The sequence below is a fragment of the Danio rerio genome, chromosome 21 (genome assembly GCF_049306965.1).
Source record: "Danio rerio strain Tuebingen ecotype United States chromosome 21, GRCz12tu, whole genome shotgun sequence".
Taxonomy (NCBI): domain Eukaryota; kingdom Metazoa; phylum Chordata; class Actinopteri; order Cypriniformes; family Danionidae; genus Danio; species Danio rerio.
Genome location: NC_133196.1, coordinates 15,261,912 through 15,406,090, shown reverse-complemented (window position 1 = coordinate 15,406,090; position 144,179 = coordinate 15,261,912). Strand labels below are relative to the sequence as shown.

General features: G+C 35.0%; 3 protein-coding genes and 1 long non-coding RNA gene across 16 annotated transcripts in view; 3 read left to right on the top strand and 1 right to left on the bottom strand.

Moving 5' to 3' along the window:
* The window catches only part of whrna (whirlin a), a 193,800-nt gene extending 171,667 nt beyond the window's left edge, over window positions 1–22,133 (top strand). For 2 of the 4 annotated variants that reach the window (XM_002665922.8, XM_073935091.1), the window contains exons 9-13: window positions 6,091–6,165; window positions 8,930–9,458; window positions 14,981–15,144; window positions 15,726–15,848; window positions 21,398–22,133. In XM_002665922.8, coding sequence (XP_002665968.3) covers window positions 6,091–6,165; window positions 8,930–9,458; window positions 14,981–15,144; window positions 15,726–15,848; window positions 21,398–21,580 — 1,074 coding nt within the window. In that variant the 3' untranslated portion in view covers window positions 21,581–22,133. The remainder of the gene's footprint in view (window positions 1–6,090; window positions 6,166–8,929; window positions 9,459–14,980; window positions 15,145–15,725; window positions 15,849–21,397) is intronic. The other 2 variants (XM_073935094.1, XM_073935093.1) reach the window with 1 other exon arrangement.
* A 10,445-nt stretch (window positions 22,134–32,578) lies between these two features.
* akna (AT-hook transcription factor) lies at window positions 32,579–81,736 on the top strand. Of its 9 annotated transcripts, none has more exons than XM_073935089.1 (25): window positions 32,579–32,846; window positions 32,974–33,049; window positions 40,023–40,350; window positions 42,325–42,493; window positions 44,261–45,134; window positions 47,799–48,102; window positions 49,913–49,987; window positions 57,198–57,357; window positions 59,378–59,505; window positions 59,597–59,656; window positions 59,736–59,854; window positions 61,298–61,463; window positions 61,553–61,722; window positions 62,873–63,040; window positions 66,859–67,105; window positions 67,195–67,298; window positions 69,281–69,576; window positions 71,394–71,511; window positions 74,140–74,310; window positions 75,746–75,876; window positions 76,041–76,169; window positions 77,901–77,996; window positions 78,083–78,184; window positions 78,284–78,428; window positions 81,067–81,736. In XM_073935089.1, the coding sequence occupies exons 3-25, from the start codon at window positions 40,165–40,167 to the stop codon at window positions 81,302–81,304; spliced, it is 4,356 nt and encodes a 1,451-aa protein (XP_073791190.1). In that variant the 5' UTR covers window positions 32,579–32,846; window positions 32,974–33,049; window positions 40,023–40,164; the 3' UTR covers window positions 81,305–81,736. The 9 variants fall into 9 exon arrangements, with proteins under 9 accessions (XP_073791190.1, XP_073791185.1, XP_073791186.1 ...); XM_073935084.1 differs by having other exon boundaries at window positions 71,391–71,511; XM_073935085.1 differs by having other exon boundaries at window positions 32,955–33,049; window positions 71,391–71,511.
* A 4,227-nt stretch (window positions 81,737–85,963) lies between these two features.
* stxbp1a (syntaxin binding protein 1a) lies at window positions 85,964–143,904 on the bottom strand. 2 transcript variants are annotated; one of them, XM_005161113.6, is made up of 20 exons: window positions 143,795–143,904; window positions 120,141–120,190; window positions 119,828–119,909; window positions 117,980–118,056; window positions 117,185–117,263; window positions 116,176–116,279; window positions 109,524–109,672; window positions 108,442–108,526; window positions 106,938–107,068; window positions 105,502–105,609; window positions 105,336–105,396; window positions 104,847–104,912; window positions 102,819–102,899; window positions 99,151–99,289; window positions 98,950–99,059; window positions 96,513–96,614; window positions 96,349–96,434; window positions 92,029–92,183; window positions 91,046–91,201; window positions 85,964–86,058 (listed from the first exon to the last, which is right to left on the bottom strand). In XM_005161113.6, exons 1-19 carry the CDS (start codon window positions 143,829–143,831, stop codon window positions 91,092–91,094), a joined length of 1,812 nt encoding a protein of 603 aa, XP_005161170.1. In that variant the 5' UTR covers window positions 143,832–143,904; the 3' UTR covers window positions 85,964–86,058; window positions 91,046–91,091.
* On the top strand, window positions 93,657–102,891 carry LOC141379824 (uncharacterized). The gene is made up of 3 exons (XR_012396665.1): window positions 93,657–94,364; window positions 96,320–96,454; window positions 102,791–102,891. It is a non-coding gene; the product is annotated as an uncharacterized lncRNA (long non-coding RNA).
* Window positions 143,905–144,179: the final 275 nt, after the last annotated feature.

The window sequence follows — 144,179 nt, the reverse complement described above, 5'->3', positions numbered from 1 at the left end:
TGCAAACACACACATTAATGAATAAGTCTGTTTGTACTATGATGTGAACTTCTCCAAATAAACATAGAGGTTCAAAAGAAGCTAATAACACTCTAAGTGTGCGTGTGTCTGTGTGTGTGTGCAGTGTGGGTTGCAGTGATCTGACATAACCACACACATGCATGTTGCAAATCAAAGCCGTGTCCGCTGTGACTTTGTACCTCTTCATCATGGGTCATTCGTCTGTATGTATGTGTGTGTTCACTTTGGAAATGAGCAGACACATTTGTATGCAAGCTTTGTTCGCGGCCCTCCTCTGTGGATTGGTGTTGTTGTAAGCCTGCCAGCTCCGGCTCCAGTAATTACAAGAAGCAGCGGCGGCGGCCCACACTGCAGCCCCGTGGAGCCCGCAGACCAAACACTCGCTCTGGGACTCTCATCCCACTAGCGCTCCTCATCAGACGTATGCAGAGCTGTCACTGCAGATAAGCCCCCCTAGACGGCAAAAAATAGAGAAAGTGTCCTGATTTATGCGTCAGTAGAGCACAGCGGGGGATTGTGGGAAGGTGGAGGACCTAAGCCAGCAGAGCAGTGCTCTCTGAGTCTGAAATTGAAATCTTTGTCTAGACAGATTTGCTTTTATGATGGATTGTTTGGTTTTATTTATTAATATTTAATTATTTTATTAATATATATTTGCTCTTACAATTTTTTAAACATTTTTTTATTAAAATAGCAAGCAATAGAGCTTTTTTCAAAATCATACATTTTTATAGTGCAGCAAATCAACATGCTACAATAATTTCTAAAGGATCACATGACACTGAAGACAGGAGTGATGGATAAAATAAGCATTGCTGGCAGCTAGCTCTCTGCAATTTTCACATGGTCGCCCACTGGAGCTAAACAGGGTTTCACTTAGTCAGTACCTGGGTGGGAGACCACATTGGAAAGCTAAGTTGCTGCCGAAAGTGGTGTTAGTGAGGCCAGCAGAGGGCGCTCAACCAGCAGTCTGGGTGGGTCCTAACGCCCCAGTATAGTGATGGGGATTCGACACTGCTCAGTGGGCACCGTCTTTCGGATGTGTCGTTAAACCGAGATCCTGACTCTCTGTGGTGGTTCAAATCCCAAGACGTTCTTCAAAAAAAGAGTAGAGGTATAACAACGGCATCCTAGCCAAAATTGCCAACTGCCTTCCTAATCATCCCCATGGCTCCTCTCCTTAAATCAGCTGGTGTGTGGTGTGCGGTCTGGCGCAATATGGCTGCCGTGGCATTATCTAGTTGGATGCTACACAATGGATGAGGATAAGCGATATATAAATGTAAGAAATTATTATTATTATTATGTGACACCATATTAGATACAGTATTAGGTATTAAAATATGCTGAGATAGAAACTCATTTTTAATTTGTAATAATATTTCACATTAATTTTCTATGTTTTTTCTTTACCATTTGATAATTAATTTGATTTGAATTACACTTGCCAAAAACAAATAATTTATGTGAGTTATTTCTGCATGAAGCAGACTGGAGAGGTTGTGGTGTTTGTTTTTAGTTTAAAAAATTCTACTGACTTTAAATAATATTTTTTATCATTTAAAAAGAACAGTCTGATGCATTTTTTTGTTCACTAATCACTCTAAGTGGGGTTTTGTTTGTTTGTTTGTTTGTTTGTTTGTTGTTTGTTTGTTTGTTTGTATTTTTAAACTTTATTTATCCCAAAGAGAAATTTATGTCACAGCAGAGCTCATCATACAATAAAACAAAAAATAAATTATATATAAAAGGTAATAATAATAATAATAAATCTATGAAAATAGCCATTTCATCAAAGTCAGTTGTTCATGTATCAGACTATGCTGTTTATGCTGTATCATGATGAAAATAGAATTATAGACTCTCTATAGAGCTTTTACAAAGTAGATTGTGCCAAAGCAGCCTAACATAGAAGTTGTAGTAAATTAAAACTGTCAGTCCAGTTTTCAGAGTTGAAGTTCAGTATAGTATAGTTCAGTTCAGTGTGGTTTAATTGTCACTGCTGAAAGTCTAAACACTAAAGAGCAAATCCATCGATGCGCAGCTCCACAAGTCTGAAACCAAGCAAGCCAGTGGCGAAAGTGGCGAGGAACAAACTTCACCAATTAACGAAAGTGAAGGAAAAAAATAATTGAGAGAAGCCAGGCTGAGTTGGGCTAGATCATTTCTCCTCTGGACATAAAACTTTTTTAATCACTTAGTATATTACTGTAAGTAAGGTATGATGCTTTTTCATGATACACTGCTTAAAACTTTTAAGTAATTCTGCTTCATTATTTTAATGTTCTTACAAACAAATCATTTCAAATATTTCATGAAATACAAAGGTGTCATATGTGAACTATGAAATCCAAATACACAGCAAAAAAGCTGCAAGGATGACAGCCAAAACGCATACAAAGGAAGATTAGCTGATCCAGCATCAAACAAATGAGTCCACAAGTGGCTTCTTTGTAAGCTGTGAGCAGGCAACTGAAGTGAATTGATGAGGCTTTTGTTTTGGTTGAGGCAAGCTTTAATGAGGTGGGCCACTAGTCTGAATGCAGTGAACCGTCAGCATCACAAAATCAGCCCTCTTATGTGTATATATTACAGAATACATTCCCATGGAGGAAAAACTACTTCTTATGCTTTCAATATATTGCACCATGGATGGATATAAGCATGAAATAGAGCAAAGACAAACATTGCTCTACATTATGTCTAGTGGCTATTACATGCAAACAGTACATGCATGTCATGTAGGTATATATTTTGGGCCTGTGAAAATACAATAAAAGTCCTGTGTAATTAAAATAAAGTGTTTAAAAATGTTAGGATCACCATGTTAATCTTAAGGATATGCGTAAGCTTGTATGTTTTAAAACAGTGACAAAATTTGTATTCAGAAGACAAAAACCTGATACAAACATTCGGTCCCACTTTATATTAAGTGGCCTTTACTGTGTACTTGCATCAAAAAATAAATACAATGTACTTACTCTGTTTATAATGTATTTGAGAACACTTGTGGTGCTTTTGAGTTGGGATAGAGGTAGGGTTATGGACAGGTTTGGTGGTATGGGTAGGTTTAAGGGTGGGTTAAGGTGTAAGGGATGGTCAACAGTGAATTTACAAATCTAATTACAAAAGTTAATTACAGATGTAGTTACATACATGTATTTAATCAAGCATAAGTACACAGTAAATACATGTATTTAAACAATAAGTACATTGTAACAAACTATTAATTCCTGTGTAAGTACATATTAGTTAAGGACACTTAATATAAAGTGGGACCAAACATTCTAATTGGATCTATTTTTTTTGACATCGCCTCATACTTCAGTTTCTCAGCAAATCTTCAGCGCTTTCAAATGCTCCCTGACATGTGCCGACCTTTCAAGGCTCTTCTCATTTGCTTTTAAATTTGATGCGCTTGATCTCCACCACTATCAGTGGCAGAGCTGTGGTAAAAACTAAACACTGTTGGCTGATTTTTATAAAGGGGAGGAGCTATTATATATTGTGCCTTGTCCTCATGTCCCACCTGAGATTAAGTCAAATTTTGAATAAAAAAAATACACATTTTAAAGCATTTCTGTGATTTTGTAAGAGGGTAATTACGAATGCATCAGTTGTTACTTTGGTAAGGTAATGTGATGTAAACAGTGTTATGGACAATGATCAGATATTTCTGTTTTTGACACTCCTTTTTTCTGATATGTTCTTCAAATAAATAAATAGATAAATAAGTTTGCTTTTACCTAGCCAGCTATGGAGAAACTGGCAGCCTGACAACAGAGTGGAGATTTCATGCTAATTTGCACCCTACCAATCCAGCATGGTTGTCTAACTGTGCCTAGAATTCTAGTCAGAGAACAGTTTGTAATCAAGCTGCGCCATTCCAGGCTCACGTGGAAACACCAGTGGTACCATAACCGACTGTTTTTAGAGCAGTTCAATACAATAGTGCAGGGGTTCTCAAACTTTTCAGCCCCCAAAATGACATTGCCAGTGACTCGCGAACCCCCAATATCCTCTGAGTTATACATACAAAAACCTTGCATGCAATGGTGCGCACACACCAATAGACCCAAGTCTATTCTTTGTTTAATTTTTTTAATGCATGTCAGTGCTGTAAATTCTGCAGAAAGTTTAACCTGTTGTTATAAAATCAAAATGCTGCATCTGATGCTATTGTATTGTTATCACTGCGTTAGTAGAAAAAAGTAGGTTGTTTGCTAAAAACAGGTTGCTATGTATTTGGCAACACAGGCTTATTGGGAAAATGTACCCTGGTGTACATATTTGAGATCCGACAAATATGTGGTCACGGGTACATATTGCTGCATTTTGTGTGTAAAACCAACGCTATGTGCCGGCACCGCTGATTGCTTACCTCTGAATGTTCGACTTTTCAAGTGTGACTGGATTCCTCAGTACCTGCTACATACGGCGCCAGACTTAGGAGATGGAGCAGAGCAGACCGGGGTTTGAGTCCAACAAATGATGGTTTCACAAACCCGGTTAAACGAAACCCAAAAAAAACACATGTGGTTGCGGTAGACGCAGCCACGAAAGCTTTTCTCGACAGTTAATTTTTAAAAACACGCTGACTGTTTCTAAATATGCATTCTTCAGCGAACTTGTGTCTTCGCAATCTCATGTAATGTCATCTTCAACTGCCAAAGTTCAGCTCCAAAACTTAAGACCACAAGAACGGAGGATGCATGAAAGTTCCTGGATGTGTTCTTAATATCGAGAACGCATTGATGAAGACTTGAGCGCCAAACTCACTCAAGAAGTCCCTGAAGTCATTGCGGCTGAATAAAGGAAGTGGGAAGCGCAGCATATTAGATTTAGTTGTTAATAGATTTATTATTAAAGTTCAAAGATATAACCCTGCAGGCACAGGACATCAACAAGGCATCATATTGATGTTGTATCCCAAGGTCACCGGGACTTTGGATTTTGTTTGGAAATAAATATCTGGTAGATGTCATAACCCAACGTCAGGGCAACGTCAATGTCCAACATCCAGCCTAAAATCAACTGAAAATCAACCAAATATCAACATCTAATTATGTTACATCTAGACGTTGTGTAAACGTTCCCACTATGGCATCTATCAGATGTTGGATTTTGGTCACTTTCCAACACAACCTAAAATCAACCTAAAATCAACCAAAAATCAACGTAACATTATTCCCAATGAATCTGGATTGATATTTGGTTATGACAAGTTGTCATAACAAAGGCATTTCAAACAATGACATAGTTAAAATGCATTTCAAATGACATTACTGGACTTAATGACATTTGTCATAAGCATGCATAATGTGTCGTGTCATGATTATAAAGGTTTCATGACAGGTATCTTTTGAACACCCCTTTAAGTAAAGTGTTACCTAATGCTTTGATCATATGGGGCATCGATGTTAACACTTCCCATTGACTTTGAATGGAACTGAATTGAGTTCGAATGAGTTCAATAGTCACGTTGGGTCTGTTGCTCACTGCAAAAGTTGAAAAACTTTAAACTTTTCAAGTGCCAATGCAGGTGTCAACCAATCAGATCGCTTTATGCAAATATACTCATGCAGATGCTAGCCAATCAAAGCTAAATGTGATCGACTAACGACACTATGATGGTCGCAGCAGCGCGAAGCTTAAGACATGCCCTCCATCAAGCATTGTTGCCAATGGATCATAAGTAAGCAACTAATTCAACGCACACAGTCCACATTAGCTTGGAATTGGCTAAATGTGAGTTTAAATAACATCATAACACACCTAAGGTCACTCAAAATGGGCTGGAAACGGTATATAAACGCATATTAACAGTTTAGCCATATTATACAGACACATCACATCAGCGCTTTTCCTGCTCTCTGTGTGGTTTTATGCTTGTTGGATGGAAAATGAGATTGAAATGTCGGACTGTAAATGCAACTGTGTTTCAATGCCCCTCTGTGAAATGGGTCCTCGACAAATTGCAATTTGAAGTGAGCATTTGTTTAGTGGATAAACACACAGCTGTGCGTCTCATTTGTTCATTGTATGTTGTTGTGGTTTTCTCTCTCCCAGAACGACGGTGTGGCGGAGAATAACGGGGAACAGGGGTCTCTGGAGCACAGCAATGCCCTGCCAGACATCTCTCTGGTAAGCCATCAGTTTCGAGGAGAGCAGGAATGAGAAAAGAGGGAGAACAGAGAGGAAAAGGGCAGTGTTGCCGAGCCGCCAAATGGAGGGCATTATGAGGCCTGGAATTGAACTCCTTGAAAATGACCAGCGGCAGACTATGACCAGTGCGATGATGGCTTTTGTGTGAAATTCAGATATTGAAACTCTCCACACAGGGCTGGGCACCATGACCAAATGTTAAGTGGAAGTAGACATTTTTGTGTGAAAATAATGGGATTTTTGTAGTTTAGCAAGCATATAAAAAGTGAATAAATTACAAAATAAGCAACAACAAATAATTTTAATTATACTGAGTATATATATATTTTATAAAATAGCTGTGATTACAGCATATGATATACACTCACCAGCCACTTTATTAGGTACAACTGCTCCTTAACGCAAATTTCTAATCAGCCAATCACATAACAGCAACTAAATGCATTTAGGCATGTAGACATGGTCAAGTCGACCTGCTGCCGTTCAAACCGAGCATCAGAATAAAGAAGAAAGGTAATTTAAGTGACTTTGAATGTGGCATGATTCTTGGTGCCAGACGGGCTGGTCTAAATATTTCAGAAACTGCTGATCTACTGGGGTTTTCATGCACAACCGTCTCTAGGGTTTACAGAAAATGGTCTAAAAAATATCTAGTGGTTCTGTGAGTGCAAATGCGTTATAGAAAGGCCACAGTTACTCAAATAACCACTCATTGCAACCGAGGTATGGAGAGGAGCATCTCTCAACTTGTCCAACCTTGAGGTGGATGTGCTACAGCAGCAGAAGACCACACCGGGTGCCATTCCTGTTAGCTAAAAACAGGAAACCGAGGCTACAATTCACATAGGCTCACTAAAATTTGACAATAGAAGATTGGAAAAATGTTGCCTGGTCTGATGAGTCTTCATTTCCTCTGCGACATTCGGATGTTGGGGTCAGAATTTTGCGTCAACAACGTAAAAACATAGATCCATCCTGCCTTGTATAAACGGTTCAGGTGGGTGGTGATGTAGTGGTGTGGGGGATATTTTCTTGTCAACCCCACAGCCTACCTGAGTATTGTTGCTGACCATGTCCAGCTCTTTACCCATCTTCTGATGGCCACTTCCAGCAGGATACCACGCCATGTCGTAAAGCGCAAATCATCTCAGACTGGTTTCTTGAACATGACAATGAGTTCACTGTACTTAAATGGCCTCCACAGTCACCAGAACTCAATCCAATAGAACACCTTTGGGATGTGGTGAAACGGAACATTCGCATCATGGATGTGTAGCCGACAAATCTGCAGTAACTGCGTGATGCCATCATGTCAATATGGACCAAAATCTCTGAGAAATATTTTCAATGCCTTGTTGAATCTATGCCACGAAGGATTAAGACAGTTAAGGCAAAAAGGGCTTTAACCCAGTACTAATAAAGTGGCCGCTGAGTATATATTGAATAATTGTTAGATCTTTATCTTGCAAATGGTATTTAAAAATTGATTATTTTTATTTTAATTTCAGTTAACAGTATAGCTGTAATATTTATTTAAAATTATGTCCAAAAGTCTAATGTTGTATCCGGGATATAAAAAGATCTCATTTATTTTAAATTTATTACTTCTTATACTAAAAACACATACAAAAGTACATGCACAATTAGTAAATATTGTAAATGTATGTTTAAATTTTGCTTTTCAATTTTTATTTAACATTTTTTACAATAATTTTACTTGCAATTATAGTGTTTTATGAGCTGTATAATTTTTGTGATTTTAGTTTTTATTTATTACTTGTTTTATATATAAAAAAAAATAATTAATTTGATTTCAGTCATTTTATTACCTCGACCTAAAGCTTTTGTTTTACTTACTGAGATTTATGTTGCCATTATAAATCAAAATTCTTAACTTCACATTTAGACTACACAGTGAAACATGCACACTTTAATAAACAGTTTTGACCACAATAATGCGGTAATCTGCAATGTTGGTTTGCAAGCTTAAGGCCAACTTATTATAAAACTAAATAACAATTCTTCACATGCATCAAAATGACCAGTCCTAATCTTAATTTATACATTATTTCATATTTCTTGCTGCTGCTATGTGTAGATAACCTACATTAATAATCAGTGAAGATAGCGCTAGTAAAGCAGGCCTGCACATTGATGGGAATGTACTATCTACAACAGCACAGTATAGCAAAAAATCGCTCCCGTTTGACACATTTTACACTGTCATGCTGCCCAGCTCTGTCTCAAACAGTAGTAAAGGCTTGACTGCTCAGACAGCTGATGGTTGTTTGAAGGAAACAGAGCAATAGATGCAATGATGCTGCTGTCACTCGTTGTAAGAGAGATGGCTGGGAGAGACTGGGCTTTTTCTGAGAGAGTTTCCTGTTGGAAATCTGATGAAACGCTATCAGCTCTATCAGGAGCTTCCACAGGTGCAAGTGAAAGCAAAGTTTTATATATACTAAAAAGGCACAAATTATTCACATTTCTGTTTCTTGACACTTCATTCATCTGATTTATGCTCACCATGAGTTTGTTCATACCCTATTTTTTGGCTTTGTTTTTTTTTTTTGGTCTGAATGAGCAGATCGCTCTTGTCCTCAAATCAATAGTGTTTGTCCTGTTTTATATGTTTGGGTGTGTATGTGAAAATACTGTGTTATAACTTACTGAATCTCTTACTGATCTCCTTTCATAACACAAAAACGAATGGCATCACTAACGTTCTCCTCTTTCATCCTAGGATGAGGTTCATTCCACCTCAGATTCTCCTCCTTCCTTTAAACCTCCTCCTCCCCCAGGGCTCCAGCGGCGTCCCAGTCGAAAAGCCACGCTTAGCAAACGTCCCTCTTCCAGCTCTTCCCAATCAGGCCTGTACTTCACCGCTCCTTCTCGTTCCCACACCAGAGAGTCCAAACACCCTAAAGCACCCAAAGCTTTCATGTCTCCTCCTGGCACCCTCAAAATAGACGTCCCGGCATCTCAGCTCTCAGTCGTGAGTCAGCATCCAATCGGACCTTTCCCAAGAGTTCAGTCTCCTAATAAAGCGAAGCCTGCTCAGTCCTCATCTCCAATTCCTCCACCTGCACCGAATGTACCCGCTCCGCCCGGTCCGCCTCCTCCTCCGCCTCCACCTTTGCCTCCACCCTCTTGCCCGGATAAACCCACCCCTTCCTCCCCAGCGTCCAATCAGCATTTTGTGATGGTGGAGGTGCACAGGCCCAACGCAGAGCCCGATGTGAACGAGGTCCGGCCGCTGCCACAGGTTCGAGGTGAGAATTGGCCAGATCTGATGCATTGTGCGGCAGCTGCTGGATGTTTAATAAATCATTAACCAGCTGTCGGTTTTTATCCCATCTAGTTATTTTCAGCCATTCAATGCTGAAAAAAATCGTTATCTGCAAAAAAAGTGGGAATGTTCATTTTTAAATGAATCACTCAGACAGATATGGAAATTTAATCATTTATTGACTTTCTTTTTGGGTTCCAAGGATAACATAACCACTTCTAGGATTTGATCCTGAGTTATAATCAGTAGTGTAAAGTAACAAATTATAAAAACTCAAATTACTGTAATTGAGTAGTTTTTCTCAGAAATCGTAATTTACTAAGTAGTTTTAAAAAATGTTTACTTTTACTTTCTCTTGAGTACATTTTTAAAGCTGTATTGGTGCATTTAGTCTTTTACCAGATGTGTTTGTCCAAAGCAACTTGCAATAATTTGAACAAAATAAGGTTAAACTAATAAAACAGTTGTAGTCCACAAAACTAAATAATACCTGAATTGATAAAAATGACAGGATTTACACGGACTAAAATTTAGCATTAGTGCATAAAGAGTACAATGGTTTACCAAAATCTAACAAAAAGTGTTGAGGGGTAGCTTAAATAATGTTAGCGCTCTTTGGGTAAGGGTTTCATCCAAATAAACAGCAAAAATTAGTCCAAGGCAGTCAAAAAAATATAACTTATATTTTTGAACTATATATAAAATTGGTTTCTATCATATTTTGTATTGTAAGGGTGAAACCAATTACTTATTAAAAATATAAAAAATATATTTTAAATATAAAAAATTATTTAAATATTACATATTATTTATTTTACAATAAAATTTAATATTATTATAGTAATTTGATATATTTTTTGTAATAGTAATATTATAAAATAAAGCATTGTTAGTACATCTGCTCAAACGTTTGACCATGCCCAATCATGGAGCAGTCTAGCAGTCAAATTTATATACATTTTTTAAATATATATTTTAGTTGAAAAATTATTTTAGGAAAACTAATCTTTTAAAATGTAGAGGGTTCATTAGGATAAAATGTAGAAAAGAAGATTGAGTGAAATAAAATCCAGGAAAATAAGATAAAGAAAAATAAAAAGAAAAGAAAAACCAAGGAACAAGAAAAGAAAAACTAAATCTGCCCCTCTGTGTATTATTATATAATATGGATCTTTAAGGTACTTATATGGACAGCTTGTGCAACTTTATTTCTGAAAGTGTAAGCAGCAAAAAAAAAAAAAAAAAATATATATATATATATATATATATATATATATATATATATATATATATATATATATATATATATATATATATATATATATATATATATATATATATATAGTTTAACTCTACTCATCTGGCTAAAACACCAATTTGTCTTTAAAAAATATACTAAAGTGCTTTAGACTTTACTTACTATTTTTGTTTGTATAAAAAAGGAACTAAAATTTGTCTAATTGTCTTTACACAGTCCAACTGTAACTCATACAAAGCTGGAATATGCTACACAACACTATGTAAAATATACCACGCACAATATGTCAGGTAAAATTGGCTCAAAACAAACTCAACAACTCTTGAGCTTCGCTGCTAGGAAGCATATGACAAATTAAAACATTAAAAGTACTAAAATCAGCCCAACATATCAAACCTCAGACTAGATTATATCATAGCCTGAAGCTAAAAAAAAGAAGTCTGGGTCCATCATGCATAATTTGCAGTGAAATCTGTCAACTTCCACTGACCACAATCTCCAGACAGGTAACGAATTTCAGCAACTAGAGCTGACTTCTCCAGACTGCAAATCTGGCCAAAAGTGTAGGGTATTCCAGCTTTAAAGGGGCCATTCTAACACTTTCAATTCTTTAGTGCATAATGTTGCTGCTTTGAGCATGAAAAACATCTGCAAAGATAGAAAGCACAAAGTCTACTCTAAAGGGAGTAGACTCAATATATCCATAGCAGTAAACGCTGTTTCAGAACTTGTGCAAATGTGTTATCCTCAGAGAATACACGTCAAAATAATTCACATTTAAATAATTCCCAACCAGAGGGGATTGGCTGAGTTGTTAGTATTGTGTTAAGTCTTTGTCTAAAATAACTCATTTTATATATCTAATATACTGATGTATATCTGAGTTCTGGCAGAACTGTTTGCATTTACAAGTATAACCACCATTCTCTGAACTTGTTTGTTGTCATCAAGTTTAATACTCAAATAATAGTTTTCTGAAAACAGAGAATTTCTGTGTGCACACTTCATATCTTTATGTTCAGAAATCTATAAATCGAAAGTTTAAACTGACAGAATATGTTTTGTTTGGTGTTGAGCATAGGTCTTAAACTCAATTCTTGAAGGGCTGTAGCTCTGCACAGTTTTGATGAGTCTTGAACACCTTAATTAGTTGGATCTGGTGTGTTTAATAAGGGTTGGATCAAAACTATGTAGAGATGCAGCCCTCCAGGAATTGGGTTTAAGACCTATAGTGTTGATTAAAGCTGCGATCACACTAGACTTTTCCACCCATAGACTTCCATTTATACGCACACGAATGCGTCAGACCGGAAATGCAAGCTCGTGTGTCAAGTTTCGCAGTTCGCTGCGTTACAAAGTTCAAGCTTAAAGAACTCTAACTTGTAAAATCGCATCAGTTGACTATGTGAGACCAATCGAGGATCAAAACATGACCTCTCTGGACAGAAATTTAAAATATAGACCAATCACTCGCTTTTTTTAATGTCTAATCATCTTGTTTAATCCCGCCCCTTTTCGCAGCGCCATACTACAAAATTTTGCAAGCTCAAACTTTAGTGTGACCGCAGCTTAACTGAGGCACAAGCTGTAAAAGCCCGCCCTCTTCTGGAAGGGGTAAGGGAAATAGCAGCTCATTTGCATTTGAAAAACCCATACACAAAAAACAAATAGGGCATTCACAGCACAATATAATAATATTTAGAGATATTTTAAGCTTAAACTTTGCAGATGCATCTGAGATCTTTAAAGGTTTTGTATAGTTCACCTAAAAAAAATTAAAATGTTTTTTTTTCTTCTTCTTCTGTTGAACATGATTGTTGGAAATCAGAAGTCATTATAGGGGGAAAAAACATTTTATGAAAGGGAATGCCTGTTTCTTTCCAACATAAAAAGCACCCTTTTTTATGTTCAAAAGAAAAATGAAAATCAAATTTTGGGTGAACTATCCCTTTAAGCCTTTTTTTTTTTTGTAATTCAGGGTGTCCACTGGCCCTTAAAAAGTCTTACAATGTCTTACATTTAAAAAAAACTAAATTTTTATGTTTTTAATCTTAAATTTACTGAAATAAGATTTTAAATATCTTTCCACAGATCTTAATTTTCCTTTGTCCATGTAAATCTACCCAATCGTTTAATTCATTCATTTTTTTGTGACTTTGTCCCTTTATTAATCTGGCGTCGCCACAGCAGAATGAACCGCCAACTATTCCAACACGTTTTTACACAGCGGATGCCCTTCCAGCCGCAACCCATCTCTGGGAAACATCCACAAACACTCATTCACACACACTTATACACTACGGACAGTTTAGCCTACCCAATTCACCTGTACGCAGGGAGAAAATGCAAACTCCACACAGAAATGCCAACTGAGGCGAGGATCGAACCAGCGACCCAGCGGCCTTCTTGCTGTGAGGCAATAGCACTACCTACTGCACCACTGCTACCCAATTTACAACCAACAATTCATCTAAAACAGGGCTGCCCAAACGTTTTTGTATAAAGGGCCAAAAACCAAATATCATTATGAGCCGTGCGCCGAAAGTGAATATACCAAACATTGCATTCAATTTGTCATATGTCATTTCTCAACCTATTTCGGAATATTAAACAAAAATTTTAAAAAATAAAATACGCTAAATCCTAATAGTTAATCCTTTATTACTTTTGAAATTATAACTTATTGTAATAAAAGTATAGCAGTGAACAGTGTAATGCTGAATAATGCTGAATCTGCTTTTGCCTTTGACTTGCTCAACCACAGTTTCATTGTCCTCTATTCATCAGGTGACAGTATGCACATTTAAACTAAACAAACCAAATTTAATTGAAACATTTAATCTCAGTTACTTTTTAACAATAAAACAAACAAAATGTTACATTAGATTTGAAATGACAATCTCTAAACCATCCCCATTATTCTTCCTCTCTTCTCAGATGGGATGGCGAGCCAAATAAAAATTTACCATGGGTGGGTCTCGTGTGGATAAGATGATTGGTTATGCAAACTTTAACTACCTTTTTTAAAACATTAATGTGTTTTAAGCTGTTTATTGTTTGTTCTTCTGAGGTAATCTGAGAACATGTTCTGTGCTGCGAATACATTGCAAAAGAATTTCCAGCTTATTCAAATGTGTCATTAATAGTGAGAACAGTTTAATAAAGGCTTCTCTGAAACTGAATATGTCACTTCAATTTTATTTAGGCTGGATTAATATTTTATTTAACAAACCAACACAATCTCTTGGAAATTTGTGTTTTGGCGCATATATAGTAGCGGATTTTTTTTTTAAGCGCATCACATAGATGTTATTCGTTATTCTTGCTTGTAGATAACTAACCAACAAAAAATACATTAAAATTAAGATAAAAATTATAGCAAACGAAATTAATTTCAAGAAGATATTTTTGTCCAAGAAAAATATACCAATTATATTTTTGTTTGTGCCTCTCCACTACTCAACTATACAAGTGGATGATTTGTTTCGCTCTGAGGAAAATAAGGGTTTATGCTTCACTGTGATTGTATCACAAATCTCAGCTATATATGTGCATTTTTTTTTTTTTAATATGTCATTAATTTAAAGATAATGTCTTGAGCATATGATTATCCTCTGTGCTGATGTGCTTTCATTTTCTCCGTCTCACTCGCGGCAAACTCAGGCAAGGGTGTGGTTAATAAGAAACCCATGGCAGGAAAAAATATATTTAGAAAATATCTCAATATTTTAAAAGTTGTTATTCGTTGTCTGCAAGTATCAGTGTTTATTGAGATTAAAATAAGTTTTTTTAAAATGTAGAAATATCGTTATATAAACACTTGTAACTGCTTTGGGAAATTATGCTCTTCGTAGATATCACAGGATGACTGATCATGAAGGAACGTGTACTCTGGCACATTTGTTACCCACAACAAGTGAAGATTTTATCAAGAAAAAAAAATCGCATAATCTGACCGTGACTTTCGTAACGGACAATAAAAATCGTGTGATCTGACCGGGGCTTAAGTCTTAAACTTTACTTGGTGAAACCTGCAGAAACTCTGCTGTGTGTCTGGGTAATGCAATTATAACTGTAGATAAAAGACAAAAGAGATGCTCAAAGTATATTTCATCCTTTAAATATCCCATTATCAGTCATGTTTACTTCAACAAACAGATAGAGACTGTAGCGCGTTTACACAAATACTTTCAGTAGATCCATTCTAATGGCATGTAAACATACTTATCATCATTATCTTCTCATAGGAGGAACGTTATCACAGCTCTCAGACAGTGGCCAGACACTCAGCGAGGACAGTGGTGTGGACATACCTGAATCAGGACGTCTCAGTAAGGATACTAGCCCACGTCCCGCTCGCACCAGAGCCCCTCGGGATGGGCATGGAGGAGGAGAAACGTCTGCCAAACCGGTGAGACCGAAAAAGAGAGAGAGAGATGGATGTGTGTGAGTTAATGACAGAGAGGTGGTATTAAAAGTGTGAATGAGAGTGAAAGAGAAGAGAGCGCTCGCATAAATCTGTTTCCTGTGACTGAGAGTGCTTGACTTTTAACAATTAATTTTCACTTTGTTTCTTTTTGTTATATACATTTCATTTCCTTCTTTTTTTTTCCTTCGCTGTTTTATCTTTGTTGACTCATCCACTTCATCTCATCTCATATCAGTGATCCAACAGCTCTCTGAAAAACCAATCTCAGTGTGCTGAATCAAGACCTGTCCTTCTTCCTTTTGGCCGTCCTTTAGCTATACGCCCAGCTTTCCTATGTTGGGGAGCGAATAGTGCTATCTGAGGGCACAGTGGTTGGGCAGAAGTCACTTCCTTTGGCCCTATTTTTGCCAAAGTAATATCTGTCATCAAAGCCCAAATGTGTCTTTGCTTTCTATCTCTGTTCTCTTTCATTCTCTCTTTTGATTTGCTGCTTTCCTGTCTCTCTTCTATCTCCCTTCATCTTCCCTATTCTGTCTCTAATCGGTCTGTGAATCTACCCACAGCCAGGTCTGTTGGAGCCGATGTCCACTTTAGTGAGAGTGGCCAAAAGCGCCAGTACACTGGGCATCGCGATAGAAGGCGGGGCAAACACACGTCAGCCCCTCCCACGCATCGTTACTATTCAGGTGAGTGTGAATGTTTTGAAATGTCTTTAGTTTTAGAATATACTGTGATACTGATTTTCGTAGATAGATGTCACTGCTTATTTATTAATACTATAAGAGTTTTTAAGTATGCTGATGTACTTCCAATTGACACGGAATACTGAGTAGGGGCGTGGCTATAAGGGAGGTGTGGTTAAGAATGTTGTGGCTAAAGCTGTCAAAATGACGTCAACAGAGAAAGACCACAACTCCAAGCGCAGAAGAAAATAATCAGACTTTAAATGCCAAATTTAAATTACCAAAACAACCTTTTTTATTAGTGGTTTAACTTGCATGGATGAAGTGTTCACTTAAAGGTGCTGTATGTAAGTTTTTGAATCTTCTAAGTTATAAAAATACCATAAAATGTTTGCAGATAGAAACATTCTAAGTGAACATTTTTGTTTGTCTGAAAAACAATGCTTAAGTCAGATATTTTGCCTGGAAAACATGAGTTACGTGCTGGAATGGCTGTCTTTGTTTTGGTTTTTTTAACCCACCTATTGCCACTTTAGCCAATTATATTTCAGCACCCCGAGTTGTCTTGTTGGAAAACCACGTATTTCATTGATTCAGTCAGGAAGGCTCTCAAAGCATGTGTCTGTGACCGAAATGCGACCTCTGGTGGAATGTAACAGACTCTGAAATCTGCGATGCAGATTATGTGTAATTAGCACATAATATAAAGATTTAGAACATAAACATTAGATGAGCAGGTTACATTGTAACCCTGTGTCCTAACAACACTCTACGTCATGGGTTTTCAAACTGTGGGTCGCGACCCACTAGTGGGTCGCACAGTGAACAAAGGTGGGTCGCGCAACGTCACATAGCTGCAGCTATATTTACATTGTGGTGAATCAAAACCAGTACGATAGACAGCAATAACTCAAAAACCTCTTACAATAAAAAGATCTAAAGTGAATTTCCTACAAAAAGACAAAGCTGGTTATGTTTCACAGCTGTCTTTTTCTTTTTTTTTTTGCTCGACATTACGACCACTTCTCCGTTTGAGCCCTCGCAATCTGCGTTTAGCCGGGAGAGTTTGCGCTGAGCGGAGCTCTCATTAAGGGACCGTGCTTATTTTTTTAATTAATTAATTTATTTATTTTTTGCTCCGTAAAACTGAAGAGATGTTTTCTAGGACTTTTGAAAATCAGAAGTGATTTGATTGTAACCTGGAAGAAGGCAAATTGAGAGCAACTGGAGTCATATTTAGGGATCTTTTGACCAGGGTTCGTAAGCAACCACCTGCCACAGAGCAATTGCATAGCAACATTATAATTGCACTTAGCAACAGCAAACTCAACAGCAAATGTCTTTTTATATGGACAGGCTACACATTTTCTCCTGTTGTAGTTCATCAGACAATACCGAATCGAAGTATGAATCACAGTAGTACCCTGTGGTTTTCATATTGGGCGACTGCCAGGTTTAACAGGTGATTATACAATTTCAAACCCCTTTGTCAGGTCTGAAACGGCAGCCTGAGACAATGACAGACATAAAATGAGTCCCAATCATGAGCTCCCTGCCGTCAGCCACATAAAGGTCTATAAGTGCACCGACAGCCTTGGTGAATTAAATGAGTGCTGAAGAACAACAGTACACGATGTAGACCTCCAGTTGTGGGCAGCTGTTGATGTTATACTGAACAGGCTGTGACACTTTCTATGAGCTTTGTATTTATAATGCATTATTTGGGTATTTTAATGCATTGTAAAGCATGATAATTGCCAAATCACCAAAATATAATAACATCTGAAAAACATTTATAACAGCAGTTTCTGTACATTCATTCAATAAATTTCCTTCAGCTCAGTTTATTACTTATCAGGGTTTGCCACTGCGGAATGAACCGCCAACTATTCCACTAAATGTTTTATGCAGAAGATACTCTTCTAGCTGCAACCCAGTACTTGCAAACACTTATAAACTCTCATATTCACACACCTATTCACACACATTCAGACTCCACATCTAAGTTCCTGAAAGTAAAGTAGGTCGAGGTGCTTTAGGATTGGCCAGCCCAGTCACCAGACATAAACATTATTGAGGAGGTCTGGGGTAAGATGAAGGAGGCTTTGGAGATGGATCCAAAGAATATTGATGAACTCTTGCAATCCTGCAGTCCTGCAAGAACCCTTTCTTTGCTGTTCCAGATGACTTTATTAATAAGTTATTTGAGTCATTGCAGAGATGTATGAATGCAGTTGTCCAATCCCATGGAAGTCATAAACAATATTAATTCTATTCCCACTGCACCATGATCTTATGTTCCATACTGAACATTATTTCTAGTGACAAGACTTTTGTCTAAGCAAAGTCAAACCTTACTGTACTAATTAAATAATTAAATCAAGGCATGATCATATTTATTTTGGTAAAATAAGCGTAATCTAGAGGTCTTTGCCTTTCATATAAGCCACTTCTGATACCAAATGATCAACTAGAAGTCAAGTTATTATTTGTTGTTGATAAAACTTGAATAGGCGAAAAGACTTTTGTCAAGTAGTGTTTAGTCTTTGGACTGTAGGGGAAACTAAAGCACCCAGAGGAAACCCATGCAAACTCCACACAGAAATGCCAACTGGCCCATGCAGCCGGGACTCGAACCATCAACTTTCTTGCTGTGAGGCCACCTACATCAGTTACATTACATTATAATAATTACAAATATACAAAAAGTGTAAAAGCATAATACGACCCCTTTAACAATACATTTTAAATACAGGTTTCATAGAAAGTGTTACCAAACAGGCAATAGAAATGTCCGTACAATTGATGCTATATGAAAGGCTCTCTGTGTTTCTGTGTCTGCCCGCTCTAGAGAAGAAATGGTGTGCTTTCTAAGCTTCGACTGTAAAAGACAAAACTAAAATAACAGTGTTGCTGATTAGCATTGATTTACCAGCAAATCAGCAGCTTCTGAATAAAAGACTAAAAGAGCCAAAGCAGGAGAACAGGAGAGACCGAGCCCAAACAGAGATGCTGAGAGTAAGCTGGAAAGAAAGAAAGCAAATGAAAGTGATTGTGAGACAGAGAAAGTGCGACCAGAGAAATGGACAGGCATGAGTGGCTTTTAATTCCCTGGCTGCGGTCGGTTCATCAGCGTCATAATGAAAATCCAACAACAAAAGCGGCCATGGATTAGATAATGTGGAGTGCTTTTGTTTTCGATCATTTTCAGCCGCTGAATGAAAGAAGACGGGGTTCTGCGGAGATCTAAGTGGGTGACTCTTGCATTTTAGCCTCCATTAGTAAATGCATCCTATTGCATAAGTGCTGTCAGGCTCTCCAGCAAGCTGACTCATGATCTGTAGTTTCAAGATTAAAGGGGTTTAATTGGGATTCTGGATTCTGAGAAGTCATAAATTGTAAATTCTGGGGGTGACATCTGCTGTTACTGATAGACTACTAATATCTGCGAAAGCCACATTTTTTCCATTTTAGTTTTAGTTATTTTAGTATATTGGGTTAAACCAAGTGAAAATGATTTCCATTTGGTTACTTCTAACAACCCTACCTCAGTTTAAGCTTATTTTACTGAATATCAGTCAGCTTAGTTGCCAATTTAAGATTATTAAGGTTGTGTTTTTTTCACAGAATATATTCAGCTTTGTTTCAGTTAATTCAAAATAATTAAATAACAAAAACTGCATAAATCCCTGGGTGTCAAACTTTCTGGAGGTTCCTTTAGGTTCTGTAGGCTTCAAACAAGCTTAAAGGACTCAGGACTCAAGGATTCTTCCTGACCAGACTGAAGTGGAGAGAGCAGTCTAACTCTACAGTATGAAAAATATGCTTAGTATCCATTTCAGCTTTTACATAACGTTATCTTGCTAAATTAACAAGTCAATTTCAGAGCTGAACAATATCCCAAAACTCTAATGTGATTAAAACTGGGTTTTCAGCAAACTATCAATCAGATCTCCACTTGGGACCACTCAGTGATGAATTGATACCTTTTCATTTTCAACTTAGTTGATTACATCCTTCTCTGATTTCCCTGTTGAATTTAAACGAATGGCACGTGTTCAATGTAAATTTGGATTTTACCTATTGGGAATATGACTCTGTTCAGAGGCAGATTAAAAAATCCTCTAAAACCATGCACGTGTATGTAACTGTATTTATCGTCCATTCCAGGCTGATTTTCAGATCGTTTTTACTTAAACATACATTTACTATTGATTTATAACAAACATATGTTCTAAATACTTAGCAATGTGTAAATGTTAACTACCTTTAGCACCAAAACCACTCTGATGTATTCTACTTCTGTGTGAAAGTACTGTAGCCAGTCTGATTTAAACATGAAAACAATTTGTCAGTTTTTATTCTAGGAAGAATTTTCAACTTAATACTGAGTGTAATACTAATGTATTTTTTTACACTACTTATTTTAAATGCAAAGGTGACATTATTTGAGATGTCTTTGTCATGACAACATGACATAAAAAAATATTATGGCCTGTCATTCTTTGTCATGATAAATTGTTAATAAGTCATAAATCTGTCATAAACATGATTGCTAAGAGGCCATTATAAATGTGTCATGAATAACTGTCACAATCACCAACGATCCAGCAGTTGCAGATCACTGGAGAACTACAAATCTGTCATGGAACTGGACTTCAAATCCCATTATACACTTCACACACACACACCAGTTCCTGTTCCAGTACACACAAAGCTGGTAACTCATCATGGACTGATTATCTGGCCTATATATTTACCTCTCAATGCACTCGTTGCTGAGTTGTGTTTGTTTGTTCTAACATTCCTAAAAATTCTCTTGTCTAGTCTTGCCGTGCTTTTAACCTTTGCCTTGTTTTCTCATGTATGTTGTTTTGCTGGCTGTTTTAACCATTTTGTCTGTGACCACAACTACGATTTTAGATTCTCTTGTGTATCTGTTTGTTCCTGTTTGACCATTGCCTGCCTGATTAAGCTATCAAAGAAACTGCGTTTGGATCCTCAACTACGTTGTCACCCAGCGTCCTACTGTTGCAATAACAGCATTATTAATATTTTTCTTAACCTCAATTACAGTATAACAAAATGAATTTGTCAACAAAATACCATTAAATGTCATATTGATGACGCTGTTATAAAATTATTTGACAGATTAATTACACATTTTATGAGAATTTTTAAAGACAAATGCATTTTGTTCCACTGTAAAAGTGACATTCAAGCCACACTTATAATGCTTCAAGACGATTATGTTTATGACAGATTTATGACAAGTCAGGTTGTCTTGCTAATGCCCAGTTGTCATAACAAAGACAGGTTATGATTGATTCAGTGATGTCAAGTTGTCATCATTTCAAACATTCTCATCTTTGCATTTATAATGAAAAAGTAAATGACACTTTATGGCAGTTGTCATAAGCATGCGTAAAAATCTCCTTCATTCATCATGATTGTAAAGATGTGACAAGAGTCTTATAAACACCTCCTTCGGGTGTTTTGTTACGATTTCTTCTTTATTACTTTAATATTTTCTCTAAATCTGTTTTCCACAGAGAGGCGGTTCAGCTCACAACTGTGGACAGCTAAAGGTGGGTCAGGTAATCCTAGAGGTGAATGGAGTGTCCCTCAGAGGAAAGGAGCATCGGGAAGCGGCACGTCTCATCGCCGAGGCCTTTAAAACCAAAGAGAAGGACTACATTGACTTCTTGATCACAGAGTTCAATGTGGCTCTGTAGGACCCCGTGATTAAAGAGCATTGGGATGGATCCGCAACACGTCTTGCCATGATTAACCTCCCAGAATCTTGATCCATGGCGCACTTCGTCTCATCCTCCTCTGTGATGTTTTGAAACCAGTCGCTGTTTGAAAGGCCATCCCGTGTGGATCAACCCCATCTTGACCTTTTAGATGGCAAATGCCAGGATAGAGCAGTTGAGTCTGTTCTGGAAGATTGGGCCATCTTTTCAGTTGGCTTATTCTATGTGAGATCCTATAATGAAATTTGGTCACCTGACCCCAAGAGACTCTTTATCAAGCTCGGATCTGTGTATTGTTTTTGATGCACAATACTGTTATCCTGGTGTGAGAGTTTGCGTGAACGTCATGGAAATCATCATTGTTTTTCTTTTTTAATTCATAGCTATTTTATAAGAAATTGATCAAATGTGTTTAAATATATATATATTAAAACGTTTAAGAGGTGGATACAACCACTGATTCCAGTAAACAGTGACAAACTGACCCATAGAGACCTGAACTAAAGTGCTTCAGTAAGCAGAACTGCTACAACATCTGTCATTGTCTTTTTTTAAACTAGTCAGCCTGATTCATTTTTTTCTGATTATTGTTTTGCAGTTTTTTTTGCATCATGCTGTAATTATTAAACCATGGCTATCAGTCATTAGGACAGAAATGCTGGAATCTTCAGAGATGGTTACTAGTGTGCAGCCTGCAGAGACAGTATAGGCTCTTGCTATTTGAAGATATCTCCAGGTGCAGAAAACATGTATCAGGGCTCAACAGTAAGGACGGCACTTTACATCTTTCAAAGTAGTATGTTACGCTTTCTGAAGGCCATTTCACACTAAGTATGATGATTTAAATGTAAGAATATTGCAGATGAATGATGTTTTCAAACCAAACGTGAAGTAATTGATCACTTTCGGTGCATTAGTGCTAATTAAGCGACATATCACAATTTTCAAAATGAGCAAACTGGAGAAAAAAACAATGCTTTGTCATGCTGTGCTTGATCATAGAGGATCTGTTATTTTGAAGAGTATCATTAGCTATGTTTCCATTCACCTATTTTTATGCGCTTTTTGGATATGCGCATAACAAATTGGTTGATGATAACGTCATGATGCACATACATTTTGTAAATGCACATTAAAAAATTATACTCATAACTGAGTAGGATAAGCTTTTGATTCAATAAGAAAAAAATAACAAATTCCAGAATATGCGCATTAAAAATGTCATGTGATGATAAAAATAATGTGTGATTAGTCAAACCAGCAGGCTGAATGTATTGTAAAACATCTGAAATGTTGTTTTGGTCATTCTAAACTGCCTTAACTATTTCAGTATGAGTGTTATAATATCATTATTACCTCCAGAATAGTCAAGTGCGTCTGTGCTTCATGTCTCACGCCTTCAAACGCTACCTCGCATTCATTGCATGTCTGCGTTGTCTTCTAAGGTGCAAGTAAATTATTAAATGAAGAAACAATACACTTAGCTTCTCTTAATATAGCAAATTCCGTCTTTACTTTTGATATTTGGCACCAAATAATCAAGAAGTGACAGTTTTGTTCTCTTTGACTCATTGGATGAAAACACGTCTTTTATGTCATATTCCAGTTTTGCGCATAAATTTAATTTGCATTTTTGAATGGAAACATAGCTATTGCCATCGTACACAGTAAAAAAATGCTAGGTTCCACATAATTCATTCATGTTGACCCAACACAAACCGATTAAGTTAACTTAACACTTTTAACAAATTTATGTGAATTGAACATAACAAGTTGTCCCAGGGAAATCTTAAGAGTTGTGTTGTTTCCACTCATTTTAATTAAGAAGTTTGAACAAGCAAAAAAAATAAAACATTTGTGTATGAAAGATCCTTCATTTGACAGTATTTGATTAGAAAAAAAAAAGAGTAGTTTTCTTACAGTATTATATTATGGGTCGGTCAAGCTTGAATCTGATTGGTTCAAATATGAGATAGCCCATTACAACATCAAACGAAAGAAAACCCAGAAAAACACTGACCAGGCAAACAAATATTTTAAACGAAAGGATTAAGATCACAGACTCCATGTTTTTACTATAAAATTAAATGTATTTACACTTTAAAGATCAATTAGTTGACCTCAATTATTAAAATTATGTAAACCTGTTTAAAGTGATTAATTGACATTGCTTAAAAAAGTGAGTAAACCTGTAGCTTTAATATGATTAGGTAAATTAGCTTATATGCATAATTATAAAAAAAATAAGTTAAGCTAACTTAACATTTGCAAGGTAGGTCTACTCAATTTTTTTAAGTCAACAAATAATTTTTAAAGTTTAATAAAGTGTAGTTTTATTTTAATCCAGAAGTGTTTACAACGTTATTTATGGTTGTTTTGCCATTTACTGTTTAATAACTTTATAATTTCCAGATATTATTGACACTTCTTCTTAATTTACTACAAAAATGCTGGGCTCCACACAATTGATTTGTGTTGGGACAACATGAAGGAATTAAGTAAATAAAAATAAATGTATGTGGATTGAACATAAAACTATTAAGTTGTTGCAAAAAAAAAAAAAAAAACGCTAAAGAATTGTGTTTCAGCTCATTTTGAATAAGTAGCAATAACAAACACCAAACATTACATTAATTACAAATACATTATTTATTTTATTTTCATACACGATTGTATGTATGTGACGACAACATTAATATTAATAATAAATAATATATTTTAAAACAGAAAGTATACGTTTATATTATATTTAAACAAATAAATTAAATACAAAAGTAAATATAAAATTGTATGTGGTTGTGTGCATTTATGTATATTGAGTAGTTTAAACATGGCGGGAGAAATAGTATGAACTACAGACCTAACTACAGCGAAAAGAAAGAAAAAACCTTACTGTTGAGCTCTGATTTATCATTCACAGAGAAGGCAATCTGAAAATACATTGAGGCTGATGGACAAAGCAAGAAAACAGTATGATTCATTCAGCATTTAAAGTCAGCGTAGCAGCATGCTAGTCCCAAATTGTCAAAATCAATTTAAATCCAGTGAAATCAAAGTCAGAGTCTCCGATAGACTCCATGCATTCTTTTCAACTTTCTGCCTACGCCGAGCACACCAAAATCTTCAAACTACCACTATAGCATGCTTCAAATACAGAAATACAGGCTGGAGACAGCAAGCAAGCTCACTGGGGTCTTACAAAGAATTTTATTTAGATGGAGGCAGAAAATGAGCAGACCCTTTATCCAGTTATGAGTGACGAAGCAGGAACTTGACATTGCAATCAAGAGACAAGCAGCCATTGAAACTAATGAAAAGTTTAGATCTTTGGCTAGGGATCTGATTCATGCATTTAAAAAAAAAAAAGAAAGGAAAGATTGGGAAGAAGTGGCAACACAAAGCAACAGTGTGTCAGTCATGTTACATAAGAAGGAACAAGTGGGAGAGGAAATTGAGAAATGGTGTTATTGTAATGTGTGTGTGAGCGAGGCAGAGTGTGAAACAGTCCCACCGAGCCCAGATGAGATATTTCTGTGTGAGTGTGTGTGTGTTTGAAAGAAATCTACCTGAAGCTTTGAAATATTGACTGGTGAAAGCACAGGACTGCTTATTCCCACTATATTCAATATGACAGCCATCTTGGGCCCACCTGGATCCCACTTTTACAAACCCTCACATAGTGTGTTGCTTGTTAGACATCTGAACAGTGTATATATGGTATATCTATATATTTTAAGTAAATTATTTATAAAAACTTGAAATCTTTTCAATTTTTTTCTCAAGAATCTTTGGGAAAATGTGTCACTATACCCCCATATCTCATTTTCTGCAGTTTTCAGGGGAAAAGTAGTAAGTACTGCTGTGTGGAAGAACATTTAAAAGGATAGTTCACCCAAACATTAATATTTTGTCATATTTCCTACACTTTTTCAAAACCTGTCTGAGTTTTTTTTCTTTCTAAAATCTACTGAAATATGTTGGGGGGAAACCAGCCATTGACTTTCATATTTTTTTTGTTTCTACTTTTGATATCAATGGCTGCTTTTTTCTCAACATTCTTCAGAATACATGTTGTGTTCTTGAGGAAGAAAGAAATTCATTAAAGTTTAGAAACATCATGATGAAATATTCATTTTGGGGGGGGGGGGGGGGGGGTGAACTATCACTTTAAAACACACTCATACACTACATCCAATTATCTTTAATAAATTTACCTACAGCACATGTCTTTGGACTGTGGGGGGGAAAGAGCACCTGGAAGAAACCCACACAAACACGGGGAGAACATGCGAACACAGAAATGCCAGCTGGCCCAGCCAGGACTCGAACCAGCGACCTTCTTGCTGTTCTTACCACTGAGCTACAGTGTCACCCAAAGATAAGTTGTGGGAATGTATTCTTTATTTGTAGCACAGTTTAATGAATTGAGTGAACAAGGTAGTAAATTTTGGATGCATAGTGAACTAAAAAAATGAAAGAATGATTTTTTTTATTTGAGTTAAACTAGTGAACAGATGACAAATTTGGTGCTGTGGTTTACTTAAAGGAGGGATTAAAATGAATAGGTCATCATGGGTATTAATTCTTTATTGGCGGCCACAGTTTATTAAATTGACATGAAACAAAAAGATTGAACAAAAAAAAGTAAATAATGGCTTTGATTTAATCAAACGAGAGATTTCTTCAAATTCAAGTGATCAAATTCTTAATGTACTGTATGCCCACAATCTTACTCATAGCTCAGGAAGTGTGTGTATGCAGTTGTAGTCAGATTTATTAGCCCTCCTTTGATTTATTTTTCTTTTTTAAATATTTACTATGATGTTTAAACAGATTCATTACTTTTTTCACCGTATGTCTGATAATATTTTTTCTTCTGGAAAAAGTCTTATTTGTTTTTGTCTTATTTTTTAATTTTGCCATGGTCACTTTTAACTGTTTATGGGAAAACTGAACATGCCTTTTAGCATTATACAGGGCTTAATTTGTGCCGGAACATGCCGGATGCTCATTTTACCCAACCGCTCTTCTACCCGTTCACTTTCTTCCGCGACTGCCCAACCCTCTTCACTTTCATCCACGACAACCTCCTGCTCTTCACTTTCGTCCTTCGTCCGCGACACCCCTCCACCATCCAACGCCCCTCAATACCACCTATTCCCAACAGCCCAATATATATATATATATATATATATATATATATATATATATATATATATATATATATATATATATATATATATATATATTTATATTTGTAAAAGTTACCTCACACTGTTATTTTTCCCGAATTGTTCACAAGAAAGTTTGAATGACCAAAAGCTTTATCTGGAGTGTCAAATCCACCAAATTCCTTGCTTCAATTGTATAACTTGTTAGTTTTGCTTATAACTATCGTTTTTATCTTATTTCTGGGAGAATTTGTCTATATGTGCGCTTCCATTAATCACCTGAACGCGGTGCAGCATTTATCTAGTTAAATTTTCTGCTAGAAACAACAGTTCTGCAGATATCTGTCTGACCGCATTAGGAACGTTGTGTACTTCTTGGTCAAAGCATTGCTTCAGCACTCACCCCACGAATGCAGAAATTTTGAATGCACAAAGGTATCAGTATGAAAGGCATCCGAATGGAGAAGGGGCCGTCTTTGCACCAGTGTCTCATCCCAAAGCAACAGGCTCTTCAAATGCAGATCAGTCCTGTGCAGCACGTGATGAGCTGCTGTGTTTTCTGTAGGTGGACAAGAATACAGATCCAGGAACAAAGCATGACCGGACGGACCTTGAAATGCATTTTAACATGCAAGTACCCAAACATATTTACAGAATGGAGATTGCATGTTTAAGATTCATCCTGAAAGGTTTTTTATGCAAACTTTTAAAAGTGCAGTATGTAAGTTTGACACCCAGTGGCTGAACTAGGTATTGCATTCCTGGATCAAGCAAACGCATACGCAGGTTGCCAGATTGAGGACAGGAGCGAGTTATTTAAAACTGTGTTCCTAATAAAAGCGACAACACCCGAGAAAAGGAATATTTTCTATTTTAAAAGGATTTTTTGTCCTAAACAACACCTCGAATTGATATATTAGAAACGGCTTCTATTTCTCACAGGTAAACAACAGAAAACTGACAATGATCACCTCAGGCAATCCTCATGTGCTTTATTCAGCATTAAATGCTAACAATATAAGCTTGAATGCCATTTTACATTCAAGTTAATAAGGTTTCTTTTACAGCATCGATGACGTAAATGAATTCAAATATAACCGTTAAATAAACGTATTAGTTGTTCAACATTCATTGAACAAACTTCATTGAAAATATTGTGGGAAAATAAATTTCCTTAATTTCAAGACACAGAACAGGGAACTTTAATGCAGTGCTTCTTGTCTGCTATGAGACCCACATTATTTTGTATATCAATCAAAAAGTGAAGATTGTTGATTTTAAAGAAATCATATCTTAAATGTGCCAATTTTATGTTGGCATGATAGTGCTTGAACTGACTTGTTGAAAACGAATAGTCATTGTTCATATATATAGGATGGCATGGTGGCTCAGTGGTTAGCACTGTTGCCTCACAGCAAGAAAGTCTCTGGTTTGAGTCCCAGCTGGGCCAGATGGCATTTCTGTGTGGAGTTTGCATGTCCTCCTCGTGTTCGCGTGAGTTTCCTCAAGGTGCTCCGGTTTCCCCCACAGTCCAAAGACATGCGGTACAGGTGAATTGGGTAAACAAAATTTGCCTCAGTGTATGAGTAGGTGTGAATGTGAGAATGTGTGGGTGCTTCTTAATACAGGGTTGCCGGCGGAATAGTTGGCTCTTTAGGCACAGTAGGTAGTGCTGTCACCTCACAGCAAGAAGGTCGCTGGTTCGAACCTCTGCTGGGTCAGTTGGCGTTTCTGTGTGGAGTTTGCATGTTCTCCCTGCGTTCATGTGGGTTTCCTCCGGGTGCTCTGGTTTCCATCAAAGTCGAAAGACATGCGGTACAGGTGAATTGGGAAGGCTAAATTGTCCATAGTGTATGAGTGTGAAAAAGTGTGTATGGATGTTTCCCAGCTGGAAGGGCATCCGCTGCGTAGAACATGTGTTGGAAAAGTTGGCGGTTCATTCTGCTGTGGCGACCCCGGATTAGTAAAGGGACTAAGCCAAAAAGAAAATGAATGAATGAATGAGATGGCTGTTTATTCTGTTGTGGCGACCCCTGATAAATGAGGGACTAAGCCGAATTAATGTTCATATATACACCAAAAAATGACTGTATTTGCACAAGAGCTTGGTATTTCTTGTTTTTTTTTTCTCTCCTTTTTTAAACAAAGTGACAGCACCATCTGCTGGCCTGGCATGTGTATTACAGCAATTTAGTCATGTTTGCACATCCATGAGAATATATCCATGCAGCCCAAGACCGGTTACTCACTGAAGCTAAGCAGAGCTGAGCCCGGTCAGCACCTGGATGGGAGACCACAATGGTTGCAGTTAAAAGAGGTGTTAGTGAGGCCAGTAGAGGGCACTCAACCTGCAGTCTGTGTGAGTCCTAATGCCCCAGTAAAGTAAATTGAAGGGGACACTATAATGTCAGTGAGCGCCGTCTTTCGGACGTTAAACTGAGGTCCTGACTCAGGATTAAAATTCCCATGACACTTCTCATTAAGAGAAATTACCTGGCCAAATTACATCCATTGGTCCCATCGATTGCCCATTATGGCCTCCCAATCATCCCCATCCACCGAATTGGCTCTGTCACCATGCCCGTGCAGAGACCGTCCAAAGGGCATGTGCAGGATAAATTTTTTTAAGAGGGGGGGGGGGGGGTAGGGGGGGTTGGTTGGAGGGGGTTTGTTTGTTTGTTTGTTTGTTTGTTTGTTTGTTTGTTTGTTTGTTTGTTTGTTTGTTTGTTTGTTTGTTGGGGGTGTTATCGCGCGCGTACTGATCAGCTGTGTTGTCGTGCGCGTACTCAAGAGCGGTGTCAAGAGCGGCACTTTCTATCCAAGACTAAAAAGGGCATGTGCACTGCACAGGTTGAGCCCTATGTGTGCACGTGCCTGTCTGTCACTGTCTCCTTACTCCTGCTATAGCTGGTGTAGTAACCGCAATAAAAAGGTCACTGTTTGTCAAATGATACAAACTGCCCAGCAATTTTACTTTAATTTTAAGCTGTATAGAAACAAACAGCTATTGGACATGAAAAGTGTTTTTTAAACACGTGTCTACCTGTGATCTAGATCTGCCGGTGTCTGACTTTTCAATGATTCTTTTCTTTCACAGACAGATTGGCATGAATTTGCTTTCACAATGAACTGTTATAGGGGTGGTCAAATGTATATTTATATTAACTATTATTTTAGTTATAAATATTCTATAAGATACAGATCAGAGGAAACTATTTCTCACTACACTGCAAAAAATTATTTTCCTACTTAGATTTTTGTCTTGTTTCTAGTCCAAATATCTAAAAAATTCCTAAATCAAGAAGAATTTTCTAGACGAGCAAAACATATTGTCTTGTTTTGAGAAATAATATGCCAATATTTGTTTATAGATATTTGTCTATAGAGTTTTTCCTTAAAACAAGCAAAAAAAATCTGCCAATGGGGTAAGCAAAATAATCTTACGTCAAAAGAAAAAAAAACAAGATTAATTTGCTTTCCCTATTGGCAGATTATTTTGCAGGTTTTAAGGAAAAACTCACTTAATATTGGCATATTATTTCTCAAAACAAGACAATATGTTTTGCTTGTCTAGAAAATGCTTCTTGATATAAGAAATTTTTTAATATTTGGATTAGAAACAAGACAAAAAATCTAAGTAAGAAAAGCAGTGTTTAAAGGATTTAAAGGATAGACCCAACCCACCATCCCCCCCATACATGTTGTTTGGGGGATCAAGCATTAATTAGGGGGGACAATCCCCCCTTAAACCTCGCTGTAATTCGTACACTCCTCAGAAGTGCTGGTGTTTTAACAAAAATACACAATCTGTTGAAACATAGCAGCATGGATTCATGTATTAATTCGTTTTTCATCATCTTATTTTATTCCCTTTGCAATTTTACATCAAAAAACCCACCTTTATTCCTCTGACTCTTGTGCGGTTCAAACAATAGACAGAAACACAATTCAAAACCCACAGAAAGTGTTTTATGTTCTAATAAAGATGAAGAACAAGAGAAAAAGCAGAATAACTCCCATGTGTTTCCATTCCTCATCTCTCAGGTACAAATCTCATTAACGATAATCTGTGAGATAATGTAAAATTAATAGACCCTCGCTGCTGTCTAAAAAATGAACTAATTCCCCAGCGACACTCCCTTTTGATCAAATCACACACAAACACACGATTATCTAGACTGGTTATAGTTATCTGCAAAACAGGAGACACATTGTGCTTTCTCATTCATTTATTAAATGTTAAAGAACAGAGAAAATCCATTAGTTGTACAATGCAAATAGAAAGCCTCATAAACCATATACCACATGGCTGGATGCAGGGTGCAAATTCATCGATGGGTAGCTCTACCGATCCCAAACCAAGCAAGCTAGTGGCGACAGTGGAGAGGGAAAAAAACTTCACCGATATATATATATATGTATATATATATATATATGTATATGTATATATATATATATATATATATATGTATATATATATATATATATATATATATATATATATATATATATATATATATATATATATATATATATATATATGTATATATACATATATATGTATGTATATATACATATATATGTATATATATATACATATATATATATATATATATATATATATATATATATATATATATATATACATATATATATATATACATATATACACACACACACACACACACACACATATATATATATATATATATATATATATATATATTTGTACATTTATTTTAAGAAAACTAATCATTTAAAATGTCAAAAAGAAGACATAAATAAAATAGCAATATAAATAACAATTAAATAAAAGTAGAAAGGGTGCATTTCAGGACTTGGGCCCTATGGTTTGAATTGCTTAGGGTCCCAAAATCACAAAATCTGCCTCTGTCGGTGTAAAACATCCTTCAGTGAATCAAATGTATGTATTTATTTAATTTACATCCAATTTATTAATAAAATATATTTAAGTTTTAAGTGTTTTGTGGGTTGTTTTGTGCATTCTGGCCTACAGTATCCAATTAGCTAATTCTGAGGTGCATCTAATTTCACTTTACTTTAAGGCCATATATAAAACAAACAGCTATTTATGAGAAAAACAGTCGTGTGAACAGTTACGTTGTCTATCGGTGCTCTAGATCTGCTGGTTCCAGACTGTTGAAAGAGTTTGTTTGCATTATAGGGGTGGTCAAATTTACAATAAGATTTTTTATATTGTAATTATTAACATTATTTAAAATAAAAAGCAGAGCAAATTAATTCTCAGTTTTGAAAAGCTGACTATAGCCAACATGTTGTTATGAAGTCCTTCAGGGGGATCAAGCGTTAAGTAGGGGGTCAAACCCCCCTGTAATTCACACCCTGGCTGGATGAATAACACATATGAAAAAATAATTAATTGCAGGCTTAATTATTGTAATTGTGTTCAAAAGCATCGAATGTACAATAACTGGATGAGATTGTAAGTATAAGTTGATGAATAAGAACACTATACTGTTAAAATGTGTGGATTACTGATCTGTACAGATATTAAAAAGACGACATATGGCTCCATCGTGTGGCTGATAGTGATATCACGTTCATTTAAGACTATAATAAAAGAATGATGCCCAAAATAGAGCTACATTTGAATACTGAGCATGACAAAGCATGTTATTCTTTGTAAATTAAAGTTAAAGAAAAAAATGCTGTTGTATGAGCTTTATAAATTATCTGAAAGTTTAGCCCTTCCCCTTTCCCTGCTGAGCCAACCAAAGCGCCCAGTTCAGCATTTTGTTGAATTTGACAGCGAAGCCCCGCCCTCAAACCGACGTCGTTCACTCTTCTCTTGTGAATAATTAATTAATCCCAATACTCCAAATCTTTGTTCTAGCTTTATTAGGAACATTTTTTCTGCTGAAAGAGTTCACGTTTTTCACCCCAGGATATAAAACCTGCTTGTACTTGCTTTTGTATTCAACATTTTGCTTTGAAGTGATATAAAACTCTTCGCGTGAAGTGAATAACACAGATTTTGGCTCGCTCGAGAGCAACACAACGCACTCGAGCTGAACACCCGGACAATAACAAAGGTAAAAGCGACCTGGAACATTGAGTTTCATGCATTTTGTCAAAAAGCAGATGATGGAAATTGGTGTTTGCCTCGTCGCTTGGTGACTGAGAGACTATGGTGGTGTTAGTTTGTGTCCTGTTCTCAAGGCAACCGTCTGAAGTTCATATGTTCACATGAAGGGCGCTTGTGTTGCACCGGAAGGCAGTTTATAGATGCTAAGAGGTAAGACGTCTTAAAATACCTCAGACGTTGGGACGTTTGCTTGTTAAAGTATCTCATAACATATTGCATTTTTCAAATAAATGCTTTTGCTGAAAGACGTGCATATACAGAGGACTTTTCCTCTTGATCAACAGGTTGAACTTCCCTCTGCTCGTTAGACAAGTTAAACAAGTGTTAAAGAACTACACATAAACAAGAGCTTCGTATATCAATGTCAAAACAAAATTTTACTACAGATTTATGTTTCCCAATTTTTCAGAATGTGTCCTATTAAATAATTTAATAAACATAAAGTAATAGCTTTCACATTTTTAAACCTGATTTAACGTTACAGAAGACACCCATGAAATGTAGGGGAGAGCGGGGCACAAAATAAGTTAACTCCTTTTGGTTTCGGCCAAATAATGAACAAAGTAATGAGGTTAGACAAACCTTATTTTTGTACCAACGACACACAAGCCTCTCCTGCAAATGAGCACCGAAATGATTATCGCCAGACCTATGGTTTCTGTGCAGTATTGGCAAAGGTGCCAGGAGAAAAAATGTTTATTTACCCCACCAGTGGTGCAAGTTGTAACAGACAGAGGGTAGTTGTCTAGGGTTGTAACATGCTTAAAAAGGCAGATTTTACACAATTAATTTAAATCCACTTTACTAGCTATTTTTCCTCAGTACTTAACATTTTTTTTCTACATAGCACAGTATGTTTGTTTATTTATTTATTTATTTGTTTATTTATTTATTTATTTATTGGATAAACACATTTGAGTTTATTTGCATTATTTTAGATTATTATACGATGCGTTTATTTGCATTATTAGCAATAAAAAATATTTTCTTATAAAACCATTTTCATATAAAAAGTTCTCAACATTACGCTCAAAATTCAAAAATGATATTTTTAGTTTAATTGGTGTCCAACCGTGTGTGGCTTATTTGTAACACCATGTTACAACTAACCCGCTGTGTCGTGTTATCCTCAAAACTGGCTAGCGGTCACTGGGTGTTTTTTTTTTTTACATCTTTCAAAATGGTTAAGTCTTTTAGCCTAGAAGACGATAATCACAACAATATAATATTTTGCTAACATACTTTTCACAGATTTTTTCAAAATAAAAAAATATAGAGTATAATATAAACTATAATATAAACTACTTGTATGCTGCAGAAATGGTTTCTTCTGTGTTCCCTATACAAATTTCGCTGACCTTTTTCAATAATTGGCAAGAAGACGTCTGCCGATTCTGGTGAAAACCTTGGAATTGTTAACCCTGAGTAAATACCCTAAAACTCGGTGTTACATTTTACCCTGCATTACTTTGTGCCCTGCGCTCCCCTAACTTAGTATAACAGTTGGCTACATAGCAAAACATTTATATAATAATAATAATCTTGTCAGGCATATTTAGATTAGATAAACAAATTATTTGATAAACTATTATAAACAATATAGAACATATTCTAAAAAATAGTGAATGCCCAAATATCTTTATTAATTGTAATTTTAAATATTCATACATCACTCCTTTTAAACCACAAAGTATGGTTGTCGCGATACCATTAATTAATCTTACTATACTACACCAGCTCAAGTATCACAATACCAAGTAGTATTGCGATACTGTAATTCTTTACTCAAATTATAAAGAAAATTGTGAGAAATACTGTATTGTTTGTTATAATAGGCCTACTTGAATGTAATTCATAATTCCCTCAAGGCAAAAAAAAGTATTATTTGCATGTCACTTCTTTTAAATGTATTCAATCTTTTTGATTATTTGGTAGATAACTGACAAACAAAAATACATTAAAACAAATATACAAATTCTTTCAGTCTTATCAGTTAAGAGTCAAAGTAATTCAACATTTAACCATGCGAGTCGTTCTTTTAAAGAGATTGTCATGGTTGTTGTAGCTTCTAAATCATTTTAACAAGAACAGATATGAACTGATTCAGATGTACATTTGAACGTGCAATAGGCTGCCATAAAAGGCGCAAATTCTACAGTTTTGCAATCTTAAAGAGCTTCACAAACTATTAAAATAAAATTGAATCCATTAAATTTTATAATTAAAAAAATTGTCTATTGTAGTATACTATACTATACTATACTATTCATACTATACTATACTATACTATACTATACTATACTATACTATACTACCGTTAACGAACTACAATGACACCGCCAGTATTTTGGAGCCATAGTTTTGCAATACTACCATAGTACCGGTAAACTATGCAACCCTACCACAAAGCTTTATCAATTTGTCTGAGAGAAGTTTTTATTTGATTTATAGTATAGTACATTTAATGCCCACTTGTTGTTTTTGTTCTGTACAGGTCAGAACAGATTTTATTTCTACATAAATGTATCTGATGTACTCCATATTGTGAAGAAAGTTCTATGAAATATGAATGGGTATATTAACATATAAGTATATTACCCACATTTAATAGGTTTTCTATCCATATTAAATCACTTTAGACAATTTTATTTGATGTAGACACCAACATATGGCATCTTGGTTCTGACCCATATAACATAATAAACATTAACAAAATGAAGCTAGATATGTTTATTTATTGTGTTAGTTACAGCCAGAGCTATGAAATATTAATCCTTTATAACATGCTTTTGGATATGCTTTATTAATAGCATTTTTATTGTGATATATAAAATAAGAAGCATAAAATAAGCCTAATAATAGTAAAAATGTGGGTTTATGAAAACCAACAATGGGTTGTTGACATGATGTGAAGTAGCAACAATAACCCTATAATGTGATTGTAAAAAAAACTGTTATAAGCAGCATTTATGATATTTATATAAAATATTATTTATTCTAATTATTATTATTAATATATTATTATAATATATTATACATTATATGCAAAGATATATGTCATTATATGCCATATATTTAAATATGTTGTATTTACTATAATGTTACATAAATGAAAGATAGAGTAGGAAAGCAGAATGCCTATATCTAAAAGTCTCACCAGTATTTACTATTCTTAATCAAGGACTTCTCATCCATGAACCTGCGAATGTTTATTTCACATGGGATATGAACTAAAATCTGTTTACTGTGCTGAAATATATTTCTAACTGTAGGTAACTAAAAAAAAAAAAAGTTTTGTTGGGCTGAAAATGTCTCCTAACAGTGCATTTTTTAGGCGAAACAATCTCAAACACACTTTATCATCATAGAAGGAAAGCTCAAGGTTTATATGGCACATTCATTGCATTGCACAGATACTAGAGTTGATTATGTGAACAGATATTCTTCCTCAGACTCTCTGGATCTTCTTGGCCTATAAGGAGCTTTACGGCTCACTGTGTGCCTTATTAATCCTATTCGCTCAGTCTGTATGTGCGGGCCCTGTTATGTAGACTATTAAGTACAGTAACAGTGAGTAATCCATCTATCTATCTATATATATATGTGTGTGTGTGTGTGTTGCTCTTGGCTGAGCTCACCACAGCTCGCTGAATGAATGGTCGGGAGCTAGACGAGTGTTTAATTAGTGTATGCTGCAGAACACAGAGCACTCTGGAGATTAGCAGACTCCCTCGGTGAGTGTGTTTGTGTGCTGACAGATTGCTGTGGTTTGTGTGTCTTTGTGGAATTCTTACTTGCCACAAACAGAAGTTGCATTTAAAACTGGGCTGCACTATATAGTGAAAAACCATTATTATTGCTATATCTCTATTGTAGAGGGGTGCTATAAATGAATTTTATTTCATGCATTTGATTCTTTCATAGGTTGTTTATCCATATTTGACCAATCAAATGGGTGCTTACTATATTGATACCTGCCTCCCTATAAGCTGCTATTATGTATTGGCTAGACTAGCCCAAAGGTTAAACTAAAGTGTTTGAGGGTTGAAAATAAATACTAATGGTGGGAGTTGTAGAGACAAGAGAGAAAAATGACAACAGCAAATTATTGTAATTTTTTTCTCTAAATGTTTGCACCATGAATATATATATATATATATATATATATATATATATATATATATATATATATATATATATATATATATATATATATATAAACAAGACTTTTTCCAGAAGAAAATACTGTGAAAATTTCCTTGCTCTTTTAAATACCATTTAGGAAATATTTAAAAAAGAATTAAAAAAATCAAAAGGGGGCTAATAATTCTAACTTCAACTATATATATATATATATATATATATATATATATATATATATATATATATATATATATATATATAATATGTGCGTGTGTGTGTAAGCTATATATTTATATATAGTGATATTAATACAATTTCATCAGATTAATTTAATTTCTCTATTTGGAAAGAAATAATAATTTAATTTAATTTGTTGACACTAATATTGTGGTTAGTGTGGTTCGGCGTCCAAAGTTCGACTCCCAGCTTGTGGACCTTTCCCGAACCAATCTCTCTCTCCAACTTTTGCATATTGTTTATATATACTTTTATTTTAAATAAAAACATATATTTTATATAAATATAAAAATATATAAAAAATATTTAATTTATATATAAATGCGTATTGTATGTTTTCCCAGTTTTATGCAGCCCTAATATACACAAATACTGTTGGTCAGGTACATACAGATGAACGTGATATTTGTTGTTGTGATTTAGAAATAAACAACTAGAATTTTTGTGCACTGCGCTGTGTGGAAAATAATCTTTTTAAAATTGTTTTGTCAATTTGTAAGAGTTTAACAAGTATGTATCTTCAAACTTATGCCCTTTATTTGATTTAAAAAGCTTTAAAAAAGCTTGTAACTAGTTGTGTCATAATCAAGGCTTCTAAATTTACTTTAGCAAAAGTAAATAATGAGACGCTGCTTTTCTTATGAAAGGGGGTTTTCTTGAAGTTCTTTACTAGCAGATACTCTTCTTCTCCATGAAGCAGTTTTCTGAATTGATGATCAGCTGATTGGCTGATCTTAGAAAGATACATTAATGCTTGTGGCTGGTAGTGCAGGGCAGAGATTGTTGTTGTGTGGTCACCATGGCACCATGGTAGATGAAGGATTTTTTGTAGACACTATCGCCCCATTCAATAAGTAAATAAAAAAAAAAGCATGCGGATGCAACTTTGGAGTAGTGTTTTGCCATTTTAGCAGATCAAATTGAACATAAATATACAATTCAATATATAAATAATATACTGTATATCTGCTGGTAGGTTTACGCTCTCTGTTGCTATGTCTCAAGGTGAAGCAGGTGAAGAGCTGCATTATTTATTCACATGTTTTGCTGTTCCACTTGAGAGCAGCTGGTTACAGACTTAGCGTAGCCTTTTATCATGCTCAATTAGCATAGAGCTACAGTACATGAATGACAGAATTAATTAGACTATTGTAGAGGGTTGCTTTTGGATGTGTTTACTAAGAACAGTTCCCCTGCTTACTGCTTGAATGGATATATTAATTCTTAATGCTTCTGTAAACAGTTGAAAATTATGTATTTTTGATTTCATGGTGTTTTTCTTAAGGTAAGAAGATGCAGGGAAAATATACTTTTTTTCATGCACTTAACAGAGATTTTGGGTTTTTTGGCTAATGTAAATTCAACATCCAATATGCTCTTTCAATTACTACTTATGTCACATTTTGTCAATTTGTGCCAATAGATTTCATTACAAAACCTCTTTAAAAAAGTAGTTTGTTCTTCCATATTGAGTTATAAATATCTACTTCATGAACCATGCTTTATAGTTTTATTTATATCTGTATTCTGAAGATGTTTACAGAGGCTTTTGTTCTTGCATACGTAAATTGCCTTCTATGCAGAATAATACATGAATTGAAAAATAAAAACGTCTGTTTGCACTTTGCAGTATTGGGTGATAATTAATTAAAATCACCTCTGAAATAACTTTAATATGTCAAAGAAGTAAACAAAATATGTAGACATTTATGCAAATTATATATTATATATTATATATAGTTTTTTAGGACAACAGTATCTTCAACAGAAAAAAATATTTGAAGATGTTGTTTTAAATTGTAAAGAAATCTGTGCTTTTAAATCAAGTGAAGACAGCAGAAGTCAATTAATCTTTTAAATTATTTAGCCTGACATGTTTACTGTTCCAAACTATAAATCTTTCAAAAAATAAAATATATTTTGTTCAAAAGGGAAAATGTTTATGTTTTTTACACAAACATTTAAAAGAATATATTTTAGAGCAGTGATCAATGCCGTGAAACTGTGATATTTTTATCCAAGGGGGTTGAGTGTTGGGCTAACAACCCATTTTATGAAAAAACTAGATCTAAGGAAACACCAATCTACTGCAATATAAATGGCCCTGGGAGTAAGTAAGTGTTTATATTGAAAATAAATATACACAGTACACACTTACTTAAATGCAAACTTTTATTTTGTATGCAATTAATCGCTTAAGAGCACTAGATTAAAAAATGCCTCATTTCACAAAAAATACTATGAATTAATTATTAGTATTAATTATTACTACTGATAATTACTACTAAGTCATATGTTTGGCCCTATCACTATCATTGTCTTGCTACACTTTAACAATAATACATTTATACACTAATATATTTACTTACAGTGCATTTGGAAAGTATTCATAGCGCTTTACTTTTTCCACATTTTTTGTTACAGCCTTATTCCAAAATGGATTAAATTCATTCATTGTCCCAAATTCTACACACAATACCCCATAATGACAATATGAAAAACAAATTTTGAAATTGTTGCAAATGTATTAAAAAAAAAAAACTAAAAGAAATACACATAAATGTACATAAGTATTGCTGTGAAGCTCTAAGTTGAGCTTAGGTACATTCTGTTTCCATTGATTATTCATCATACATACTTATTCGTTCATACATACTGCATTTTTTTTGCTTGTATACCTGCTGTGTACACTTATACTTTTAACAAAATGAATTTAAATGTGTAACTGTGTTTTTTATAACAGGTTGATGCTCTGTGACTGAACATTAAGCAGCCTATTCATAACTGGTCAGCCATGAGAGATGACGTCAATATCAATGTCACAGAGGTGTGGATCATTGAGGAGCTCAAGGTGGAATAAAAGAAAGAGATAAAAGGGGCAGGTAATGGAGCGGAGCAGAGGAGGCACCTCTACAGGGGTTCTGGTTTGGACACCTGCCCCACAGCTTTCCTCTCCCTCAGCCTCAGAGGGGTCAGACTTCAGCTGGGATGAAGAACCGGACCAGGACTTCCAAAGCCAGATGGATGAGAATGGGATCATTGGTCTGGCAGAGAGGCAAGGGCAGCAGGAGGTGAGGACAGCAGAGACGTCTGACTGATGTCTGTCTATTAATTTCTCATTTAGATCTGAAGAGTCTCATTACACTAAAAAATGGATGGCGGAGTACAAATGCATCCACAGTGTTGATCTTGACTAACAATGTCACCTTTGATAAATATGACACAGAAAAAAAGTCTATTTGTTTTGATCTTTTGCTCAAAATATTAACAAAAATCTGTGATCTCACAATTGTAAACAGGATGTTTCAGGATTAGTTCAACCAAAAGTGAAAATTATGCTATTAATTACTTGCCTTCATGTTGTTCCAATTACTTGAGAACTTTGTTCTTCTTTGGGAAGCAAATTAAGGTATTTTAGAGCTCTCTGGCTCTTAATGGTGTAACGGATCACAAATCTTAAGGTTCAGATCACATTACGCCCCATTCACACGGGGCTTCAGCATCAACGCTTGACTGAAGGCATGTCTGAAGTTGGGGCTGATCGTCATGGCAGGGTCAGCCAACAAAATTCAGTCAGCAATAGGCCACTGTCTAGCTGGTGTATTTGCAAACAGCGATCTGATTGGCTGACGCTTCCATCAGCGCTTGAAAAGTTGAGCAAGTCCCAACTTCTGCAGCGAGCAACCCCTCTGAAGCGACGCCGACGGATCCAAATGCGGCAACACCTGACGCCACCCGTTCAAAGTGAATGGAGAGCGTTGACGTCGACGCCCCGTGTGAATGGGGCGTTAGGATTTTTTAGTCATGGATCGGACCATTTTTCTTATCAGCCAAAATGGGAAGGAGACAAATGTAAAAGTACTGCTAGAAACTTTTATTTAAAAAAAAAAAACAGAACTTAGAACCTATAATTTTATTAAAAAATAAAATGAAAAAATAATCAGCAGATTAAAAATAAATAGTAAAATATTCAGTACTGTGAAAAATTCACTGCTACTGTTGCTATAGATCTAACTTTATAATTTGTATTAACTTTATAACAAAACGTCATGTTTCATTGCTAAATGTATAATTTCTGAAGAATTATTCAGTGGCATATTTTTGATGGCTGGTTGTCGCCCCATTTTGGTTAAACGATGTAATTGCTGCCTACAACTTTTATTTTTGAGCGTCAAGTTATTGATGGTGATTTTAATCTTTATCATAAACATTGGTGGTTTTATCTATAAACTGTTATCCCAGTACTTTTGTGTTATTTGCCTGTTTGTAACTTCAGAACTAACTCAAAAGACTAAAGACTGAACCTCTTTCTTGATTTTTGCATTTTTCAAACAAAGATTTGAAAGCAGCAATTTGAAGGATTAATAAACATCTACAAATCACCATCATTTATAATTTATGTTGCGTGACTGTTGAGATCCTGATCTTTTATTCGTGTAGCTTAAACTGAATGCATTACTGCAGGCTAAACGAGTAGTGACAGAAAACACCATGATCTAAGAAACCCACCACATACTGAATAACCTAACACTTTTAAATACTACATGTGTGGCAAAGTCTCCTTTATGAATTAATATGAATAAAAAAGTATTCTGTGTTCCCATTGATGCTTTACATTTACATTTTTATGTTTAAAATGATCACAGTAGTCAAAAGTCACAGTAAGAAATTAACAAAAACACTAAAAATCCACTTTAAAGCTAATAATTCAGAAATTCCATGTGTTATGAATCAACCTGGAAAATGACATGTGTCTTGTCCAAATGAACAGTTTAAAGGATGGTTTTGGTGGCCAAATAGCTGGAGAATTGAAGAAGTTGGGTGGGTCAAATGTCTCCAGATCTCCAATTCAGTCACTTCAATCACCACAAATTGTAAGGGATCAAGAGGAAAGCCTTCACTCTCATCCTAAAACAAACAGTTTTTTTGCTAATATTTGAACAAAAGATCAAACAGTAAAAACGCTTTTTTCCACAAGCCTTCTTTGCTCATATAATGGTGCTTTCAAAACTGTATGCTAAACATGTAATGGTTGTGTGAATCAGAGAGAAGAGGAGGAGGTTGCAGAGGAGCTGTTGTGGGATGTGAAGACCCCTGAGCCTGAGCATGGGCCGCCGCCTGCAGTAGAGGAGATAAGCTGTCATCTGAGCGAACTGCTGGACTCTGAACCGCTCTCTCAGGCCACTGGAGACCACTACTACTCTCCATCACTGCGTAAAAGGCTCAGTTTAATTAAACATCCATAACTAATTTTACAAATATAGTAATATTTAATAAAAAGTGTTTTTGTGCAAAGGTATTATTCATCAATTGATATGGTAATATTTTTTTAAAAATTCAATTCATCTTTATTTCTATAGTGCTTTTACAATGTAGATTGCGTCAAAGCAGCTTCACATAGAAGATTATAGTCATTTGAAACATTGAAGGTTCATTTTTGAGAATTTAAGTTCAGTTTAGTTCCATTCAGTTCAGTTCAGTTTGGTTTAATATTCACTGCTGTGTGTCCAAACACTGAAGTTTTAGATTTTTATGACCAGTATTTATTTATTTAGAAAGGATAGTGGATAAATCAGAGTATTGCACAATGTATCTGTGTCAGCGCGTTTTGTACGTGTTGATGATCAGGTTTAAAACTAATTTAAAAACTTTAAGTGGACATTCACACTGCTGAGAGTGACATTTGTGCTGTGGGTTTTCCTCACCCAATAACCAAATTATTTATTTATTCGTTTTTCTTCGGCTCAGTCCCTGAGGTCACCATTAAGGTCGCTGCAGCAGAATTAACCGCCAACTAATAACCTAATAAACACAACAAAAGGACAGTTTAGACAGCATCTGAAAATAGCGATGTGTATGTATAAACCAGTGCTGGAGGAATACAGAAATTATCCACTTGATCAAATGTACAGAAAAACTTTGTAAAATATTACTCCAGTAAAATAAAAAAAGTCATACTTTGTAATATTACCTAAATCAAAGTACAAAAGTATATTAAAAAAAAAATTATTTAGTAATAAAATTAAAAGTACTTACAAATGTTGATTTTGCAAGAAAGTTAAATGACCACTGATAAACGCATTCACATGCTAAACCCCATTCAGATTAGATGGTAACATCAGTGAATCGCTTATTGAAGATTCACTCTGAATGAATCAATTGAATTGTAGAATCATTTACTGAAGACTCATCATCATTCGAATCAACGAGTTAACACATTCACAGATGTCAGTCTAATTAACACATTCTTTTTCAGTGCAATATGTGAAGTCATTTAACAAGTGCTAATAAAGGACTTATCAAATTCAGCTCGTTCATGAATTTAAGGGATAGTTCACCCAATAATGTCTATTCTATCATCATTTACTCACATTTGACTTGTTTCAAACCTTTGAGGTTTTTTTTTCTCTGTTGAACACACAAGAAAATATTTTGAAGAAAGCTGAAACATATAGTGTTTGTTTTTCTTACCATGGAAGCCAGTGATTTCAGGTTTTCAGCTTTCCTTAAAATATCTTCTTTTGTGTTCAACAGAAGAAAGAAAGTCATAAAGGGTGAATGAATGATGAAAAAGTTTTCATTTTTGAGTGAACTATACCTTTAAACACCACTATCTTGTCTCTGAACAGGTGATGATTTCTCCCCTTCGACATAACTTTTTACTAACTGCTTTATGAAGGAGATGTAGTGGAGTAAAAAGTACAACATTTTGTTTTGGAATGAAGTGAAGTAAAAGTGAACGTTTCCTAAAAAGTAATGCTCTTATTAAGGATAGATACTTCAAATATGTAGTATACTTAAGTGCAGTAGTGAAGTAAAAATACTTACTGTATAATAATTACTGCCCACTACCGAATTGCACAAGCAATTTTTGCAATTAGGTACTTCAATCAAGTAAATTCATGTCATGTTTATTCACTGTATATAATATCTTATTCTGAAAATTGCACCATTTTTTATCTTATTTTTAATTTTTTTTAGAGGAAGAACACCAAACAGACGATGATCGTAGTGTGTTGTCTGAGGATTGGGCTGATGACGAGGGTGGTACAGGGAGCCCAGTAAAGCACAAATTAAGCTCTTTCCCTGAGAGAGACACTGCATTAGACATGACCGATGAGGAGACAGAAGAGAAAAACACACAAGAAGATGCTCAGAGATTCATGGATCAATCATTTCATGTCACAGAGGAGAGGGCAGCTGTGTTTCAAACTCTGAAAACCCTTGATTTCAGTCAGGAAATGAGTGGGATTTTCAAAGATCATCCAATTTCAGGAGTCCCAGAGTACTCTGATCAAAGTGACTGCGAGGAACTTGATGCCCGATTTCTTCCAGTCTCGCATCATTTCTCTAGAAACACTTCCAATCCCACCAGTTTTCCCCATTTATCCTCTGAGGAACTGATGAATGACTGTGGGATTGAAGCTGAGACGTTACCTGAGCTAGAAATTAGGTCAGATTCATCTCTTGGCACTTACCAGAGTCCTGTCTCTAAAACAAACCACACTTTCAGATCAAACCAGGAAGAGATTAAACACAAGATCTCACCTCAAACTTCACCCAGAAGCCCTGTAATAAAAAACAGCCCTGAAAAAATATACCAAGATGCTACGAGTGGCGAAAAATTAGATGGAAGGTTACACAGGCCTTACCACAATCTGCAGCCTCCAACAGTCTCTCCCAGAAAAACAACCTCTGCTTCCTGCAACACTCAGGTTTCCATTCCAGCGCAGGCTATTTCTAAAGCAAGCGTCTCCCCCTCAGAGCGATCGCCTCCTCCTACACCTCACAGAAATTCAGCAATAAAGAATCACAGAAACTGCAAAACCTCTCACATGGATCCAGATGACATCAGGTAAGAGGAAAAACAGTAATAAGCAGAAATTTGATTTATGATGCATTTTGGAACCGTTAAAGTGGTTCATGATTTGTTAATTGACCACTAAATAATATTTATTACAATAATATAAATTATATATTATATTATTAATTTTGTATCAATATACATTTCTTTTGCCAATATTTTTTAGCTTCAAAAATGGTGAAAAAGTAATTTTTTTATAGAAAATAATAAATAAAAAACATTATTTATTTGTTTTGTTTGTTTGTTTAACTTTATTAATCCCAAAAGAAAATTCACATGTCACAGCAGAGCTCTCCATACTAAAGCTAGATTACATAAATTACACACATATATATATATATATATATATATATATATATATATATATATATATATAAAAACAATAATACCATTGGATTAAAACTGCACACCTTAGTTTTAAACTACGAGTAGACACTATAGTCCATATGTAATGCTATTACAATTCAGCATAGTTCATCTAGTATGACTTTGATTACACAATCTGATCACTGTTGGTAAAAATTACTTCCTGTATTTTTATCTGTAATACCAGGGTTAAATTAATTTTGCACTAAAAGTGCTTGCACACACTTGGACTATATCATATTTTGTATATATTCATATGTGTCAAAAGACAAAATAGGAATCAAAATGATTAAAGTGTAATACACAGTTTAATTTTCAGCATTCATTAGAATGCTTACAGTTTTTTCTCTAAAAAAAAAAGAATTATGAGCATCATTCATTTTAAGCATGAAAGACAGAAATCAAATACCATGAAAGTGCATCAAAAAATCGTGTCAGGAACTCTTAACAAATGACATCAGATTAAAATGGGAGAGAGAATCCAACCTGGTTAACTCGGAGGAAGATTGGTTGAATTTCTACTCAGTACAGGCCACCTCTTCCAGCTGTGGTATGTGGCAAGATTTTTGCTGGAGGAATCTTACCAGATACTTTATAACCCCCACATGCATGCAAATAGTCATGGTATGATTACCGTTTTTAAGGTATATTGCAGTTTTGGAAATGTCAAGGTTTTAAAAACCTCCAAAATGTTATGCTATACCGTTCCTATGGTATATATAAGATGTTTTATTTACGATTTATTTTGTTGTTGTTAAGTTTTTAGGACAATTTCGTATCTCCAGCAGTGAACATATCCAAAGATGTCATTTTAAATAGTAAATAAATCTGTGTTTTTGAAACTAATGAAGACAGCAGAAGTCAATTAATCATTTGAATAATTTAGCCTGACATGTTTACAAAATAATATAAATGCTTCTCAAAATAAAATATATTGTTTTCTATTGTTTTACTGTTTTTAAAAATTTTAAATCTACCTATATCAGTTAAACCCCTCAATTTTATCCTTTTGTCAGTTTGTATATAATATATATACAGTCTTTTCTTCTTTTAATGTAAAGCTATTTTGAATACATTTTTTAAATAATACATTTATATCTAACCCTTATACTATCCAAGAGGTCAGTATGACCTCATTGTCTGTTAATACAAGGTTCATTTAATGATATTTAACTTGTCAATAAAAGGCATAAATTATGTGACATATAGTTGAAGTCAGAATTATTAGCCCTCCTTTTAAATGATTTTCTTTTTTAAATATTTCCTAAATTATGCTTAACTGAGCAAGGAAATTTTCACAGTATGTCTGATAATATTTTTTTGCATCAGGAGAAAGTTTTATTTGTTTTATTTCGGCTAGAATAAAAGCAGTTTTTAATTTTTTAAAAACCATTTTAAGGTCAAAATTATTAGCCCCTTTAAGTTGTATATTTTTTCGATAGTCTTCAGAACAAACCATCGTTATACAATGACTTGCCTAATTACCCTAACCTGCCTAGTTAACCTAATTAACCTAGTAAAGCCTTTAAATATCACTTTAAGCTGTATAGAAGTGTCTTGAAAAATATCTAGTAAAATATTATTTACTGTCATCATGGCAAAGATAAAATAAATGAGTTATTAGAAATGAGTTATTAAAACTATTATGTTTAGAAATGTGTTGAAAAAAATCTTCTCTCCGTTAAACAGAAATTTTGGGAAATAATAAACAAGGGGGCAAACAATTCAGGGGGGCTAATAATTATGACTTCAACTGTACATATTATATTTTGAAGGTCAAATTGACCTGAAAGGGGAAATGTTGTAATCAGATTTTGGTTGTAGCAAGGTTTAAAAAAAATTCTTATATCCCCCTCTCGATTAGAAATGTTGAGGCACTGGCTGGCATAATTTACCTGAAATATTCTGATCTTGCAATAATCCTACAAGAATATATACTGTGTTGTATTAAAAGGACTAAGGGGTCATTTTGAGATTATGTTGAGTTTGATTTAGTCTTATCAGGACACGACAGTCATTCAGCCTCCATCAGACTTTAAGCACAGATCAGAATAAATATGTTAGTTCATTTTTACATAAATGAACTGTCACACTGATTGATGATGGAACACATATTTAGTCTTACTTTAGATTTAGTCATAAAAGTTACTGTATTTGTTGTGTTATTAGCATTGAGATGATTTTATTGTATTTTTCTTTTACCTGTATTTTACACAATTTGCAACATGATTTTTACTTTAATTGCCATAACAATTTGAACTGATTATTGCTATATGTGTGTTATTTTAGGAAAGGACAGCTGAATCATGCCTTGCCTGATTTCTCCAAAGTAGAGCCGAAGGTGCGTTTCCCAAAAAGAAGTGAATACAAACCTCCCAAAAGCCGAAGACCCCCTCATGTTCGAACATCATACCCGGGTCTTCCAGTGGTGTTCAAATCTCCTGCTGAGATTGTGAAAGAGGTCCTGTTGAGCAGCTGTGATGGGACTACTGGGAGTCCATCCTCCAGCGAGACTCAGAAGCACCTGCACAATATCGTCCCAGAAGAGTTTCGCTGCCCACAGCAGGCCAGCACACTGATGCAGCAGCTACAGGTAAAGAGTCATCAGGAAACACTGAGATTATACTGGGTTATTGTGACATGCTGTTTCACATGTGATGCGTATCTACTATTCAGTACACTGCGTAGTATGCGTTGTCTGCATAATTCCATTTAGGGTGGATACAATTTTTAGAATGTTTTTGAAACTCTTGCTCACTCAGGCTGCATTTTTTTTTAAATATTGTGATAATTTATTTTATTTTATTAGTGGAATGTTATTACAATTTACAATAACTGTTTTTTTGTTTTAGCGTTCTTTAAAATTGTCAGGATATCAAAGTTGCATTTAAAAAATTTTAACAGCTCAGAGACAATGACGTTGTGGTTGATAAGTCAACACGTGTACTCTGTGATTACCGTATTATTCCCATCACGAGGTCCTATGCCGATCCTTTCCCTCTCTCTGCTCCCTACGCTTTCCTGTCAATACTGTCTACTGTCCTATCCATTAAAGGTAAAATCCCTGAAAAAAAATAATTATAAAATAAATTATTTAACAGCCAATACTTAATTTTTTGGGGTCACGTGATCTTTTTTTAAAAAAGGTATTTTTCATTAGTTTTACATTTTACAATAACTACTAAACAACACAACAACAATAAAAGAACAAAATACAAGAAATAAAAATGATAGTACTAAGCAAATAAAAGTAATAAAAAGGGGAAAACAAACAAATAAAGTACCTAAAAATCGGTTTCAATGAAAATACAAAAAGGCACTTAATAGGGAGCAATGAACATATTAAGCACTACTTTGCTTATCAGAATCAGCATTATATTGGTCCAGATATGGTTGCTTTATATTGTAAAACTTAGCAAGATTACCCATAATTCCATATGGACACTTTCCATGGGCAATATTTGAGTGAGAAAAGTAAACCATGTCTTAAATTGAGGAATAGAGTCTGATTTCCACAGCTTTAGAATGAGACTCTTGGCAATAATCATTCCAAAAAATTAGGTGCTTTCTATGAACACTTTATAATCCAGCAGAGAAAGAGAGTACCCAAATAGTGCAAATTCTAGTTCAGGTGTAAAGGCACAAATTATTAAAATATGTTACACCAGAAGTCATAGAGGTCATATGATCTTTCAGAATTTTTTTCGCTTTAAACTTATTTGGTTCCCAACAATATAACCAACCATAAAATAGTTTTTTTTATTTGTTGCAGACTGTTGTGCTGTTGAAGATGTGTGTTAAAATTATACAAAATAAAACAAAGAACAGCATTTTTTTTTCTTTAAATGTTTTCGGGGGGTTTTTTGTATTCACTTTTTTTTTTGGTTTTAGTTTAATTGTTTTTTTTTTTTTTTTTTTTTTTTTTTTTTTTTTTAACAGTAATTCATATTATGACAACATGGTTTTTGTGATTAAAATGACACTAAAACTTCCAATTTGTGGCAACAAGTCCTTGTCTTAAGGGATTTCTGAAATCAATAATTCAAGCGATTCATTCAAAGAAGCTGATTCATTCAGAAAGCGATTTGCAAATGACCATGTTAGCTTGCACATCAATAAAACCATAGTAGAAATGTTATCAGAGAAATTAAATATTGCACACCTCTATCCTCACCGGATAATCCTACAGTAAAGTTCTCACAACAGACAAGCAAGTAAATCACTTGTTTGACAAATGTAGTAAGATTTAGGTGTAGCATACATAGTTTATAAAGAATATAATGCCAAGTATTGAAATTTAAACAATCCAACACATTCCTCATGATGCTAATTTATCTAAGAAGCTAAAATGAAAGATGCAGCAATCTGTTGTTTTTCTTAATCCTTCTCTCTTTTTCTTACAGGAGGACTATAACAGGCTTCTTACCAAGTATGCAGAAGCTGAAAATACTATTGATCGACTTCGCCTTGAAGCAAAGGTTGGCTTCACAGACAGTGTTTATAGTTTTGTGCTTTTTTTCCCTCTTCATTTAAAGGCTGATATGAATTCAGTGCAATACTCTCGCTCATATCAGCAGGCCTGTCTCCCTTCCCCGTCTGCTCTGATGTCGACCAGAGTTATTTTTAGACTCCTCAGGCTGAGTCAACACTATTTAAATGCAGAATCTCTTGTGTGACGGCCATAATCACAGCCCTTGGTTTAGCAGCACCACCGTATTCAAACACAGGCTCATTTTCAAACTTAGGGCTCTTTCTGATTGTGATATTTTTTGAAAGGCTTACCTCACAGGACACAAAACCGTTTTAGAGAAAGGCTAGCAAACGAACCAACTGAGGCAATTAGAAGTGTATATACAAAAGTAATAATAGCACAAATTCTTTTATGCATACTACTGTATACTTGCATGCTGTTATATGTATGCAGCTGAACGTAATACTTTAGATTTCATAGTAAATAGTATTATAGTTTTATTATAATTTTAGTTATTAAATATTCAGTTAAAAATTCAGTTAAAATATAGATGGTATAATTTATTTTCTTTCCTTTAAAATTAATTTAATGAAAAAAATGTAGGATTATTATGCAAAAAAGACCAAATTATTAACCTTCCTGTAAAATTTAACAGTATTTTATATTATATTTTTTACACAGCCAAATTAAGGCAACCCTAAAGCATCCAAAATAAAATTAGTTTTGACAATTTAAGTGTGTACTGTGTATATTTATAATCTATATGTAACTACACACATGCATGTATTCAAAAAGATAATTGTTTATATTTAGATATAAAATATATATGTAAATTATATAGAAATGTAAATATCCATGAAACAAAATAGTTTTGTATTTTTTTGTTCTTATCTATGTGTGTGTATCAAATATAAATAAATAAATATTTATAATAAATATATACATCATTCATTTATTTTATTTTCGGCCTTTATTAATCTTGGGTTGCCACAGCGGAATGAACCACCAACTTATTCAGCATATGTTTTACGCAGCAGATGCCTTCCAGCTGCAACCCATCACTGGGAAACATCCATACACGCTCATCCACACACATACAATTTAGCCTACCTAATTCACCTGTACCACATGTTTGGACTGTGGGGGAAACCGGAACACCCAGAGGAAACCCACACGAACGCGGGGAAAACATGCAAACTCCACACAGAAACGCCAACTGACCCAGCCGAGGCTCGAACCAGCGACCTTTTTGCTGTGAGGCGAACATGCTACCCACTGCGCCATGGTACAGCCCTATATACATAATAAATACATATAATACACACGTATATATTATGTCAAAACAAACTTTTATTTTGGATGTGATTATTATTGTATAATAATGAAACAATAATGCAAAAAAGTTTAAAAAGTAAATAAATAAAAATCTACATATTTTATTTATTAGTGTATTTACTTAAAAAAATGCATTATTTAAAAATTGGTTTAAATGCAGCAAAGCACAAATTGCCAACACAGGCTCATTTTGTAAATGTACCCCTATATACATTTCTGGAGATTGTGAATTATGTAGCCAGAAGTACGTATGGCTGCATTTCGTTTTCAAAATGAATGCTACCGGGTGGCATGATGCCATTCCTTTTCACGCTTACCAGCTGACCGATTATCTCCATACGGACGGCTTTCCCGCTGTTACCAGTTTGTCCAGTAAGTTCGCCATGTACGTTGGTGGACTTAAGACGCAGAGATGAGTTGGCCACGACGACGAGGTTCAAGTCCGGTGAAGAATGGTTCCAGAAAGCTTGTAAGACAAAAACAGAATCCAAAAAATAAAATTAACAAGGAAACAGCAGGGTGAAAATGTGGTAAAATCTGATAACGTGGTAAAAATCTGGAGAGGGCATTTGAAAACAACATTGGTTGGGCTTAGGGAAGTGGGTGGGCAGGTCAATCGGTGCTTTTGAAAACACTATTGGTTGGGTTTAGAGAAGACGGAGGGCGGGTCAGTCAGTCGACAGCGGCCTCTGGTGGATTTACGCGAGAACAGCAGGTGCGAATGGCACTTGCAAGAGAAATTTGAGATCTTCAAAAGAAAGCACAGCGGCCTCTGGTGAAAACAAAAACTGCAAACAAACGTAGCTTCTGGAATGTATTTGCCGCTCTCCAGAAATGTATATAGGGGTACATTTTCAGAATGAACCTGGGTTGCAAATTGCGAGTATGGGTCACCATACTTTGCCACATGCCACTTCTTATTCGTTCTTTTCTTTTTAATAAACAGCTAATTAATACAGAACGGCACCCTACCAACAGGATTAAAACAAAATGTGATGTCACGTCTACCTTTATCGTTATATAAGAGGTCAGTGTCACAAGATGTCACAACCTCATCTAAACTAATTTCAGCAGCGCATAACCTCTGGCTGATTTTACAGAGCCATTGCTAATTATTTAAGGGTAGCTATTTTTAGTAGCTAATTTCCTGATATTTCACTGTTCAGTTTTGCACCTCCAGCTGCAGTTGCTCTAATGCTCATTAAGTTGTTCTCCCTCATGAACTGACCATCTGCCTCTGCTTTAACACACACACAACAGCTTGAGATAGAATGGGTTCATTCACTTTAATCCCTTATTGACTTCTTGTGGGCTTTTTGTGTGTGGAAATGGGGGTTGAGTGATAAATGATAAACCTTTAGAAACTGTGATTAGGAAATGGCCTTTTCATTAGCTAAATTCAGACAGAAATACATTACCAAACATGTTGCAGAAATTACGTCAAGAATAAACACAGAGACACTTGTTTGTTTTTGTAAATTATGGGGACATTGCATAGGTTTCCATTGTTTTAATACTTTACAATCTAGAGCTGCACTATATTGAAAAATTCTGACAATGTGATATTTTGTTTTTCTGCAATATATTATTGTGATATGAATACATTTTCACTAGATGGCTTGAATATAGGGGTGTCAAAATTAATAGTTTTTTCGGTGAACCGCGATGCACACGTAAACAATTCAGTATCGGTTCAGTAATAATCATAACCGGTTATTATGTACTGACATCATTTATCTCCTATGCGCTTAGTCGCGAGGGAGGTGAGCGCCGGTTTTTACAACACTCAGGAGCTAACTCAGGGCCGGTCCGTGGCATAGGCACCATAGGCAAATGCTAAGGGCGCTGTATATCCAGGGCGGCGCCAGAAATGAGCGTGGTTAAGTTGGTTTTGTTTTCGATATTCCAGACACATTCAGTTATAGCGGCAATAACTCAAAAACCTCTTACCCTAAAAAGATCTAAAGTGTGTTTCCTACAAAAAGACAAAGCTGGTTGTTTCACAGCTGTCTTTTTCATTTTTTCGCTCGGTATTACAACCACTGCTCCCTTTAAGCCCTCGCAATATGCGTTTAGCCGGGAGAGCTCGCGCTGAGAGGAGCTGTCAGTTAGGGACCTTCAGAAAAGTGCTTCTTTTTTTCGTTTTTTTTTTTTTTATTTTATTTTTTGTTTTTTGCTCCACTCAGCGCGAGCTCTCCCGGCTAAACGCATATTGAGAGGGCTTAAGTGTTTGTGTGTGTGTGTGTTTGTGTTTGTGTGCGTGCGTGCGTGCGTGCGTTTGGTGTTGTCTATGTTTGTGTTTGTTTGTGAATGAGAGACAGTGTGGTTCTGTGTGTTTATACAGACAGCTTGTTATAGCCTTCCCCCAAAATATAACACTGTCTATGGAAAGCATCGTCAATGCACCGTGATGCACCGAAATATCGAATTGAACCGAATCGATGGCATGATAATCGTAACCGAACCGTGAGACCAATATAGGTTCACACCTCTACTTGAATAGCTCTATTTGGAATTAAATCATTCATTTGGATAGATTGGAGTGATTTTTCTAAGGGTGTGAATCGCGTATAAGCAAGAATAATTACAATAGAGCTAAGAAAAAAGTCAATTAAACAGTGCTTTATGGTTTTCCGGAGAGTCAAACAGCATTCAGGTACAGAAAATGAATAATGAAATATAAGATAACACTGTATAGTCTTTATTGTATTAATAATTTATTCAAATTATTCTTCATTTGCTCTAAATTCTCTTTACATTTATTTACAACACATGCAATTTATACCGTTTCACTCTGTTATATTTTGCAATGACTTACAAATCTCAGTTGTGCTGTTCAAATACAACATTGCATATTCTGCGATGTGACTACTACGAACACACAAATTGTGATATCGATGTTGAAACTATATATTGTGCAGCCTTCTTACAAACTGCATTTTCTATTGATCTACCACCTAACCCTACGAACTGAGATTAAAGTCTTTGTTACAATATTGTCTGTGATGTGGTGGTGGAACCTTGTACCGGCAATACGCTGTCTTACAAAAAAGTTCAACACTCATGTGCTTTGATAGCCATCATCAAACAACGACCCAAGTTCCACCGCCAACATCAGTGGTTGACATTAACTTTTTTGATCACCAGCCACTGTGGCTAGTAGTTTTCCAACATTACTAGCCACTCGCCATTTTCACTAGCCACAATTTTATTGTTGGGAAAATATATTTTATACACATAAATATGACTTCCTGACATGCTAAAATTATTTGATTTAGATTTTGTGTTATCTCCACATGCCTCATTCATTTCACTTTTTGTGTGTCATGTATGAGCTTTCCCAATAATCATGAGCAAATGGGTCATGGTTTCATAGTATTACAATTAGTTTTTATTTAACATAATTTTCAGAGCTCAAAATGAAGGATTTACCAAATTGATCTCTGACCACACCAAACATAAACAATAAATTTCTTAGTCACAAATTTAAATGTGTCAAAACAAGCGAAATATAGCTGTACTATGCTTTTAATTTAACAAAACATATGCACAGTGATCTGTCCAGGCTAAAGGTCACCGATCAACTGTTAACACATAAATGGGGAGTAAATCTCCCATTAAACCAATGTTATTGTAAAAAATGATAATCAAACCATATTAATGCAAAAGAAAGCAGGCAAAATAACATACTGTGTGATAATGAAAGGATGATCACACACACACACGGTTAACGGTAGACCCATAAATAATCTATTCAAAAATGATTAAAGTGAAAGCAATCGGTGCTGCTTACAAAAAGACAAATCTGGAACTCTTAAAAGCAGTAAGACTGTGGGTGCATGTTTTTTTTTTCTATTGTATTTGAAAGAGAACCAATCACATCAGTTGTGTTTCTAGACACAGTTGCTTCACACAAGGAAACGGGAGCGCGTACGCGTTTGAAACAGTCACGAGCATCACCTCAGCTGTTAGCGCCAGTGTTTATCTTCTCGCTATTCACCTGCTTTCTATTGTTCGCGCACACGCAATTACTTTTGTCAGTCGTGTTGCTTCTTAATTCTAAGATCGCCTTTGCATGCATATTGGACCGTCTTTTTTGTCAAACCCTGCTTTTAAGAATTATTATCCAGGGGAAATTATTTTCAACCAGCCACCAGTGAATGTCTTACCCGCCACCGCTGAAATCTACCTGCATTTGGCGGGTGTTAATGTCAAGCCCTGCATACTTTGCTCCACGACAACTTAGGATTCTATAGAATGCCTATAGGCAATGTCTAAAGTAGCAATCATTTCATAATCTGACGTTAGATTTTAGGTATTCATTTCTGACCTGAGTGGGGAAATGGTCAGATGTTAGTTGTAGGAAGGTTAAAACATACTATATATGCTTCTATCCCTCTCCCCATGAAAACTTTTAAAAATTGACTGGTAGAACCTGAGTTTTTTTCTGATCTTGCAACAATATACTGTGCTGTATTAAAAGGACTAAGGGGTGATTTTGAGGTTATGTTGAGTTTGATTTAGTGTCTTATCAGGACACGACAGTCATTCAGTCTCCATCAGACTTTATGCAGCATGCAAATCCATTACCTTACTCTTTGATCAAATGTATGTGTGTCTGTGTGTTTGAAAGATGCCTATTGACATTGTGTTTTCAGTGTACCTTTCTATCCAGTGTCTTATCGGTAAGCCCAGTAGTGGAAAACTCTCTTTATATTCCCTGTTTTATGAGCCCTTTATTGTATGCAAGTCTCCTCCATCCTCCATTGTGGTCTAACAATAACCCTAGGCGGTAAATCTGAGGGGCTGTCAAGTGAATGAGCACACCAGGGCTGTATATCTCTGATGGGCTCAGCAACTACATACTGCAGTGGGTGGTGATGGATTTTGTTGTGTGATTTTCCTAATGCATTTTGGAAAACACACTGATTATTTGAGATGCTTCAGGCACCAATTATTGACTAAATTCCAGGTCCAAATGTAGACACCCAAAATGGAATTATTTCCTGTAATAAATATAATTTACTTGATGAAATAGGTTTTTAGAAAGATGAATGGAAGATGAATTGATGTGATTACACTGAATTATCATGTTTTTTTTGTTTTGTTTTTTTTTTATTAGGGTCAAAGGTAAAAAAGGTTTTCAAGCATCAAAACAAAGGTTAATGCAGTTTTAATTGTTCTGTAAATTAAAATAAGTCCTTTTAGATTGTACTTTCCTTAGCTGGTGTGCATTATTGGCCTGATTTATACATTTATACAGTACCACTTATAACATTACATTAGTAATATTTCTTTAGTAATATTATTAGTAACAATACTTTATAAACCAAAATATGTGTTGTGTATATATAGAACAAGAATAATTTGATGACACATTAAAAAGCACTTTTTTAAAAATCAGAATGCAAAATATTGATTAATTGTCATTTTACATCTTTATACTTTGGCACTCTCCTTCAAACCAATGTTTTTACCTTTCACCCATTTGTTTTTACCAATTCATTTAATTATTTAAAATAAAGTATGATCAATTATTATTCTATAACTAAAAAGTATTCGAATCGATGTTGAATTTTATGTATTACATTGATCTGTTACGGTGAATGACTACATTGCAACATCATTTCCCTAAATAGTTTGACATTTTATTAATTTATGTTACCAAAGTTTTTTGAGACATCAAAGTACACTCTTTACTAGCATTTAATTGCATTTTATGTTTATAAATGTACTTCTATGCATTTAATTAGATTTTTTTACATAATTTATTTTTTGTCTAAGATTTTCATATTTTTTCACTCATTTCTTTAATTATTTTTGTCCAAAGGAGCGCTTTACCCATCAACTTATGATAGTTATGGAATGCTGTTTGTTTTTAGGTGGGTCTCTCTTCGGAACCACCCAAACCCAGTAGTACAGCTGTCCTGTCGGGAGTTATTCAGGAAGGGTCAAAGGTCATAACCATCAGTTTTCCTCAAGCACAGAGGGCAGAGTTCAGTACAGGTTCTGTTCATCTGACCCAACAGAAGGAGCTCTCAGGTACATCACACCGACAGTTAAAATTCTGAATCTCTGTATGTAAAATCACACTGTAATCCTTATCAAACAGATCTATCTATTATGTAATAGTTCAAAACACAACAGTGCTTTATTTTTTGGCAGTACACTGAAATGAAACTTTTATATATGTTTTAGGAGAATCACCTTATTCAGCAAAAAAAAAAAAAAAAAAACTGAAACCAAATAAAAATTATATTTAAAAAGTAATTGGTATCATTTATTTAATAATACACTCTCAAATTGAATCATTCAACAGACAGAGTAAAGATATAGTACACCCAACAATTTTAATAAACTAAAATCTTGATCCAAAAAATTGTTTCTTCCTTGTGTTGAACACAAGAACACCAAAATATATTCTTCAATTGTACTTTTTTGATGTCAATGTCAAACATTTGTCAAAGTATCTTCATTTGTGTTCAACAGGATAAAACCCTCTATATGTAAAAATATAATGAATGTGTAACAGTACATATGTTCAGTAATATTCTCCTCTCTCCAGTTTGTATGTAACCTTTGAGTGTGAAGCTTTTATAAATGCAAATGGTATTTTAATTAGGCCTAGTTTTCAAGCTGTATTTATATATAAGGGCCCTATAAAGCCTGTATTATTTTTCTCAGATTTCATTTTTATGTATTAGGGTTTTTTATATATACATTTGAAGTCAGAATTAATAGCCCCTCTTTGATTTTTTTCCCTTTTTTAAATATTTCCCAAATGATGTTTAACAGAGCAAGGACATTTTCACAGTATGTCTGATAATATTTTTTCTTCTGGAGAAAGTCTTATTTGTTTTATTTCGGCTAGTTCCCTATCCTGCCTAGTTATCTTAATTACCCTAGTTAAGCCTTTAAATGTCACTTTAAGCTGTATAGACGTGTTTTGAAAAATATCTATTCAAATATTATTTACTGTCATCATGGCAAAGATAAAATAAATGAGTTATTAGAAATGAGTAATTAAAACTATTATGTTTAGAAATGTGTTGAAAAAAATCTTCTCTCCGTTAAACAAAAATTGGGGGAACAATAAACAAGGGGGCTAATAATTGTGACTTCAACTGTATATATATATATATATATATTCTTTTTTTTTTTTTTTCAAATTCCATATTTTTTGTTGAGTTCCTTTTATTTCCTATTGATATTATCCTGGGTTCTATTGTAATTAGTGGTGCATGAGTCGGGCCCTAGCCTCCCCTCACCACTGTATCTATTTTTACAACCCGCCCCGCAACCTCACCAGTATAAGCCAAAGGTTTGGGGACATCACGAAAGTTACTTTGCTATGTACTAGGCCTTTCTGTTGTAACCTTATCAAAGAACTTAATAAAATAAAGATATTCCTAAATATAAATATAGGCTATAAAGAATTGCACGCAACATACAAGGACTTTTTTAGTTTGTTTTTAATGACCTCCCTGCAAATAAAGTTACAATTTATTTACACGCTCTAACCTAGGGGGTTATAAGATGACCCGCACATCACTAATTGTAATGGTTGCAATAAACTTTCGCTTGCAACAAGCTTATCATTTTAGGAACACAGCATCCAGACTTCATATTTAACAAGTCTTCTTGCAGTTTATTATTCATAGACATTGATTTTTTTTTCACTGATTACATGTACAAACCTACTTGTGATTTACTCATCCAAAATGAGCCAACTTTAAATTTTTACTTTATGGAGAAAAAAAGTAATTGCGCCATTCTATCTATATTTTCCATAACACAGAAATCATTTGACCCTATCTATTTCCATCGATCTTTTTTTACTCTGTCTTTCCATCTTTGTGCTATAACTAGAAGTAAAGACCAGGAAATGATCATTTTATGTGCCACTTGAACTTATAAAGCGTTAAATTGACATTTATTGTTTTAATTTCAAATCATTTAAACCTTTCAAGAAAATGTCAATTTGAGAACTGTCTAGCACTTCTACAGTAAGTCTCATTTGCAGTCGAACTGAATATGAAAATGTATGTTGTTCATATTGTAGAAAACTCCAGAAAAGCAGCAACTCGGCCTTCTTCTGTAAGCTCTATCAGCTCGAGGAGGTCTGGATCTCTTACTCCAGACCATCTGACAGACACTCTGTCCAAACAGAACCAAAGATTTCAGCTACAGGTGACCATCTTTAAATCAAGCAGCTGGAGATTTGTTATTTTCAAAGCAGTACTTTGAATCCTCACATGTATTGTTTTCTTCTTTTGTGCAGGTGGATGCATTTGAGTCGCTTTTAAAGGGTGGGAAGCTCAAGCCATGTGAGCAGACAAAGGTACTGTATGATGATGTTTGCGAATTGTGTATTTTTTTTAACACATGAAGTCAATTGGCTCAGTGGGAATTCTCTACAGGGTCTCTCCACACTGGCTGAGGGGCAGGAGTCTCTTGAGAGGGCTTATCTAAATGCACGAGTCCAATATCAGATGCTGCAGCAACGACAAGGCAGACATGCCATCTTTGACCCAGACAGGTAGCCATTTTTTAAATGTTGGTGTACAGATATTGTAAAAAACAGAAATGTGCGCACATCTAGAAAATCTCGAAGGCAGGTGCTCGATCATAAACAAACATTTGTAGCAAAAGATCAAAAAAAAATCGGCACACTGCCACTTTAGCTCTCAAAAAGTCTCTTAAATCACAATATTTGACCAACAATTTGTGTGTGTGTGTGTGTGTGTGTGTGTGTGTGTGTGTGTGTGTGTGTGTGTGTGTGTGTGTGTGTGTGTGTGTGTGTGTGTGTGTGTGTGTGTTTGTGTGTGTTTGTGTGTGTGTGTGTGTTTGTGTGTGTGTTTGTGTGTGTGTGTGTGTGTGTGTGTGTGTGTGTGTGTGTGTGTGTGTGTGTGTGTGTGTGTGTGTGTGTGTGTGTGTGTGTGTGTGTGTGTGTGTGTGTGTGTTTTTAGGCAACAAATTTTTTTTTAGTTCATACGGTTCTAATTTCAGTGTAATTTTAGTGTGTTTGTTTTATAGTACAGATATTTGTTATGTTTTTAAGATATATATAAAGGTATAATGATATATAATATTTCAAGTTAAAGAATGTTCTAAAGAATGTTTAGTCTTTGCTGTTAATTGTACCTTTTAATGTTTGAGCAATGTGCAAGTAATAGGGCTCCCCTCATAGTTTTCAAAGATATAATGTTTGTTTGAATTTCAATTAATGTTAAATAACTTTAAATGTCCTTTTATTACTTAAATATACATTTTTCTTTAGTTATATGGTTTTTATTGTTTGTTTTAATTTCAGTATGATAGTTTAGAATGTATAAAAGGTTTCACTTTATTTCTGCAATTAATTAATTCTGTTCTTTTGATTTAAAGAATGAAAATATATTAAGTATAGCTGTTTTTACCACATCAGCTGAAAATAAATTTTATTTCAAGCACAGAAATAAATTACATTTTAAAAATGTACTAAATTTGTTATTAAAATATGTTTTTTTTTTCATTATATGGGAACCTATATTAGGACTCTTCGGAATCTAGCATTTTTAAGTTTGTTAATCCTCACTTTTATTTCTAATGAATAAACCGATGTCACTGGCCTTGTAAAACAAGTGAGAATATTTTCATTTTTTGTTTATATGCTTAATAAATATGCTGAATATGCTGAGACAATCCCTCTTTTTCCTTTTTTGGATTGGTGTCTTGCAATTATCTTATTCTTTACTACTTTGTTTTTTCTATTTTATTTATTATTATTATTATTATTATTTGCATTATTATTATTTTGGTATTTGCTTGTGTTTAAAAATGAAATATTATAAAAATATATATATGTTTACTATTTCTCTAATAATATTTGCAATATGACTGCCTCTTACTGTATTTTTGATCAAATAAGAACCTTCTTTTTAAAAATCTGTGACTTGTTTGAGTGCTTATATTAATAGCTGTGTGTTTGTGTGTGACACAGGGATCTAGAGGGTCAGATCTTCAGGTCAGGGATGCGATTAGAGGAGCTGAAAGAGTGGCTGGAACAAGCAGAACAGAACCAACCTGTTTCTGAACCTACTTTATCCCCATATCCTCCTTCAGATGTCCTTTCTGCATCCATGCTGGAGCCTGAACCAGTGCCTGAGGTTCCTCAAAATTACTCCTAAACATCACTCACATATGACCTCATGGGTTCACAGATATTAAAGTGATTTTCACCTTCATTTGTTATCAGATCCCCCTGTCAGCAGTCTGTCCTGAGGCTTGTGTTGGTGTGGAGGTCAGTTCAGTCAGTGGAGAGAGTGATAGTGGTAGAGAGGAAATGGAAATGCTTCCGTTTGTTCTTCATCCCCTCGATAACAAACACCAACGTGTGGAGAAAGATTTCAGTGAACTCATGGACTGGTGAGAAGTCTTTGACTCGCATACAGTAATATTGGCACCCGGGGTAAACATGAGCGAAGTGAAAAAAATATCTTTATCGTTTAGTCTTTTGATATTTTGCTCAAGATACAATACAAAAACAACTTTGGTCTCTTTTTAACAAAATATAAACATAATATTTATTTATATATAAATAAAATATAAAATACATCACAAACAAAAAAAACATTAAAAGACAAAGAACAGGAAGTTGTTCAGCGATGAATGAATGATAAATTTGCCCTGCCGGAACTCTGCAGATTTGCTCTAATTATTGAGTTAATCGTTCTGTCTTTATTTACTTATGTGAATGTGTGTACTTTTTATTTAACCTTAATTAATAATGAACCTGTGAATGGAATCAAAGTTTATTAAATGTCTTATCACTTTAAATGAATGATTATGATTACGGATAGCCTAATAATAATATATTACAGCGTAAAAATCACACTGTAATATATTATTATTAGGCTATCCGTAATTGTAATCATTAATAATAATTATTAATTGTAATCCTCTCCTGAGATGAAACCTCAAAAACAAGCCTTCACTAATAGTCTAGATTATTCTTAAAAGCTGAAATTTGAAACTCTAGGCGTACTAAAACACAAATGAAAAACATAAAAACTTATTATAATAAAATTTTATTTTTAACCCAGTTTCTTCACATTAGTTAAACAAAAACATAGCTGCTAATAAATTATATAATTAATTATATAAGTGGCTATAAGAAAATAACTAAAACACTGAAATTGCCCATTTCCACCAATAAAATTATGACTAAAAAGTTTCCTGTCTTGCGTCCCAACAAACTGTTTTGAAGAGGTTGAAGTGGCTGAACAAAAATCCAAGATTTACAGCAGTAGAACTGCAAAAGTTAGTAGGTTCTTTAAGGTCACAAAGTCTCAAACTACATTCTGGAAGATAAAAAAAAATCTCTGGCAAACTTAAATGTGATAAATTGTTTTGTTAATATCGAAAGAAAAAATATCATAAGTTTAAACAGTAAATATATGTTTTTCTTTTTTGCTCATATTTACCAGTGCCAATATTAGTGGTTGGCTCTTTACTGTATCTCAAATAAACAGCTTGATATTTCAATATCTCTTTCTCATGGTCTTCTCACCTTCAGCTATCAGAGTGTTAAAGAGCTCCCCGGGACACTGGATCAGGCTGTGACTTTAAAGAGCCATGACTTGCTGGATTTTGGAAGCTCTGTTCCTCCTGGGAAAAAAAGTGTAACGGACGGACAACCACTCAAGACTGTTAATGAGAGAGAGATGAGAAAACCAGCTCAGCAGTGAGTCCTGAACCTGTTTCACATTATAGCTTCACTGTTGCTCTGCAAAATGGATCATGCTTCTTTGTATTTTTTTTTCTTGTTTTCTAGTACAAGCATGAAAAAATGTAAATGAATATACTCTTATTTGTGAATATATCTGTTTTACAAGAAATTTAAAACAAGACTTTTTAGAAGATCACCCAATAAATAGAATTTGCTGTTAATTTGCTTTATTCCAAGTTGTAAGTTACTTTTTTTTCTTCAGTAGGACTCTTACAAAATTCTAAATGAAACTATGGTTCTTGGCTCTTCATAAATCTGCCATTCTTCTGAGAGTTAAAAAAAAACATGCAAAAATATGAGAAATATATCATCATATAAAATATCATGCATATATCATCATACAAATATATCGTGCAAAATGCTAAATTAGTAATAATAATAACCTTTATATAATCAGGTAAGTCAATTTACAATGACAACCTGGCCAAGAGGCAACATAAAAAGCAGATATAGTACAAAACAGCAGGGACAATTACAATAAAATTTTCACAAATGCTGATAATAACATATAAAACCAAGAAAAAACTAAAAACAAGCTCGGTGATCTTTTACTATTGACTGGATTGAATTTCTAAAGGATGATAGTGGAATAAAAATGTTGAGCTGTAAGGTCTGCTGCAAATGATTACAAGCATCAGCAGCAGTGACCAAATGAAGTACAGACTTTGGGTATGCAAAGGTTAATAAAACAACCAGAGCGCAGATTTCAACATGTTTCCTGAATGTTAAGAAGTGACTGTAAATAAAGTAAAGTTTTCCCAATAAGAATTTTGGAAATAAACAGAAACCAATAAGTTAGTCAATGTGATTGAATAGAATCCCAATTCAATAAAAAATACAGTTGACAGTGATGAGTACCAGTAAAAAACGAATTGCTGCATGGTAAATAACATCCGGTTTGTGAGAGTTTTTGAAGTTGATCTGTAAATGAAATCCCCATAATCCAAAATTGGTAATACTGTAAATTTGACCAAATGCTGCTTTGAAGAGTGTGTAAAGGAAGATTTGTTTCTGTAAATAAAATCTTTTTGAGCAATTCATTTGTGTGAGTTTCAAATGACAGTTCATCATCTATCCAGATACCAAAAAAAATTTTACAGTCAATATAATTAATCTCAGTCCCGTCCAATGAGGACATTTTAGGAGATGTTGGAATATTTCATCAATTCCATGCGTGTTTAATAAAAAAGGAGGGCTTTCTTCAATGTCAAAAATATTAGTTATTTATTAGATACAAATGAATAATTCAATTCACAGAATTGTGGTATCCTCAATGCGATGCAAGAATTACATTCAGAATTACATTTTCAAAATGAAAAGGTACAGTTTTCATTTTCTGATTCTGAGAGCTGATATTAACAGGTAGAGTTTAGTGGAATTCGTCACTTGTCAATTATTCTCCAGTCCTCCGTTGGCCGCACCCATACGTACATCATCTTTTTCTAAGATTTTTCTGCCCAACATTAAAAGACTTCTCAACTGCACATATTCTGTGTTCAGTATCAACCCATCTCTGCTCACAGGAAGTTTTGCTGCAGGGCTCAAATTAATTTTAGACAGCCAGGCCTTTGCATTTCTATCAGCTTCATCTACTTCTGCAAAAATGCTTCGTTATTATACAAATACTAATAATTAAGGTTAATATCACCTTAAGCAATACAAATACAATTGTTGAATTAAAAGAAAAAGAGACAAAAATAATAAAATATATATTCCATTTTTCCCAACAGAGGAAACTCAACATGTGGTAAATAGTACCCATGGCTCCTGATATGTTGTCTTGTGGGGTAACATTCTGTCTGCAAAAAAAAATTTAAAAAATACCCTATTATAATTTACAAAATTAAAAAAGTGCACTTTAAATAACCGGAATTGCTTTTTTAACTAAATGATAATAATAAATGTGCGAAATGAGGGACAAGCAGAGAGAGAGAGAGGAGTTTTCAAAAGGTCAAAATAACTTTAGAAAGGTCATACACTAAACAGTTGAGTTGTTACAAGTTTGTGATGTTTAAAAAGTATGCTGTAACAACAATTAGGTGAGACAAATGTAATGTGTGCCACAGATCAAGGATGAGGCAGGAATCGATTGTGAATTTGAGCGTTTTACTCAATGGTTTAAACAAAAGATGTAACAATAATAATGTGAGAAGAAATAAACATTTACAAAATTCTCTTTTAACGAAAACAATGAGTGTAAGCCAAATCAAAAAATGATCAAAACAAAACATTTTCTAAATCTATCGTCTAAACTAGGCGACAAAAATAAATAATGAAAATGAATCCCGATATCTTCAGTGCACACGACACCCGATCTAAACTAATTAAACTACAAAACTCAAAATACACTGTGGACAAAACACTCACGTTGATCTAACAAAAACAAGCTAAACTAAAGCAAACCTAACAAGATTATCATAAGGCTCAGGTTAGAATCACACAACAACCATCAAAGCATTTACTTAAAGCCAACACAGTTTAATAAGTAAACTCCAATTACCACAGTAAAACTGAGATAATAAATCACCAAAATGCCTAAGCATGCCAAAAACACAAAAGCGTGAAGCATAAAGGTACGCTGAGGCAGAGCGTACACCACAATTATCTGCCAGATATTTAAATGCTCACGGCTTGTCCGGGTATTGGTATAACTGGCACAATCATAACGATGATGGACAGTTAACTGAACCAACAGGCAACCTAAAAGTGAAGTAAGAAGCGGAGAGGAGGGTGAGGAAAATAAATACACAAAACTAACATGGAGCATAACATGAGTGAATAAGGTAAAAGTACATTATTTAATATTCATGTTCGTCTATTGGGTTTCTATAATTTACTTTGTAGAGCAAAAAAAAAACGAAGAACCCTGCTTCCCCCCCTCCATTTTATAATGTTTCAAGAGTTCACACTTAGCTCATGATTTATACATAGCTTGTTTGGCATGCTGTCCCGGGAGAGAGCCCTGAGCTCAAGGGATCCTCGAGCCCAGGGCTCCCCCCCTTTTGCAGGGCGAGTGGAGATTGAGCTCAGGTCTATCTCAAACTCCCCCGCTGCTGAGGCCAAGGCGAACTTCCTGAGAGTAAGACATTATTAAAAAGGTTTAGGCTTGTTTTATCTATAATATAGAGCACATTTGGATGGTGGGAGGAAACCGGGGAACCCGGGGGAAACCCACGCGGACACGGGGAGAACATGCAAACTCCACACAGAAATACCAGATGGCTCAGCGAGGACCCAACACCATTGGTATTCTTGCTGTGAGGCAACAGTGCTAGTCACTGGGCCACCGTGCCGCCCATTCTGGATAAAGGAGGAAGAAGGGGAGGAGGGGGGGGGGTTTCTTCCAGACGAAGATAGTTGTAGAAAGGAAATGAGGATATATATAGTGGTTTGGGATCCTTTGATTGGAGGATCATATTTAGTTAATGTGGACCAGCTGGGTAAATCATGAGCACATGCTTCTCTCGAAATTAGTTTAAAACTAAACTTCACTTTTAAAAAAAACATTATAAAAGCCCTATAGGAAAGAGAACCATTGGTATATGAATCTTCTGTGTTAAAAAGCTCTAATATAAATCTAAATCTTGTACAAATGAAGGTAATTGACATAGATATAATGATTATACTCTGTGTTTGTGCTCTACACATCAGCTGTATGTTGTTATCAGGCTTTATTGGATAATTGAGGGTTACAGCAGTTTCTGTGTGCTTCACTATGATCAACACCTGTCTGTTTACTCTCTCATTCACCTCTCTGTTCTCTCTTTTTCTAGGCAGCCGGCAGCAGGTTGTGTCCCTCCCTCATGCCCATCTGTCAGTTCACAGGTGTGCGACTCTATGGAAACTCACCCAGAGGCTTTTTGCCACTCCTATGTATTGGCAGGAGAATCGACCAGAGAGAGTAAAACAGCAGGAAACATGAAAGCTCAAAGCACTAGCTTGACCAGCCTGGAAGAGAGAACACACCACAGAACTGTAGGCCTGAAAGCGAAGGCGAAGACTCTAAGAGCGCCCCCTATGGTCAGTTTTTGACATTAAATATTAATTTTCGATGTTTATTTTTTTATATTATTTAATTGTTTTTTTTGCATATATTTATGGCCATGTAGGATGGGGTCATGTCTCCAGAAACAGACAGTGGCTTTATGGGCTCTGAAAGCAGTCAGCTCACTGCTGCATTACACAGTCCTCTCCACCAGAGGGCAGTAATAAGGTATGATATGCATTCACTTTGTGGACAACTGAGACTGACTTTCACCCAAATAAATGACAGTTCTGTCATTGTTTGCTCACCCTTATGTCATGCCAGAGATTGTAGACTTTTGGTTAATTTATAAAACGCAAATTTGTTGGTAAACTAACCCTAGGTGAACTTTAATGTGATGTTTAGTAAGGCAAGATGAGATGAACAGATATTTAGCTTAAAATTTCACAAATGAATTTGAACATTTGAAGAAGAAAAAAATATATTTTGAAATAGGAAACCCACTGACTTCCATATTATGTGTTCCCTCTATGGAAATCAAATATGGTTACTAGTATTATACAAAATATAAACTGTCATGTTCAACAGAAGGACAAAAGGGCTAAAAAAAAAGTGTCATAAAACAATTTAAAACATCTTGATTAATTCTCGAAATGTAAAAAAAATGTTTTTTGCCATCCTACCATAAATAATGGTTTCAGTTTTCCAGAAGGGTGTGAAGTTATGTGTTTCTCAACCACGTTCCTGGAGGACCACCAGCTCTGCACGTTTTCCATTTCTCCTTAAAAAAACACACCTGATTCAGATCATCAGCTCATTAGCAGAGAGACTGGAAGACATACAAGTGTTGGTGATCCTCCTGGAACGTGGTTGAGAAACACTGATGTAGAGGATAGCTATTTTTAGCTGTCCAAAGCTTTTCAGTAGATGCAGTAATTTCACGTTCAACAAATTTTCCTTAAAAGAGACATCTTTTCTTAATTTTTTTTTTTGTGCATTCTAAAAAATGTAGTGTGTTTTTTCTATTCTAAAAAAAGTGAAATAAGAAAATTCCAAGGTTCCACTTATAAATATATGTAATAAGTAGGGCCAGACAGAATCTGCAGACATTTTTGCTATATTTGTGCAAAATATTGAAAAAAATCTGTGGATTTATGCAGAATGATTTTGGGTGTATTGTAATTATAAAGTTAATAAATTAAATATATTTTTTTTTACTTTTATTGAATGTTTACAATGCAAATCCTATTAGAGCCATTTAATTGGTAAACAAAGCAAGTCTAATATAATATATCTACCTTATATCTACTAAAAGACAGAAATTATTACTTTACAAACTGCATTGTAATTTAATCATATTAGTCAGTAATATTACTGAAACCAATTTAAAAACTGAAAAAGTATATGTGACACACATTTACACACAACTAAATAAGTAGACTCAATGATGGGCTGAAAATACTGTATGCAGGTTTCTGCGCACACAGATTCCGTGTGGGCCTAATAATAATTATAGGCATATACACTGGGATAGCAAAGTTCACCCAAAAATAAACATTTACTCACTTTCAAATTATTCATAATCAGAGTTTCTTCTTCTGTTCACTTTTCTTTGACTTGTTCACTGCCTTATCAAGGGGTCGCCATTGTGGAATGAATCACCAATTTCTCTGGCAATTGTTTTACACAGCAGACGGCCTTTCAGCTCACAAAAATCTAATGTTTTTTAAATGTTGGTATTCTGACAGTTAATGTTTTATTTACTACTATAAAATTTTGTAGGTGGGCAAAAAATTCCCCTGAACAAAAAAAGAAAAAAAAACACTTCAATTTATTCAGAAAAATTTACAGATCTAGTTTTTGCATTCCTACAATCCTAAAAATAAAGGTTCCAAAAGGCAGTGATGACACTGAAGAATTACTTTGCATTCCCAAAGAGCCATTCAGTGAACAGTTCTTAAAAGAGCTGTTTTTCTATATATACTTCTCAAAAAAATGAAGGAAACACTTAAACAACACAATGTAACTCCGTGTTCCCTTTATTTTTTTTTTTAGCAGTATATTTTATAACATTGTAAAATTCTAAACATTTATTTAAAGAAATATGGATGTTAAATGTTATTCCTGGAACTATCACTTTAAAAAAAAAAAAACATCTCAAATACTCATCTTTTATTTCTGCATTTTTCTTTGTGTGATATCTTCTTTAGTTCCATCAGACTGTCTGACCCTCACACAAAGGACACAGAGAGACCAGAGTCTGCTTCTCCTTCTGGGCAGCCTTTCATTGTCTCTCCTTCTCCATCCCAACCTTCTCCAAACACCACAAAAAAGCACATTGATACATCAGGAAAATGCACAGGTCCTTATAAGAAAATAGGAGGGGAGGAAAGGTGTTCTTTTTCCAGTCTTTCTTCCTCCTTATCCCCCCTTCACTGGCCACGTAGCAGCATTCTGCCCTGGACAAGCAGCCTGACCAGTCAATCAGAGCGTGGAGCTGATGAGGGTGGGTGTCACCATAAGAAAGAACTAAAACCTAATCAAATCAAAATAATTTGTATTTAGATTGTTGTCAAATGATTGTATTTGATAGCATTTCATAAGGAGGCTTAATCTGTTGGATTTATTAATGTTTTATAGATCTTTAACAGTGGAACAGAGTTCACAAATGGGTGAAACCTAGTAGTTTGAAAAATAGAGTCAAAAGCCCCTTTAACACATACAGACCTTTCCAGAAAATTACAGAAAATTTTCCGGAAAAGTCTGTATGTTTGAACAGGCCCTTTTTGAAAATACCGTAAAGAGTATGAATGTGCTGATGTGAGACGTCTACTCCAGCCAATCAGAACATTCAAGACATATTCACATCCACGCTTTTTATGAAGATAAAAGCCTTTGAATATTTTTCCAGACACATTTAGCTGCTAGATTTTAGTCAGATATAGTCTATGTTCCTTCTTAATGCCAACTTTGAAAAAAAAATTACCGATAAAATGCTTAAGATAAACCGCTGCTTGTTTACCTTCAAGCTCTGCTTCCTTCAGTTGCTTGACGTGTGTACACATAAAGCAGCCAGTGAGCACCAGCACACACACATATTATGAACATCTCAACATGTGATGAGTTCCTCTCTATGTTTTCATCGAAGTTGTTCACAATACCTATCCATCCACACAGTTTGTAACGTAGTAAAATGTTTACAAAAACAATGTAGCCGTTTAGAGCTCATTTCTGGTTAATTATGTCAGAATTTAACGGTATTTTTGAATGGATGTGTGAATGGTCTTTTCCGAAAAAATTCCGTAACATCCCTGCCTGTGTGAACAGTGCTTATTTAAGTTTACCAGTAAAGTAATTTAGGAAATTTTCCGGATATTTACCAGTACTACTGTGTGAAAGGGTAACGTTAATCAATAATATTTTGGAGGCTGCACTGTGATTCTTTATTTGGAAATTTCTACAATTAACATGTCAAATGATTTTTACAATTATAATTACTCTTAATATTAATGACATTTTTTAGGTGTCTTCTGCAAATGATCAAAAGTAGAAAAAACATCTAACTAAACAGAACATTATTTTAGGATAATATATTTTAAAGCTCTTTATTAATTAGGGTTCCCACGCTTCTTGAAAGTATTTAAATGTCAGACATATGGATTCAAGGTCTGGAAAGTACTTAAAAACAAACACACGTCCTTTATAATGCTTGAACTACATTTTAAATATAAAATATAAATTGTTTATGGTTTTATTCAACAGTTGTACTTCATTGTCAAAAACAAAACAAAAAAACTGAGAAATTCTTAAATTATATATCTAATGTTTAAATCTTGTACAATAACACTGACAAATAAAGCATTTTTATTAATATTTCAGAAATTACAATTGAAGATTAACAGTATTGAATTCAATATTAATTTTATTAAAGTTCTTTAAAATTTACTTTTTAAAACTGTAATTTTTGAAAATTCCTCTGAAATTCTTAACATAAATATAATTTTATTTTATGTAAATGTTAAATACAGTAAGGACTTTTATGGCACTACATATGCTGGGGTATGAATTACAAAAGTGATTGCTTTATTTAAAATTAAAGGTGGTTTAAAAAGTCCTTGAATTTATTATTGCTGAAGATGTGGGAACCCTGATTTATGCTTAAAAATATATTTATATTTGATATTTAAAAAAACTATTTTGCTCTATGCCCTATGTCTTTTAGTGAACTTACCATACAATCAATGTATATAATGCTAATATTTGAATATTTTCTCTCCATATCCTTCTTTTATCATCTCTCTTCTGTCCATTTCTTATCAGAAGAAGAAAAAGCACAGAAAGACAAATACCCACAACCGACCAATCAGCAACTCCGCTCTCACAGAAGCCCCTCCCTCCACAGGCCTTATCACCACAGTTCTGCTCAGCTAACAAATCACCAGTGAGTTTCCTAAAGGCTGACCCGGCCACTGCAGCACAAACAAGCAGAGATTTACAGCCACTCTTTTGAGCAAATGCTCTACTGTAAAAGGGACTGCTGGGAAAATCTACAGCCATATTAAGTGATCTCCATGAAATAATTTTTCACTTCCCAGCAGCCAGACCTCCATCTGGATAATTAGATTTAATTTTTATTATTTCCTTTTTCTTTGATTCAGCAGGAGTCGATGTCAAAGCTCGCTAGTATGTATTCAGCTGCGCATCAATAAATCAGTATTTATCACTTTTAGCTATTAATTAAACATTAGCCAAATGTGCGTTTTAATGGTTGGAATGCGTTTTAATGGTTGGAATGGTTCACCTACCCACATCCACACACCCACAATGTTTGGCACTGCCTAAAATGGAGTGGTTATTTCTAAAAACCTGTGTTGATCTGAACACTAACAGAGACTCAAAATATCTGCAGATCCAATATGAACACTCAAGCGCCGTAAAACATTTAAGTCAAGTCAAGTCAAGTTTTATTTGTCACATACATAGTTATACAAAGTATGACCAGCAGTGAAATGTAGGTCAGGTCCGCTCCAGAGATATAGATAAACAAAAAATTAAATATTAAGGAAAAAGAAGAAAAAGAAAAAGCGTGCAATAAAAAGATGTGCAAAAAATTATACAAGGTAATAAGAATAGCAGCAATATGATGTACTTATGAATATGACTACTACAATGATAAATACGAAAAAATCACGTAATGTGTAACACCGGGTTAGAATTTAGTAGCCTGATGGCCTGGGGAAAGAAACTCCTCCTAAGTCTCTCAGTTTTTGCCATCAAGCTACGAAATCGTTTTCTAGATGGAAGCAAAGTGAATAGATAATTATCAGGATGGTTTAAGTCCTTACAGATTTTAACAGTTCTATTCTTACAGCGTTTAATATAGATGTCCTGCAAGGAGGGGAAAGCAGACCCTGAGATGCGCTTAGCTAAACGCACAACTCTTTGAAGTGCTTTGCGGTCTTGGTTTGATACCACACTGAGATACCTTGAGTCAGAACACTTTCTACGGCCCCTGAATAGAAAGTTTTCAGGATTGCTGGAGAGACCCTGAATTTCCTCAGCTGTCGCAGATGGTACAGTCTTTGCCTGGCTCTATTTACTTGCCTTTCAATGTGTGTAGTCCAAGTCAGGTTCTCAGAGATAATTACACCGAGATTACATTTAACTGCCAACACTAGGTCTGGTCCAGACTAGAGCTTATATTGACCACTTGACTCTAACCCACATGCAACATGATTTGAAGTACAATTTGTTTGTAAAGAGCATTGCAAAATAGTAACAATGCTTTTATTACTTACTTTGTATTCTGTTTTCTACACTAAAAAGTTGTCTAAAAATGGCTGTGGCCTTCTAACACTAAGGGCTCAATTTTAACAATCTATGCGCAAAGTCTAAAGCGCAGTGCGGAAAAGCATTCAGGGCTTATCCGAATCCACTTTTGCTATTTTAAAGACGGAAAAGTATGGTTTGTGCCGTGGCACATGATCTAACAGGGTTGTGCTTATTCTCTTAATGAGTTATGGGTGTGTTTTGAGCATAACGTGAATTAAACCAATCGGAGTCTCTTCTCACATTCCCTTTAAAAGTCAGTTGCGTTGCGTCATGGCGCATTTGCTATTTACGTGGTGGACTTTGTAAGTGATAAAACTGAATGCTTCACTAGCAAGGAAAGTTACACAGACCATCTGCAGTGAGAGGATGAAGAACAAGTCTCCTCTACTTTACTTTTACTCTTTACTCCTTTACTTTCATAAATAAAGAAACGGTGTTGTTCACACTCCACTAAAGACATCCATTAGCCTACATATCTAATTTTGTTTGTTAAATGCAAGTATTTGTTTTAAAACTATTTCTGAATTCATTTCTAACTGTCAGCAAACCAATTAATGAAAATAATGAAGTGTGGTTATATCCAAACACACGTCTTATTATGCCCCATATGATGATGCATACAGTACATCTCCAAAACTGACAGGTGGACAAATCTAAACTTGTTTTTATTCAAACAAATATAAATATACATATTATAAATAATACTCATAATAATAATAACATTATACAAATGCAGATTGTTATGAATAAAGTGAAAAAAGCACCCTGAGGTGAAGAAGGCAATGTGCAAGCATTTGGACCTGCACAGGCACATGATTAACGCACTCTGCGCTGGACTTTAGACCTGCTTTCAATTGGTCAATGGTGTGGTTGATTTCAGTTCTTCAAAATAGCAAGGCACCAACAATGCGCCTTTACACACCTCCTTTTCACACCAGCACATGAGTCCTCAAAGTGGCGCAAATGGATTTGCTATTTAAACAACGTGGTGCAAAATATGAAAACTACTCTTATATTAGTGTACCTAAAAAGATCCAGAAAATGCCATTTTTAGATGTGTAATGGCATGTTGTTGTTGTTGTTGTTTTTGTCACAGTTTCTAATTATTCTCATTTCTTATCATTTCCAACTGACGTTCTGATAAAGATATGTTTCTAAAAATGTAATTAGAACTGAACATCTTGTTTTGTTCTCTCTTCAAAATATTAAAAATGGCTTTTTTATTTATGCATTTCAGAAAGGCTCTTCAATCTCTGCAAAAAGAAGTGAACCGATTGAAAGAGAGATTAGAGGGAAATCTGAGACTATCAAAACCTGCCAGACCTATGAGAACAGAAGTTTCTGCCTCTGAAGACACCAGAGGTCACACACATCCACAGACATCAACACCTCAGAGGCATGATTTAAGGTAAACTATTGTAGGCATTCTGAACTAAAGCTTTGGGTATACTTCTGTTTACACAGTCTGTTCTGTCTCTCACACACACATTATCCTATATTTAGGATTATTTCATGTCATTTTCCACAATATTCACTGTCACTTGTGTATAATTTGTCATTGCTTGACAGTACAGCTTTCCATTATCGATGTAAAATGTATTCAAACAAACATCTATACATTATGAAAGGTGACTGTACAAACAAATGTTTAGCTGTAGTTTCTGAGGTGGTTACTGTGTAAATCGAAGACACACTGACAAACACTCTGCAAATGAAGGATGATGATCTGATTGTAAACACAAGTGACCTGAAGCTGGCTTTAGATAATAACCAAACGAAATGAACACAAATTATGTATAAAAAAATGACTTACATCTTTCAGACAAATTGTAGGTAAAAAAAAAAAAAAAAAAAACGTCAAACAGGTCAATTATGGCACATACACCCACTGGCCACTTTATTTGGTACACCTGTCCAACTGCTCTTTTATGCAAATTTCTAATCAGAAAATCACATGGCAGCAATGCAATGCATTTAGGCATGCAGACATGGTCAAGACAATCTGCTGCAGCTTTCAGATGGTAGGTGTCATAATTTGACATCAAAGCGTGAATCCATCCTGCCTTATATTAACAGTTCAGGCTGGTGGTGGTGGTGTATTGGAGTGGGGGATACTTTCCTGGCACATTTTGGGCCCATTAGTACCACCAATTAAGCTTCATGTCAAAGCCACAGCCTACCTGAGTATTGTTGCTGACCATGTCCGGCCCTTTATAACCATAGTGTACCCATCTTCTGATGGCTACTTCCAGCAGGACAACACGCCATGTCATAAAGCGTGAATTTTCTCATACTGGTTTCTTGAAAATGACAATGAGTTCACTGTACTCAAATGGCCTCCACAGTCACCAGAAATCAATCCAATAGAGCACCTTTGGGATGTAGTGAAACAGGAGATTCACACCATGGATGTGCAGCCGACAAATCTGTAGCAACTGCATGATGCTATCATGTCAATATGGACCAAAATCTCTGAGGAATATTTTCTGTACATTGGTAAATCTATGCCACGAAGGATTGAGGCAGTTCTGAAGGCAAAACAGGGGCCAACCTGGTATTAGTAAGGTGTACCTAATAAATTGGCCGGTGAGTGTACATACACATATAATAGCTGTGTTTTCTTTTCAACTTTTTCAGCTAACAAAAAATATTCTACACAAGTGAAAATGTTATCTGATGTCACCTTAGAAACCACTACTTAATAACAAATAATAAAAGCAGACAACTGGATAATTTCAACCACTATAAATACAACACATTTCAGTTGGTAGCTAAATTATTGTACAGTGTGTTTACAGAACTTGACTTACTCCTTAAATTGTGGTTCAAACTAAACAAATTAGGTCTTCAAAGAGGAGGAGAAGGCAGACAGAGAGAGCTGGCAATGGAGAAAAAGAGAGAGGAATTTCACCTAGACCAGTCCTCAGACAAAGATCAGCATCTTTACCTCGACATCGGCCTGAAACTGATATGAGTATGTTTGACTATATGTACATCTTTGAGATTCTCTGTGGAATAAGTACAGTATATTGCTTGACATTGTTTATGGATGAACAGAGAGGTTTTTTAAATGATTATACATGACAACACTTGGATGCTGCTTGTTTGCATCAGTTATTGTTCTTGTTAATCCTGCAGCATCTGATTCTGAGCATGCTCAATCTGAGCCAAGACCATCAACGTCTAGATATGTCCCAGTGTCGCCTGTGAAATCAAGAGGAAGAAGACAAACCAGGAGATTTGAATGTCACAAAGAGGATAGTACATGTAAGAAAATATTTAATACAATTTTAAAATATGGCTATTAACTGTGTTGGGTTACTGTAAGTTAATTACTTTTCTGCTGAAAACGTAAAGGATTGCTTTTCATAATGAGGTAATTTAATTACAGTTACTAAGAATGTTGTAAATAAATACATTTTAAAATACTGTTTGCAAATATAACAGTTCTGTATAAATCAATTCATAGGAGCAGAGTAAATGTATTTTTGGTTATACAAATATATTTTGCAGAATTATTAGATTTCTTGATTAAAGAAAGGTTATATTTATAAAGACCACTGAACATGATTAAGAAAAAATTTTTAATCAAAAATTAGTTCCTGACAATATATGGTATGATTTTAGAGAAACAGCAACAAACGTTTATTATGCTATTCCGATATTTTTTATAATAATGAAGTTTTTCAACTAAAGAAGGTTACATTTATCTGACAATTTCACATGCTTTAGAAACTATGAATTCTAAACTATGAGTCTAAAATTAATTAATGACAATATATAGAGGTGTTTGAAATATGCTGTTGTGTTTTTTTTTTTTTTTTTTTTACAAAAAAACATTTTAGGTTTTGATACATAATGGGCTCTATAATACACCCAGTGCACTAAGGCACAATACATGTATGTCACCATTTGTTGCTTTTTTTAGACCAGTGCAACACTAATTTTCACGTTTTGCGCCACGTTTTTTGAATAGCAAATCCATTTGCGCCATTTTGTGGACTCGTGTGTGCTGGTCTGGTGTGTTAAGGCGAATTGTTGTTTTTTCAGTTTATTCATGACAATTTGCATTTGTATCATGTTGTTATTATTAGTAGTAGTATTATTTATTATATGCATATTTATATATTTTTTAATGAAAACAAGATAGGTTTGTCTACCTGTCGGGTTTTGGAGACGTATACATTATCATATGGGGCATAAGAATAGGACGTGTGTTTGGATATAACACTTCGTTTCATTGTTCATTATTCGTTTGCTGGAAATTAGAACTGAATTTAGAAATAGTTTTTAAACAAATCTTTGCCCTTATCAAACGAAATGAAAGATGTAGGCTAATGGATGCCTTCGGTGGATTGAGTACAACACCATTTCCTTATCCAAAAAAGTAAAGGAGTAAAGAGTAAGAGTAAAGTAAAGAGAAAGTAAAGAGGATGTATGGAGGAGGCTTGTTCTTTATCTTTGCGCTGCAGATGGTCTGTTTAACTGTTTCCTTGCTAGTGAAGCATTTAGTTTTTCCACTTACAAAAATTCTGCCATAATAGCAAATAGCAACCCATTGCTGGGAGTCACCCATACACTCCCATTCACACACATACACTATGGACAATTTAGCCTACCCAATTCACCTATAGCGCATGTCTTTGGACTGTGAGGGAAACCGGAGCACCTGGAGAAAACCCACACGAACAAGGGAAGAACATGCAAACTCCACACGGAAACGCCAAATGATCCAGCCGAGGCTCGAACCAGCGACCTTCTTGCTGTGGGGCGAAAGCGCTATTCTGCCCCACCATGCTGCCTAATTTCTAAATTCTAATGACTAATTTCTTATTACTGTCTGAGAAGTTATTTAATTTCTTGACTCAATTGTTAAAGCATAGACATTAGAAATTAAGGTCTTAAATTAGTAAAATCAATGACTTAATGTAAATTAATTACTGAAGAGTACCCAACACTGATCATTAATAACTTGTGGTCATTTTAACTGAACATCAGCAGGCAGATCTGACAACAGCGATGAAGCAGAACCAAACGGAGGAGCAGAATCTCTGTGTCCTGATTGCATATCCGATCGTACCAGTGCTTTGACACGTAAGCATTTTCTGTTCATTATATGAAAAAAACAGGTCTGTACAAAAACTATATTTTTATAAGCAAACCTCTTTTATTATTGAAAGGTCTCCTGAGGAGCAGGAGCTCTCCACATCTTGCACAGACTTCCTGTAGCCATTGCCCATTGTGTGGTGCATTACAAGCCATTCAAAGAGCCTCTAAGCCAGGTTTGGTGCTTCATTATCTATATATGAAATGCTTTCATTAAACTTTTCATCTAATATGGCTTTTAAGAAACAACACTTACTATATGTGTGGTTATTTAGCTCCAGTCTCCAGTCCCAGAGCGAGTCAGCCAATGAGATCCTTACAGAGAGAAAAAGGAGGCGTGAACGTGACAGTGGCTCCTCCCCCTTTATTGCAGAGAGCTGTTCCAGTTGTCCCATATGTGCCTGTATATCCTTCAACTCTGTAAGTACTATTTAAAAAAAAAAATGTTTATTAGATTGCTTTGGCAATTGATCTGTCTAGAGAAATGAAAGGAATTATCACTTTGGAACAATTTCAACATTCTGTTCTGAGTTAAATGCAATTGGTCTGAGTATTTATGTGGTAATTCGAAAAATGCAAAATGAAGAAACATTCATTCATTCTCTTTCGGCTTAGTGCCTGATTTATCAGAAGTCGCCACAGTGGAATGAACTGGCAACTACTCTAGCAAGTAGAACTGGCAAGTAGATGCCCTTCCAGCCACAACCCAGTACCGGGAAACCAATTTCAATATTTTAAATGAAATGCTTTATTTCCATCACTGCTTTTTAAAATAGGTTTCTGTATTTTCATCATATTATTGTTTTCATAAAGTGAATTTGAGAATCACTAAAATATCCTAATAACAGAGTTGACATAATTAAACTACTATTCATGTATCAACAACATAACTTTTTGTACAAGTAAATGAGAGAAGAATAATGATATACCTCAATGCCTTCCAGAGTTTCCAGCCAGAGGAAGTGACATCACTTGGAGCAAGTCACATGCTATGTCTATTAGTGCTTTATTGCTATGCCTTTTTATGAGTAGAGTAGAGAGAACTGTATGAATCCCTGTGAGGGGAAACTCATTTTCCACCATTAACATAACCATTACCACATAAACAGTACTACAACACACCATTTGCACCAATATATATATATTATATATTATATATTATATATATATTATATATATATATAATTGATTAATTTTCCTTCAGCATAGTCCCTTTATTTATCAGGGGTCACCACAGAAGAAAGCTTATCCAGAATATGTTTTACACAGCAGATGCCCAGTTCTAGACACACTTATTCACACACATACACTATGGACAATTTAGTTTATTTAATTCACCTATAGCACATGTCTTTGGACAGTAGGGGAAACCGGTGCACCTGCAGGAAACCCTGGCCAACATGTGAAGAACATGCAAACTCTACACAGAAATGCCAGCTGATCCATCTGGGACTTGAACCAGCAACCTTCTTGCTGTGAAGCGACAGTGCTAACCACTTAGCCACCGTTTCGCCCCATATATACATACAGTACATACATACATATAACTGATGTAACACATTTGACCAGAAAGCAGGGACAGACACAAACTGTATATTTTATTACTGAAATTGCAAATAATACAGATAATAGATGAGTCATGTTTGGATAAATGGTTACTTAACTTATCCCAGTTTTCATCTTTATTTACTAAATTATTTAAGTATAATTTAAGCTGAATGTAAGATTTAGGAGGCAAAGACGGTCAAAAATAGGTACCCGACTGTATAGTGTAAGTCTTTGGGTTCATATTTTCAATACAAAATATCCCTAAATAAATCCACATGCAAACATCACTAAATAGCTTGATATAATTTGTGTTATTAGTCAAAACTGGCATTAATGTGGAGTTGTGGAATCTTTTTTTTTCTACGATTCTTTGAGCATAAAGTTTACAAGAACATGATTTGTTTGAAATGCAAATCTTTAGTAGCATCACAAATCTCACTTTTTTTTTGTAATAATTTTTTTATTCACAAAATTCATTCATTCGTATTTATCAGGGGTCGCCACAGCAGAATGAACCATCAACTATTCCAGCATATGTTTTACATGGCGGATGCCCTTCCAGTTGCAACCCAGTGCTGGGAAACACCCTGACACACTCTCATACTGTACACACGCACTCATACACTACGGCCAATTTAGTTCATCCTATTCACCTATTTTGCATGTCTTTAGACTGTGGGGGGAGCACCCGGAGGAAACTCACGCCAACACGGGGATAACATTCAAACTCCACTCAAATGCCAACTGACCCAGCTTGGACTCGAACCAGCGACCTTCTTGCTGTGAGGCAACTGAGCCACCGGGCCATCCTATTTTCCAAAATGAATATATCAGATTTTACAGTCAGATAGAAGTACTTTTAACAGCTATTACCCTGTATATACCCCATCCCCCCCACCCCATTATATGCACATAAGGAATAACAGGATAACTGTAGTTTAGACCAAGCAAATGAATAAATTACATTAAAATTGACATTCGTAATATAAGATGAAGGTTAAGTGTCCAAGATTTCTTTGATGTCGCATATATAGATTTGGGTGACACTGTGACTCAGTGGTTAGTACTGTTGTCACACGGCAAGAAGATCGCTGGTTCGAGTCCAATCTGGTTAGTTGGCATTTCTGTATGGAGTTTGCATTTTCTCCCAATGTTGGTGTGGGTTTCCTCCGGGTGCCCCGGTTTCCCCCAGTTCAAAAACATGCGCTATAGATTAATTGAATAAACTAAATTGGCCGTAGTGTATGTCTGTGAATAAGTTTGAATGGATGTTTCCCAGTACTGGGTTGCAGCTGGAAGGGCATCCGCTGTGTAAAACATAAGCTGGATAAGTTGGCGGTTCATTTAGAGACCCCTAAGGGACTAATGCGAAGCAAAATGAATGAATGAATGAATATATGGATTTTTCACACTGTCAAAATGCAAATCTCACTTTCTATTGTGTCCTTGCTGAAAAAAAATCATTTAAATACTGACAACAGATTACTCATTCTTTGTCATTTTCCTGTAGATATTTCTCCAGCCCAATGACTCCACCGGCATACCCACAACCCCTCAACATCTCATCAAATCCCGTCAGGCCTGAGAGGTCAGGGGTCAGAGGTCACCGCAGACGCTCTTCCTCCATGGAGTATCATCAGGATTCTATGAGCAGCGCTTTGACCCGTGCCATCACTGCAGCGAGACACATGAGAGAAGCCTCACAGCGCATGGCCAGCAGCCTCCACACTGCATCCTGCAGCTACTGACACACACACACACACACACACACACACACACACACACACACACACACACACACCTACATCTATTCATTTAGATCTTCTGCTTAAATGTGTTGCATATGGAAATGAGGGATGTTTGTACTTATTAGTTTACATAAACCAAATCTCGTAGTGACTGATGACATGTAAATGAAAGAAAATGTGAATTGTCTCAGGTAAACAGCTGCTTTTAGAGGTAGATGCAGTAGCTGCGTTATGGTAGCATTTACAGGTTTGAAAATACAGTGACCAATTTACAGGTATGGAAATACAGTGACCTCAAAAAATATTTGAAACACTTAAGACTTGCTTAAATACAGTTGAAGTCAGAAATATTAGCCCCCGGTTATTTTTTTCTCCAATTTCTGTTTAACGGAGAGTTTCTGTTCAACACATTTCTAAACATAATAGTTTTAATAACTCATTTCTAATAACTGATTTATTTTATCTTTGCCATGATGACAGTAAATAATATTTGACTAGATATTTTTCAAGACACTTCTATACTGCTAAAAAAGTGAAATTTAAAGGCTCAACTAGGTTAATTAGGTTAACTAGGGTGGTTATGGTAATTAGGCAAGTTATTGTATAACAATGGTTTGTTTTGTAGACTAAGCGGCTAATAATTTTGACCTTAAAATTATTTTAAAAATTTCAATCTGCTTTGAATCTAGCCGAAATAAAGCAAATAAAACTTTCTCCAGAAGAAAAAATATTATCAGACATACTGTAAAAATTCCCTTGCTCAGTTAAACATCATTTGAGAAATATTTAAAAAAGAATAAAAAATAAATATTTTGATTGCATTGGAAAGGAAAAAGTACTAATATGCAATAGTAATATTTAGATTTAGTATTAAAAGGCTGTTTCTGCCTAATTTCTAAATAAAGACTTTATTTTTTTATCTTGCATTAAATTTAGACAGTTTTTTTTTCGTGGGTGAAAAAAACCTGAATTGCGATATATTGTAATCTCACTTGCAAAAATATAACACAAAACTCAAGATATTAACACATGAAGTTTACATAATTACACAAAAATTGCTAGAAGGAAAGACAAACTTTTGTGAATTGTAATTAACTTTTTATTTTGTGGCGTAAGCAGTATATTTAAATTAAATTGTGTGTGTTTTTAGATAATGTCATTATAAGCTTTGGAGTTTTACACTGTGACAGATCGAGATTAACTTTCAAAGTGTAAATGTGAACCTGTCAGTGACCGATTTTTAACTCTTTATTATTGTAAAGTGTAGTAGGTGAATGAGTTTTTTTGTGTTACAGAAGCCAGGATATTCCAAATTTGAAAACTAGGTAGCTATTTTAGACATGTATATCTGTGTGTATATATAACAGTATACATGTACAGTGTAATCCAGCATTTTTAACAAGACTTTGTAGCAGCAGTGATGTCAGTTTCCTTTTATGGAACTAATAATAGCCTCGTTTTTTAAATATAATTTTCAAACAGGTGAGATTCTTTTAACTGTATATATATATATATATATATATATATATATATATATATATATATATATATATATATATATATATATATATATATATATATATATATATATATATATATAAATGAGCAAATGGATGGTTTTAGGCATCATCAAGTTAACTGATAAGATTCTCTAATAGTATTTTTCTCTTATGTATTTTTTTATTTACAAAGTTGTGTGTTTATACTATATTCACTACTATAAATTAATTTTTGATATAGTGTCTTTTGCTGCTATTTTTCCTCACAGTTGATTGATGTGTTTCTCAAGATAAAGAACTGGACCTTCAATCCTCCTCTATGTAGTTGCTGGTGTTTGTTTGGAGAGAAATGTGTCTTGAGAGCCAGCCAGGGCGTCATGCATTCAGAATCCTGTCATTAAGGTTGGTGGCCCAACATAGTCCATGCCACAAAATTTAGTCTGGAATTATTCTCATTGGCCATATAATATCAGTGAAAAGCTGCCAGATTTAAGCTTTTATAATAAGACGCAAACAAACAAAAAAAATCATAGAATGTTCCCCTGTGTTGCATATTGTATATTCCAATGTTTGCAGGGTACAATTGAGCATAACCTTCCTGTTACCCTAAAATCTGCTCTCACCTTTGTTCCACTGGATTAAATATGACCCAAGCATTTTAAAACCTCCAGAAAATTATTTTTTAGGTTAGTGTCAGGTAGTTGATATCTTTGTTGACTATTTAACAACACTCTGAAATCTCAAAAACTTTACCCACATTGACCCAGAGACTGTTTAGATGCATGTCACTGATGAGAAGATGACAGATGTTTACTGTAAGATGACCGAAATGGCCTAAAACACCCAGCAGGCACAAGACGTCAACATGACATTAGATTGACGTTGTACCCTAACCTTGTGGGTACGTTGCATTCTCTTTGGAAATGAAAATCGAGTTGACGTCAGAACTCAACATCAATGCCAACGTCAATGTCTAACGTTCAACCTAAAACTATCAACGTCTAATGATGTTACAGCTTGACGTTGTGTGGATGTTACCACAATGACTTCAACCAGACGTTGGATTTTGGCTGTCATACCTGGTAAATGTCAGTATTTGACATCAATATGATGTGGGTTTAAAATGTTGGCTCGATGCTGGATTGTTTCACTTATGTTGTCATTAGACGCTGGCTGGACATTGAATTTTGGTCACCTGACGTCATGACCTAAATCTAACCTTATATTAACGTCTAATGATGTTGTGTGCCTGCTGGCCAAAAACCTGATGCACTACAGAATGTTACGTTTACACACATCCACATATTAGATGTAGATGCATCAGCTTTTAACAGCGTATTATTCACTACTCTTAAGTACTTTTTAAAGCTTTTTTACTGACACTTTGAGTAATATTTACAACAGATACTTTTACTTTACTTGCACTACATTTTTAGGCAAGTAATGGTACTTTTACTTGAGTATGATTTTTCAGTATTTCCACCACTGATACACTTACAGAATGTATTCATATAAGAAATCTGACCCTATTATAGTCAATAGGGGTCACACAAAAAAAGTACTGATTGCATATTTGTAATGGAAGCCAATTTATTAGACAGCCTTAGTACATTGGTACACATAAAGTATACTTTAGTTTGTGCTTCAACACTCGCAAACATAGAATCCCAGTAAGATCAACAGGTTTAGGACAGACTACGCTCTTATTTATTGATATTCTCTGAAAAAAGCAATGTAATAGAAATCAATCCAGTTGACACGGCTATACGGCAGCAAACCCAAAATTAAGGTAGCAATTAAAAAAGAGAGAGAACCATTAAAGCGTTTGCATCACAGAAAACGCGTAGTGCAATATACAACCTTTTCTGCCAGAACAGAATAACACAAACCCAAAAAATAAATAAAATGTTGAAAAAGGGGGGATTGCGTCTCATTGCAAAGCCATTCGCCAGTGGAAGATTTAACATTGCACCAGAAAAGAAACGGACGGACAAACCAAAGATAGAGAGTACCTATTATAATTTTTTTTCCCAGTTTATCACTACATCTACAGCTAATACGTCACAAACACAGTGGCTTCACATCGGCAAAGGAAAGTTTTACTACTTCACAGTCAGAAATTGTCACCAGTCAACAGTGAGACGAAAAAACAGTAACATATGGCATATACATCAACACGCTACTCAGTGCATGTCCCGGTTAAACATTGTTTACTAACCAATGATAAGACTTTAATTGGACGAGATACAATACTGAAATACAACTGGCCCTTTTTTTTTAAATTCCGTAAAATCAGCAAGCAACGGCCTTCTTCACACTAAATCAGGAGGTCTCTTGGGAAGGAGACGTGAAAAGAAAAAGCACATGGAGAGTAAATGCTCCAGGAGTCGCGACTGAAGGAGGGGTGACGTCGGATATTTATTTACAGTGTCTTTTTCACTTATTCAGCTTGAGGCTTTTGATCTGTTGGCCTCCTTCCTTCCTCTTCATCACTGGAGTCCCAAAAAGATGCTTGATTTTCTTTTTCTAGAGCTTAATATTTTTTTTTGTTACCGTTTTCAAACATGTCAAAAGGGCCACATAGTAGCGTCCATGGCATGCACATCTAAAATGAAACAACGATTAAACCCAAAGCGGCAGTTTAGCCTTCAGTGTAGGAAGTGATATGCATCGTTTTGCCTCACTGGTCTATTTGCATACAAACCAGTCCCTCCCCCAACCACTTTTAAACCAAAACAAACAAAGAAAACGTAAAACAAAACACACCGAGTTAAATAAGGAACGAATGCAAAAATTCTACCATTTACACATTCTAGCAGGTTCCGTAACATATAACATTTGGTACTTTCAAGGTTTTTAAATGGCAATTGAAATAATGAAAACTCGGTCTAATGGTTTTGCATCCATTGTAAAACAGAAGAATACTTGCAACAGTTATTTTATCTCAACATTATATATATATATTTAAATATATATAAATTTATAGAATATTCTTTTTAATTGTCACCAATCATCTGTTTTTTATTTAATTTTTTTTCTCTCAAGCAAGATGCATACACTATTTATATAGGAGCGGGGGAGATTTACAGGGTGACGGATGGAGGGAGGGGGAGAGGGTTACTGGGCGATGGGGGGTTTTTGGGGAGGAAGTTGTGATTTATTTTTATTTTTTTTAGCTTGTTTATTCCTCGTCGGGTTTGTTCATGGCCTTAAGAGCGTCCAGAAGCTGGGTGGGACCGCCGACATGGGTCGAACCTGCATAGATGAGCACCGGGGGAGAGAAACAAAGAGGACAAATTCAGAAATGTACACACACATGTCAGATTCACTTTAACAATATGTTGTCAGCTATTTATCCATATGTCTATGTATCTATCTATATCAAATTTCAATAATTCGATATGTTGTTATTATTATAGATTTTTGTTTAATTAAACACTACCATTCAAATGTTTAAGGTTGTAAAGTTTTATTTAACAGAGATGTATTAGATTACTGTAAAAAATTATAGAGAAAAAAAAAGTTTTTTAATACAAAAACATAAAAAATAATCATTTATTTTGATGATAATTAATGTACAGTTGAAATCAGAATTATTAATCCCTTCTTGAAATTAATTTTTAAAATCTTTTTTAAATCACAGCAAGGAAATTGTCACAGTTTGTCAGATAATATTTTTTCTTCTGAAGAAAGTCTTATTTGTTTTGTTTCAGCTAGAATAAAAGCAGTTATTAATTTTTTAAGGTCAAATTTAGGGGGTTTAATCATTTTAGGGGGTTTATTATTCTGACTTCAAATGTATAGTTGAAATCAGAATTATTGTAAGTTGTATTATTACTTTTTAACGGAAACCATATTTTTTTTAACACATTTCAAAACTTAATAGTTTTACTAACTAATTTCTAATAACTGTTATCTTTGCCATGATGACAGTAGGCTGACAGTTTAATAACCTTGGATAAAAATATCACAGATTCACGATATCACATTATTGTGATAACTACTCTAAAATAAGTTATTTTTATATCTCTGGGTTTGAAAATAAATAACTTTTTCCCCACAATACATAAAATACATTTTATATTAGAAAACATTTATAATATTTTGGAACAGTAAACGTGTCAGGCTAAATAATTAAAACAAATCATTGACTTTTGCTCTCTTCATTAGTTTTAAAAACACATATTTCTTTACAACACATTTAAAAAAAACACATTTAAAAACATACATATACCTTAGAAACGGTAACAAAACATTTTAGTGGTTTCAAAACCATGACTTTTCCAAACTGCAGTAAACCTATTAATCAATTATGGGAGGCTAATAATTTCCACTTCAACTGTATGTATTTTGTTGCAAAAGACTTTGTTGTTAAAATAAACGCATATTTGGTGAGATATTGAAAAAAATATCCTTTTAGTCAGTAGTGTGTGTACAGTATATAATTTTTTTAAATATAAAAATAATGTAAATACAAACAGAATTTTAGTAGATAATTAGCTGAAAACACATTTCTAATACTGTACGTTCAACCTACCCTAAAACATTTGTGTCGCAGGGTCACCAGAAAAACAGATGTAGGGACTAAAATAATTTGGTTCCCTACGAGACAAATGTTATTCTAATCACGTCTAGACAAATAGTTTTGCAAAGCTGCATGTTCCGAATATTACATTGCAACTAAAACTCAATTGATTAACATAGAGTATAACTACAATGCAACTTGGGTTGCCAGCATAAAGAGGCAAGTTAGTTTTACTCTAACTGTTACTATCATGTAAACATGCAGTTTTGCTCATCGCTAATCAAATACACAATGTGATTTGTAGCTGTTCAACTAGATGAACGGGACTAAAACAAAACATCCATGAAAACAAACCATATATTTGTTCAGAAATGGCTGGAGCAGTCAAAAAGTGTTTCATGTTGCAGTATGGGTTAGGACTGGCATACTGCATATGGTGTGATCTTTTACGAACACAAAACAACAACTGAAAAAGGGGGGAAATCAAAAGGGATATAGCTTTAGCAGGCTGACACTTGATAGGGTCGAGCAATGATCATTCCTGTACAATGGTTTAGTGAGTAGTTTAGTCAGGTACAGTATTTGGAAGAACACTGTATTACAGAAGATTGTTTCTGTGCACTTCTTGGCATATAAATGTTAGATTTACTCATAGTTGGGTTAATTTATTCAGTTTTTTTTTTTTTTTGACTGAATATTCAGAGTAAACTCAAGTTATATGTGACTGAAAGAATCTGATTTACCACAGAAAGAAATTTGTTCATCAAAATATTTTTATGTTGCAATTCTCTTATAATGGACGTCTATAGAGCAAGTAGCCCAATGGACTTGATTGGCCCTTAACTATTTCAAATAATCACACCCAGACGAACCAAAGTATTTAAAATCTGTCAGAAGTGAAGGGAATATTGTTGATTATCACTTAAGGTCAGAGACTAAGGTCTTAATAACAATTAGTCACTATAATAAACTTGTTGGATAGGAGAAATGGACAGGAATAAAGATCTCAGTGACCAAGGGCCTAACTTTTATAGCAAAGCAACTGTAACAGTGAGAATTGAGGCATGCTCGGTCAGAGGTGCTGAGAATGCACATTGGGCCAAGTTGGGACCACAAACTCGGCACCCAATTCTCATAGATGCATAAGGGTAATGAATGTAAAAGCCAATCAAGGTCACAACAATGCAATCAGATTGCCTATTATGACAACTGTCCACCATCAAAAGAACTTACAATTGAAACACACCCATCGGATCTGGACCTTGGACAATGGAAGAAGGTTCTCTGATCCTTTAGGGTGCTTTCACACCTGCTATATTTAGTTGGATTGAATCCCACTAGAGTTTGTTTTTTGATTTGGTGTGGTTTGTTTGGGCAGGTGTGAATGCAGCAGTCGCACTCAAGTGTGCACTAAAAGCGAACCAAACAAGCATACTGAGTTCTGCTTGAAGAGGTTGTATCTCAAACATGATCTCAAACAGAGCTAATGGCAAAATGTATTGCACATTTTGGGCTAAACCAGTTTACTCTGTTATGAGGATATTTGTGTACAGTGCTTTAGAAAAAGCTCAACGGCACTTCATGGACAAACTTCTAAAAACTTACGATGCGCTTCTTGCTATTTGAGATGCATTAAAATATTGTTTTCAAGCTGCGCCCATGCTTCATTCTCGAAATTTATAGATTGTCTGAAGTGATGCATACAAACTATATAACTGACGATGATCCATGATCAATATCAAAGAGAGCTAAAGGCAAAATGTATTGCACATTTTGGGCTAAACCAGTTTACTCTGTTATGAGGATATTTGTGTACAGTGCTTTAGAAACAGCTCAATGGCACTTCATGGACAAACTTCTAAAAACTTACGATGCGCTTCTTGCCAATTGAGATGCATTAAAATATTGTTTTTAAGCTGCGCCCATGCTTCATTCTCGAAATTTTAGATTGTCTGAAGTGATGCATACAAACTATATAACTGACGATGATCCATGATCAATATCAGGTATAAATAGTCATAATGTTTTTTTTTTCTTATTGTTAAGCCTTACTAATATTCTTTCAAATCTGTGCGTATTGTGACATTATTACAATACAATGCACCATAGATACTATAGATTGCACATTATTTTCTGTGGTAAATCAGAGTGTCATAAACTTGTGTTCACCCAGCAGGCACAGAACGTCAGACTGATGTTGTACCCCAACGTTGTGGGACGTTGCATTTTGTTTGGAAATAAAAATTGGCTTAGCGTCTGAACCGAATGTCAGGTCAATGTCCAATGTCAGACAGACATTTTCGTTACTTTCCAACGCAACCAAATATCAACATCCAATGATGTTACAGCTTGACGTTGTGTGGACGTTACCAATATGACATCTATCAGATGTTGGATTTACATTGCCATACCTGACCAATAAATATCATTTAAAGTCAACATTACGTTGGCTTAAGATGTTGTCTTGATGCTGGATTTTGGTCACTTTCCAGCACAAGCTAAAATCAATAAAATATCAACGTCATTTCACGTCGTAATCGGACGTAAATATAACATTGTCCTTAAATGCTGGTGACCTAAATCTAACCTAATGTTAATGTCTTATGACGTTGTGTGTCTGCTGGATAAGTCTGAACATTCCTGTCCATAGATTTGAAAAAACTACAATGAGTAACTCCAAACACTTACTGGAATCCCAAGCCTGCACATGAATTGCATTGGTGTAATATAAATTGTTGCTAAGCTTGTTCAAAACATCCTCTGATTAATGGATCAGTTTTGGACCACACATTGCATTGACTGACAGTCATGAGTGACGTTGTGGTCCCGTTTAATCTTATGTAATATACCTGAGGCATAACATGAAGGTTTCTGAAAAGGATACAGCCAAGGTTTTGAATTGTTAGTGTTTTGGGGGAAGCGTTAGTGCTAAAGCATATCTTAAGAACATAGCTACATTTCAAGCTTTGGCATCTGCAGAAGAATATTAGAAAAGGTAAAAAAAAAAAAGAGCCAGTCGCTCTCTGGCGGAAGTAATTTTAACAAGTATTCTTTGCAGACGGCCACTTGTTCATGTAGACATGATGTGAGGTAGTTTGAAGAACTAGTTTAAAAAAATAAAACCAAATTATCCTGCAACTGGCATCCAACATCAAAGCAATTACTTCTCCAGAGGGGGGAAAAAAACAAAGTTAATATGAGTGATTGCCTTGGATTGTTATTCAGAAATAATCGGAATATGGTGAGTCTTGAGGGTAGATTAAATCTGCGGGAAAATGAAGCTTTTAAAAGAATGGTATTTGGGAGGGCAAATGGAGGAAGCCCTTCCTCGTCAAAAGAGGGGGCTCCATTGAATTAAAAGGTGCATAGTGAGGAGAATGCAGTTTAATCCACCCAACTGAGAGGATGCGGTCAACAGGGATGGGGTCAGGACTCCCACTGCATCTGTCACTCAAAGAGCTCCACCCACTGCGTTCTCAATGCCAGCCAATTGTGTTTTACTTGAGAAGTGGAGGCAGATCAATTATGGCTGATCCTGGTAAAGGGCGGTGCCTGAGTGAGACTTGCAGGTTGGCCTTTTGATGAGGCAGGAGCCGGACACCCATCCCTGAGGCGTGGTGGCGTTGTAAAACGGTAGAGTGTGGTAACAGGAGCAAGAAAAGAAAGCCCTTGTGCTGTGGGGGTTCAGAAAGGGTTTCTTTGATCGGCTGCCTTTACTTTGTCAGTGTGATTTCTCTCTCCCACCCTTCCCTCTTTCTCTCTCTCACTCGTCTGAGGGGTCAGGGTCCTCAAAGGACACCCTAGTAGATTCTCGGAAGTCGGGGTGCCGCAGGTCCATTAGAAATTTGGTTGGAGTGAGCGAGTGAGTAGAACCTGCGGAGGAACAAAGGTGGCTTCACGCTCAGAATGAATCTCACATTGCACCTCACGTTCTTTCACCAACCTCAATCTTTATGAGGATAAAAAAGAGGATTAAAACACCATTTCCCACCATCTGCAGATCTGTTTCAGGAAGGGTTTCTTAGAACCCCCTAAAAAGGGGTTCTTGGTAGCTCAGGACATACAAGTAATGGAAGTGGTGCAGACAATGGGGCTCACGTGATTCACCACCTGATTACAGTTGTTAGTTGTTAAAAACACCTATAAGCATCTTGGTGTGAGCTTTTGGGGTTGGGACTTTTTGGTTTTGGCTGCCACTGCCTTAAAGCAGGGGGCTCTAACCCTGCTCCTGGAGAACTACTGTCCTGCAGAGTTCAGATCCAAACCCAGTCAAACCTCATTTGAACCAGCTAAAAAAAAAAAAAGAGTTCTTTTATTACAGACAGGTGTATTGGACCTTAAGTCTGCAGGAAGGTCGCTCTCCAGAAGCAGAGTTGGAGACCCCTGCCTTAAAGGTATGTTAAAAGGACAAATCTTATACTTAAACCCTATCACACACACAAAACACACACACAGAAGAACTTACGAACATAGACTTATGAACACAGCAGAGGCTCATGACTGCAATTTAAAAGCAGTTAAAACATGACAGGCACAAAATACAAGACAAGAGCGAGGAAAAGTACACAAAAGACAGATTTGCCGGTCTACACAAATTATACAAAACACGTGTATAGTTAAAGCTAAAGGTATCATTTAAAAGCATTAAAGGGTGGTTGCTTAACTCTTGAGTATACAGTGATATTTAGTAGCAGACTCACCAACGATGGCCTCCCATTTGCCATTGGCCTGTGTGACCTCATAGGCACAACGCATCTCGCTAAAGGATGCTCCACCGATGATGAAGACCATGATGCGAGGGCCTGTGCGGTACTCTCCAGGGGTTTTATTCTTGTGCCAGTGGCCATATCGGGCACTGCCATGGAAAGAACACACAAGTGTATAATTATTAGGAACAACTAGGGATATGTTCCTCAAAAACAAGACGGATGTTTGGTAGTTCAATTGCAAAATATGTGTCATAAAAATCTTTTGTTTTGTATCTTTGGGTTCTGTCTTAAAAATGGCTCACTGAAGGTTAACAAAAGCATGACTGACGGTGCTTTCACACCTAGACTTTTGTTTCATAACCTGTCTCTTTCCCCAGTTAGCACGGTTCATTTGGCATATGTGAATCCAGCAATCGCACTCGGATCCGCGCCAAAACAATCATTCCGAGATCATTTGAATGAGGTTGTCTCGGCTCAGTTGAAACCAACTCTGGAGCGAATCAATTGTAGTGAGAAAGCAATACGATCCTAGCCCAGTTATTTCACTGTATTTTATAGATATGTAATAGGCATACGGCTATATGAAGCTATATATACGGCTATATACATCCCAAGTCTCCCGGAAGTTTTGTGAGTCTCCCGCAAATGAGAGACTCCGGGATGCCCGGAAACAAGTGATGATTTCCCGGAAATTGCGCATCTCCCTCCCGGTCCTCAAATACATCGCGTACACCTTGTCAAACACCACCAAACCACCCATTCATTCGGCTAAAGGCCAGAAACAACAAGCGGCAACAACTAGCGCTGACAAAACCCAACTGTGTTGTCACCTCATGTCTTGTTTCGTCTGGACCAAAAAGCTCCCCGGGAACACACAATATGAACCAAAGCTGACTGAGACAAGAGAGTTTACTGTGGGCACCCAAAGAGGGCAGTATCTTTTTTTTATTGTTCACAACTGGAAACCAGAATTTCAGACGTTCGCGAGCAAAACGTAAACAAAGCAGCATTAAGTGCCATTATCGCAGTAATTGTTTCTCACCAGAGAGGCATTCTCTCCTGCAAATAGGTTTGATAAGCTAATAATCCATATAGTTTTCAAGTATTTCAGAAATACAGCCAGCCTCATTGTGTTCCTTCTTGACTTGAATTGTTTACTTGCTACGCCTCTTTACTGTCACATTTGCGCTCTGATTCCATGATGAATAACCAGTCAGAGCACTCTCTTCAGCCAACGCAAGTCTACTTGCTGAATCAAGCCAAACTCCCGTTAAGGCAAATCATTTCACTTTGTGGCCTTCTTTTAAATGCCTCTCAGACAGTAGGCTCAGGTATTCTGTTTAAATGGGGAAACGTCAAATTCTCCAAAATTGCTTGCCAAGCTTACGATTAAATTTCATTTTAGGAATCCCCAATGAAATTATACAACTGTATCTTGAGGTTAATTTTTAAACGTTCGAATCACACAAAATCTGCAGAACCTCACATTTGATGCCCTCCCCCGGAGAATCGTCAGTCTCTAGCGATCAGTGATTGGCCCCTGTACTAGAAGGCAGAGCCTTATTCACCATATTGACTATTACAAATTTTCCCAATTCATAAATATAGGAGTGACATGTCTTGTGTATTCTAGAGTTTTTAATAAGGCTAACAAGCGTCGAAGTTAATCTGATGAAAAGTGACGTGTAGAACACACCAAACTAACTAGCTGGACCAATGCTGGCCAATGGACAAACCAAGCCCAACACCAGATCGTGGACTTGGTGTGTCCTAGCCTTAGCATGAACATGGTCTTCTGAACTTGGGTTCACACCCATGAATCACACCGTTTTTCCACGTAAAAGGAGTAGTCAAGGGTAAAAAGTATGGAAAACAATCACAGCTCAATCAAACTCGGCTTTAGTAAACAATGATGGATGCATTATTATGAGTCATTTGAAGGTATCTGTTATTGCAGTACCATTTAAGACCTCCTAGAGGCAGCAGTTAGAGACTGACTGCACTAGATCTTTTACCCAATATCCTTTATCTTTGCCACATTTCTCTACACATTTATAAGATAAAGTTAAGAATGTGTCTAATAAAATAGTGCATTTATAAGGAACAGCAGAGTTACAGTATCTACAAGCTCATTGAGCACTGGTGTTCTTCAGTCCAATTAATATCTGCGCAATGGGAGTCAGCAGTGTGGGAGGCAGAGACTTCCTGCTTTGACTCTGCTACTGTTTACAGGAGCTGTGCTATAGTTTGTTTGTCCTGACAGCAGAAGAGTGTGCCGGGATCATTACTGCTGACCCTGAGGAAATATTCCAGTCTCCACTGCTTCTGTAAGTGCTTGGTGTTCACCCCCACCTTACATCGCAAAACACCCACCAATCACGGTATTGATCTCAGTGTTCTACTTACCCTTCTGTGCACAAATGATTATTGATTTAAGTTACTTCTGTCTTTTTACTTATGCGGTAAAAAATACATGAGTGCATCTGCATTTTCAGTGTGTGTGTGATAGTGAGCAAAACCTATTAAACCTCTTTTTGAAGAGTTCCTTATTTGTTAAACTGGTATGTGAATTAAAAAAAATATCTAGTCGGCGCCAATGGTGTAGTGGTAAGGGCATCGACACATGCACTCCAGTGCTCACAGCGACCCGTGTTCGATTCCGCCTCATGGTCCTATGCCGATCCTTTCCCTCTCTCTGCTCCCCATGCTTTCCTGTCAATTCTCTCAACTTTCCTATCCAATAAAGGTGAAAACCCCTAAAAAAAATAATTATAAAAAATATATATATCTAAAATATATTTATATTAAAACAACGCTGCCAATACTAAAGTTAAATTATATAATGTTAAATATTTAAATTATACATGGATGTGTGTATGTCTTAGGCATAATTTAAAGGTATAATTTATGTCTTAGGTATAATTTATAATAAATGATTATAAAACATCTCAATATTACAATAATTTAGATATTTGCAAATTTTTTTAATTAATTAATTTAAATTTTATTTTGGAAGAAAGCTTAATTGCCTGAAATAATATACACTCACCAGCGACTTTATTAGGTACACCTTACTAGTACCGAGTTGTTTTTGCCTTCAGAACTGCCTTAATCCTTTGTAGCATAGATTCAACAAGGTACTGGAAATATTCCTGAGATTTTGGTGATGCATATTGACATAATAGTATCACTCAGTTGCTGCAAGTTTATCAGCTGCACATCCATGACGTGAATCTCCCGTTCCACCACATCCCAAAGGTGCTCTATTTGATTGAGTTCTGGTGACTGTTGAGGCCATTTGAGTACAGTGAACTCATTATCATGTTCAAGAACCAGTCTGAGATGATTCACGCTTTATGACATGGTGCGTTATCCTGCTGGAAGTGGCCATCAAAAGATGGAAACACTGTGGTCATAAAAGGATGGACATGGTCAGCACAATACTCAGGTAGGCTGTGACGTTAACACGATGCTTAATTGGTACTAATGGGTCCAAAGTGTGCCAAGAAAATATCCCCCACACCATTACACCACCACCAGCCTGAACCGTTGCTACAAGGAAGGATCCATGCTTTCAGGTTGTTGACACCCAATTCTGACCCTACCATTCGAATGTCGCAACAGAAATTGAGACTCATTAGACCAGATAAAGTTTTTTCTACCTACTATTGTCCGATTTTGGTGTGCCTGTGAAAAATTGTAGCCTCAGTTTCCTGTTCTTAGCTAACAGAGTGGTCTTCTGCTGCTGTAGCCCATCTGCTTCAAGATTGCACGTGTTGTGTGTTCAGAGATGCTCTTTTGCATACCTCAGTTATAACGAGTGGATATTTGAGTTACTGTTCATCAACAAGGCATTTGTGTTCACAGAACTGCCGCTCACTGGATATTTTCTCTTTTTTTGACCATTCTCTGTAAACCCTAGAGATGGTTGTGCGTGAAAATTCCAGTAGATCAGCAGTTTCTGAAATACTCAGACCAGCTCGTTTGGCACCAACAACCATGCCTTGTTCAAAGTCACCTAAATCCCCTTTCTTCTTTATTCTGATGCTCGGTTTAAACTGCAGCAGATCGTCTTGACCATGTCTACATGTCTAAATGCATTGAGTTGCTGCCATGCGATTGGCTGATTAGAAATTTGCGTTAACGAGCAGTTGGACAGGTGTACCTAATAAAGTGGCTGGTGAGTGTATCAAGACTTCAAAATGGACTAAAAATAAGATTTGCTCCTCTGTATTTTGTTCGACTTAAAAAATGATCTAAATGTATTTTACTTCCTGTTTAGTAAACTAAAGCCGTGACTTGCACATGTACCTGACTGCAGAAGTGCTGAAGGAGGAGGAAGAGCGTGTTGAGATATATGGATAATGTTTGGTGTCCAGCTTGTCGTCGATAGCATCCTGCAAGATTCAAAAAGCAAGTAAGACCACACACTTAATACACTGTTTCTCCATCAGTTTCTGTAGAGCAGGATTGACCTCCATGATATCCTTGATGAGCGGGGTCCAGCGAGAGAGCTGGTAGGTCTGTTCGCTCACACGCTCCTTACGGTCCATCTTCTTGCCTCTGCGCAGAGTCGACTGCAGATGACAGAAAAACAGCAGAAAACTCAAAGAATCAGTTTGAGCATTCACATGTGGCTGAAATGTATGACTACCGTAAATAGTATTGCCACAGCACTAATTCAAGTGACAATATTTATGCATGTCTTCAGTTCTTATTTTACTAAAATTAAAACTTTAAGCATGAATGTTAAGGAGTTTTATATCACTGTTTGAGTACACCCAAATATTTGTGTTAGGGGAAAATATTCAATAAAAATTTTAAAAAGAGAAAAAAAATCAAGAGAAGCAAAAATATACGTATTTTATATATAATATAATATATCACTTGAAGTTTATTTTATTATCTTTCTATTTCTAAAGATGTTCGTTCACTAAAATGTCATTTTATTAAATATATCTGTTTAATAATTCTGTTTTGTTCAAATGGACCAAAATATATTAACTACTTTCACTGTGAAATGGATAAAAATGTTAATTTTCAAAATGGGGTGAACTCATTACTGTATGTAGTTCAAATATTTTTCAAGTGCTGTTTAACAGAGCATGGACATTTTTCACAGTATTTCCTATATGATTTTATCTTCTTTCTTTAGTTTGGCTGGAATAAAAGCTTTATTTTTTAAACAATTCTAATGTGAAATATATATTTTGGTTGACTACAGAATCAACCACTGCTGTTTAATGATTTTCCAGTTATTAAAAAAAGCCTGTGCAAACTTTGGATAAATAGTCTTGGGACAGACTAGGCTGTGGTGAGCTGTAAAAGCCAAAACAAAATGCTTTAAGTGGCTTAAATGCCATACAGCCATGGTAAGGTAGCAAAGTTCTTTGATTATCATACTGAAATGAGAGTTTAGTTCTTAGACATATCAACCTAGAAAATAGCAGCCTTTTAATCTTCTGTAGGCCTTAATACACGATGTAACTACAAAAGATTCAAGCTTTGAATAGAAAAATTATCTAAACTCTTTGGTTGTTTTTGAGTGAGAAACAATTAAATTATCTATCTGTTCATCCATCCATCCTACGTGTAAATGTGCTCATGTCAAACCTGAAGATTGGCTGACTGGATTCAAAAATTGTGAAACTTGTAAAAATTCAATATTTTCAAAGGTCACAAAAAAATAAAAAATCCAATAGGAGAATTAGGTGCAACCCATCAAGTTGTTAGAGCAGCTGACTGTAGTATTGGTTACCTAGTAACCAACAGTAAACAAGCATGTAAGCATAATAGAGTCTTTTTCAAGTCCAAAACTTCAAACGAGTGTAAAAACCTTGTTTTGCTAATTAAGGGATTTTTATTCAAAATGTGCTATTTCCATCATTAGTTTCTCATACGATACTTCAAAATGTGCATGAACACATGGGGCTCTATTTTAACGGTCTAGACGCAAAGTCTAAGGCGCAGAGTGCAAAAGCATTAAGGGCGTGTCCGAATCTACTTTTTCTATTTTAAGGACGGGAAAATACGTGCTGCGCCACGGCACAAAAACTATTTCTAAATTCAGTTCTATTTTCCAGCAAACGAATAAATAAACAATAATAATGAAGTCTGGTCAAAAGACCAGTTAAGAAGTTATATCCAAAGTCATGTCCTATGCCCCATATTGTCCAAAACCTGACAGATGGGTAAATCTAAGCTTGTTTTTAATAAAACAGATATAAATATAAATCTTTTAAATACGTATAATAATAATAATAACATTATACAAAAGCAGAGGTGAAGAAGGCAGAGAAGTACTAGTTTTTATATTTATAGAAAATATAATTTTTTGTTTTTCTTGGTTCCTCAAAATAGCAACACGTCAACAATGCACCTTAACACACCTTTTTTCTAGACCAGAACACCCTTATTTAAACAACGTGGCGAAAAACGGGAAAATTAAGGATGCGTTGGTCTGAAAATAGCAACATGTTTGCGCCTTATTACACCGTGTGTATCATAGAGCCCATGGTGATGGAAACCCAGTTTGTAAGTGAGTGACTGGAAAAGTGCATTGTATCCGCTGTCGCCACTGGCTTGCATGGTTCAGGATCTGAAAAGCTACTCATCGATGAATTTGCTCTTCAGTGTTTGGACTCTCAATAATGACTTCAAACCACACTGAACTGAGCTAAACTGAACTGAAATTAAACACTAAAACTGAACTACCCTGATCCAGTTACTATGACCATTTATGTGAAGCTGCTTTGACACAATCTACATTGTAAAAGCGCTATACAAATAAAGCTGAATTGAATTGAATTGAATTATTGTTTCAAATGTCAGTATGAATACATATCAAAATAGTAATACATTTAACACCAGTAATCAGTACAACGATTAACATCCAGGAAGAAGGTAACATACGTCTGTGATGATGGGGACGCCCAGGTGAGCCATATTGGTGATGATCTCACTGTCCTCAGGAGGGATCTGAGCATGCTGGATCAGCTTGTTAAGGTTTTCCTCCGTGATCCCTGTTTCACCACACAGAAGACATGTTACAAAATGGCTGTAAAACACAAACAGAGGTTTAAAATCACCGCCCGAAACTCTCTATCTTCTAACCGTTCTTGAGGAAAATGTAGAGCAGGATGATGCGGATCTTGTCATAGGTGGTGACATTGGCATCCAGCAAGATTGGCACGATGGCCCTCATGGGGTCTTTAATCTTCTCACCCTCAGCATCTGTTCCCATTGCGAGATCCTGCCAGGTGTTGGAGAGAAAAACATAAATTATGCTTAAGATGTAACACAACCTTGATGCTTTAGGATCAATTCAGTATCAATAACAACAAATTTAAGCCTACACTCCCTGACAAAAGTCTTGTTGCCTAGTTTCAGGAACAACAAATAATAGCTTGACTTCTAGTTGATCATTTGGTATCAAAAGTGGCTTATATGAAAGGCAAAGGCCTCTAGATTACCAAAATAAAATATGATCATGCCTTGATTTTTAATCTTTTAATTAGGACAGGGCGACGCAGTGGCGCAGTAGGTAGTGCTGTCGCCTCACAGCAAGAAGGTCGCTGGTTCGAGCCTAGGCTGGGTCAGCTGGCATTTCTGTGTGGAGTTTGCATGTTCTCTCTGCATTTGCGTGGGTTTCCTCCGGGTGCTCCGGTTTCCCCCACAATCCAAAGACATGTGGTACAGATGAATTGGGTAGGCTAAATTGTTCGTAGTGTATGAGTGTGTGTGAATGTTTTCCAGAGATGGGTTGTGGCTGGAAGGGCATCCGCTGTGTAAAAACGTGCAGGAAAAGTTGGCGGTTCATTCCGCTGTGACGACCCTGGATTAATAAAGGGACTAAGCCGAAAAGAAAATCAATGAATGAATAAATAATCAGGAAAGTAAGGTCTGACTTTGCTTCAACAAAAGTCTTGTCACTTAGATAAAATGTCCAGTAGAGAATATAAAGTCATGGTGCAGTCGAAAAAGAATTAATATTGTGTATGACTCCCATGAGCTTGGACGACTGCATCTATAAATCTCTGCAGAAGTTGTGATGATTGGCATGCAGTTCAACAGATGATTCATTGGAATCTACCTTCTGCCACTTTTCCAAATGATCAACTAGAAGACAAGTTATTATGTGTTGCTCTTACAACTGTGATCGACGAAAAGACTTTTGTCAGGTAGTGTATACTGATGGTTAAAGGGATCGTTCATTTAAAATTTACATTTCCTTATTATTTACTCACACTGAATGGGTTCTAAACTTTTAGAATTTCATGTTGAACATCATGCTGACATCTATAGTAACAAAAATGCTATGGGAGTCAACAACTGTTTTTTTTTTCCTCTACATAGTTTTCACTTTGGGTTGAAATATCCTTTTTAAGCTATCCAAAAATTACATAATGAAATCTATAAATACTAAACTGTCTGAAGTAACAAAGTTTGGTCTACAAATAAGATTATGGTCAACCTTCAATGTCATTATCTTCTGTGGTTATAATAAAAAATAAAAACAAGACATTTTCTTGAAGCTTTCAGATTATTTAAGCATCAACATTAATACTTTTCCTACTGGTAGTTGAGCCATCCAAATTAAATCCATAATCACTAAATAGTAGATACTTGTGTATAACTCTTTTAAGTTTAGTTAGATCAGTTTAACCAGTAATGGATCCAGGTTATTTTTTTATGTTTCCCAACCATAGAATTATGATTATCGTACATTTTTACCATGATTTACAGAAAATACTAAACTGTCATTAAACGTAATAATAGCTAATAACAAAAAAAAACCTAAAAAATCAACTTTTAAATATTTGTCCCCACATAATTAAATTATGCATAATCACTTACTCTTTTATTTATTTTAATATGTACAGGGCAGAACAAGTACATTAATTTATATGTCACACTGAATAAAGATAGATAAATGTACATAATTTGATATTTAAATGCTCACAAAAGTTATTTTATTCATTGAAGCTAACTTTGCGTGCTTTTAATAGCTTTTTATTAAACTGTGAATTTAATTTGATGCCAAAATGTGAAGTCAGTTTAGTGTTCTTCCACCACACAGCTTTCAGACACACTCTTCATAATCTATCGCTCATTGTGGCATTTTCATTACTTTCTCTCTCTCTCTCTCCGCTCTGCTCATTGAAATGAATCGTGATTTACTGGGCAACTTTTGCGAGCGGCTCCTGTGCTTCACTTCCGTCCTCCTCTCACTTTGGCTGCTTTCAGCCTGCGACAGATGAATATTGGCCTTTTTTACAGTCTAAAAGCCAGAGACTGAGTAAGACTGGATGATGTTAGCATTATACAGTCCAATTGCAATCAAGCAAATAACAAAATAAATCGTGAGTAAAATCCTCCTAAAATGTATTCAAAGATATACATATGAATATTGTTGGTTAAACTACAATGCATTATCTTGTCAATAATCCAACAATATTGTGTCTAAATATCTATAAGATTATTTTACATATAATCATATAAATAATATAAATATCCTATAAATATAAATCCAGCAAAAAATAATAATAAACATATATTTGAAACCGATATTATTTGCAAGAGTGATTAATCAGCTTCATCAAAACAGTATATACTCTACAAACTTTTTGTAATAAATGATTAATAATATATTAATAATACATTAATTCATTTTCCTTTGGCTTAGTCTCTATTTCGGAGGTCGCCACAGCGGAATGAATTGCCAACTATTCCAGCATACAGTATGTTTTTTTTGTTTTTTTTTGCAGTGGATGCCCTTCCAGCTGCAACTCAGTAATGGGAAACACCCATATACTCTCACATGCAGACTCAGGAACTACAGACAATTAGTTTTTTTTAATTCACCTATGCTGCATGTTATTGGACTGTAGGGGAAGCCTGAGCACCCAGAAGAAACCCACACGAACACGGGGAAAACATGCAAACTCAACACAGAAATGCCAACTGGACCAGCCAAGACTTGAATCAGTGACCTTCTTGCTGTGAGGTGACAGTGCTAACCACTGAGCCACCGTGCCAATATTGATAACACAATCTGCATGAATAAAAATGATCTAAATGATAATACTGTTTATATATATAAACATTTTATATAAACATATATGTGTTTAAGTAATCACATGAAAAATTTTAAATATAGTGAACTAATAGACACAAATAATTGCAATTCATCTACTAATAAGTAGGGATATTATAATTGTCACGATCACCAGCGATCTAGCAGTTGCAGATTGCTGGAAAACTACAAATTTGCCACTGATATGAACTACAAATCCCATCATGCACTACTCGCCCACACCAGTTCCAGTTCTCTTCTTGATTGCAAACACACAGCTGAAGCTTGTGAAGACTAATGACCAGGACTATAAATAAACCTCACTCTCACACACATATTTTTGAGTCTTGTTTGTTGTAACATTTTTAAGCATTCTCTTGTCTACTCTTGTCGTGCTTTTGCCTTGTTTTCTCATGTATTTTATTTTGCTGCCCATAATCGCCCATTTTGCCTGTGACCAACTACGATTTTGGATTACCCTGATGTATCTGTTTGTTCCTGTTAACCATTGCCTGTCTGATTAAGCTATTGAAGAAACTGCATTTGGACCCTCAACTTTGTTGTCACTTGACTCCTTATGTTACAATAATGCAGTTTGGTGGCCATGAATGTTAAAACAATTACATTAAAGATATTTAATTTCTCCACTAACTGATTTTTTCTATTTGATTTTCTCAGTGATGTGTGCCGGTGTATATGATTGTACCTGCTCAACACGGCATAGTTTGTCCACAGTTCCCTGGTAGTGCTTCATGCAATCCTCAGCCAGCTGCAGATGAGTTGAGTACTAGACACACACACACACAAACAGATATTTACAGGATGAGTAATGTGGGCATAAAAGATACTTCAAATATCACATTCAAAAGCTCAGTTTAAATGCTGTCTGATTCTGTATGCTTAATTAGCAGCTCTGGTGGTCTACATGCACAGTCTTTCAAAACTGTTTTGTAAGTGTCATATGTCTTAATGTGATATGGATTACAAAATTTGGGAGTAATGAGTGATATCAGGACTGCTAACATTTTCAGTTGCATAAATACAGTATGGTGAAAATGTTGGAGGCTCACTTTAACAATAAACTTTAAAATAATAAAATAGTTCAGATTTAGTTTAATATGCACAATATTCTAAGCACATTTGGGAAGAAAATGTATATTAGTTGTTACATTTACTCAATAAACCATTATATTCAAATATTATTTTACAATCCTACTTGGCTTCATTTACAGTAAAAACATAAATGAGGATGCTTTCTTTTTAATGTCATTTGCACATCTTTATTATTATCATTATTATTATTATTAGTAGTAGTAGTAGTAGTAGTAGTAGTAGTAGTAGTAGTAATGATAATAATAGTACTAGTACTCTAAAATAATAATACAACACATTTTCTTGTTATAAATACAGCAACATAGATATACTGTAACAGGCTGCTGTAACAATTTAACTGATCCGTAGCAGTTATGATTAAAATAGGAAAAAGAATTATCTTATTTTTGTTACATAATTCAAATATAAAACTTGATTTTATTTTCATTGTTGACAGAACTTGTTTAAAGAATAGAATAGAATAGAATAGAATAGAATAGAATAGAATAGAATAGAATAGAATAGAATAGAATAGAATAGAATAGAATAGAATAGAATAGACAAATATTCCCGGGAGGAAAATAAGTATTCAACATGTTACCATTTTTCTCAGAAAACATATTTCTAAAGGCACTGTTGGCTTGAAATTTTCACCAGATGTTGGTAACAACCAAAGAAATCTATAACTGCAAAGAAAACAAATCTACTAATTAATTTAAAAATGAAGTTATGTGTAATAAAGTGAAATGACACAGGGAAAAAGTATTGAACACATGAAGAAAGTTAGGTGTAGAAAGGCAGTGAAAGCCCAGACAGCAGCTGAAATCTCTAGGTAGTTCTTCAGCAACTCTCTGCCCTTTCTCATTGTAAATGAACATTAGCTGCTTCAGTCCAACATCTACATTAGCAGGATGATGAAGATGAAACCAGAGTGGACATTTCAGCAAGACAATGATCCAAAACAAAGCCAAGGAAACTCTCAAATGCTTTCAGAGCAAGAAAATCAAGCTGTAGAATGGCCCAGTCAATCACCTGACTTGAATCCAATAAAGTAAATGAATAAAGATCAGATTTGATAGACAAGACCCACAGAAACATCAAGACACTGTTAAAGTCCATGAAAAACTCACACCTGAGTAATTTATGTGACTTAATTTTCCATATGAGAGGCTGCCATCACCAAAAAAAGCCTTTTATATACAGTATTAAATACGTTCTTTCTTCTTGTGTCATTCCATTGTTATTACATATAGCTCATTTTTCTGATTTTTAAATTTTTTTTATGTTTGGATTGTTTGGATTTTTACCAAAATCTGGTTCAATTCCATGTCAACAGCTCTTTCAGAAGTATTATTCGCAGGAAAAAAAACATGACGTTTTCAATTCTTATTTTGCCCACTGTATATTATTTTGTTTAATGTAAATGCTATACAATGTACATTAAAAAACACATGCAAGTATAAAATCATAAATTGTATACTAACACAATTCAAAACAAAAAGAGATAAAAACACACTAATTACAGCTCAGAAAGAAAACTAATTCTGTTCCCCACATGTGAAATGATGGCTTTGTCCTGGTCAATAATGTCAATATATGAACAGTGATTCCCCTGAGGTGTTTGAGTTGTGACCTCTCTCACCTTGCTGAGCTCTTTCTGATACTGCGGCATCTTCTTCAGCATTTGAGACAGATCCCTCATGGTGGTCTGGAGGAAAAGACAGCAAAGCAGAGGTCAGACGCTGCCTCCAGACACGGCTCACATCCAGAGACACAGATTAGGTATGCTGATATTATGGTTTATTACACTGCATGAATAACGTTGTTTACATTGTTTACAAGTGAGAACAATAGAAGTAATGACTGCAACAAAAGAACAACAAAATGTCTAGTTAGTCTGATGCAGAATACCATTTTATTTTTCTATAAAAGTATTCATGCTTATTAAATATACTGTGATTGACGACAAGACTTGTCAGGTAGTGAATACTTTTTTTAATCACTGTAAGGAAAATGCTTAAGACTACAGAGTGTGTAAATCTGCCAAATTGATGGACAGCCTTCGTTTTTTTTTCGTCATTGCTGTTAAAGGTAACATTTTCAGTTAACGTGACCACCGCCTTCAGCGTACCTTCTCTCCAGTGTTCATGCGTTTGCTGGCAGAAAACTCCTTTAGGGAGCGCGTCACCTCCCTGTGCGTGTGAGGGAAAACAGAAAACAGCAATGTTAACATATCAGATGGCAAATATTACAGGAAAACAAAAACTTCAAGTTGAAAAATATCTGTCTTTACTTACTGAGAGACCTCAGCGATATGTTTGTGTCGTAGGGCAACCCAGAGATCATCATCTTCATGAAGGAGCACCTCCTTCTCACGAGAGTCTCCTATTCCACTGGTGTCATACCTACCAGGTACAAAGCAAACGCATTCATTTGACTAATGATCAGAATATTATTCCTAATGTTATTATATATATATATATATATATATATATATATATATATATATATATATATATATATATAGATAGATAGATAGATAGATAGATAGATAGATAGATAGATAGATAGATAGATAGATAGATAGATAGATAGATAGATAGATAGATAGATAGATAGATAGATAGATAGATAGATAGATAGATAGATAGATATAAATAGATATCTATATAAATAGATAAATAATCTGCCAGAGTATCTGAAAGATTTAAGGTGTGGAAAAGCCCCAAAGAAGCGTACCACCACTGTTGCATGCACAAAGTAAAACATGGCAGTGGATCAGTGATGGATTGCAATATCATGGCAATCCCTATACTGAATATCATTCTGGAGGACAATGTGCCATGTATCATGGTGATAATGCACCAATACACACAGCAAGACTGGTGGCTGAGTGGTCTGGCCTGCACAATCACCAGACCTTACTATTATTGAGCCACTTTGAGGTGTTTTAGAGTCAGGAAGCTTGTTCCTCCACCAGCATCACATAGTTTCATGGCCTCTATTCTGCAAGAAGAATGGCTCAAAATCCCTCTGGCCACTGAGCAGGACTTGTAATTTTCAAGATGAATTGAAGCTGTATTGGCTGCAAAGGAGGCATACACCATACTAATGAAATGTGGTCTAAAACCAGGCGTATAATAAATATAAAAAATATGTGTAATTAAAAAAAAATAGTTATATACACTAACGATTTGGGATCAGTATAGGATTCTTTTTCATTTTGTTTTTTCAAGAAACACTCTTACACACTTTATTATGAAAACAGGCTCATTTCAAAAGTTAAATACCTCTTTTAATCTATTTAGCTGATCTCTGGGTCTGGCAGGAGAACGTTTAGCTTAGCTTAGCATAGATCACTGAAACGGATTAGACCATTAGAGTTTCCATCATTTTCATATTTAAAGCTTGGCTCTTCTGTAGTTTCATTGAGTACTAAGATCAATGAAAGAATTTTGTTTTGCTATTTCAGGCTGATTTGGATAGATGCTAACAGTATATCCAATTTTATTTTATTTACTTTTTATGTAATTATATTTACAAATTTAAAAAATGTAAAACGTGTACTGTATTTAGTTCTTGGTTAACTAATAATCTATTTGTAATGATGCACATTATTTGTTTTAAAATAACTTAATACAATTTATATTCTAATCATTATCTCTTTTTACATTGTATTATATTATATCATTATTTTGTATTCTATTACATTTTTTTATTTTATTTTACTTACTTGTAGACATCATTCTCAATGGGCAGAAGGTCGTAGGCCATAGCCTGGAAGGTGAGCTCATGCAGGACAGGAGAGACGGGGTCAAATCCTCGGTCCAGAATAATGAGCTGAGAGCGAGCCTTATCTGGACCCTGCAGACACACAGAGGAGCTCTTAAAAATGTCACCCAACAGTCTTCATGGTCAGTACCAAACAATTTTAGATTAATAAAGCTGTCCACAAACATAGCTGGGGTAGGAATGAAGCGTAAATAAGCAGCTCAAATTTCTCTATATGGGGGGAAAAAGTACAGAAATGAGACCAAGTCAAAGCAATGATTAGTTTACAGCAATATTGGTCAATACTGCATTTTTTATGCATTGGTTGTTATTTTGGGTTTTCCATAAAGTGCTTTTTTAGTCTACTGGAAATAAGACACTTTTATTTGTTATTTTGTCTCATTTTTTCACGTTTCAATTATAATACATATTTTTAAAGGCAGTTCTTTCTTCTCATTGAGCCATAAAACCTTAGCAGTACTAACAGACCAAACATTTTATTAATAACTTTATTATTCTGAAAGATACAGAGAAATATGTTTATACACATTTTGTCTAATTATATACAACATTTCATTCTACATGAAAAAAAATGCCAAAAATTTATATCTTTTGTGAAAGCCTTTAAATCTAATATGGCCCAAAAAAAAAAAAAAAAAAAAAAAAGTATTTTGAATAAGAGAAACTTGAACTGTTTTTGTGCAAGAAATGTAGGGAAATTTGTGCTTTTTAAAATAATAATTATTTAATAATTAATTAATTGTAAATTTATATAATAGATAAATAATAATAAACAATTATTTAACTCATTAAATATCATATGTGTTATTATTATTAATATATTAAACTATATTATATAAATATAAATATATAAATATTAATAATCACATTTTTTACCCTCTTCATTTGCAGTGTTTTGCATTAGTCTTTGAAACTTATCAATTTTAAATTATTACTTTGCTTATATGCATTTCCAAAACCCTGCAGGAACCTGCTTATATTCCCTCTTGTTGTATGATACTTATTTTTCTTCCTTACACATCTGACTGACCAAAAGCAACATCTATTGCTCTCATGAAACACATTTAATATGTTTCCCTGTAAATCAATCGCTGCTCTGTTTATACTCCAGAAGCGCTTATTCAAGCTCTTCATAGTGTACAGTTGGTCAAAATCAGGGCTTAATTTGTGCTGAAACACGCCAGATCCAGCACCTCTGAAATCTGATCCGGCACCTCATTTTTAAAATGAGGCACCTTAAGATGAATAAATCACTATTAGAAATTTGTCATTAAAACTATTGTTTAGAAATGTGTTGAAAAAAATCTTCTTTTCGCTGAAAAGAAATTGGGGGAAAAATATACAAGGGGCTAATAATTCAAGAGGGCTAATAATTCAGACTTCAACTGTACATGTATTGTGTTTTCTCTCTCCCTGCAGTGCAATAACAGAGATGTGGCTCTCACCTCCCCCATTGTAGGATCATCTGCCTTGTAGGCGTCCAGTTTGTCCTGAAGCAACTGAGCCAGAGTGGCGTTATCTTTATACTCCCTGCATGTGCACAGAGAATCACAGCATTAAAGCAGACAGACAAAAGCAAAGACAGATCTTATGATCCGAGACTACTGGACATCTGTCTTATCCACTCATTCCTGCTGTAAGTGTGTGTTTGTTTAATAAATACACTTGTATACGCTACCGAACTGGGATCAGTATAAGATTTCCACATGTTTTTAAGGAGCACTCCTCATTTTTATGAAAATGGGCTCATTTCAAGAGTTAACACTTGATCTTAGTGAATCTCTGGGTCTAACGGGAGAATTTTTAGCTTAGCTTAGCATAGATCATTGAAATGGATTAGACCATTAGTGTCTCGCTCAACGAGTTTCCATCATTTTCACATTTGAAGCTTGACTCTTATGAAGTTTTATTTTGTACTAACACGGATAAAAGATACATTTTGCTGTTTCAGGCCAATATGGATAGATGCTAACGGTCTAATCCAATTCAATGATCTATGCTAAACTAAAATAAAAGTTAGTTAAAGTTAGTTAAAAGTCATTTATTCCCAAACCCCTTCTTAGCAAAAAGCTAATCTGCGCTGATTGGTCCGAAGCCTGACTCTCCTTAGTTTTATTGGGTGCTATGACCAATGAAAAAGAAATTTAGCTGTTTTCAGGCCGATATGAATAGATGCTAACGGTCTAATCCGATTCATTGATCTATGCTAAGCTAAGCTAAAATTGCTACCCCCTAAACCCAACTACTACCTCACTATTAATTAGCAGCAAATCAGTAATTTATTAAGTTTATAGTCTTCATTAATGCTTTGTTAATAGAGTGAATTTTACGTTCAAATAAAGTGTGAGCAAAAATCCTACTGATCCCAAACGTTTGAGTGGTAGATTTATGTGGAACTGCATCATTAGAATCATTAGGTCATATGTTGTAAGAAGTGTGTTGTAATAACTCTGTGGCCTCAATCGTAAGTCTTTTTGAACAAAAGCTACTGTTAAATGTGTAAATGGCTGTGTTGACCGTGGCTCACCCTCTGTATCTGACGGCCGGGTACTCCTTCAGTGTGGCACACAGAGTTGCCAGCTGCTCTGCCAGCCGTTCCATCACAGGGTTCTTCAGCTGTGTCTTATGAGGGCTGTAGAAACTCTGGAAGGCGTCAGGGTTGTCCAAAGAAAACACCTAAACACGCACACACACACACACACACACACAGTCAAACTCATTACTGATGGCCAAGCAAATGACACTTTTTGTGTTTTAGTTTTGTTTTAATAATGAAACGTTCAGGGGCAGGTTTAACTAAATACATTTTTGAATGTGCTTAAATCATTCGCAAGCGTGCTGATCCACAATATTGAATTTTTGCATATACGATATAAGCTTGACTTGATTTGACGAAATAAGTAGCTAGATTTTAAGAGATTATATATATATATATATATATATATATATATATATATATATATATATATATATAYAYATATATATATATATATATATATATATATATATATATATATATATATATATATATATATATATATATATATATATATATATATATATAATCTCTTAAAATCTAGCTACTTATTTCTTACTTATATATATATATGTATATATATATATATTAGGGTTGCACTGTTTACCGGTACAATGGTATTATCATCATACTACAGCTCCAAAATACTGGCGGTGCCACTGTAGTTTGTAAATGGTAGGATTGTCATTAATGGTTTATCTACAATAGATAATGTTACATGTGGAAAAGTCACTAAAATGCTCACACGTTTGTGCAACAATAGACTATTTTATTTGAGTATTCTGTGGAGCCCTTTTAAGGTTGCAAAACTGTGTAGATTTTGCACCTTTTATACTAGCCTATTGCACGTTTTCTGACGTTTCAGTTCAAACTCACATCTGAATCAGTACATTTCTGTTCCTGTCAATGTGATTTTGCAGCTTCAACAACCACAACAATCTCTTAAAAAGAGCGACTCACAAAGTGAAATGTTTAATTACTTTGGATTTTTACCTGACAAGACTTTAAAAAAAGCAATAGATGAAAAACCCAAAAGAGCAACAGTAAACCATTGAAACAATTTTTGACCACTTCATTTAGCCTACTATTGTTGAAAAAAAATGCTTTTTTTGTAACTAATTTCATTGGTATAATTTGTATCTTCATTTTAATGTTTTTTTTTTTGTTGTTGGTCAGTTATCTACAAAATAAGTTAGGTGAAGTGATGTGCAAATTCTTTTTTCAAAAATAAGGTAATAATTATTTAATTCAAGTAAGCCTGTAATAACATACTGTATTTCTGACTATTTTTTTTCTTTCATAGATTTCAGTTTTGAATTACAGTATCACAATACTACTTAGTATCATTATACTTCAGCGGGTATAGTATCGTAATGTGAATTAATGGTATCGCAACAACCCTAATATATATATATATATATATATATATATATATATATATATATATATATATATATATATATATATATATATATATATATATTAGAGATGCGCGGTTGGCGGTTATAGCCGCGGACTCCGTGGATAAACCGCGGATCGGGCGGATGACGTTACGAAAAAATAATATATTAATTAAATTCGGGCGGGTGGCGGGCGGTTGTACTGTTTTTATATTAATAGCTGGCGCACCAACGAAAAAGCCTAGGACTGACTTCTCAGAATGGGAGGAGTAATCGGATACACTAATTCTGGATGAAGTACAGAAGTATACCTCTACAAACTTCCGTATAGACGGATCAGCAGAGGAAAATCTACTTTCCTTTTGGGAGAAATAAGGCCAGGCATTCCCACGACTACAGCACCTTTCCAAGAGAATTCTATGCATTTCAGCAACAAGTGCTGTGAGCGAGCGCTCCTTCAGTGCAGCAGGGCGCATTATAGTGGCTATGCAGGCGCTCCCGTCTGAATCCTGACACAAATGCTATTTTATTCCTGCATTGTGCCAAGAAAAAATCAAACTAGACCTAAGGTCAGGCATATTAAACCAATTAGCCTATGTTATTTAGGCTACACATATGTTCAATATAAATTTTTGAGTTCGGTCAGCTGATAATTTTACGTTCATATTGGTTTAGCCTATTCTATTCTAGACATGTTGGCCTCGCTTTTACGTTCCGAGGCTAAGGTTATTTTGCCAGAATTTCTTTGTCGCAACTTTAATGGCGTAGTATTTCGTTATGCTTCAAGTTTAAGGGGAATGGGTTATTGGGGCACTTGTCATTCATGCACTTTAGCCTGGTCAGGTTCGCTCAAAGAGGGATGGCATATCTATTTTTCTAATTTAATTTCTAATTGTGGGGGTGGATGAGCCTAAAAGGCACGATATGACGTTTTTATTAAAAAATTTTCAACTGTTTGCCAAAGCATGCGACAATAGCCTATGCCTACATTAAGATATTTATGTTAATTTTTTTTTTACTGCCTGTTGTTTCTTTTGGCATACAAAATAGGTATTGTCTGATAGAGATATCAATAAAGGTTCATCTGTGTCGCAGAACTGTGTTGTTTCCGATTTCTACAAGCTCAATAACATCCACAGCAAAAAATAAAAAATAGTCGAAAAACTGTGCCCATTAATTAGATGTGCAAGGCAAGGAGGTACGTTTTTGGGGTTGCTATGGACAACTACAAATGTAAACATTATTAGGCTATAATGTAAATGACTTATTATTCTATCTATTTACTAAAAAATAAAGTGAAATAGGCATTTAGTAGTAGGCTAAATAGCAGCATGTTGAAATGATTTGTCAATGCGTTTTCTATTAGGCTACAATAAAAAAAAAAGTTGTATAGTACAGTGCGTTTAATTTAGGCTATTTATTTATTTTTGTCCCTGTGCGCCGATTGGAGACGGAGTTCACTGCTGATATTCTGAGAGCTCGGGTGCTTCTCATTTCTTATTTGTGCATCCTCGTTTCCTTTCCTTGCTTTCTTTCCTCGTGTTTCCACCCCACTGGGATAACGTTACGAGGGAAGGACGCGAAAAGACTCAAGGACCGAGGAATCGAATCAAGTGAAAAGACACGTCCTCGTATCTTTAGCGTAACTTCAAAGCATCGTCAATTAATGACTTGCACGTTTGGATTAACTGCATGTCTACATTAAAGTCATTCTCTATTATATAATGATCAATAAAGAAACATTCATTTAATAATAAAAAAGGAATAAGCCATTCAAATAAAGAGCCCAATCAGCAGATGGCGGGCGGGTGCGGTTTTAAAAATTGGTCAAAAATGTTAGTGCGGATGGATGGCGGACGGATGATGAATTTTGTCATGCGGTTGCGGATGAAATAATAGCCCATCCGCGCATCTCTAATATATATATATATATATATATATATATATATATATATATATATATATATATATATATATATATATATATATATATATATATATGTATATACACGGTTAGGCTGATTTAGATTTTAGATTTTTTTGATCTGCATAAATAAATAAACAAATATTTAAATAACAAGCATGAATAAATTCAATAGAACAAAAATTCTAATGAAATAAACAGTTTTTTTTCTAGGGAATCTAACAGTCATGGACAACATATGCTTTAATATGTAATGGTTAAAGTGAAATTAACCTTTGTTATGGGTACAAATTAAATAATATATTAAACGTGACGATATATTGCTGCAAGTTTTTGCAAATAATCAATGTAATAATAAATGTAATCATAAATAATAAAATCAAATAATAAATCTTATGTAACATTATCAATGTCTTTCTGTCCAGTCAGTTTCAATGTAAAGATTGCTTGCTGCATACAGTTATTATGTTTTGGTTCAATTCCAAATTGAGCCAAAACAAAATAAGGAAAATTAATGAATGAACTTCAGAGACATATTCTGAAGACTGTTTTACATTTTGTTAAAAAGAAAAGCTGATCTATAGTGCATTTTTCCAGATTTTTCAATAACCAGGTAGAATATATTAAATTCTGTATATTTCTAAATGATTAATGACAGCTCTTTTGTAGGCATGTCACCATCTTTTGTGCGAATGCCACAAAATGAGCTCATCTCCACATCCTGTTTCCAAACATTATTACTATTTATGAGCTTCTAGTTGAGTGACGTGTCTCCAGGTCATGCTTTCAGGCCTTTCTATATTTCCTGTAGCTCAACCCATGTTAACAGAGAGTGGATCGGCATAGGTCTTTACAACCCCCCTTTTCGCCCCTTATCAGCACACACACACGGTCACATGACTGTCCTTCTGTTCAGCAGATGGCTCATTCCCTCTCTTAACCTCGTCTGATTGGCGGAGCATCTCTGTGAACGCTGCGCCGGCCAATCACATGTCTCAAAGCGTAGTGGGTTTGCTAAACACAGAGCTGCAGCATCACGCCAGGAGAAACGCAGCGTTCCTCTGACTCCACTGAATTAATCATAGCAGACAGCCTCAGCAGCAAGGCATTATGGGCCAGCCTGCATCACCCCCCAGCCTTAGATCGCTTCTCCAACTCTATATTTTGTGACTTATTGACTTTTCTGGATCCAAGCCACTATAATCATTTGGATTGAGAGAACTGTTTAGTCATATTAGGGCTGTGCAATATGACAACAATCTCATGATATGCAGTTAAAGACAGATTTATTAGCCTTCCGGAATTATAGCCTTTATAATTATAGCTAATTATAATTATAATTAGCCTTCCCCCCTGTATTTTTGTTTATTTATTTTTTTAGCCAATTTCTGTTTGATGGAGAGATTTTTTTCAACACATTTCAAAACATTTTAATAACTCATTTCTAATAACTGATTTATTTTATCTTTGCCATAATGACAGTAAATTATATTTGACTAGATATTTTTCAAGACACTTTTATACAGCTTAAAAAGTGCAATGTAAAGGCTTAACTAGGTTATTTATGCAAGTTAGGATAATTAGGCGAATCATTGTGTAACAGTTTTTTGTTCTGTAGACATTCAAAACAAATATTGCTTAAGGGGGCTAATAATATAGCTTTTAAAAAATAAAAAAACTGATTTTATTTTAGCTAAAATAAAACAAGTAAGACTTTGTCCAGAAGAAAAAAAATATTGAGATACTGTGAAAAATGCATTGCTCTGTTAAACATTATTTGGAAAATATTTGAAAAAGAAAAGAAATTTCACAGGAGGGCGAATTATTTTGACTTCAACTGTAAGTCATCTCATATCCTGAAAATGATATATGAAGAGTTCAGATGCAAAAAGCTCAAAGTGTCATCTGAAATGATCCTCTAAAACGAACATTTTTCTCAGCCTCCAATATTTTTGTGCAGTAATTTCACTTTAAAGGCAATGCAAAGAATCTATTTTTTGTTAAAAAAAAGTGGATTCACTGAACATACACAAAGGAGTTTGCGAAAAATGCTAATTTTAGAGAAAAAAAATTCAGATAGAGTTTAGAGGTTTTTGCCTGTGAGCTCTTCATATATCACAATATAGTACTATTTTTGTAAATTTAGTTAATTAATAAATACAGTCAAGCCACAATTTCTAAATTTCCGTGCAAATTCTGACCTAAAATGTTTTTTCAAATGTAAATAAAGCTGAGAAAAAAAAATTCCACAATGATGCCTATTGTACCTCATCTTATTACCTTTTAAAAGAAGGTTGTGTCATTTCCTGTCAAGAAAAACTTGCTGGATAAATCAGTCGGAATTGGTCAGAATTTGCCAGGGGTATGAATCATTTTGGGGCTTGACTGTATATTGACCACATGTGAAAGACTATTTAGGACTATAACATTTTAAAGTATAATCTCAGAAATATACTTATTCATATGAGATTGTATTTCTGACTTTATTAAGAACTTCGGGGCAAATGTTTGTTAAAAAATATGATAATATGAAATACATTTTGATAAAAATATAAAACCCGTTTAAAAAAAATGAATGATTACACGTACAACATAGGAAACAAATGCTAAATAAAACACAACATGTAAACATTGTACACTGTGAAAAAAATCTGTTATTTTACTTCTCTTTTTTTCCGGCAGTAGGCTACTGTATATATAAATAACGGCTGTTAAATTACAGAAATTTACCGTAAAATAAAAGATGTTAAATTAAAGAAATGTACCATAATTCAATTCAGCAGAACATTTCTGTAATTTAACGTCCCTTATTTTACAGTCAATTATTATTGTTGTTATTTAACTGACATTATTTTACATTTTTTCCAGCACCCAAACAGCCAAAATAAAAACCCCATAAAATAATGGATTTTTTTTTCAGTGTACTTACAAGATAGCAAATTTCTCATAATGCTGTTATTCATGTTTCTGTCTGCATCTGTGTGTAATATCACGGTCTTCTAAATTTTGAAAATGTATTACCGAAAACAATATATTTTTGTGACACTACGAAATAAAAAATAGAATATAATATGAAACGCTAGACTTGTATTTTGTCCGTATAATATATATCATTCTGCACAGCCCTAAGTCATATCACATATTCTAAATTTTTTTACAAAATCATGGCAATAATGTAGATCAAGATTTTTTAACATTATTCCAGGACATTATGAGCATGTATTACTACTTTTGGCGAGTGTTTGAACCCAGAAACGACCTGTGTAGTGTGACATGAAGCTAACATGGACTGTTATTATTTTTATCTGAAATGGCTCACCTGGGACTCGTAGGGCAGGAAGGCGATGTTGATCTCATTTAGGGTTTTAATGGTTTTGGAGGCACGGCTCTTCACCACTTCATTAAACAGGGGGTCAGGGCAAGCTGAAAAACATTTGAAGCATTGACAGCACTGTGTTAAAGGTTACACATGTTAAACTTCACATATTACTATATTTTATTTTTGCTTTGTAGTGTATAAAATATATTTAATTTTTATTTTTGATAAAAGAATAAATATACACAAAACATATGATTTTATATACATTTGACAGAACTGTAAAAGTTTTACCTATTACTATATTTTAGTTTTTTTTATTGTAATGTATAAACATGGTTTATTGTAATTTTATAATAATATATAACATAAATAATAAAATTCTAAAATATAAACATGCAGAATATTGTATACATTTAAAAATCATAAAACATATGAAGGAGTTTAATGTTTATTATAATACAGTTATTATATATTATATATTTTATATATACAAATATAATGTTTATTTATTTTTGGATATTTTATACAAACCATACAAATCATACGAACATTATAATACAGTGCAAATCTAAATAATTTTAAAAATAATAAATAAAATAATAAATAATAAAACAAATAATAAATATAAACAAAATCATGACTTAAATACATTTTAGATTATTTTAAAAAATCTTATTTTATTTATACTACATTAGATGTGTATGCATAATTGTTTATGACAAGAAAGGTATCTAGAAAAAATATATAAATGTATTATACAAAGCCTTAAAATCTATAAGGATTAATTTTATTACAGATTTATTCATATGTGTTGTTTAGTATCCCAAACCAATAGTTTCAGACATCTTTCTGTCTAACACTTCATTGTTTTAAAATAAGATTCATAAAATACTCATCTTGCTGAGTGATGGTCTAGTGGTGTTGTATTGAGCATAGTCACATTAATGCTGTAGTGCATACTACACTTGCAGGGCCCTTGAAGTGCAGTGAAGAACCCTCTGATACTCACAGTCAGTGAAGAACACATGAGCTCCTTTATACTTGGCTGAATGGGGGTCTTTGAAGTCATTGATGAGAGTCTGCACAGACTGGTAAGAGAAGCACAACAAGCTTTAGATCAGAGTTTTTTATTGGAACCGCTGTGGCCAATAAAAATGAGAAGAGGCTGTTAGTCAATAATGTGTCTGTGTATGTGTTAATGAGTGACATACAGTACTGTGCAAAAGTCTAAAGCTACTAGTATTTTTACCCAAAACCCAAATCTGCAAAATATGGGCAAGTGTACCAAGTGTTTTAAATGCAAAGTGTGGTCATACAAAATGTTGATTTGATTCAGTTTATAGAAGGCAATTGATAAATTAAATGCGTTTTGTTTTTTAAAATAAGCGTCCTCATTTTATAGCATTTGTACAGCAAGTGCCTAAAACTTAGAACAGTACTGTAGCTTTGCAGGTCGTTTGTTGAAGCATCTTTGAGATGTTGCCAGAGTTCTTCTGGATTTAGTTTAGTTAGTAAGTCATTCCAGACATAATGGATGATGATCAGAAAAGATCTCTGTGTAGAACACTGGCTGTAGTCAGAATTACAATTAATGACAAAATAATGTTTTGGAAATGTAAATGTATTTTTCAAATCAGAAAAATATAGAAATAACCGACAATAAATCTTAGTTTTTTTGTGAAAATACTAGCAGCCTTTTGCACAGTACTGTATGTATAGTGTGTAAAGTGTGAAGATTCTTACTCCACACTTGAAGTCTAGGCTAGAGTTGTTATTTATTTTATTTAGCATCGTGTTTGAGTACCTTGTCAGTTGGGGTGATCAGGTAAATGGCCTCCAGTGAGGGAAGAGGTTCTCTCCGTTTCATGATGTCTTCAACAACTGCAGAGATGAAGGTACAAACAACAGGTCAGTCACAGGAAAACATGTTGAGCTTTTGCCTACTGTACTTCTACACTGCAAACCCTAATGTTGTATTTACTTAAAAAATCAACTAAAGTTGACTGAACATTACTTAAAATGTGGCATTTTGGTCCTGTCAGCTAAAATTATGAGTTAATATAACTTATATACAATGAAAATGCATAAGCTCAAGATTTTCTAAGTAAAGTAAGCTTAAAATCACAATTAATCCCTTAAAAAAAAAATCGTCGTTTTTAATGTAGTCTTGACTGTCAGATTCTAATGTGTGCAACCTTTTAGGTTTTTTTTTTAATCAGAAAACAAGGCTTCATGTATAATTATTCACTATAATGGGAATAAATGGCTACTTATTTTTCTTTGAAACATTTTTTTCATAGTATATAGTTAGACACACAGACACACACACTGATCTGAACAATTTTAGTATAATTTACCAAACCGGCAAGTTAAATAAACTTAAATATGCAAGTTTTGGGAGACTCCGTGACTCAATTAAATTGAGGCAACAAGTTCATTCAATTAATTTTGTTCAGTCAACTTATTAGAGTTTTCAGTGTAGATGTAGTTGAAAGTGCTCTTGATTGTGATGTGATTGTAATGAGGTGTGTTGTGAGAAAGTGCACCACTACTTCAAATGATGTCTAATATTTTTCTTGTTTATTAGTTAGAAAAACTATTGTAAACGTGATTTCTGTGTCACTATTGTTCATTTATTGTATGACATGTGCTATTCGTTTATATTGAGAACTAATTTTACAGCTACATCATTATTGGTGGTTTTATGAAAGTTTAATCTAGCAACATGCCAAGTTTGTTGATTAGTCAAATTAGTTCTTTGAAGAGAGTAATTGGTCACATGTGATGGTTAGCTAAATTGTGAATGTTTTTAATCACCGCCAGCAGCTAGCTTTCTGCAACTCTCACATGGTCGCCCACTGAAGCTAAGCAGGGCTGTGCCAGGTCAGTACCTGGATGGGGGACCACATGGTAATGCAAGATTGCTGTTGGACTTGGTGTTAGTGAGGCCAGCAGGGGGCGCTCAACCTGTGGTTTGCGAGGTTCCTAATGCCCCAGTATAATGAAGGGGACTCTATACTGCTCAGTGAGCGCTGTCTTTCGGATGAGACGTTAAACAGAGGTCCTGACTCTCTGTGGTTGTTAATAATCCCAGGATGTCCTTTGAAAAAGAGTAGGGGTTTCCTAGGCAAATTTGCCAACAAGCCTCTGTCCATCATTGCCTCCCCATTTCATAATTTTCATAACTGCATCACTCGGTCACCTCTCCACCAATCAGCTAGTGTGTGGTGTGCGGTCTGGCACAAAATGGCTACCATTGCATCATCCAGGTGTATGCTGCACACTGGTGGTGGATGAGGAGATTCCCCTCTGTCACTAGAACACCTATTGTGGTCAGAGAAGTGAGCTTTACCTGCACAACACTTCACTAGCTGGCCTCCATTAGTGTTTCTGTACAAAGTTGCCTGTTGCTAAATTGAACGTAGTTTGATGCATTCAAGATCTATTCACTCGCAGACGTCTCTGTGACGTATATATGCTTAGTTAGCTTACTGATATGAAAAGTTATGTTTGACTGGCCACCATTTCTCAGCATTCAAATGAGTTTACGTTACATTAATTCTAAATTAAGCGACTTGGAGTTGTTGACTATTTGCAAAAGCTTATTTTTTCAGTTGCTTGAAAACAGGTCAGTATGTGAGCATCGACTTACTAGTGATGCCCTCTGTCATGATATCAGTCATTTTGCAGCAGGACGACAACATCCTCATGCTGAGCTGGTCCACTATCAAAGCCTACAGAGAGAAAAACAATTAGAAAACTCAGAAACTAAGTTTGTGCAGATACACACTTGAATTTATTTGGAGATATGCCACTGGAATAAATATGCATGCTGTGTAAAACGGGCATGGCAGGATGGATGAAATAGTTTGGGCTTAATTATTCACACATATTTCCTGGGACTCGATGAAAGATTAGAAGTGTGATGTTGTGAATGTGTGTTTGTGTGAATGTGTTTGTCTTACCTTCCATTCTCCCTTCTTCTTCACCTTCTTGATGACATCATTCATAATCTCTGCAGAAAAAGAGAACATTTATACCTGTGATAAGCATTGTTTGTTTTTTTCACAAATTTACACTGTTTAAAGAGCCCTTATTATGAGTTTTCAAAAAAGTGTGCCATGTTTAAAACTATTGATTCATCTATAAAAGAGTCAACTCAGACTGGTTCAAATGAATCGCTGCTGTAACGAGTCTTTAGCCATGTCGGCGTGACGTTGATATGGAACCCAAGCCCCGTCCATTTGTTGCGTGCAAACCCGGGAAAATTGAAACCCCCACCCACAAACACTGTAGAAAGAAGAGGTAGACAAACACTGTAGCAGATCCCGGTTGAATAATGTCGTGAAGATGCTGTGCTCTGAAGTGTGAGGGAAAGTTAGTGTTATTTTCCCTACCCAAAGAGTCAGTGGTTGAAGTTTATTTTTGCAAAAATACATCAGCATTATAGCCCCAGCCCTGGGCTGTGTTTCCGGTCATTTTTCTGATGAGTGCTTCAGCAATCTACACGCTTACATTGAGGGATTTGTCTGCCGTTTGTTAAAGGAAGGATCAGAGCTCAACAGGAACTTTACAGTACATAGTTCATGGATCAGTTTCTGGCTCTCTTTCACAAGTGTAAGTAACTTGAGTGTGATTAAAATGGTTGCCTCCTTGTTTTTTCTAGCTTGCACATTATGTATGAAAGTGTGTTTTGTTATTTGTAACCAATCCACGCGGGTTTTACTGTATATGGTTAACCCTGTATATTCTCATATTGTGTCTAAAACCATCTTGAAAACGCAACGCGTGCTGCTTTGTTTACAGATTTAAATGCGTTTGTGAGCTCGCAATCCTCTGCAGTTTGTCATTGCTATGGCCACCGTCAGCTGTTCCTACATGTGTGCACCGGTCAAGTTTCAAAATAATTCAGCTTTTGCAACTGTGTGGATTAATACTGAATGTGTGTCATGGTTAAGAATAGAGCAATATGCTGGTGTTAAACTGCATTGCTTTATTGCACTCCTGCTTTGGGCTCACATATACACTCTGCACTGACTACTTCAACAATGTTGATCAGCCATGCTGGGCATTTTTCTCTGTCTCACGCTGAACGCAGTCAACCAATCGCAACAGACTGGGTCATTGAACCAATCAGTGCAGATTAGGATCGTGCTAAGGAGGGCTTTGAGAACAAATGAATCGCTGAACGAATCATAGTTGGTGTATTTAGGTAAAATAAATGCATATTATAAGAAAATGAAAGTGGTTTTTGACCTTGCATGCATATTAGCCTGTGGTTGGACACGCCCAAAACCAAAATATGGCATTTTATAATGCATAATAGGGGCTCTTTAAAATTATTAGGAGTTATTAATCTGTCTGTTATAACTAGCACTTTAGCATAAAACAATAGCATATGTTTAGTTTCAATTTTATGTGAATATTTGACACTATTTACCCATTTCTACTCAAAAAATGTAAGTAGCATCTACACTATTTGAAGATTTATGAGATTTGTTAAATCTTAAAACATGGTGGCATTTATTTGATTAATACGTTAAAAACAGTACTGTCATGAAATACTTCTCAAGATATCTGAATATATCATTATTTATGTTATATCAAAGCAAGTTTTTTTTTAAAAAGGCAAAATTATTAGTATTTAAAGTGCACAGAAATTTTTGTTTGTTTGTATTTAATTCTTAATCATAATGCAGTTGATGACAGCTTATGTCTTTGTTTGTGTCTGCATCATACACAGTAAACCCCTGTTATATTAGCCAGAAAGCAGCTTCATTCATTCATTCATTCATTCATTTTCTTTTTAGCTTAGTCCTTTTATTAATTAGGGTTTGCCACAGTGGAACTTAGCAAGCATATGTTTTAAGCAGCGGATGCCCTTCCAGCCACAACCCAACTCCAGGAAACACCCATACACTCTTGCATTCACACACATACTGTACACTACGGCCATTTTAACTTATTTAAATCACCTATAGCACATGTCTTTGGACTGTTGGGAAAACACCCAGAGGAAACCCACGCCAACACAGAGAGAACATGCAAACTCCACACAGAAACGCGAACGGACCCAGTCGGAACTCATACCAGCGACCTTCTTGCTGTGAGGCAATCATGCTACCCACTGCAGCACCGTGACGCCCCAGAAAGAAGCGTGTATGTTATTAATACATTATGTTAAAAGCTATCAATGTGTAGAACACAAATAAATAACACACATGCCCACAGATATGAAGGTATTTGTAATGACACCGTGTTCATCTTTCTCTATCACTCTCTTTATCATCATACACACCTGCTTCAATGACGTGCAAAGCTCCTAGCTCTGTCGTGTGTGTGTGTTTGTGTGTGTGTGTGTGTGTGTGTGTGTGTGTGTGTGTGTGTGTGTGTGTGTGTGTGTGTGTGTGTGTGTGTGTGTGTGTGTTTGCCCGTTTCTGTGCCCGTCACACCTGAGCCTGACTGTGCCCGCTGGTCCTCTGCTAAAATGGATTAGCTCTCTCCGTTTTGTTTGTGCTGTTTTTCTCTCTCTCTTTTTAGCTGAGATTTTTGGCGTTTGTCTTAAATATAGGTTCAAATTATAGTAAAACATCACTATTCATAGACATTTTTGATATATATTATATCATACAAACATATAAAGCCACAAAAAAAAAGGTTCATTCATTTTCCTTCGCCTTAGTGCCTTTATTAATCTGGGGTCGCCTCAGTGGAATGAACCGCCAACCTATCCAGCATATGTTTTACGCAGCGGATGCTCTTCCAGCTGCAACCCATCACTGTGGAAAAAATGAGTTACAATACTTAAATATACTGTTTCAATTACTAGAACAAAGCAGCAATTTTGGAATATAATATTAAATAGAAAAATTCTACTAGAACTACAAGAAAAAAGCTAAAGTTCAAGAACAAAAAAACATATTTTGTGATGTAAAGTCGCATTTATGAAAAAAAGGCAAAATATATGGTGTGGAAAAAAATGGAAAATGAGTCATATATCCAACATGATTTCATGGCAGTTTGTAACTTTTTGATTTAGTGGATAATTCTTGTGAATTCGTATCTCATTTTTACAATTTAGTTTGATTTGCTCATCCCCAATGACGGTTGGGTTTAGGGGAAGGGTTGAATGTCACACCTCCTGTTAAAAATCCTACATTTTCTGACAATTAAACTCATTTGAATTTGTACGAATTAACCACTAAACTGCAAAAATGTAAAATAGTTATGTTTCAAGTGAGATCAGGCTGGAAGTATCATAATTCCGAGAGGAAAACAAGTCATTTGTGAGAAATAGTTTAATGCCTCAGTTGTTATGCCTTTTTTTGATACATCAATTTGCAAATATGAAAAAAAGGTCAGAATTTAACAGTCAAAAATTTTATTCTGACATCCAAAGTCTCAATTATGTGAAAAAGTAGTGTATTGTGCAATATAAAGCCACAATTATGTGGGAAAAACTAAAATGTAAGATACAAGTCACGATTATGAAAAATAGAATGCAAAAATATAAGATACAACAGCCAAAGTGCCAATTACTGTATGAGAGAATAAAAACAGCAACAGCATTTTATGTCCCAATGTTGAATAATAAAAAAAAACTATTACATTTTTTAAAAAGGCAAACTTGTGAGAGTCATATATACAGATATATTGTCACAATTAAAATAAAAATAGCAATTTCAAACTATAAAGTCAGATAATAATACATATAGGCACAAATGCATGAAAGAAAGATCAGTATTTGTAAGAAACAGTGTAAAATAACTAAGAAATCAAAGTTGCAATTGTGGCATAATGTCAACTGCAGTTTTTACTTATTGTATATTCCATTACTCCTATTGTGTTTGTTTATTTCCCCCCATTATTTAACGTCAATGAGTGGCATGGTTGCTCAGTGGTTATCAGTCACCTCAAAGCAAAAAGGTTGCTGGTTTGAGTCGTTCACTGTGTAAAACATATGCTGGATAAGTTGGCGGTTCATTCCGCTGTGGTGACCCCTGATTAATAAAGGGACTAATCTGAAGGAAAATGAATGAATGAATGTTAAGCTAATGTGGTGTTATGCTAACGCTTCACATAAAAATGAAAGCCCTTCAGCTCTAATATTTATACAGAAGAAGCGTATTCTCATTCTTATCAGCATTATTCCCTGTAAAGTGCATTTGTCTCTATCAGATGTGAGACTGCAAAGACAAAGCAGAGACAGGGTTCAATATGGCACCAAACTGAATCTGCGTATCTTCAAAATCTCCCTCTGTTCTGATGCCTAGATTGTGCTATACGCAAGGACAATGAACATAGCAAGTGAATTGAAGCACATTGGATCTCTGTCTGCTGATCTCTGCAATACAAGTAATCCCATCATGCAGGGATAGGGCGGAGGAGATCATGTTTGTTTGTTGAGGCCAATATTAGCATGATTGCAATGCTAGCCATCTGGCTGCAGTGTCAGTATAAAGGCGCTCAGGGTGATTTTGTGGTTTTGACATTGGTGATTCAAAGTTAAGCTCCTCTGTGGATGAAATCACTTAAATCCTGAGTCTAGATGGATTATGGGTGTTTAAACACAGGATGTGTTTTAGTGGATGTTAAGAGATTAGCTGTTTAGTTGACTGGAGATTTTAGCATTGATTCCAATGGCAATTTATGTGAATGAGGGCCAAAGCTAATCAAACTGAGAGCAAAGGGATTGAACTAAATGTTCCAGTGAAAATATGTTCTGACCTGTTGAATTTAGAATATATTTTCTCCACTGACCAAAACCAAAAGATATTTCAAAATGTTACTTAATATTGCAATAGCATATACACTCACCGGCCACTTTATTAGGTACACATGTCTAACTGCTAATGCTTAAGAGCACACCTGTCCAAGTGAAGATGCTAAAGAGCATCTCTGAACGCACAACATGTCTAACCTTGAGGCGGATGGCCTACAGCAGCAGAAGACCACACCAGGCGCCACTCCTGTGAGCTAAGAAGAGGAAACTGAGGCTACAATTCACACGGGTTCACCAAAACTGAACAAAAGAAGATTAGACAAACGTTGCCTGGTCTGATGAGTCTCGATTTCTGCTGCGACATTCGGATGTTAGGGTCAGAGTTTGGTGTCAACAACATGAAAGCATGAATTCCATCCTGCCTTGTATCAACAGTTCAGGTTGGTGGTGGTGGTGTAATGGTGTGGAGGATGTTTTCTTGCCACACTTTGGGCCCATTAGTACTAATTGAGCATCGTGTCTATTCCACAGCCTACCTGAGTATTGTTGCTGACCATGTCCAGACCTTTATGACCACAGCATGGCTATTTCCAGCAGGATAACGCGCCATGTCATGAAGCACGAATCATCTCAAACTGGTTTCTTGAACATGACAATGAGTTCACTGTACTCAAATGGCCTCCACAGCCACCATATCTCAATGCAATAGAGCACCTTTGGGATGTGGTGGAATGGGTGATTCGCATCATGGATGTGCTGCCGACAAATCTGCAGCAACTGCGTGATGCTATCACGTCAAAATGGACCAAAAACACTGAGGAATATTTCCAGCGCCTTGTTTAATCTATGCCACGAAGGATTAAAACAGTTCTATCCCAGTACTATTAAGGTGTACCTAATAAAGTGGCCGCTGAGTGTAGATCATACAAATATTAAGAATTATTAAATTAATACTGTAATTTAACAGGCTTTGAGTTGTATAGGTAATTCACATTTAAATTAATTAGTAAACAAAATTATATAAAATAAATATTCACGTTTTATTAGATTAGATTATGTATTATATTCTCATATATAACTTAATAAAAATTAATGTCAAAAACAAAAATAAAAATTAAATTAAATGAAAAGTGAAAATATTAGATCAAAATATTACTTAGCATATACATCATATTAAATGAACATTGTGACTTAAGACTAAGGAGGTTTGCATTGTATACTTAATTCACATTTAATTTCATTTATGAACAAAAGGAATCCTTACTAAGATTTACACATTTCATAGACTGCTTATGATATTCTAATATAGATATATTTAATATTTACTAATGTTACATAAATGCATTTACATTTTTTTATGTCTTATTTGTTCCTCTACTGCCACTATGACTGAATCTAACAGCAAGCGCGCTCCCTGTCAGAGGTACACACTGGGTCACGCCGTTCTCAGCCATCTCCAGAGGACACTTCATCCAGTCACGTGACTTCAACATAACCCTCATTGGCCTGAGTTCACGTCTGCCCATGATCAGCCTCCAGGACTGAGGTAAAAACCATTTCACTGTACCAGTGGGGGTTACTGCAGCAAGTGCAAATGCAGAGAAGGACAAAGCGAATGTCAAACAGCCTCATCCAAGGCTCAAAATCTGTCCGTTATGCAATCAAAGCACCAATATAAATAAATCCACAACTTCATGCATTCTGCGACTTCTCCGTGTATTGATTTTGCTTCCTCACTGATCCGCAGAAGATAAATACTTGCAGTGCAGAAGAAATCTATTGGATTAAATCATACTCTACTGTACGTATATATAGAGAGACTGCAGGTCTCTCAGTTAATGAACTCCATTTATTTCTTTTCCTCCTCACATTGGGTAATACAATGTACTGCAGTCTATCAAATATTTGTGACTGCAGGCTGGATAGCTTTAGTGCTGATTTTTCTCAGTTCGGTGTGTTTTTGATTAAAATGATTTGGACAAATCGGCTGGACTGGAAGGTGACTTTAATGTAAGATATTTATAATCCAATCAAAAAATTATTAAAATGCATTAAAGGTGTAGTTCAAAGATTTTACATTTAAATTCAGTCATCATTTACTCATCATTTACTGGTTTCAAACCTTTCTTCTGTTAAACAAAAGGATATATTTTAAAGAAAGCTAGTAACCAGTAATAGCTAGTTAATCTGTAACCATTGACTAGCATAGTATTTGTTTTTTCTACTCTGGAAGTCTGTGGTTACAGATTTTCAGCTGTCTTCAAATTATTTTATTTTGTGCAAATGGTGAGTACAATTTCACTTTTGGTTAAACTATCCCTTTAAATTACAATCCAAATGGGTTTTCTCCATATGATTACATGCAAATGACTCTGCGTTTACTATGAAATCAAGCCCATAAGCCTCCATAACCGGCCTGAACTCACAAGGAAACGTAACGATTACGATTTTATATTTTATATTTTGTCATTTTAGTGGCTAATTCGGACAAATTTGTACGAGTTTAGTTGTATGAAAATGTATGTTTTTTAATAGGAGATATGGCACCAAACTCCACCCCTAAGCCCAACTGTCACTGGGGGATGAGCAAATAGCACTAAATTGTATCAATTAGATTGTACAACTTTATACGAATTAGCCACTAAATCAAAAAGCTATGAACTGACGTGAGATAACGTTCAAACACAAATCCATTAAGTTAGCATAAATGTTTATATAAATTTAAGTGGATTGAACATAAAACATTTAAGTTGTTCCAAAAAAAATGTAAGATATTTGTTGTTTCAACTCATTTTAAATAAGTAGTTTGAATAAACAGAAAAAGTTATCTTTTTTTGAGTGATCTTTCCGCATGAATGTGGGCAGACCCCCACAGCCACACTTATGAATTCATATCTAATAAGTCAGTTCATTAGTACATCAGCTTCTAGTGCACATTTTTAGGCCAGGAGAATATGTTTTACAAACACAACATTAACTAAGCCTCAATCACATTCGGGTCACGGCACCAGTTTAATTCCTCCACCCCTTTCTGCCCAGTTTTAACACTAGAACCGCCAGAGGTCACTGTATACCTAAAATCACTAGTGCAGGTCAATTTTATGCAGCACAAATTTTGTTTAGAAATTGCTAAAAAAAAACAACAACATATTATTTTACTGTTTTTCACCACTGTTACCAAAAAGTGTCTAGACCAGGAGTGTCTAAACTCGGTCCTGGAGGGGCAGTGTCCTGCAGATTTTAGATCTAACTTGCCCTAACACACGTGCAAGGATGTTTCTAGAAAGCCTAGTAGAGCTGCTGTCACATTAAAGTTTGAGCAAGCGAAATTCTGTCGTGCGGCGCTGCGAAAAGGGGCATGATTAAACAAGCTTATTAGATATTTTTAAAAGCAAGCGATTGCTCCATGTTTTACATTTCTTTCCAGAGATATCATGTTTTGATCCTCGAAATCTCGAACCTGCGAAACTTGATGCATGACCCCGCGTTTCCGGTCTGACGCATTCATGTGCGTATGAATGGAAGTCTGTGGGAGGAAAAGCCCAGTGTGACCACAGTTTAAGAACTTAAATAACTAACCCAGGTGTGTCTGATTTACACTTTAATTAAACTTTGCAGGACACCGGCCCTCTAGGACGGAGTTTGGGCACCCCTGGTCTAGACTAATGAAATGATTATTTCAGCATAACAAGATTATTTTAGGAGAACAACACCAGTAAATTGTAAACATTCATGTTTAAATGTAAAATTCATATAAAATATCTAAATTTGAGCCATTATATAAGTGATGTAACTTGGAGTGTAACTTATTTCTCCAGATTCTCCATTGCTTTTTTTGTTTTTAATAGCTCTAAAAATTGCCTTCTTTTAGTCATTGTGACTTTATTCATTTATTATAACCACTAATTCAGTAAATTAAATTGAAAGTAAAAGTCATTGGTGAATAATTTTAAACATAAGCAGTGCATATATAGCATTTTGTTTAAAGTGGGTAAATTTGACCCATGCTAGTGCTTATAGGTATTAATGTCCCACTTTTTAATCTATTTCTAATCAATTTTTAATGTCTAGGAATTGTAAATAGGGCAATTATAGTAAAATTCATTGACTGGGAGGCTTGAATGTTTTATGTATTGATGTTTATTGTTATGTACATTTGAATAACAGTGATGGATAAAATTGACCCCATGGCGGTTCTAATATTAAGTAAGAACTAATGTTTCTGGCACCAAAGATGCTAAAGACCATAGCCTCCAGCGTCAGTCGCCATTGTGTCTCTTTAGTTTCACTCACATACTATAGCTCTTACTAACTGACCTCTATTAAACTCACCACTGTTTTCCTGCCATCTGGGTCACGGCACCCATCTACGTCTACTCATGCTGTTCTAAGTGGGATGCCACAGTTCTTACTAGCAATTGTTACACTCACCCTGCTTAAACTAAACCTGGTACCATCTAGATCACTGCAGAAGTGTAAACCCTCCAATTCTACTCACACTCACCTCTATGGGATTGGAATCAGCACATTTAGCATGGGAGTTAGGTTTACTCTTACAGTCACACACTTAAATCTTTTCAATGATGCTAAAGATCCAATCACTACTGTTGAGTTGGTCACTAGTTTATACTTTAAATCCATGGGAGTGAAATTTACTTGTACCCATCTAACTACCTGACCTCCACTGCACTAGCTAGTTGTTTCAAACTTCTAAAGCAAACTCCAAACATATTAAGTTTTGATTTTGTCTTCCTTATTGTTTTCACATCAAGTATATAGAGGCCTTTTCCCTTACAGGTAACAAAGCAAAGTGATTTACAATCAGCCAAAGCTTATGGGAAATACCTGCCTTAGTATATAACAAAAGCGCAATTAAAAAAAAAAAAAATCAATTGCATGAAGCCACACTCTCCAGCAATAGGTCGGTGGATAGAAAAAGCTGAATTCATTTCGGCAGAATGATATACATGACTGCATCTTCAAGTGAAATTGGAAATATTTATAGAACGGTGGGCACCTGTTACTACATATTTGGATATATTTGGAACTAATAAGTGAAGAACCTTCGCTTATTCTTTGAAAATCTTATATGTGTCTTCTATTCATCTATTATTTTTTTTATTTATTTAAGCTACTTCTGCTGTCATGAAATGTTTAGTTATTTCTTTGTAAATTGCTTTAATGTATAACAATAAAATACGCACCTCAGCCTACACATTAGTAAAACGTAAAATAAGTTGCTTCAGGAAGGTTTCGTTGCACGTTTTTAGATTACAAAATTTTTGGAGGCTGCTGTTTGCAGTTTTGTGAATCTGGAATATGTTAATTGAATATGCTTTGGTCTACATTTAAAATCTTTGTTGTACACATCTTTGTTGTACACAGCTATCGAACCACTGACCTAAATCCTAAACTCGACCAGTAGTGTTCAAAATCAAACATAAGAGAAAAGTCTCATCACAAGTACTACAAAAAGGACTGTACAACGTGAGCTACCGAGCAAACTGGCCCCACAACTAATCCATAATATATCCCTGTAGATGTCATTAGCTTGAAAATGAACAAAAGATGTTGTTGACCCATAGCATTTGTTTTACCTAGAATCTGCAGTCAAACGTATGATGTTTAAGCACATATTTCAGTTTCAAGAGTTCACACTTAGCTGATGAGTGATTATAAAGCTTGTTTGGCATGCTGTCCTGACAGAGAGCCCTGAGCTTATAAGATCCTTGAGCCCGGGGCTCCCTCACATTTGCAAGGCGGGAGGGGAGTTTGAGCTCAGGTAGATCTTGAGAACTCCCCAGCTGTAGTAGCTAACGAACAGACAGTGATTGCTTATAAGAGATAACTACTTACTAGGAGCATGTCTATGGTGCTGATTTGGATTAGTCAATTAGCTTAAGTTGTATGTTTTTGGATGGTGGGATGAAACCGGGGAACCTGAGGGAAACCCACGGACAACGTGTAAACTCTGCATAGAAACGTCAGCTGGCTTGGTAAGGACTAAAACCAGTGACGTTCTTGCTGTGAGGCAACAGTGCTAACCACTGGGCTACCGTGTCACCCATCTAGAAAAGGAGGAGTAGGGGCGGAAGGGGGATTCTTCAAAACGAAGATGGCTGTTATGTGGAACTTAGGGTATTTATTGTGGCTTAGAAATCGTCTGATTGGTGAATCATAAATTGGATAATGCATGACCAGCCGCAAGCAATCATTAGCACGCAATCCTCTCGAAATTAGTTTATGAATAAACTTCAGTTCACATAAATTTAGGCTGAAGCAAGTATGTTCCAATGACCCTCTATTGTTCACAATAGTATCCCTGATCTAAAAAAGTACCTTTTTCATGAAATTGGACTATTTTTAAAAAAAAAAATCTGTACTTTTATTTTGACTTAAGTACAAATCAAGCTAAGTATTGTACTTTGCTACTATTAAAACGTAGTTTATACTAAGTAAGCCCACATTTTAAATCCATATTACAACCTTTGACCTGCATTTTTGGACCCATTAAAGATATCCAAGCGTAAACAGACCAATAAAAGACAGAATATCTGAACCGGCAAAGACCTCCAGTTTAGCAGCTTTGATGAGCTTGTCATTATCATACCATGATCATTTGACATAATTCAGACTGGCTTATCTATATTTTGATACATATCGATACGGAAATATCCGAAAAGATAACAATTTTCCACATATCTCTGTTTAAGTCTCCCGCTCCTTCACTTAAACACCGAAGCTCCCTCCTGAGTGTCTCATCTCACTCCAGATCTTCACTCTTCATATTTAACCTTAATGTAGACATCTTAATTAAGCACAAGCTGTCGCAATAAAAGGAGCCGTTTGTTTAATTGAAGCTATATATTACTTTGAATCCTACTTGCTATTTAGTCAGAAGGAATGGTTCCTTAGAGAATGGAACTTAAAAACCCACCCTTTTTGGTCAATCCAGTGCAAATACTGTACAAATTGAAATAAAGAGTAAAAAAAGCATCATTGCTATTGTTCAAAGCAAAAAACAGTATATGCACTCATCGCTGCAGATTTAACCCTCCATATTCGCAGGCTCCCTGAGGGCACTCTCTATTCATGACCCACTTTTATGCTCAGTCTCTCAGGATTGCTACGGCCATTTACCTTAAAGAGACAGTCTGCAATTTCCCCTATCCTGCTGAATTTACTTACATTTATATAAAGACTGTCTTATTTTAAAGTCTGCATTTTTCTGTTTAGTCTTGGTTGCATGATTGACCTTGATGCCTTTCTTTTATTACTGAGCGGTTGACTATTAATATCTTCTGCGTAGGACTGCAAACAGAAACTGAATCATTTATTTGATCTTGAGGAGTTGTGTATTATTATATAAAAGCTATATAGTGTTCTCGTCCACGCTGCAGTGCGTTCTGTGTTCCCCTGAGAAGGTGACTATCCAATAATGTCCTTGTATAGCAGACAGAAGATGCTCTGCTAAACCCTAACATACGTCACAGGGTCCAAGGACACACACTCACTTACACACACACACACACACACACACACACACACACACACACACACACACACACACACACACACACACACACACACACACACTCCCTATCCTGCTGGTATAGAATTTCAGCTTGCTGAGTCACTTACACACCCGTTCAATGAATGCAGAGTGTAGTGATGCTGAAAAGACATGATACAGCCATCGCTCTGATAATGCCAGGCCTAATATTACAAATCTGGCCAATCCAGATATGCTAATGAGTAGTATTCATGTTATGATGGATATATTAAATATCATATACATTTGTTTGGTATTTTTGTTTTATTTTATTGATGATTAAAACTGAATTACTCACTTACAAGCTATCTTTCGGCTTAGTCCCTGATTTATTAGCGGTCGAATAAACTGCCTAAAATTGAATTAATAAATATTTAAAATAATAATGAAAAATTCTATACTATAGAATAATATTATAATACTATAATACTATACTATAATATATTGTCTAAATTAATAAATACATTAATAAATAAATAGAAATATATAACATAGACATATAAAAGCATGCACCTAATAATGAGAAATAAATACATTTTGTTATTTGTTAAGACTATAGATTTGTTATATATATATATATATATATATATATATATATATATATATATATATATATATATATATATATATATATATATATATAATAGTTATAAATATTATATATATACAACATTTATGTCTGGTTCGTGAATCTGATTGGCTGATAGGAGTGCAATTTTCTGTCAATAACAGCACTCATCCAGCCTCTTCACCCATCACCCTTGTGTATTACTCCGCCCAAATACAGCAACAAGCAGAGGACACTGTTCAGTTTGTCAAATATTGCTGCTTTTGGACAACATAATGCACTTTTGAGGCTTTAGTTGAGAATGTAGTTGTTTAGATTGCAACTGTACAGTTTATTTATAAGGATCGTGCCTGTTTTAAAATATTTATCATTTCTGAGAGACATTAGTCTGTCATTGAGCAGACTAAAGATGGTTGTCCATCTACAAGATGGCGACAGAGACCGCATTATAAGCCCTAAGAGGAGGAACAGTACAGCGTAATTTTAAACAACAGCTGATCAAATCATCAAGCAGGTAAGTGATATTCAAAGTCGACCTCTTTCTTTTGTATGCTGTACTTATACCATATAATTGTAGTATATTGAGTGTGAGATGGGACTCTCATATCAGGAATGTGTGTTGTGTTGGCAGAAAGAAAGAAGAAATGCTCGCATGTGTTTAGCATTTTTCCTTATCGCAAACACAATATCAATCTGGTTGTGATTGTGCTGCTTTTTTCAGGGTTATTTATTGTGATATCCCGATTGCAACAGAGAAATACTGTAGACTGTAATAGACTGTAATACTGTAGGGAGATATCTCTGTAGACTGATTTATGCCATTCAGCCTTATAACCGTAAAATGTCAGAAATGTCAGCAGACATTACACACATCAAACAGTATTTAAAGTGATGTTGGTGAATTAGTAATGGCTTCTGCTGTTCTGACCTCAGCTGCAGATGTGAATGAACGGCGGAAGAAAGTAGGTTTTTTTTGCAAAAGGATTTTTAGTGTTAGATTTTCTTTTTTCATGTAGACGATTGTGCCAACGAACTGTTGAATAAACGCAATATCACACTCGTAGCAGTAAGATGTGGCTGTATATTCTCACTGATGGGTCACTATGGCACTCGGCCTGCGGCCTCGATATATATACATATACGATATATAAATGTCGATATAAATACAGTTGAAGTCACAATTATTAGCCACCTTTTGATTTTTTAATTTTTTTTATATTTTCCAAATGATGTTAAACATTGCAGTGGCGCAGTGGGTAGCACATTCGCCTCACAGCAAGAAGGTCGCTGGTTCGATTCTCGGCTCAGTTGGCATTTCTGTGTGGAGTTTGCATGTTCTCCCTGCGTTCGCGTGGGTTTCCTCCGGGTGCTCCGGTTTCCCCCACAGTCCAAAGACATGCGGTACAGGTGAATTGGGTAGGCTAAATTGTCCGTAGTGTATGAGTGTGTGTGTGTAAATGTGTGTGTATGTCTCTCCCAGAGATGGGTTGCTGGAAGGGCATCCGCTGCATAAAAACTTGCTGGATAAGTTGGCGGTTCATTCCACTGTGGTGACCCCGTATTAATAAAAGGACTAAGCCGACAAGAAAATGAATGAATGAATGATGTTAAACAGAGCAAGGACATTTTCACAGTATGTCTGATAATATTATGATATAATGATTATTTGTTTTGTTTTTTTGCGTCTAGAATAAAAGCAGTTTTTATTATTTTGAAAGCCATTTTAAGGTCAAAATTATGAGCCCCTTTAAGTTTTTTTTTTTTTTTTTAAAGTCTACAGAACAGACTATCGTCTATCGTCATACAATAACTTGCCTAATTACCTTAACCTGCCTAGTTAACCTAATTAACCTAGTTAAGCCTTTAAATGTCACTTTAAGCTGTATAGAAGTGTCTTGCAAAATATCTAGTCAAATATTATTTACTGTCATCATGGCAAAGATAAAATAAATCAGTTATTAGAAATGAGTTATTAAAACTGTTATGTTTAGAAATGTGCTGAAAAAATCTGCTCTCAATTAAACAGAAATTGGGGAAAAAATAAATGGGGGGGCTAATAATTCAGACCTCAACTTTAACAAATTGTTTTTTTTTTCAGTTAAAACAAAATGTATTTATGTTTTAATACAATATGTATAATATATTTCTCATTTAATGTAATCAATATTTATTTAGTTGTATATGTAACTCATATGTAATTTGTTTATTTGTATTTATATTTAAAACACAATATCTATATCATTATTTCATTCTAAATACACATTTACATTTAACATTTAACTAATTATAATTAATTACCTCAAAACCCACAGTAATTTTATGCATTTATTGTGCAATTTTGTTTAATTTTATCTGTGATTAAAATTGAATTAATTTAATAATGATTCATTGTAATAATAATAAATAAATAATTTTAAATCGTAATATTGTTTGAATGAATGAGAAATAAAACATATGCTCATAAAACATATGCTCACTAAGTTGGCGATTCATTCTGCTGTGGCGACCCCTGATTAATAAAGGGGCTAAGCAGAAAAGAAAATGAATGAATGAATGAATGAATGAATTAAATTGGCCCTATAGCGTATGTGTGTGAATGTAAGAGTGTATGGGTGTTTTCCAGTACTGGATTGCAGCTGGTAGGACATCCGCTGTGTAAAACATATGCTGGATAAGTTGGTGTTTCATTCTACTGTGGTGATCGCTGGCAAATAAAGGGACTAATCAATGAAAAAGAAGTGAAATGCAATATATATGTACCTATATCATAATTTTATTGTAAATATAAGTTTTCAGTGAACATTTACCGAAATATAGGCTAATTAATTATTTAAAAAAAACACACTTTGTTCTTTGATTGATATTATTACAATTGAAACAGATCTACCTCGTGTTTTATATTTTACTGTATGTTTTATACTGTACAGTAGCTGATTTTAGCCGTGTGTCTGTCTGTCTCAGCAGGATGGCAGCTTTGATTCTGAAGTCTGATTTATCTTCCCCCGGAGCTTTTCGCTCAAGCTCGTTTTAATAGGAAAGCCATAAAACCCGACTGAACGGGGGAGATTGTGGATTATATATTCAAGGAGTGTCAGCAGAAAGCCTGAACTAAACATTATCTTTATTCTTTAAGACGAGACAGACAAAAACACTGCATTTTATGCACCTGCCACTTTTGAGATTTTGAATTGTTCTTTTTTTTCAGTCTCATAGAAAACATATCCAAAACACAATTTTAAGTGTTACTTTTGTCACATTTCATCAATTTGTGACAAATCATCAACAATCTAAATATAATTTTAAGGACATTGTTTTAACATTTGTTTTTTTAAGCCATAAATTTAAATCTGCTAACTGAAAGTTTTTTTACAGAGGCATTTGTTCATAAATAAATTCCCCTGATTAGATACTACATTTTAGTCCACAAAAAAATTGTGACAATTTATTATTATTATTATTATAATTATTATTATCATCATCATCATCATCATCATCATCATCATCATCATTATTATTATTATTATTAATATTAATATTATTATTATTATTATAGCTGTTCACAGTAAGTTCTGAATTATGGATTGGTAAAGTAATACCCAGAATCCCCCATATGTAAAAACATCTAACAATAATAATTGTTAATAATTCGTTAAACTTCATTTTTTGGCCTAAAAATATATGCTAATCACTACAAATACATATCAACACAAATACATCACTACAGAAACATCATCTTGTAGCCCAAGGCTGGTTACTCACTGAAGCTAAGCAGGGCTGAGCCTGGTCAGTACCTGGATGGGAGACCTCATGGGAAAACTAGGTTGCTGTTGAAAGTGGTGGTAGAGAGGCCGGCAGAGAGCGCTCAACCTGTGGTCTGTGTGAGTACTAATGCCCCAGTATAGTGAACAGGGACACTATACTGTCAGTGAGTGCCATCTTTCGGATGAGACATTAAAGCGAGGTCATGACTCTGGTCATTAAAAATCCCATTGCACGTCTTAAAAAGAGAAGGGGTGTAACCCTGGCCAAATTCCCTCCATCAGCCTTTACCGATTATGGCCTCCTAATCAGCCCCCTCCACCGAATTGGCTTTATCAGTGTCTCTCTACTCCACCAATAGCTGGTGTGTGGTGAGCGCACTGGTGCTGTTGTCCTATGACTGCCGTCGCATCATTCAAGTGGATGCTGCACACTGGTGGTGGTGTGGAGAGACCCCCCTCATGATTGTAAAGCGCTTTGGGTATATGGCCATACTTGATAAATGCACTATATAAATATACATTACATTATATTGAATTCAATAATTTCCATATTTAAATATAACATTTTAGAGAGCTTGTAATACAAAAAAAGGTTTGCAATTCTTAATCTTTTGTTTTTACCCTATTCATCTTCAGTGCCTTGCTTTTACTGTACATCGAATTTCCAAACCAGCAGCGTTGCTAACAACCAAGGAAACCCGTATATGAACAATTGCAGGCTTGTGGCTGATCTAAACAGAAATCTATCATTCATTTGGCTTGTCGGTTGATTCTGCATGCGGCTGCAGAGACTGTAAATGTTACGTGGTGTGTGCACTCTAGCACAAAGCTAATGCAACACCCAAATGTCAGGGCGAGCGCAATCACGGATAATGACAGGCTAGTGTTGCATTTCAGACACAGAGAAAGACATGCTGTCATACAGTAGGCTAATAGACTAGGGGATTTATTCCACGGCATCTTTAATGCACCGCATGCCTTGCCAGAATGGGTCTTTGGGATTAGAAATATTAGATTTTCTTTTCATGTAAATTATACTTGGCCTACATCTCTGTGTGTATGTAGAAACTTGCAAATAACGTTGAATCACATAACATTTTAAAATAGAAACACTGAAATTATATTTTCTTGAAAAACGTTTTTGATCCTTGATAATAAATGTATAAATAGATTATTTAGTTTAAAAGATTATAAAATATATGAAAAATGTAGGTGTGTTTACTGATGTAATATATAGATTGACTCTATATATATAGATTGTCTCTTTTTGAATGGATCATTAAATCATTGGCTCAGATGTTTTGTTAAAGACAGCTGACTCATTTAGAAATTAACCATGTGAGTCTTTGTGAATGGATCATTAAAACGTTAGCTGAAATGATTTGTTAAAGACAGTCGATTCATTTAGAAACAGATCATGTGAGCCTTAGTGAACGGATCGCTCAATCATTGGCTCAAAGAATTTGTAAGACAGCTGATTCATTCAGAAATGGAGTTTGTGACTCTGTGAATGGATCATTGAATCATTGGATTAAATGATTTGTTAAATACAGCCGATTCATTTAGAAACAGATCATGTGAGCCTTTGTAAATGGATCGCTGAATCACTGGCTCAAAGAATTTGTAAGACAGCTGATTCATTCAGAAATGGAGTTTGTGACTCTGTGAATGGATCATTGAATCATTGGATCAAATGATTTGTTAAATTCAGCTGATTCATTTATAAATAAATTACGTGGGTGTGAATGAATCTTTGAATTGTTGGCTCAAATAATTTTTGACAGCTGATTTATTCAGAAATGAAGCATGCACATTTTTTTTATAAATTGATCATTGACTTATTGGCTGATTCATTTAGAAAAGGACCCTGTGAGTCTTTGTGGATGGATCATTGAATCATTGGCTCAAAAGATTTGTTGAAGACAGTTGATTCATTCAGAAATGGAATAGGTAATCTTTTTCGAATGGATCATTAAATAATTGGCTTAAATTATTTGTTAAACAGCTGATTCATTTAAAAAACAGAAGATGTGAATCTTTGTGAATTGATCATTGAAACGTTAGCTCACATGATTTGTTAAAGACAGCTGATTCATTTAGAAACAGAACATGTGAGTCTTTGTGAATTGATCATTGAAATGTTAGCTCAAATGATTTGTTAAAGACAGCTGATTTATTTAGAAATTGACCATGTGTGTCTTTGTGAATAGATCATTGAAACGTTGGCTCAAATGATTTTTTTAAAGACAGACGGTTTATTTTGAAGCGGATCATGTAAGTCTTTGTGAATGGATCATCGTAATGTTAGCTCAAATGATGTGTTAATGACAGCTGATTAATATAGGAATTGGCCTTGTGAGTCTTTGAGAATGGATCATTGAATCGTTGGCTCAAAAGATTTGTTAAAGACAGCTGATTCATTTAGAAATGGATCATTAAATCATTGGTTCAAATGATTTGTTAAAGCCAGCTGATTTATTAAGGAATGGACTAGGTGAGTATTTTTGAAGGGATCATTGATTCATTGGCTTAAATGATTTGTTAAACAGCTGATTCATTTAGAAACAGAACATGTGAGTCTTTGTGAATGGATAATTAAAACGTTAGCTCAAATGATTTGTTGAAGACAACCGATTCATTTAGAAACGGACCATGTGTGTCGTTGTGAATAGATCATTGAATCATTAGCTCAAATGATTTGTTAAAGACAGCTGATTTATTTAGAAATGGAGCATAAAACTCTTTCTAAATTGATCATTAAATCATTGGTTCAAATTAATTGTTAAAGACAGCTGATTTTTTTAGAAATGGACTTGGTGAGCATTTTTAAGGGATCACTGAATCATTGGCTTAAACGATTATTTAAAGAGAGCTGATTCATTTAAAAACTGACCATGTGAGTCTTTGTGAATAGATCGTTGAATCATTGGCTAAAATTATTAGTTAAAGACAGCCGATTCATTTACAAATGGAGCATGAAACTCTTTGTAAATGGAACTGTGAACCATTGTATAAAATGTTTTGTTAAAGTCAGCTGATTCATTTAGAAATGTCTACAGTATGTGAGTCTTTTTTTGAATGGATCAGTGAATCATTGGCTCAAACGATTTGTTCCGAAACTGATTCATGCATCAACGAAACACCACAGTTTTCATTTGCTTCAGCTTTGTTTGCGAATAGAAAATACAGACAATATTGTATTTAAAAATCTCCATATTTTACTTTGTTTTGACTTTTAACTTTGTTAAGCTTGTTGAACAGATGTATCAAATGAATATCATAGCACTCTCTTTCTTATCATACAGGGATATGCTTAACGTTTACTTTAAGATCATAACTGCATTCTAATAGATTTGCACTCAGTGCTTTAAGACTGTCAAGACATGGTTTTTAATTTTTGTTTATTTAGCAAAGTGGGTGTCTACTCGTTTGATCATTTCAGCTTACAAATCATTAAATTGACAAATATTTCAGATTTATACATGATAAATATCGCAACCACTGGATGTTTTAACTGTTGTTTAAGCACTATCACGCTGCTTTCAGAATATGTAAGATCTAGTTGTTTCATTACTGCCTCTTTAAATCCAGCCTGCTCTTCATTTAACCCCTCTTTTGTTTTCACGCTGGAATTAACCATCATTAACTGCTATTTTTAACCTACTATTCTTCTGCTTGAGTATTAGATTGGAAGTAAGAGCTAACTTGACTACAGATTTTGTAAAATATTTAAAGTTGTTCATGTAACTATTCAATAAACATCATTTATTATTAAATACAAATATGTATTTCATATAAATATTCATACAATTATCAAAGATGATTGGTTTTGTTGTTCTCTATTTGAAGTATAAATGGATAATATTCTCACTACAAAGGGATTTGCGGGGAAATAAAAGAAAATATGATTCCCTGAAAGCTCATTGTTAAATGTAATTTGGCTAAATGTGGTAAGTAGGACATAGTAAGCTCAATTGAAGAAAATGGATCAACAAATAGGGAGGCTAACAAAAGAATTGGTCCATTCAGAACTAGACTAATGCTTATGAAAGACCCTTTAGACAAACACAATATGAGTCATTCACACAGATGCTTTCCATGTCGACTCCCGCTGTCAACTTACATTACACCCTGCAATATGTGCACACTGCATATTTTAAACAGAAAAACAAAACAGCCACAGTCTAAGTGAAGATGTACACGCATTAGGCCAGTTTTATCCTCTTATCTGTTTGCTCTGTGTCTGACCCTGCATGTGTATGTGTGCTGAATCTCATGTCCCTGGAGAAGATAGTGAGACCAACACACACACATCAAACCACTGGAAAAACCAATCTGTCATTCCACAAGCCAATCCGGCCCAGGTGTTCACAGCAATTTAATGATCAGCTTTCAGTCAATACTGATCAAATATTTGGCTCTTACACTTAGACACTTTTGAACAATGCAACCGCGTTTGAACTATTATGGATATTTGGTTTTGTAGTTAGCAATTTTTAAAATGTGTATTATTTTGCAACGGTGAACATATTTCACTCTATTTGGCCTAAATAAAATGTTTTTATCTGTTTAAAAATAACAACTAAAATATTATATATATTAGAGCTGCTCAAAAACTGACATTATTTTCATTCACTGTGATATATACTGCGATATAAATGCAATTTCAGCAGATGACTTAAATAGCTTTAAAGAATTTATAATTTTAGATTAATTAGAATGATTCTGTACGGGAGCGTATCTGCATAAAATATCATTAAAAATTGACAAGCAAAGTTAAATGCAATGGAAAAGATGCCAAGTAACAAGGATGTATGTTTTTTTGGGGAGTCAAAAAGTATTCAGAAGCAGAAATTAAATAATGACTGTATTATAACAGTAGTAATAATAATAATAATACAATTAATATTTAAGCTACAAATGTTTAATTTATGTAATTTATGTGCCCAAATGACTTAAATTTGCTTCATTTTTTTACAGTTCTTAAAGCATGCAATTAATAAACTTTCACTCTAAGGTTAAAATCTGAAATTACTCCACTATGTTGGTAACTGTATCTAGTCAACTATAATCTCAACTACATTGCAGATCCCTGGGATGTGTTAACTGAGAGAAGATTTTTTTCAACACATTGCTAAACATAATAGTTTTAATAACTCATCTCTAATAACCAATTTATTTTATCATTGTTATGATGACAGTAAATGATATTTGAATAGATATTTTTCAAAACACTTCTATAAAGCTTAAAGTGACATTTAAAGGCTTAACTAGGTTAATTAGGTGAACTAGGCACGTTAGGTTAATTGGGCAAGTTATTGTATAGCGATGATTTGTTCTGTAGACAATCAAAAACATATGTAGCTTAAAGGGGCTAATAATTTTGTCCCTAAAATGGTATTTAAAAAAATTAAAAACTGCTTTTATTCTAGCCGAAATAAAACAAATAAGACTTTTTCCAGAAGAAAAAAATATTATCAGACATACTGTGAAAATGTTCTTGCTCTGTTAAACATCTTTTGGGAAATATTTAAAAAAGAATAGAAATTCAAAGGGGGCGAATAATTCTGACTTTAACTGTATATATATATATATATATATATATATATATATATATATATATATATATATATATATATATATATATATATATATATATATAGTTTTTAAATAATATTAAAGTGCCATATACATAAAGTAAGTTTTAAATAATTTGAATGATCAATCGTATTTTAAAGAAGAATAATTAATGTTAAAACACATTTTACTCTAGTTTAGCTCAATAAAAGGTGCTTTCTTAAAATATGAAATGGATTAATATAAAATATGTATTTCAGTTATTTTCCCGTTAAGCAGACGTTTTTTTTTTTGGTTTTTGTTTTTTCAAATATGAGTTATACATTAGGACAAAAACATTTCATTGTTTATTTAAAAAAAAAATTTTGTTTGTATGTTTTGAATAACACTAAAACTTACATTTATACTTTTTTACAAAATATATTTTTGTATAAATGAGAAAAATAGACCAAATATTTAAATATATGATTATTTTTTTCGCAAGTAGATTGCCATTTAACCACGGCATGCATTAATATTTAGATTATCTAAAGGCCTGCAATATCTAAAACAGAGACTTGATGTCGTAATATTACATCCTATCAACCATCCATTGCCTATTTCCCCACAATTACAAATCCTGCTGAATAAGCAATATATTCCCCTCAACGAAAGCACAACCGCCATCGATTCGATCTGTCTGCAGCCTAATAAACGCCATGCACTATATAGGCTATGCTACACATGACAGCTATACACATCTCAGGGATGCGCATTTTGTGCTCTCATTTTCCACTATCCATCCCAACATGAAGCACTCCGCCATTTAACGAGTCATCTGGAGATGAAGCAGCTGCATTCATGATAAAAGCACGGGCACTTCCTGACCAGATCAGTTCACCAGCTGGAGCTTTACGCAATGGAATATAATGCACTGGTGATCAATCACAGGGGTGAGGCTTTGCCAGAACGCATAAGCTAATTATTTGGACGCAGAAGGCAGAGCTATGCAAACATCCCCGCAATTCTAACGCCGTTACTCATCTAAATAGAAACCCGAGCTGAATAAAATAAAATCGCAATGGTCTGTCGACAGAACCCTGCGTTATCGCTCGAACGCTCGTGCGGAATAAGGGCGTTCCTGTGCTGTGCTGGATCATCTTTATGATCTTGCATCAAGCTGTTTTTAATATTTAGTCTGCCTTAAATAAATGATTTAAACATAATGCGAATGGAATAAAGGCTATTCGCGTCATGCTTCACTGATACACAATGCGCATCCGCAACATCCCGAGAGTAATGTCCTCCCCGTTCAGCACAATGGCAGGGAAACAACCAGCCGCATCCTGAGGGAACCGAACACTTCTGACACATGCAACGGGAAGGCACCTCAAATTAGCACGTACATACATGATTGAATATGATACCACCGTAGCCGAGGATTAACATTATGATCTTACTTTCGCCAACGACCGCCTTTAATCCAATTGGTGCCATGATGCTCCTGAGTGTTCGCCCGTGTGCTGTATCTTTTCCTCCCTCTCCTCCTCTTGCTCTCTCACTTTCTTTCTCTCTCTCTGCGCACTCACAGCTTCTGACTGCGGAGATTCGTCACTGCGTAAAACCCGCCCCTCCCGCGCCTCACATGCGACCGAGCGCGCGCGGCGATATTCTGTGTGCCGCGCGCTTGCCAAACGCTGAGGGCGCAGACGGAGAATCACGAGTGTATCCTTTATTCATTTCACGCTCATTCTTCATGCCATGATGAATGGAGGTTGTAAAATATCCTGCATCTGTTTTTAGTCTTTACATTGGTTGCGCCTACGTGACATTAAAGAGCAGGTT

Coding starts and splice junctions, on each gene's coding strand:
- akna (XM_005161116.6), top strand. CDS start 40,165: ATGGAGCGGAGCAGAGGAGGCACCTCTACAGGGGTTCTGGTTTGGACA. Junction 59,506..59,596: donor ACCAAAGATTTCAGCTACAG/GTGACCATCTTT, acceptor TCTTTTGTGCAG/GTGGATGCATTTGAGTCGCT. Junction 67,106..67,194: donor CTCTAAGAGCGCCCCCTATG/GTCAGTTTTTGA, acceptor ATGGCCATGTAG/GATGGGGTCATGTCTCCAGA.
- stxbp1a (XM_005161113.6), bottom strand. CDS start 143,831: ATGGCACCAATTGGATTAAAGGCGGTCGTTGGCGAAA. Junction 107,069..108,441: donor ATGATCCTACAATGGGGGAG/GTGAGAGCCACA, acceptor GTGTGTCTGCAG/GGTCCAGATAAGGCTCGCTC. Junction 105,397..105,501: donor CATATCGCTGAGGTCTCTCA/GTAAGTAAAGAC, acceptor TCACACGCACAG/GGAGGTGACGCGCTCCCTAA.